General features: G+C 60.8%; 8 protein-coding genes and 1 long non-coding RNA gene across 18 annotated transcripts; 6 read left to right on the top strand and 3 right to left on the bottom strand.

The window, feature by feature from the left end:
- The first annotated feature begins 34,465 nt into the window (after positions 1 to 34,465).
- On the top strand, positions 34,466 to 62,717 carry NHSL2 (NHS like 2). 5 transcript variants are annotated; one of them, XM_088062530.1, is made up of 8 exons: positions 34,466 to 34,721; positions 54,078 to 54,230; positions 55,065 to 55,201; positions 55,300 to 55,504; positions 56,320 to 56,451; positions 57,505 to 59,691; positions 59,788 to 59,920; positions 60,251 to 62,717. In XM_088062530.1, exons 1-8 carry the CDS (start codon positions 34,466 to 34,468, stop codon positions 60,561 to 60,563), a joined length of 3,516 nt encoding a protein of 1,171 aa, XP_087918656.1. In that variant the 3' UTR covers positions 60,564 to 62,717. The 5 variants fall into 5 exon arrangements, with proteins under 5 accessions (XP_087918656.1, XP_087918659.1, XP_087918657.1 ...); XM_088062533.1 differs by lacking the exon at positions 34,466 to 34,721 and adding an exon at positions 45,022 to 45,124 and having other exon boundaries at positions 56,371 to 56,451; XM_088062531.1 differs by lacking the exon at positions 34,466 to 34,721 and adding an exon at positions 45,022 to 45,124.
- A 596-nt stretch (positions 62,718 to 63,313) lies between these two features.
- On the top strand, positions 63,314 to 64,164 carry PIN4 (peptidylprolyl cis/trans isomerase, NIMA-interacting 4). Its single transcript, XM_088062560.1, has 3 exons — positions 63,314 to 63,429; positions 63,588 to 63,880; positions 63,989 to 64,164. Exons 1-3 carry the CDS (start codon positions 63,390 to 63,392, stop codon positions 64,145 to 64,147), a joined length of 492 nt encoding a protein of 163 aa, XP_087918686.1. The 5' UTR covers positions 63,314 to 63,389; the 3' UTR covers positions 64,148 to 64,164.
- Positions 64,165 to 64,306: 142 nt separating this feature from the next.
- LOC148183111 (uncharacterized) lies at positions 64,307 to 65,088 on the top strand. The gene is made up of 2 exons (XR_015773845.1): positions 64,307 to 64,570; positions 64,671 to 65,088. It is a non-coding gene; the product is annotated as an uncharacterized LOC148183111 (long non-coding RNA).
- Positions 65,089 to 66,411: 1,323 nt separating this feature from the next.
- ERCC6L (ERCC excision repair 6 like DNA helicase) lies at positions 66,412 to 70,725 on the bottom strand. The gene is made up of 2 exons (XM_005527485.3): positions 70,635 to 70,725; positions 66,412 to 70,474 (listed from the first exon to the last, which is right to left on the bottom strand). The coding sequence occupies exons 1-2, from the start codon at positions 70,688 to 70,690 to the stop codon at positions 66,673 to 66,675; spliced, it is 3,858 nt and encodes a 1,285-aa protein (XP_005527542.2). The 5' UTR covers positions 70,691 to 70,725; the 3' UTR covers positions 66,412 to 66,672.
- A 320-nt stretch (positions 70,726 to 71,045) lies between these two features.
- Positions 71,046 to 92,898, top strand: OCRL (OCRL inositol polyphosphate-5-phosphatase). 4 transcript variants are annotated; one of them, XM_014256377.2, is made up of 24 exons: positions 71,046 to 71,115; positions 71,208 to 71,287; positions 71,676 to 71,755; positions 72,551 to 72,589; positions 73,026 to 73,133; positions 73,206 to 73,289; positions 73,598 to 73,718; positions 73,807 to 73,968; positions 74,806 to 74,907; positions 75,303 to 75,417; positions 77,126 to 77,242; positions 77,380 to 77,567; positions 78,809 to 78,920; positions 80,307 to 80,416; positions 81,331 to 81,466; positions 82,612 to 82,722; positions 83,014 to 83,179; positions 83,355 to 83,590; positions 86,457 to 86,480; positions 89,572 to 89,691; positions 89,922 to 90,006; positions 90,441 to 90,568; positions 91,133 to 91,244; positions 91,336 to 92,898. In XM_014256377.2, the coding sequence occupies exons 1-24, from the start codon at positions 71,083 to 71,085 to the stop codon at positions 91,458 to 91,460; spliced, it is 2,694 nt and encodes an 897-aa protein (XP_014111852.2). In that variant the 5' UTR covers positions 71,046 to 71,082; the 3' UTR covers positions 91,461 to 92,898. The 4 variants fall into 4 exon arrangements, with proteins under 4 accessions (XP_014111852.2, XP_087918665.1, XP_087918666.1 ...); XM_088062539.1 differs by having other exon boundaries at positions 73,023 to 73,133; positions 73,206 to 73,277; XM_088062538.1 differs by having other exon boundaries at positions 71,047 to 71,115; positions 73,023 to 73,133.
- Positions 92,899 to 95,635: 2,737 nt separating this feature from the next.
- Positions 95,636 to 97,381, bottom strand: APLN (apelin). Its single transcript, XM_088062561.1, has 3 exons — positions 97,298 to 97,381; positions 96,405 to 96,576; positions 95,636 to 96,314 (listed from the first exon to the last, which is right to left on the bottom strand). The coding sequence occupies exons 1-2, from the start codon at positions 97,371 to 97,373 to the stop codon at positions 96,410 to 96,412; spliced, it is 243 nt and encodes an 80-aa protein (XP_087918687.1). The 5' UTR covers positions 97,374 to 97,381; the 3' UTR covers positions 95,636 to 96,314; positions 96,405 to 96,409.
- A 4,467-nt stretch (positions 97,382 to 101,848) lies between these two features.
- On the top strand, positions 101,849 to 107,867 carry XPNPEP2 (X-prolyl aminopeptidase 2). The gene is made up of 21 exons (XM_014256422.2): positions 101,849 to 101,964; positions 102,661 to 102,734; positions 102,820 to 102,930; positions 103,010 to 103,073; positions 103,252 to 103,356; positions 103,483 to 103,569; positions 103,654 to 103,800; positions 103,908 to 104,009; positions 104,098 to 104,179; positions 104,545 to 104,740; positions 104,866 to 104,955; positions 105,058 to 105,167; positions 105,257 to 105,334; positions 105,414 to 105,485; positions 105,586 to 105,646; positions 105,803 to 105,872; positions 105,985 to 106,089; positions 106,397 to 106,456; positions 106,616 to 106,692; positions 106,915 to 107,013; positions 107,287 to 107,867. The coding sequence occupies exons 1-21, from the start codon at positions 101,919 to 101,921 to the stop codon at positions 107,485 to 107,487; spliced, it is 2,037 nt and encodes a 678-aa protein (XP_014111897.2). The 5' UTR covers positions 101,849 to 101,918; the 3' UTR covers positions 107,488 to 107,867.
- A 133-nt stretch (positions 107,868 to 108,000) lies between these two features.
- SASH3 (SAM and SH3 domain containing 3) lies at positions 108,001 to 112,391 on the top strand. Of its 3 annotated transcripts, none has more exons than XM_005527489.3 (8): positions 108,001 to 108,356; positions 110,393 to 110,485; positions 110,721 to 110,870; positions 110,949 to 111,096; positions 111,169 to 111,317; positions 111,432 to 111,638; positions 111,838 to 111,988; positions 112,063 to 112,391. In XM_005527489.3, the coding sequence occupies exons 1-8, from the start codon at positions 108,303 to 108,305 to the stop codon at positions 112,224 to 112,226; spliced, it is 1,116 nt and encodes a 371-aa protein (XP_005527546.1). In that variant the 5' UTR covers positions 108,001 to 108,302; the 3' UTR covers positions 112,227 to 112,391. The 3 variants fall into 3 exon arrangements, with proteins under 3 accessions (XP_005527546.1, XP_014111882.1, XP_087918747.1); XM_014256407.2 differs by having other exon boundaries at positions 108,002 to 108,356; positions 112,060 to 112,391; XM_088062621.1 differs by lacking the exon at positions 108,001 to 108,356 and having other exon boundaries at positions 109,213 to 110,485; positions 112,060 to 112,391.
- A 1,735-nt stretch (positions 112,392 to 114,126) lies between these two features.
- On the bottom strand, positions 114,127 to 124,938 carry ZDHHC9 (zDHHC palmitoyltransferase 9). Its single transcript, XM_005527359.3, has 9 exons — positions 124,687 to 124,938; positions 118,103 to 118,263; positions 117,408 to 117,566; positions 116,469 to 116,606; positions 116,291 to 116,339; positions 115,924 to 116,026; positions 115,687 to 115,790; positions 115,409 to 115,574; positions 114,127 to 114,693 (listed from the first exon to the last, which is right to left on the bottom strand). Exons 1-9 carry the CDS (start codon positions 124,851 to 124,853, stop codon positions 114,589 to 114,591), a joined length of 1,152 nt encoding a protein of 383 aa, XP_005527416.2. The 5' UTR covers positions 124,854 to 124,938; the 3' UTR covers positions 114,127 to 114,588.
- Between the last annotated feature and the right edge of the window lie 666 nt (positions 124,939 to 125,604).

The raw sequence follows: 125,604 nt of genomic DNA, 5'->3' as shown, positions 1-125,604 counted from the left end.
GCACAGCTAAAGCTCCATCCAAAAACATCTGTACACATCTGCACCCTGCTGCCAGCCCCGGGAAGATGTCTCGTTATCCAGGACACTGAGTGTGCCAGCCTGCCCTTGCCACAGTCCTGGATGGCCACAGGGACTCTGGACATCTCCGAGTGTCACCCACGCCCTGCTGGTGCTCCCCAGTGCCGTGGGGAGGGTGGGGATGGAGCTGGTGACAGCCCCCCCAGCACAGAGCCCCTCTTGAGCACAGGGACCAGCAGGGAGGAGCTGGGGGTTCTCCTCTCCCCCAGCCCCTGCCCTGGCTCACATCCTCGGGGTCCCCCCCGAGCCCCCCAGAGGGGAATGGCCCTGGGGAGGGGGTGCCCCGTGCTGGAACGGGGCCAGCAGGCAGAAGCTGCTGGAGAAGGGGCAGCACAGGCACACAAACCTGCAGAAGGCAGAGCCCATTTCTGGAGCACAAGTGCCTAAAATATTTATTCAGTGAAGACATACGGTGCAAAGCAGCATGGTGGAATTAAATATTTCTTACTTCGTGCCTTTGCTCCAGGCTTTTTCCTGTTAAACATTAACCACCAGCACACGGAACCTGCCTGGAGGAGGAGGTGCTGCTTCCACTAGGAACAAACCTGTGGTGTTTGCGTTGGTCAGAGCTCTGCCCTTGCTGTGGGGTGGCAGTGACACACAGCACTGAGGGGCTGGGGCCAGGAACACCCCACTGCCCAGAGCCCCACGGCGAGGAGCAGGGAGCTGCAGTGCCCAGGGCTCTCAGCCTCCATTTCCAGACATGCTGTTCCCTGCCCCAGCCCGGTTTGCTGCGTGTCCTGGGACAATCGTGTGGTGTCTGGCAGGGATCTGCAGGATCCCTGTCTGTCAAACGGATCCTGACACCAGTCCCAAAAGCCAGAGGTGCCCCGACCCTGGTGAGCAGCCAGGAGAGGAGCAGGGACACAACGGGAGCAAAACTGGGGCTGTTCCAGGTCTGTGCAGGGGAACACAGATCCTCTGCTGTCACCACGGGACTGCAGTCCCTGGAGAGGACCCGCTCCCCCCTCCGTGGCATTCACACAGCACAGGGACCTTTTCTTTGAAACTGAAAAACGAAACCTTCCAAAGGAGAAGCATTTCCCGAATGGCCACAAATGGGCACCTGAAGAGCAGAGCCTGGGAGTGGAGAGGTTTGCTGGGTTCTGCAGTCAGCCCACCCCGAAACCGCCGGGAGAACACCCCGAAACCGCCGGGAGAACACCCCGAAACCGCCGGGAGAACACCCCGAAACCGTGCAGCCCCCAGTCCGGAGGAGCCTGTGGCCCCCGGGGTGAATCTGGGGGCTCAGCCGGCTCTGGCAAGAGCACGGAGCTGCTCTCGGTCTCTCCGGTGTCTCCAGAGCTGCTCTCGGTGCCCCCGGAGCTCCCAGGACCGCAATTCCCCGCAGGGATGCGGCTGTCGCTGCTCCCCTCGCTGCCGGCAGGATTCCTGCCCGTGCCTCGGGCTGGACTCGCCGGGATGGACGCTAGCCCAGTTACTAGCCCGGTGCCGGGGGGCTGGGAAGGGCACGCCTTGGCAGAGCAGGGTCCCGAGGTGCCGGGAATCGCAGCCCATCCCTCCTCCCTGCACCCCGGCGGAACAGAGGGAGCTCCGGGGTCTGCCCCGCTGTCCGTGAAGCGGCGTTAGTGGGGAATGAGTCCTGGGAGGGGAACACGCGTTTTCCTCCGGGGCTTTCCACGGGTGCGCTCCGTGATCCCGGCCTAAACCCATCTCCGGGACACACCGCAGCCCCAGGCAAAGCCCAAAGGGATGGGGAGCGCTGGGACAGCGGAGCCGGAGCTCTCCCTGTGGGGCTGCCTTGGCTCGGAGCCCGCCCGGTGCCAGCCGAGGAACGGCGGTGCTGGGCAAGGGGGGAGCAGAAGAAATGTGGCAGTGTCACCTCAGTGTCCTCTGGCTGTGGCCAAAGGTCCCTGAGAGCCGTGGCCAGGCGGGACTGCTCCCTCCAGCCCAGCACGGCCGGCTGCTGCAGCCCCCGCGGGTGCCGGGGCTGGCCCAGGGCTCTGTGTCCCAGCTCCTGGAACCAGGGGAAGCTGCATAAAGGATCTCATCCCTGGCCACCTCTTCCCCACAACAGGCAGTGCCAGCACGAGCCCAGGAAGGAGCTCTTCCCTTTCTCTTCCTGCCTCTGGTGCCTTCCCCTGCCAGCCTCGGGTTTCTAGGAAACGGCATCCCTCATTGTGAAAGCCAATTTAAAACCATCACTCACATGGCAGGTTGTTTCATGGAAAGGGAAGGGCTGCTCTGAGCTGATGGAATGAGTTTTGCTGCTGCTTTCCAGGAATGTGCTTCAAACACAAGAGGTTTCAGCATCACAAATACCGAAAATCAAACCAGAAATGGATTCTTCAAGTCAACTAGGAGGGAAAAATACAGCATGTGACATGGGCTTGGGAAGGCTAATGACAGGTTTTAGGGACTGAGGGGAAGGTTGGCTTTTTAATTTCTTCTGTAGTTCATGAAATCAGAAATTTTAAAAATCCTTCCCTTGAGAAAGCCTAAAAAACCCCTGCCTGGGAGCCCTGGGGCTGCCCCCTGCTCTGGGAGGCTGCAAAGTGAAGAGTTAAGAGAAAGAACTGGGTTTATATACTGAGTGACATCTGATGTCTCATCTGTCCTGTCTGCAGCAGCAGTGGATTGCACTGGGGTGGGATAATCCTCACTGGGAATCCATGCTGCAGCTCTCTCATCCAGGAGTGAAAATCCCTTGAACTGCTGTTTTCACTCCAGGCTGGAAAAAAAAAACCCAATATTTAAATAAATGGACAGAAAACAAAATGACTCCCTGAGCTGCTCATAGGCTGCACAGGGCAAATGAATTAGAGTCTGAGCTGGCCCAAATTAATCCTTAATGGAACTTGAGGTTTTAAATACTCACCTGAATAACCCTAAAACTGAGTGTTCTTGATCATCCTGATTAGACTGAGCATTGCTTACTATTCTTGGTCTGGCTATGGAGAGATGGACAATGCCTGGAATGAGACCAGAAGCCTTTACTGAAGAGTTCTGGAGTTCAAGACACATGAAGGGGAGGGAGGAGGTGAGGATGTTGGTGCCTGTGTCTCAGACTGAAAATGGCTGCAGGGGGAGCCTCAGGAATTCTCCTGAGCTCCAGGAGCCTGTCCTGAGCTCCAGGAGCCTGTCCTGACCCACCCGGAGCAGGCAGCTGGAGACCCCAGCCCTTCATCAGCAAATCCCACCTGGCCCCTCTCCTGAGAGCCCATCCAGGCTCACCACTGCATCCTCCAAGCTCCAGAGCCAGGCAGGAGCAGCACAGGCACTGTTAATGGAATTGGGTCCAGTTCTCCATGGCAACGAGCAAGAACTGGGTCAGTGCAGGATGCGAGGAGCCAAGCACTCCCAGGAGCCGTAAAAGTAAACAGCAGCCAGAAGAGGCACAAGGAGCCCTGGGACCCCCATCCCCACATGGCACAGGGAGCAGTGGGGTCCCAGCCCTGCCCAGGGAGGCTCCCTGGGTCCTTCTGCACGAGACAGCGGAGCCAGGGCTGCACAGAGCAGGGGCTGCCTGGTCCCTGAGGCACACACAGCCCTCCTCAGCTACAGCGAGAAACTGAGCCTCAACAATTCCCTCAGCCTCCCTGCGCCCTGTTCCCCACCACCCTGAGCCGAGTGCCTTCTCCACCCATGGCCCTTGCTCTCCTGCCTCCCTGGCTCTAACCTGTCCCTGTTTGTTTGCACAGGCGAGCAGGCTGACATCCATCCCTGGCGCTCTCTGTGCACAGGGGCTGTGGAAATGCTCATTACAGCTCCTCTCTGCCAGGAGCTGTGCTGGGCGCGCTGCCCTTGATCAGCCAGGTGAGGAAGGAGCCTGGCTCTGTGCTCAGCTGCTGTTGTGTCCCTGCCAGCCCACAGCTGTGCCACCACAGCCCCGGTGACCTGAGTGGCCTGGCCTGAGGCTGGAGGGGGCTGCGGGGCAGAGAGGGCAGAACTGGGTGGAACGGGAGGATGGAACTGGATAATTTTAAGGTCCCTTCCAACCCAAACCGTTCCATGATTTGAGGAAGCTAAACACCAGAACATTGAGAAAATGACCTGCAGAGTTCCCTCAAGGCCCATCAGAGGCACGAACTCAGCTGCCCTGGTTACTGACGGTCATCACCACCTTCAGCAGGTTTGATGATTTAATTGATACCTGGGCTCTGAACTACATGTCCATCGTTTGGCAGACCTTTGCCCTTCATTTGTCATTAAAATCCCTCTGTTCTGTTCTCAGTGTGTCACCCTGATGTGAATAACTTCTCTCGAGTGCTGTCTTCGTTTGCAAAATGGGATTTTTAGTCCTGCTCCACCTGAAAATGAATTAAACACTCTCTTAACATTCACACAGCACCTGGAGGATGGAGAGAAGTGCTGCTGATGACAAAATTACAGTGTTACTTTATTTCACTCACTGCACAAATACACAGCAGCATCCTCTGGGCCCGCTGAGCACCTTCACACTCGTGCCACAGTGGAGCCTGTGTCCCCTGCACAGCCACACCCTGCCCCAGCTGCAGCCTGGAGATGGCAAAGCCCCCAGGCCTGGGAAGGTGGGCCAGGGGAAGTGGCCAGGAGGGGATGCTCCCTCACCTGCCCGGGGCAGCAGTGCTGGAGCAGTCTGGGGCCGGGGGAATGTAAACCAATGCTGCCATGCATGGTTCCATGGGAGCTGGGATCTCCCTCCGTGCCTCTGCACGTGTACAGCCCCCTCTATCTGCCCTGCATTTCCCCTCAACCCTCTCAGAATCAGAGAATCTCCTCAGCTGGAAGGAACCCATCAGGATTCAGCCCCTGTCCCTGCACAGACCCCCCAACAACCCCACCCTGGCCATCCCTGGAGCTCTGTCCAAAGGCTCCTGGAGCTCTGGCAGCCTCGGGGCCGTGCCCATTCCCTGGGGAGCCTGGGCAGTGCCAGCACCTCAGGGGGAAGAACCTTTCCTGCTGTCCACCCTAACCCTCCCTGGCACAGCTGGAACCATCCCCAGCCATCCCCTCAGGTGGAGAGAGGCTCAACAGGAGCCAGCAGGGAGGGAGCCACATCCTGGACCTCCTCTCCAGAAATGCCTCTGCTCCATGCCCAGCTCCAGGCCAGTGCTGCCCAATTATCCACGGACTCGAGCGACCGGAAACCGGGGTAGTGGAGGAATTTGTAATTAAATTGCCATTAGATGGGTAACAGATTGTCTGGCAGCTGACAGTGAGTGAAAACGCTCCATTCTGTCATGTTTTATCAGCATGAAAACCATTTGCAAGTGCTCTAATTACATTCCTAATTGCCAATGTGATTAGGGACCTGCAGCTGTTCATTAAGCGTGTGTCACCCTCAGCCAGCAATCTGGAAGAGAGAATATTTAATTAATTGAATAGCACATTGGATGAGGAGATGGCCGGACCTGGGAGCCCTGTGCTGAGCTCCTCCTTCCAGCTCTGGGCACGGTGTCACACAGCCTCTGCTGGGAACCCAATAATCACTAAAACCACAGGTTTCTGTCCCCATTATTCCCACAGGAGCTCTCCTGCCCTGATGTCCAGCCAAACTTTTATCTTCTCAGCAGGTCCTGCTTCTCATTGATGGGAGAGCGTGATCCACGTGGCTGCTGCTCCGGCCACCAGGGCTCAGCCCCAGATGGGGCCTTCAAGGTGCTCATTCCCTGACACTCCATCTCTCCTGGCCACCCTTCCCAGCCCTCCCTCGTTCCCAGCCTTCTCTTTGTCTGTTCTTTTTCCTTCCTCAGACACACCGACAGCTCACCTGGTGTTTCCTGTTGGGACAGGGTGCCCAGTGAAGCTGCCCCATCCCTGGAAGTTCTCAGGACCAGGTTGGGTGGGGCTTGGAGCAACCTGGGATAGTGGAAGCTGTCCCTGTCCATGGCCAAGGGTTGGAACTGGCTGTTCTTTAAGGTCCCTTCCAACTCAAACCATTCCACGATTCCATTTGCTCCGGTTCTAGCTCCAGCTCCCCCTGCTTGCCTGGGCAGCCACACAGAGAGAGGGAAAAACACAAGTGCATCCAGATCAGCTCATTTCTTCAAATTTAACATACTCAGGTGCCTTAAAATATTCCTGGTCACAACAGGGAGAGCCTTAGGAGGCTTCACCTTAATCCCTGTTTAATTTCCAGTTAAGAAAATGTCACTGCAGATGTTTAATAAGAATTAATTCTGGGTTTTGCACAGTTACTTTCAATTAAATAGCCCCAAGTGTTCATGACTCTTCAAACAGACACTAAAGCACATCGAATCCTGTTCCCCATCCATTAACTCCAGTGCTCCTGTCCCTGCAGCCTGGAGCTCCCTGTGCTGCAGTCACTGCAGTGTCGAGGGATGCTCTGGGGCTGCAGCTCTGGGCTGGCTCTGCCCTGCCAGGGACCCATCTGGGACCATGCCAGGCTCCCTCTCAGCCTGGACATCATCTTATCCCACACATTCCAGCTTTCTCTGAAGGGTGGGGGCTGCCTGTAGTCACAGCCAGGCTGGGAAATCATTCATGTGGGGGAGAGCAGAGCCTGGTATTGGGTGAAGGTGCTGGCACGAGGAGGAAGGGACACCCAGGGAATGTCCCAGCCCCTTTGCATTCCCTCTGAGCTCCCCACAAATGTGCAAACCTATCTCTGGTCCTGCTGCCCCAGCCCTGGGAAGTTACTTTTATAAAAAATGGTCAGTAAATAAAAAAATAGGGAATCCTATTCCTGCAGAGCCAATTATTCCTCCTTTCATCTTCTTGCGTGTTTTTGGGGTTTTTTTCTCCTGCCCAAGTGCAGGGCTTTACACTTATTATTGAATTTTCTATCCCTGATTTTGGGCTATTTTTTCAGCATGTGGAGATTATCCTGAATTCCAAGCCTGCTTCTCCCCCTGCGAGCCTGCAGCACACTGGAACATGGAACCATTTACATTGGAAAAGTCCTCTGAGACCGTCAGTCCCAACCGTGTCCCCAACACTGCCGAGCCCACAAGTACCCCGTGTCCCCAAGTGCCACATCCACAGAGCCCAGCCCCAGGCAGGTCTGTCCCCTCTGCTGGGAAATGGCCCCTTCACTTCCAGACACTTCTGGGGTGCAAGTGCTGCCAGTGCTGCTGATCCCTGCCCAAACTGTTCTGTTCAGCAGCTGCAGCCCCAAATCCCAGAAAACTGTCCCCACCAGCCCCCATCCATCTCTACCAAAGGCACCCATGGGAATTTGGGCACCCCAGGGATCCACTTCTCTGAGCTGCAGTGCTTCACTGGCTGAGGGCACCAGCAGCCTGATCAGGATGAAAACCATTTTATATCCCCTGGTGAAAATGAGTTCAATAAATATCGGCCCCACCACAGCTGCCAAAGCCATTTCCCACAAGCAAGGCCTCCGTTCTCTCCCACTGCCCCCTCCCCATGCTGGGAGGATGTGGGTACCAAGAGCCACAGCTCTGAAACTTCAGCTGCAGAAGAAAAACACCTGAAGTCACCTTTTCTGCTCATCCCCTTCCCCCCAGGTCAATCCTGGGAGCGTGATCTCCTGTGGAGCTCAGGGCAGCTCTCCAGGATGGAGTGAGGAACGGGAATCACACAAAACCACCAGTGCAGAGGGAGGTGGGAACACACAGTGTGGATTTGGCTGCCTCATCTTGGATGTCTCCTTTGGGAGAAACCGAACTGGGCTTGGGCAGCAGGCTCTGGACCCAGGGAACCCCTGGACACAGGGCAAGGCAAGGCAAAAGGTGGTTCAGGTGTGCAGGCCATCCTTGATCCTACTGCTCCATGGGACGGGCTCTTCTCCATTGTTTATCGTATCCTCCCTCACTCCTTGTTCCTGCCCCTCTCCGTGCTCCCCATGGCTCTGCCACCCCTTACCCGGGAGCTGCCCCTCGGCTCCATCTCCCTCCGGCAGCTCCAGTGGGGGCCGAGCCGTGTCCGGGACCGTGTGGGCAGTGTCCGGAGCCCGATGGACACGGCACCGAGCCCGATGGACACGGCACTGAGCCCGATGGACACGGCACTGAGCCCCAGGGACACGGCACTGAGCCCCAGGGACACGGCACTGAGCCCCAGGGACATGGCACCGAGCCCGATGGACATGGCACCGAGCCCGATGGACACGGCACTGAGCCCCAGGGACACGGCACTGAGCCCCAGGGACACGGCACTGAGCCTGATGGACACGGCACTGAGCCCCAGGGACACGGCACTGAGCCCCAGGGACACGGCACTGAGCCCCAGGGACACGGCACTGAGCCCGATGGACACGGCACTGAGCCCCAGGGACACGGCACTGAGCCCGATGGACACGGCACTGAGCCCCAGGGACACGGCACTGAGCCCGATGGACACGGCACTGGGCCCCAGGGACACGGCACTGAGCCCCAGGGACACGGCACTGAGCCCCAGGGACATGGCACCGAGCCCGATGGACATGGCACCGAGCCCGATGGACACGGCACTGAGCCCCAGGGACACGGCACTGAGCCTGATGGACACGGCACCGAGCCCCAGGGACACGGCACTGAGCCCCAGGGACACGGCACTGAGCCCCAGGGACACGGCACTGAGCCCCAGGGACACGGCACTGAGCCTGATGGACACGGCACTGAGCCCGATGGACACGGCACCGAGCCCGATGGACACGGCACTGAGCCCGATGGACACGGCACCGAGCCCGATGGACACGGCACTGAGCCTGATGGACACGGCACTGAGCCCGATGGACACGGCACCGAGCCCCAGGGACACGGCACTGAGCCCCAGGGACACGGCACTGAGCCCCAGGGACACGGCACTGAGCCCCAGGGACACGGCACTGAGCCCGATGGACACGGCACTGAGCCCCAGGGACACGGCACTGAGCCCCAGGGACACGGCACTGAGCCCGATGGACACGGCACTGAGCCCGATGGACACGGCACCGAGCCCCAGGGACACGGCACTGAGCCCCAGGGACACGGCACTGAGCCCCAGGGACACGGCACTGAGCCCGATGGACACGGCACTGAGCCCGATGGACACGGCACTGAGCCCCAGGGACACGGCACTGAGCCCGATGGACACGGCACTGAGCCCGATGGACACGGCACTGAGCCCGATGGACACGGCACTGAGCCCGATGGACACGGCACTGAGCCCCAGGGACACGGCACTGAGCCCCAGGGACACGGCACTGAGCCCCAGGGACACGGCACTGAGCCCGATGGACACGGCACTGAGCCCGATGGACATGGCACTGAGCCCCAGGGACACGGCACTGAGCCCGATGGACACGGCACTGAGCCCCAGGGACACGGCACTGAGCCCCAGGGACACGGCACTGAGCCCCAGGGACACGGCACTGGGCCCCAGGGACATGGCACCGAGCCCGATGGACACGGCACTGAGCCCGATGGACACGGCACTGAGCCCCAGGGACACGGCACTGAGCCCCAGGGACACGGCACTGAGCCCCAGGGACACGGCACTGAGCCCGAGAACTCGGCACAAGCACAGGGATGAAGGAGGCGGCCCGAAGGCTCCGGCTCTGCTCAGCCCCCTCCTCTCCGGGGCCGGGACCCAGCTAAAGCCGAGAGCCGCAGGCTCCTTCCACCAGCGCCGCGCTAAATGGCTGCTCCCGTTTACATTAGAGCGCCTGCAGAGACACTGGGCAACAATTACTCCCTCTAATTAATGGCCAGATTAAAGCAGGGCTCCGTTCTAGCCGGTAATTTGAAAATGAGAGACTCCGTAACCATCCCCAGCGCACGAGAGCATCATCCTCATAAAGACCTTTAAATTAAGATCTTTGAGCTGCTGTTAGGCAGAGGCCATGAATTACTGCCTGTGTTTAAAACAGACGCATTATTTATGGCAGCTGTGGAATTAAAGCTTTCTGGTGTGCCGGAGACCTGGAGCAGATGTGATTCACAGCCCTGGCCACGGCACGCGGCTCACCGGGCCAGGCTCATTCACAGCTCCAGCTTTGCTGCAGCGTGACACAACATCAAGCAGCCCAAGTGCAGGAAACCCGCGTTTAGGTGAATTAGACGGGTGTCTGTAATCCCCAGGTGGCACAGAGGGGTGGCACCTCACCCGAAGCCACAGCCACCTCCCAGGCTGCCATTAAAATTCACAGCCACGGTGACACCGCCACCCACGCCTGGCTCTTCCCAGGTCAGCAGCCAGATCTCTGGAATGATTTTGAGAAGATAAACCCGAGGCTGTTAGAGAAAAGACCTTGAACTGAGCACGTCAGGGGCTCTGCAGCACGTTTGGTATGCAGCATCCATGCTGGAGAGGACGTCCAGAAGAGGACAATGAGTCCAGAAGAGGACAATGAGTCCAGAAGAGGACAATGAGTCCAGAAGAGGACAATGAGTCCAGAAGAGGAGCGAGGCATTTGGAATATGAGATCAGGGATTGTCTCCCTGGATGGAGGAGGATGAGCACAGGCCAGCCCTGTCCCGTGGAGCGAGGGCCAGGAGGGCTCTCAGAGGCAGTGAGAGCCTGAGGGGTACCCACAGCACCAGGGCTGGGAATTCAGGTGAAATTTTGCAGAAGAAAACAGATCAGATACAAACCACCCAGTGGGGTTTTTTGGGGGAGAAAAACACATTCCCACCTTCAGCTCAGCATCAAATGTGGCACTTAAATCCCCTCCATCACCAAAGGTGCTTCACCTAAGCAAGTGTGACATGGGAGCAGTGGTGACAGGGAGGGGAGGCATCCCCACAGCATCCCTGTGCCACCCCTGTGCCAGCCCTGTGCCATCCCTGTGCCACCCCTGTGCCAGCCCTGTGCCACCCCTGTGCCATCCCTGTGCCATCCCTGTGCCACCCCTGTCCCATCCCTGTGCCATCCCTGTGCCACCCCTGTGCCACCCCTGTGCCATCCCTGTCCCATCCCTGTGCCACCCCTGTGCCATCCCTGTGCCACCCCTGTGCCATCCCTGTCCCATCCCTGTGCCACCCCTGTGCCAGCCCTGTGCCACCCCTGTGCCATCCCTGTGCCAGCCCTGTGCCATCCCTGTGCCACCCCTGTGCCACCCCTGTGCCACCCCTGTCCCATCCCTGTGCCACCCCTGTCCCATCCCTGTGCCACCCCTGTGCCACCCCTGTGCCATCCCTGTGCCATCCCTGTCCCACCCCTGTCCCATCCCTGTGCCACCCCTGTGCCACCCCTGTGCCATCCCTGTGCCACCCCTGTGCCATCCCTGTGCCATCTTCCAAAGATGCTTTTGTTGACCCAAGTCTTGAAAATCAGGCAGAAACTGCTATCTGGACCAGAAAACCGAAGTCCCCTTCAGTCCCCAAGTCTTGGGTGGGGGTTCCCTGCCCTGCGAGGCTCCAGCCCAGCCCGGGCTGTGCAGAAAATTACAGCACAACAACCCCGAGGATCATTCGTCATCCTGCGAGCACAGGAACGCAGCAAGGGGCCGAGAAACGTGCTCAGATTAAAGGCTTGAGGAACTCGAGAGGAAGGAAATCTCATCAGCACTGGAATTCCTCAGCCCTGTGCTGGAAACACCTCCCTGATGGGGACAATGGCACGAGTCTCAAAAGCACACCTCTGCTGTGGAACTGTAGTGTGGGTGCTGTGTAACTGTAGTGTGGGTGCTGTGTAACTGTAGTGTGGGTGCTGTGGAACCCTGTAGTGTGGGTGCTGTGGAACTCTGTAGTGTGGGTGCTGTGTAACTGTAGTGTGGGTGCTGTGTAACTGTAGTGTGGGTGCTGTGGAACTGTAGTGTGGGTGCTGTGGAACTGTAGTGTGGGTGCTGTGGAACTGTAGTGTGGGTGCTGTGGAACTGTAGTGTGGGTGCTGTGTAACTCTGTAGTGTGGGTGCTGTGTAACTGTAGTGTGGGTGCTGTGTAACTCTGTAGTGTGGGTGCTGTGGAACTGTAGTGTGGGTGCTGTGTAACTCTGTAGTGTGGGTGCTGTGTAACTCTGTAGTGTGGGTGCTGTGTAACTGTAGTGTGGGTGCTGTGTAACTGTAGTGTGGGTGCTGTGTAACCCTGTAGTGTGGGTGCTGTGTAACCCTGTAGTGTGGGTGCTGTGTAACTGTAGTGTGGGTGCTGTGTAACTCTGTAGTGTGGGTGCTGTGTAACTCTGTAGTGTGGGTGCTGTGTAACTGTAGTGTGGGTGCTGTGTAACTGTAGTGTGGGTGCTGTGTAACTGTAGTGTGGGTGCTGTGTAACTCTGTAGTGTGGGTGCTGTGTAACTGTAGTGTGGGTGCTGTGTAACTCTGTAGTGTGGGTGCTGTGTAACTCTGTAGTGTGGGTGCTGTGTAACTGTAGTGTGGGTGCTGTGTAACTCTGTAGTGTGGGTGCTGTGTAACCCTGTAGTGTGGGTGCTGTGTAACTCTGTAGTGTGGGTGCTGTGTAACTGTAGTGTGGGTGCTGTGTAACTGTAGTGTGGGTGCTGTGTAACCCTGTAGTGTGGGTGCTGTGTAACTGTAGTGTGGGTGCTGTGTAACTGTAGTGTGGGTGCTGTGTAACTCTGTAGTGTGGGTGCTGTGTAACTGTAGTGTGGGTGCTGTGTAACTGTAGTGTGGGTGCTGTGTAACTGTAGTGTGGGTGCTGTGTAACTGTAGTGTGGGTGCTGTGTAACTGTAGTGTGGGTGCTGTGTAACTCTGTAGTGTGGGTGCTGTGTAACTCTGTAGTGTGGGTGCTGTGTAACTCTGTAGTGTGGGTGCTGTGTAACTCTGTAGTGTGGGTGCTGTGTAACTGTAGTGTGGGTGCTGTGTAACCCTGTAGTGTGGGTGCTGTGGAACTGTAGTGTGGGTGCTGTGTAACCCTGTAGTGTGGGTGCTGTGTAACTGTAGTGTGGGTGCTGTGTAACTCTGTAGTGTGGGTGCTGTGTAACTGTAGTGTGGGTGCTGTGTAACTGTAGTGTGGGTGCTGTGGAACTGTAGTGTGGGTGCTGTGGAACCCTGTAGTGTGGGTGCTGTGTAACTGTAGTGTGGGTGCTGTGTAACTGTAGTGTGGGTGCTGTGTAACTCTGTAGTGTGGGTGCTGTGTAACTGTAGTGTGGGTGCTGTGTAACTGTAGTGTGGGTGCTGTGTAACTCTGTAGTGTGGGTGCTGTGTAACTCTGTAGTGTGGGTGCTGTGTAACTGTAGTGTGGGTGCTGTGTAACTCTGTAGTGTGGGTGCTGTGTAACTGTAGTGTGGGTGCTGTGTAACCCTGTAGTGTGGGTGCTGTGGAACTGTAGTTTGGGTGCTGTGTAACCCTGTAGTGTGGGTGCTGTGTAACTCTGTAGTGTGGGTGCTGTGTAACTGTAGTGTGGGTGCTGTGTAACCCTGTAGTGTGGGTGCTGTGTAACTCTGTAGTGTGGGTGCTGTGGAACTGTAGTTTGGGTGCTGTGTAACCCTGTAGTGTGGGTGCTGTGTAACTCTGTAGTGTGGGTGCTGTGTAACTGTAGTGTGGGTGCTGTGTAACCCTGTAGTGTGGGTGCTGTGTAACTGTAGTGTGGGTGCTGTGTAACTGTAGTGTGGGTGCTGTGTAACCCTGTAGTGTGGGTGCTGTGTAACTCTGTAGTGTGGGTGCTGTGTAACTGTAGTGTGGGTGCTGTGTAACTCTGTAGTGTGGGTGCTGTGTAACTCTGTAGTGTGGGTGCTGTGTAACTGTAGTGTGGGTGCTGTGTAACCCTGTAGTGTGGGTGCTGTGGAACTGTAGTGTGGGTGCTGTGTAACCCTGTAGTGTGGGTGCTGTGTAACTGTAGTGTGGGTGCTGTGTAACTCTGTAGTGTGGGTGCTGTGTAACTGTAGTGTGGGTGCTGTGTAACTGTAGTGTGGGTGCTGTGGAACTGTAGTGTGGGTGCTGTGGAACCCTGTAGTGTGGGTGCTGTGTAACTGTAGTGTGGGTGCTGTGTAACTGTAGTGTGGGTGCTGTGTAACTCTGTAGTGTGGGTGCTGTGTAACTGTAGTGTGGGTGCTGTGTAACTCTGTAGTGTGGGTGCTGTGTAACTGTAGTGTGGGTGCTGTGTAACTCTGTAGTGTGGGTGCTGTGTAACTCTGTAGTGTGGGTGCTGTGGAACTGTAGTGTGGGTGCTGTGGAACCCTGTAGTGTGGGTGCTGTGTAACTGTAGTGTGGGTGCTGTGTAACTGTAGTGTGGGTGCTGTGTAACTCTGTAGTGTGGGTGCTGTGTAACTGTAGTGTGGGTGCTGTGTAACCCTGTAGTGTGGGTGCTGTGTAACCCTGTAGTGTGGGTGCTGTGTAACTCTGTAGTGTGGGTGCTGTGGAACTGTAGTGTGGGTGCTGTGGAACTGTAGTGTGGGTGCTGTGTAACTGTAGTGTGGGTGCTGTGTAACTCTGTAGTGTGGGTGCTGTGTAACCCTGTAGTGTGGGTGCTGTGTAACTCTGTAGTGTGGGTGCTGTGTAACTGTAGTGTGGGTGCTGTGTAACTGTAGTGTGGGTGCTGTGTAACTCTGTAGTTTGGGTGCTGTGTAACTGTAGTGTGGGTGCTGTGGAACTGTAGTGTGGGTGCTGTGTAACCCTGTAGTGTGGGTGCTGTGTAACTCTGTAGTGTGGGTGCTGTGTAACTCTGTAGTTTGGGTGCTGTGTAACTCTGTAGTTTGGGTGCTGTGTAACTCTGTAGTGTGGGTGCTGTGTAACTGTAGTGTGGGTGCTGTGTAACTCTGTAGTGTGGGTGCTGTGTAACCCTGTAGTGTGGGTGCTGTGTAACTGTAGTGTGGGTGCTGTGTAACCCTGTAGTGTGGGTGCTGTGTAACTGTAGTGTGGGTGCTGTGTAACTGTAGTGTGGGTGCTGTGTAACTCTGTAGTGTGGGTGCTGTGTAACTGTAGTGTGGGTGCTGTGTAACTGTAGTGTGGGTGCTGTGTAACCCTGTAGTGTGGGTGCTGTGTAACTGTAGTGTGGGTGCTGTGTAACTGTAGTGTGGGTGCTGTGTAACCCTGTAGTGTGGGTGCTGTGTAACTCTGTAGTTTGGGTGCTGTGTAACTGTAGTGTGGGTGCTGTGTAACCCTGTAGTGTGGGTGCTGTGTAACTCTGTAGTTTGGGTGCTGTGTAACTGTAGTGTGGGTGCTGTGTAACTCTGTAGTGTGGGTGCTGTGTAACTGTAGTGTGGGTGCTGTGTAACTCTGTAGTGTGGGTGCTGTGTAACCCTGTAGTGTGGGTGCTGTGTAACTCTGTAGTGTGGGTGCTGTGTAACTCTGTAGTGTGGGTGCTGTGTAACTGTAGTTTGGGTGCTGTGTAACTGTAGTGTGGGTGCTGTGTAACTCTGTAGTGTGGGTGCTGTGTAACTGTAGTGTGGGTGCTGTGTAACTGTAGTGTGGGTGCTGTGTAACCCTGTAGTGTGGGTGCTGTGTAACTGTAGTTTGGGTGCTGTGTAACTGTAGTGTGGGTGCTGTGTAACTGTAGTGTGGGTGCTGTGTAACTCTGTAGTTTGGGTGCTGTGTAACTGTAGTGTGGGTGCTGTGTAACTGTAGTTTGGGTGCTGTGTAACTCTGTAGTTTGGGTGCTGTGTAACCCTTGAGCACAGACACATTGCACAGAGGTTTGCCTTGCTTTCCATTACCCCCAGCCTGGGGACATATCAAGGGTTTGTGTCTCCTTCCTCCTTCCCTGCTCCCCTGGCTGCTGGAACTCTGTCCTGATCCCAGAAACGTCTTCAGGAAAATTAAAAATAAAAATTAATAATCTTTTTACAAAACCTGATGAAAAGCTGAAATAAAATTAATATACCTAAGGCAAAAAGAAAACAGTTGAAAAAACAGTTGAATCCAGAATTCCGCCTTTCTCCCTTTTTTCCCCTGTGTGTGTACCCATATACACACATTTAGAGAACTTCAAACAATTTCCATTCCGTTTCAGCTGATCTTTTAACTCATTTCCAAGCACTTTGTAAAATGAAAAGACATGGGAACTCCTCCTCCTGGAAATGCCAAGACCCATTTCTGCATCAACCATTTCAAACCATTTATCCACTCAGCAGCTTTTTGGACCGGGGAGCCACTGAAGCTGCACACGCATCTGCAGGCAGCTGGATTTTAAATTAAAAAGGAGGCAGAGCTCAGTGCAGGGTTTCTGGGGGGTCTGCCCGTGGCAGAGGGGGCCGAGGTGTGGCTGTGCTGTGGGGAGAGCCCAGGCTGGGGCCATGAGCTTCCCTCGTCCTGCTCCTTCCCAGCCCCTGCAGCAGCCCTGGGGTGTCACCCTGGCTGTGACACTGCTGTCACTCAGTCCCTCTGCACAGAGAGGTTTCACCCCTCAGCCCCAGCTCACAGCCCCCACACCCTGCTGCTGAGCATTCAGTGCTTGTTTCAGGCCTACTGGGACACAAAAAAGGAGGAAAAAGGAAGAACAGAGGGTTTATTTACTTGCAGAAAAGGCAGCATTGGAGCTGAGCTCTCTCCATAAGCACGAGGAGTATAAATAGCCCAGAGAGAGAAAGGAAATCCAGGAGCTGTTTTGGGAAGCATGGCTTGGATGGATTTAACAGCTCTGGCTCCTTCTGATGGCATTGTGCTGGGACATCAGATTAAACCAAAAAAGCACAAATTGGGAAACGCTGCTTCTGCCCAGGAATCCTCAGGAGACAGCTCTGGCACGTGAGCCACGGCTGTAACTTCCCTCAGTAAAACACATGGATAGTGATGGAGTTCTGGGACATTCACTCAGCATTTCCATCTTTCATGGCAACGGTTGCTATTAAATAAAAATTTTCTCTCTTGTATTCCCAGGCTGGTGACGGCCCCAGCTGGACACAGCCACGGATTTCCAAAGCCCTGGGGGTGTCCTGGGGGAGAAACTGGGCTGAGGTGGAGCCCTGGGTGCTGCTGGCCTGGAGCTGGGCTTTGGTGCTGGCCTGGAGCTGGGCTTTGGTGCTGGGCTTTGGTGCTGGCCTGGAGCTGTGCTTTGGTGCTGGCCTGGAGCTGGGCTTTGGTGCTGGGCTTTGGTGCTGGGCTTTGGTGCTGGGCTTTGGTGCTGGGCTTTGGTGCTGCTCAGGGGCCGTGCTCAGCACGGTTGAGCTCCAGAGGCTGCCCAGGAGCTCCAGGAAGGGGATCAGGGGTGGAGTGAAAGGGATGTACAGGGGACAGGCATCTCTTTGCAGGGAGTCTGGGCAGAAAAAAACACATTTTAACATTGTGTTGGCCTTAAATGAGTTTTCCCTTTCCCCCAAACCTACCAAGGGTTTGGGTCCAGATGACTTGACTGACCAGCTTACCCCCAAGGCCTGTGAGAGACTGACTGGCTGCTGCTGGCACATGGGGACCAGATTATTATTGATTTATTATTGATTTTCCAATGAAAACCCAACGAAACAGCCAGAGCCAAATAACCTCCTACCCCTCATCGTGTCCCTGACGAGTTCTCTACACTGCAGCATTTTCTCCCCTCAGTACAAGAAGGGCTCCCAGACCCTGCAGCAGGCACAACCAACCCCTCACCCCACAAACACACCAGATCAAACCCCAGATCAGGGCAAAGCGTTTCTTTTTCAGCCCAGTATTAAAGCAAGAAAATAAATAAAACCACTCTGGATTTCTCCAAAATTAAAGTATTACCATTTTCTTATTGAACTATTTCATTGCAACGGGGTTTGTTTCATTTTAATCTGAACAAAAACCCACGTTACATTTAAGAACATCAATTTGGAAAGAGAAATAGACTTGTTTTCCTCTAAAAAAATCACAAAATTAAACATTTCAGCGAAGTTGTTTTCCAGCAATAGGCCACCCAGCTCCTCTCACAAGCAGGAGAATTCTGTCTTTGCCAGGCCCTGCTCCAGCAGCTCCTGCCTTGTTCAAATTACAGTCAGAACCAATTACCACTGCCACCAGCCCGGCCTTCCCTCAGCTGCATTTTTTGTCTGACAGGGTAAAATCCTATTCATGCAGTGTTTTGCAATAATTTTCTCTCTGAAAACAATTTTCCCCTGACTCCTAGAGACCTGATTTCCAGATTAATTTTCCTCTCACCAGCTTTTCTCCTTTCTCCTTTCATTTCTTTCTTCTCCTTTTTTTTTTCTTTTTCATTTCTCCAACTGCTGGGAAAAAAAAAAATAAAAGTTTTCTTTTCATGATTTATCAGATTTCTCAGCACTGCCAACCCCAGCCTTTCCCTGGCTGCCCCGGGGCTGCAGGCACAGAGAGGAGGGAAAGCAAAGGGGGTTATTTAGGGGGAAGGGACACTTTCCCACGCCATGGGGGATGTGCTGGATGCAGGGTGGGCAGCTGCCCCCACCCCTCCTACAGACCCCTCCAGCTGCTCAAGCCATGCTCAGACAAGCCCAGCTCAGCCCTCAGCCCTGCTGCAGACCGAGGAAAGAGGCTCATGGAGGTGTTCCTGAAGAATTCCAGTCTGCACTTGAGGCTTTTACCCTTTCCATAAAACCCTGCCCATATTTTCCCAGCCCCTCCCAGTGACAGAGCAGCAGCTGCCAGGAGTGGGTTCCTGTGTGGGTTCCTGGAGTGGGTTCCTGTGCTCCACGCTCTCCTGCCATGCCCAAATCCCTGCAGGAAGCTGGAGACACACTCCTGCTGGCCCAGGAGGCTTTTCCAGGACAGGCTTCCCGTGGGGCTCCGCACGAGCCCTGCCCTGGGCTCCAGAGGGGAGAGAGGGACACCGAGCACAAGGAAAGACCTCTCAGATTCCCATTCACCTCCATCCCTCACCAGGCTCTGCTCCTGCCCTTCATCCTGCTCTGAGCTAGTCCAAGAGCCTCTTCCTTGCTGGTTTTCCCTTCCATCAATGAAGGATGCTGTCGTGCCTCCGCTCAGCTGGAAATAACAGTTCTTCACCTTCCTAAGTTTGTGTTGTTTGCCAGTTACTGCGCTCACCAGAGCTCTGCTGAGGCAGCCTGGGAGCAGCCAAGTCTGTCCCCCCAGCCAAGGGGGAGCGGGATTTTGTGTGCTGGGGTTGTGAGCAGCAGAGCAGCAGCAGCAGCAGAGCAGCAGCAGCAGCAGCAGCAGCAGCAGCAGCAGCAGCAGCAGCAGCAGCAGAGCAGCAGCAGCAGCAGCAGCAGCAGCAGAGCAGCAGCAGCAGCAGCAGCAGCAGCAGAGCAGCAGCAGCAGAGCAGCAGCAGCAGAGCAGCAGCAGCAGCAGAGCAGCAGCAGCAGCAGAGCAGCAGCAGCAGCAGCAGCAGAGCAGCAGCAGCAGCAGCAGCAGCAGAGCAGCAGCAGCAGCAGCAGCAGCAGCAGAGCAGCAGCAGCAGCAGCAGCAGCAGAGCAGCAGCAGCAGCAGCAGCAGCAGCAGCAGCAGCAGAGCAGCAGCAGCAGCAGCAGCAGCAGCAGAGCAGCAGCAGCAGAGCAGCAGCAGCAGCAGAGCAGCAGCAGCAGCAGCAGCAGCAGCAGCAGAGCAGCAGCAGCAGAGCAGCAGCAGCAGCAGCAGCAGCAGCAGCAGCAGCAGAGCAGCAGCAGCAGCAGCAGCAGCAGCAGCAGCAGCAGAGCAGCAGCAGCAGCAGCAGCAGCAGCAGAGCAGCAGCAGCAGCAGCAGCAGCAGCAGCAGCAGCAGAGCAGCAGCAGCAGAGCAGCAGCAGCAGCAGCAGCAGCAGGAGCCCCCCCTGGCCCACCTGAGGTCACCCTGGGGCTGGGCAGGACCTGTCCCCTCCTGCTGTGCCCTGGGGACCTCTGCCTGCCCTGGAGGAGAAACCAAAGCCCCACCCAGAGTCACAGCCAGGGGCCGTGTCTGAGCCTGCACCCAGCACGGAAAAAGCCAAAATTCCAGAGACAGAGCCTCTCCTGCTGCAGTGCCAGCTCCAGGCAGGACATCACAACCCCTGGGGCTGCTCCTGACCCCTGGCTCAGGCACTGCACTTCACCCAGGGGGAGTTCATTTGCTCCAAACAGTTTTTGGGTCACCTCAGCAATACTAATGGCAGCACTCTCATTTTCATGCTTTCCTACAAAGCCGAAGCACTTTCCCTCTCCTCTCCAGTCATTTGAAGGCAGTTAATGAAGAGTAGAAGCCCTTACCAGGTTTTTCTTCCCCACTATCATGTATAATAAATGCAGTTTTGATTAAATTTTTAAGTGCTGCTTAATGCATCAAGCAGGAATTTGCTATTCCCCTGGCAGCATGACAGAAACCCCTCCTCAACACAACACTCGTTCCCTAGGCTGATCTGCAGTGTCACTTCCATGGGAAGAAAAGCTGGCAGTGACAGTTTCCTGGGGGATGCCGAGACAACAGCTGCTCCAAGGTTTTCAATCAGCATGCCTTCATTTCACAGCTCCAGTGCAAACATGTTTATGGTAAATAACCCATCTCAGATGGAGGGAACCAGGTAACCCTCCCATCTGTGCAAAAACACATTTGTTCCTGGCAGAAACTTGGAATCTTGCTCATTCAGAACCCTGCGTAGCTGAGAAAAGCCAAGGATCTGCCTAAACCAGCCTTATCCAAACTCCAGGCTCCTTAAATAACACCTCAGCTTTGCTGGGAAACTATTTCAGGGAAGGAGGGTGTTATTCAAAAGGCCACCTGTGTTCTGCAATATCCCCAGGGCATTTACCACAGGCTATTGGGCATCCCAGGAAAATCCCCCAGGCACCTCGACACCCCCAGCCATGGCAGGGGGTTTGGAACTAGATGGAACTAACCCTAACCCTAACCCTGACCCTGACCCTGACCCTGACCCTGACCCTGACCCTGACCCTGACCCTAACCCTAACCCTAACCCTAACCCTAACCCTAACCCTAACCCTAACCCTAACCCTAACCCTAACCCTAACCCTAACCCTAACCCTAACCCTAACCCTAACCCTAACCCTAACCCTAACCCTAACCCTAACCCTAACCCTAACCCTAACCCTAAACCCTAACCCTAACCCTAACCCTAACCCTAACCCTAACCCTAACCCTAACCCTAACCCTAACCCTAACCCTAAACCCTAACCCTAACCCTAACCCTAACCCTAACCCTAACCCTAACCCTAACCCTAACCCTAACCCTAACCCTAACCCTAACCCTAACCCTAACCCTAACCCTAACCCTAACCTTCCAAACCTTATCAGGCCACCTGCAGCTCCTTCTCAATTCCCATGAAGTGAAGCACCTGGAGCAGGGAGGGAGCACAGAAGAGACACAGTTTGTTTCCAGAGGGTGTCAGCTGCTTCCTGAGGCACCAGAGCATCTCTCGGGGTTGTCTCCTGCTCTGTGCAGCACCCAGGTTCTCTGGTTTCAGCTGGCAGAGGTTTGCTGGTGAACAGCTGGTGAGTGTAGGAGGGTTTTCCAAATGTATAAGGATTTTCCAGGAGTCACTCAGAGTTCCTGAGGGGCTGGCCAGGCTCCAGCAGCCCCTGAGCACAAGGACTTTCCTGAGATACTCAGCCTGACTGAGCTCCTACCTGAGGCAGCAAGGAGAGCCTCCATCAGGTGCACGCTTCCCATGGCCAGCAGCTCCTGAGCAGCCAGCCTCCTGCTCTGCCTGGTGCAGCTCTCCCAACAAAGCTGCTGGGTCCATCCTGCTGCCATCCCCTCCCTCTGGGAGCAGCAGGGATGGAGAGCCCAGCGCAGCCTGCCATGCTCCCGTGGAGTTCATCACCACCTCACACATGGGAGAGCGTTTCACTCTCTGTCTCCATTTCCCTGGTGCTGAGGCAGCCACGAGCACCTCTCAGGTCTCATTAATTACCTGGAATGGATCCATGGAGCCAGCCTGTGAGAACAAGCCTTTTTGGAGAGGGCAGCTTGGGAAAAGAGTGGGAAGGAGGAAAGAGGCAACAGAGAGACTCTGGTATGTGTAGCCAGAGGCTCCCTCCTACCCAGCCCAGCCTCGCTGCTGGAGCCGTTCCCTGCACTCAGCTTTGCCCAGGTTTTACCCCATTATTCCTGCAGGCACCATTCCACACAGACAGAACTTCCCACCTTGTGCCACAGCAGCCACGAGGTGCCAGGAGGGAGCTCCTGCACCTTTCCACCCTCACTGACCGAGCTGTGCCTGGGAAATCCTGACCCCAGAGTCCTGGGCTGGGTTCCTCCACGAGAGGCAGGAGCTGCAGCAGCCCTGCTCCGGCTCCTGCAGCAGCAGTGGCAGGGCTGGGTGGTGAGAGAGGCTGCAGGGACTGATCCTGCACCCCGAGCTGTGAGTGCACCAGGAGCTCCAGGGTGAGCAGGAGCCAGGGAAAGGCACAGCAGCACCGTGAGCTGAGGAGCAGGAGCTGCCGGGCAGGTGGGACACTCCAGCCCCTGCACAGCCAAGCTGCATCCTCACATCTGCCCAAAGCCCTGCTCTTCACGAGGAGCTTTCTGTCAGAGCCCAGAGTTCTCCAGCACTGGAAGGGAAGGATCTGATCCCAGTCACATTTTGAAATGGCTTTGATTTCCCCAGAGAGGCTGCAGACGCAGTTCTGAAGGGAGAACAGTTAATGCTCAGTTTAGCTCTGCATGACCTAATTTGCCTCCCCTGATTCAACAAGGGGGAAGCAAGGGAAGAGAAATGTTGCACGTGGACCTTGAGAGCCAAAACATCCCGGGCTGCAGAGGGCAGGGATGTGTCTGCAGTGGCACTGGTGCAGGCAAAGGATGCCCAGTGGCCACGAGCTGGGGACAAAAGCTGGTGGTCTCTCCAGGATTCCTCCAAAGCTGGGCTCCAGTGCAGGTCTTGCACTCAGGCCATGGCCAAAGTGCATCTCCCTTGGGCCCTGTCCTGGGGAGGTTCTGTGGGGAGCATCTGTGGCTGACCTGCTCCATCCCCTGGGATTTCTGTGCCCATCCTGTGCTGCTGTGAATCGCTGCTTTTCCTGAGCCACGATGTGACATTGGCGCTTTAAAGGACACCGTGATTCAGGAAGGGATCAAAAGAAAGTTTTCTGTGCTGCACCCCAAGCCCATGAAGAGGCTGAGGTGAGCTGAACCTGCCTCCAGTCTGACACACTTTTCTCCCCCCAGCCAGCAGTGCAAGGACCTGGGGAGTGGCATCACCCGAGGAGCTGCCCTGGGAATGCCTGGGAGCTGCAGGAGGGTCCCGTGCAGGTGAGCCCAGGGTCCCCATCCTGGGGGAGCACGTCCTGCTGTTCCCACAGCCCCTGCAGCCCAGGGCAGCACCTCTCACGGATTTCAGAGCTCAAACATTTACTGGGGGGATTTTCCATCTGGGGAACATGTTTGCTAACTCAGTGCCCAGATGCCGTCCCTGCCCAGTGTTTTGCCCTTTGGGTTGGGGCCTCTTCGTGCACCATTTGCCCTCTGGAAGAGAAATCCCTGTGTGATGTTGTCCCTCGGTGCCACCTTCCCATTCCTGCAGCAAAGGCTCCTTCTGGTCAAGTGTGTGATGTGGTCTGGACCCATTTGCCTCTGGGTCCGGCCCAAGCCTGACATTAGATGGAACATTGCTTAATTCCCTGTCCCCAGCTGCTGCTGCTGCTTCCATAGCCCTGCATCTCCACTTCTGCTTCCCGCTGTTCCTGATGGCTCTGCTACCAACCTCCTCCATCCCAGCTGAACTCTCCCCCAAGGCACATGCATATTTCTGATTAAAGGCAGAGAAGTGCATCTCTGCAGCCAGAGATTGCACTGCCCATTCCCTCCCAAAGGGCCCCTTTCCAGCAGACTGTTACTCCAACACGCAATATGCAATTTTTTATTTAAGAAAACAAGGACAAATGTTTGCTGATAAACATTTCAAGGCAGAGTGCCAACGAGCAGATCCTTCTATTCCTCCCAGAGCTGTAGAACACCAGCCTGCTGCCAGCCGCAGGGATCGGAATGTTTTTCTTTTCATACATAAAAATGTCTCACTAATGAATCCCCCTCTCGGTGGCCAGCGCTGAGGCAGCTCTGCCATGAGCTGCTGCACACCGCACCTCGAGGCTCGGGGAATATTTCATCCTCATCAGGCACAGGGAGTGTTGTTCCCTCCCTGCATGAGTGCTGGCTGAAGGCAGGGAAGTGTGTGACCCCCGCTCCCTGTCCAGCCACTCCAACACTGGCCCTGCAAGGGTGGAGGGCACGCAGCTCCCTCACTGCCCTGGCACCACCTGACAGAAACCAGGGACAGTCGTGGTTGTCAGTGGCAGAAAAACCCGTGAAGTGACGTGGGACAAGTGCTGGAGCTTGCTGGTTTAACCCCTCCCAGTGGGGTTGTGAGGGGATGGGTCACATCTCCTGCTGGAACGAGACGGGTGACACTTCCCAACAGGTCTGCACTCACAGACACGAGCTTGTCCCCAGGAGAAGCCACAGATCCCTGCTGCTCTCAATGACAGAGCCAACCCCAAAGTCACTCCCCAGTAAAGTTCAGAAAATGCCTTAAAATATTTTTAGAATATTCAGAAGTGGTTATAACAGAGAGGGAAGCTTTAGTTCTGTGAGGACGCATTTCCTTTTTCAGAGCCAATGTGCCGAGGAGCCGTTCTTCTCTCTGCAGCCTGTTCTGGTGCTTTGTTTCTGGCAGGACAGCCGGAGCTGTGTGTGCCAAGGGGCAGCTCTGGAGATGCTCTGCGGTTCAGAGCAGCCCTGCACACCCTGCCGGGAGCTGCCCCAGAGGGCACAGCCCAGAGCAGCGGGGACAGCCCCGAACTGGGCATTCGGGCGTGTGGATGTGGCTCTCGGGGACACGGGGCAGTGCTGGGGAACAGCCGCACCTGATGAACTTGGAGGGACGAGGGATTTTCCATGATTCTGTGAAATATGCCCCACCAACATCAGCGCTTCTGGCCCCGCCCGGAACGTGGCTGAGCTCAGCTGGTGACTCGAAGCCCCAGCTTGGGGTGGAGCAGCTCCACACCCGCCTTTGCAGAGATCTAAACACACAAAGCACGGCTGCAGCCCTACGTGCTCCCTGCTCCAGTGGGAACAGCCTCACGGGGCTGAGATCTCTGCTCTGCAATGAGCCTCACCTCCACATCTCAGCTGTGAAATACCAGTGTGAAAACAGTCCCCTTGGACAGGAGAAACCAAGAGGTTATGAGGAAAACCCTCATGGATTTCTCAAAGATCACACCCCACTCCAGCAGCCTGATGTAAATCCAGGCAGGAGCCCGTAACTGTGAGTGTGACATTTAATGAACAGTGTGGATCACACGCCCTGCCCAAGGTTTGGATCCTGGCTGTTACTTCTGCATAAATGCCTTAATTGCTGCCTTTTCAATTAAACTCACAAAGAAGGGAGGTCCGTCAGTCACTGGTCCCCCATTACAACAATGAAGAGCATCACAAACAAATCATTAACAGGCATGGAAAGGCAGGTAATTAATTTAGTATGAGCATAAACACTGCCATATGCCTTTATTAGCAGCCCGACCTTCAGGAGGGGATATCAGTAGTCTTAATTCAACAACGTCTTCCCAATTAATCATTGCCGGGAGGCAGGAGGTGGGTTTTTAGTGCTCATGGCTAAAATGGGAAATCACCAGGGCTGTCAAAGCAACACGCAGGAATCCCATCTCCCTCAGGAATCCCATCTCCCTCAGGGCATCCCATCTCCCTCAGGGCATCCCATCTCCCTCAGGGCATCCCATCTCCCTCAGGGCATCCCATCTCCCTCAGGGCATCCCATCTCCCTCAGGAATCCCATCTCCCTCAGGAATCCCATCTCCTTCAGGAATCCCATCTCCCTCAGGGCATCCCATCTCCCTCAGGAATCCCATCTCCCTCAGGAATCCCATCTCCCTCAGGGCATCCCATCTCCCTCAGGAATCCCATCTCCCTCAGGGCATCCCATCTCCCTCAGGAATCCCATCTCCCTCAGGAATCCCATCTCCCTCAGGAATCCCATCTCCCTCAGGAATCCCATCTCCCTCAGGGACATTCCCCAGTCCCAGCCGGGTTTTCGCAGGCTGGGGCAGCTCACACCCTGCCCAGGAGCTGAGCACACAATTTGCCACCTGAATTAAAACCTGCCGCAGCCAGAGTTATGCCTTGCTCAGGCACCGCGAGGTGCTGCCCCAGAAGATCCCCTCCTGCTCTTTGGGCCGCAGGAATTCCCTTGGGCAACGCCTGGTCGGGGAGAACACAGATTTCACTTTCATAACTTGAATCTCCTCCTCGAGAGGTGGCCACGTCCCATGGGTGGAGAGCTATCCTGGAGCTGGGGTCCGGAGCCCGGGGCTGCTTCAGCTCTGCTGAGGATCCCTGGGAGCACCGGCACAGCCGGGAGAGCCGGGAGAGCCGGAGCTGCTTCTCCCAAGTGGGAAATAATCCCGCCCTAAAGGCAAAATTGCGCCCGTTTGGTTAATTAAGTGGGCACCAGGGAGGTGGAAAAAGCAAAACAAAGGCAGACAAAGGCCAGGCACATGGAACACAGAGCCCTTTGAGGGATGGGGGAGCGAGAGGCAGCGATTGACTCTGTGAAGGTGTTTGGACACGCAGCCGAGGCAGCGCGAAGAGCACACAGCAGCGTGAAGGGATGGATAATTGCTTCCCCTGCACGGGGAGACGCAGACTAACGAGAAGGGGGACAGAGAGCCTTTATTTCGTTTTTGGCCGTGCGCTGGCACCGTGAGCGCTTTCCCTGCGCCTCCCTGCCCTTGCTGAGCCACCCCGGGCTCCTGGGGCAGCCTCCGCCGGTGCCACGGGGCTGCGGCCGCAGGCAGCGAGGTGGCCCCGGCACGGGCTGGGCTCGGGACGGGCCCGTGGCGAGCAGCGGCTCCCGCACGGCTCCCTCGGGGCAGCCAAGGCACCTGTCCCGGCCCTCCGAACCTGCCCGGCCCGGCTGGACCAGCCCAGGGAGCGGAGCTGTCCGGGGGAAGGAGCTGTGGGCAGCACCGGGAACCCTCGGGATGCACCGGGAACCCGCGGGCAGCACCGGGAACCCGCGGGCAGCACCGGGAACCCTCGGGATGCACCGGGAACCCTCGGGCAGCACCGGGAACCCTCGGGATGCACCGGGAACCCTCGGGCAGCACCGGGAACCCTCGGGATGCACCGGGAACCCTCGGGCAGCACCGGGAACCCCCGGCACCGCCGGCCTGGGCTGGATGCTGCCTCTCGGCTCCTTCGGGAGATGGGGCTCGGTGCCCGTGCTGGTGCTCGCCAGCCCAGTGCAGCTCGCTGCAGCTCCAGAGCCCCGTGTCCGTGACACACCGGTGCCGCCCTGTCCCGGGCTCAGACAAACCGGGAGAACGACGAGCATCGGCTCGGGGGTGAGCACGACAGGCAGCGAGGGAAGAATAAACGCAGTTTGCAACAGGAGCAACAGACGCCGTCCCTGCGAGGCCCTGAGCCCGCATAAATGTCCTGGTGAGTGACAGGGCTGTCGCCGGGGCTGACAGGACATCATCCCCTGCCCAGGTACCGATTACCATTGCTAATTCTGAAACGGAGAGCAGCTGATGCGAGCAGGGCACGGGGAGCTAAACCCGCACAAGTTAAAGCATCGAGTGCCTCTTCTGGCTGTGAAATGGGTTTGAAATGGCCAGAAATGCTGGGACATGAATGTCGTAACTGCTGCGGGATGAAAGGAGAAATGGAAACCACCAATTTTAGTCTCGGGTGGATCTGCCTGTGCAAGGAAATAGAGGCGTTCCCACCCCGCATCCCACCCGTCCTGCCCCCGCACCGGTGATGGAGCGGCACCGGGGGCTGCTGTGGCACATCTGGCCACATCTGGCTCCTCGGTAAAGCTCCCTCAGGGCAGGAGCGGGGCTTCAGCCCGAGCCCACTCTGCGGAGGCAGATGAATAAAGGGGTCAGGGATCATCTCGGTGCTATTTTTAGGTATTTTCTGGATTCTGACTTCAGTTGCACTGCGGAGTCCCCAGCTCCCTGCACTGCCTGCTTCCCTCCTGGGTGTCTGAGAGGGATGAGATGCCAGAGGAGCTCCAGACCCGCTGATTTATTGATTTCCCGACAAAAGAAATCACAGCTCCTCCCATTCCCTGCTTCCATCGCTTTCTTCTCTCTCCAGCCTCGGCTGCTCCGTTCCCACCGGAGCCGCTGCACAGCCCGGGCTCGACGGGAGCAGCTCGTGCCCCTTCTCCCCCACCCTGGAGGGCTCTGGGGGCTGCACGGGCAGGGGGTGGGCAGAGGCTGCGTGTGCCCCCAGCACTCCGGGGGCTGCTGCTCGTGTATTGAGGCAGGAAGAAGGGCCCTGAGCAGTGAGAAGTTGAAGGTGGATTTGCTGGATGAGTTCTTTCTCCAAAAAAGAGCTTTTTAACCCAAAAGTGAAGTTTTACACGAAGAGAAACTGGAACAAGTGGCTTTTGAAGGTGTGTGAGGCTCAGAAGAGCTGAATGCGTCAGAGCAGGGATGAAAGGGTCATAAATAAACCTGCACCCATGGCAGGTCCTCTCCTCCATGTCTGCTTCCCACTCTGCTTTTTGAGGAGTTACCACAGCCCTTCAGAGCCCCACCAGAGGCACAGGGAGAGAACCAGAGCGAGGTCCAGGATGTCAGCAGGACAGGAAGAGCAACTGGAAAAGAACAGGCCAAGGGACACCAGCACCCAGATCCAGAGCTCTTGGCCGTCAGCAGCGCTGGCAGCATGTCAGGCCATGAGGAATATTTTCCTTCCCTCTGCTGGGCCAAATCCCATCCCAGGCAGCGCTGCTCGGGCTCTGCAGCGATTGCACAGTGACACCCGCAGGAGAGGCCCCAGGCTGTCCCACCACAGCAGCACCGGCTGGAGCTGGCAGGGACATCCTCACACAGGAGCTCTTCAGAGCCACCCGGGACCGAGCACGGAGTCAAATCCTCCCTTCCATGGTCCCTGTCGGTGCTGGATACATGAAATGACTCATTTCTCTTCTAGAAACATGTACTGTGACACCAAAAAGTAACACTTTATTTTAATGTACTGACCCCCACCCCCCCATAAATATTTATATGAAGCCAGGGAAAAATCTGCTGGTGGTGTAGCATGCCCTTGAGGTATTTGTTGCATCTAAAGCAGTCCCTGTTATTTGGATATATTGCTGTACCACACACAGCTGCAGTTCAGCCATCCACAGCCACATCAGACACTGAAAGTTTGCATTAGGGAAAGGGCTCCGTGTGAAGCCCGAAATGTAAAGTCACGTTTTGGCAGAGAGGTGCTTCGCTCTGAGTGCCCGCAGCCCGTGGGTGTGGAGGGGACTGTTCCCTGGGCTGTGGGTGAGTGCTGATGACAGAGGTGCTGCCCCTCCGGGCTGAGCCACAGCTCCCTCCCCTGCTCCTCTCACAGGGCTTGCCGGGCTGTTTTCCCACTTGGAGGATCTTTGGTGTAGGAACAATTCTCCCAGTTCAGTGTCCCCTGCGAGACTCCCCAGAGCACACTGCCACTCTCTCCCTCCCCTGCTCCCCCAGCCCTGCAGGGTGAGGATCCCATCGGGAGCAGCCCTGCAGGGTGAGGGTCCCATCGGGAGCAGCCCTGCAGGGTGAGGATCCCATCGGGAGCAGCCCTGCAGGGTGAGGATCCCATCGGGAGCAGCCCTGCAGGGTGAGGATCCCATCGGGAGCAGCCCTGCAGGGTGAGGATCCCATCGGGAGCAGCCCTGCAGGGTGAGGATCCCATCGGGAGCAGCCCTGCAGGAGCTCCTGTCCAGAGCTGGGGCACCCCACGGGTGAGCAGGAGGGGATGGGCTCTCTCCTGGGAGGAAGCACCGTGACCCCCTCACACCGTGTTTGTGCTCGGGGCTCACCACAAAGCAAGCACAGCACGTGCTGTCCGAGTGGGGAAGGAAATCTGGGGGAGGAAACTCAAAAATCCTGGGAAATGCACATCACTGCCTGGCTTCCCCCTGGCACCCCCTCCCCAGGAGAGACGTGGTGCCAGGAGCCTGCACATCCCCCTGGGGCACGGCGGGGTTCAGCGCCCTGGGCTGCAGGAGCTGAGGTTTGTAGGGAATGAAAATCAATTCGGTGCACGCCAGTGACTCTGGGTGTAATGTGGTTATACAAAAAGGGAGATGTTCATTGCTGATCTGCTCTCAGAATTGCTCCCTGGCAGGGTGGGCAGGCCCTGGCACAGGTGCCCAGAGCAGCCCCTGGATCCCTGGCAGTGCCCAAGACCAGGCTGGACACTGGGGCTGGAGCAGCCTGGGACAGTGGGAGGTGTCCCTGCCATGGCTGGGGTGGAAGGAGATGTCTTTTAATGTTCCTTCCAACCCAAACCGTTCCCTGAACATTCATCCTGCCACTGCAGCCTCTGCTCTACCTGGCAGCAGCTCACATACCTGGAACCAGGACATCACCAGGGGCTGAAGGAGTTACAGGCCAGAGAGTCTGTGTTTGTTCCTGGAAAATGGCTTTAAATTGGGATTAAAAATAGGCTAATGGAGCACAGATGGGATGACATGGATTCTGTGATGGAAAATGTGTCAGTGTCTCCAAAACACCGCCGGTACTGCTCCTGCTCCCAGCAGGAGGTGTGGAGGGCTGGGGTGGCCAGAGGGCTGCAGCACTTCAGACAGGTAAGAGCCAGGGGAACGGTGCCTGTATGGAAAAAATCACTTGAACAGAAAACTGAGGGACTTGATATTCAATTTTTCATGAACACTTCCACCGTGGATCTCAGCACTGCACATGCTAATGCCTTCCACAGCAACCTGGAAGGGCCGAAGGGCTGGGCAGTGCAGCCCACGCCGCAGATGACACAGAGGGAAGTTAATGAAGCCAGAAGCCCTTTGCACCTCCAAACAGCCGGGCCAGGGAGCTGGAGGTCACAGCTGAACATTCTCTTCAGTGAACAAGTTATTCAGCACCTGCATTTCAGGAGCACAAAGCCTGGTCCTGGAGTGCACGGTGGGGATGGCCAGGGTGGGAGGGAGTGAATTTGGAGAGGAAAGGAGCTGCTCTAATGATTAGGACCCTGTGTGAGCCAAGAACAGGGGATGCTGTAGCACATTTTGGTACCAAATGGCATCAGTGACCAGACCTGGTTGTAGGAGACACCTCTGGGGTATTGACTGTGCCAATTAATTTTTAGCAGGAGGACAGGGACTGGGAGGTGGTGGATCCATGGGGCTGCTTGGGGACATTTCACGCTCCTCAGATGAAGATCCAAAAAACCCGTGGATAGCTTGGGAAATAAAGTGAATTGTGAGGGAGAAAATGTCGATCCCAGGTGTTGTTCCCTGTCCTGCCCCGGTGTCCTGGGCCATGGGATGGTGTCTGAGCAGTTCCACAGCCCTGGCCTGTGTGTCCATGATGGATCTGCTCGGTGTCCTGGGCCATGGGATGGTGTCTGAGCAGTTCCACAGCCCTGGTCTGTGTGTCTGTGCCGGATCTGCTCGGTGTCCTGGGCCGGGATGGATGGATCGGAGCCAGGGAGAGCAGGGGCTGCAGGAACTGCCCGGCCTTGGGGCAGCAGCGGGACCTGCCAGGGGGGCACGACCAGGCAGCGTGGGCTGGGGGCTTTACCCACGTCTCGGGCACAGGGAGCAGCCTCAGCCACCACCCCACACAATCTCTGCCCCACAGCAGAGCCTGGGAGGGCAAATCGGCCCGGGGGGAGCGGACGGGGGCAGGACCTGACCCTGCGTGGTGCCCAGCAGGGACCCGTGCTCCTCTCACAGATCCCACCAGAGCCGCCCCAAGCCTTGGTTTTTCCTCACCAAAAGCTGCTTAGAAGCATCCGCGGCGCAAATCTTGGCAGAGAGCACCCTCCAGTGGGCACGGGCAGGCCAGCGGGGTCCCCGAGCCGGGGGTTCGGCAGCCGGGCAGAGCTGCAGAGGGTGCAGAGGCAGCTGGAGCAGCTCCCGTGGCCAGCTGCCCGTGGGGAGCCCTCTCGGCTCAGCTGCACGGCCGAGGGATCCACTGAGCCTTGTCCTGGCGCCCGAGGCCCTGCAGCAGCGAGAGGCAGTTCTGCAAAAGCAGAGAATTGTGTGTTGGACGCTGGAGCCCTTGGGGCTGCTCCGGGCAGTGACGCTGCTCTGGATCTGCCGGCAGCCAGGACAGGCGGGTGTGTGGAGAGCCGGCGGTCCTCGCTCCATCGCCACATGCTCAGTGAGAAGACACGAGCAGGGGCAGTGGGAGCCCTCAGGACAAATCGGGGAGAAGGTCAGGACCGCCTTTAACCCCTCCGGAGTCTGGGGACCCCAATCCCCTGACCCCCCGCCCCGTGAGGCTCAGCCAAAGCCCCACAGAGCCCGGCCGAGGGGTCCCTTCGGGCACGCCGTGTCCCCTTCCCCGGAGGGGCCGCTCTCGGCGGGGCGGAGCGGAGCCGGAGCAGGGGAGGCAGCGCCTGGGACATCTGGTTGCAATCAGGGCTTGCAGAGCTGGCCCCGCTCCTGCCCGGCCACCGGCCAGAGGAGCTGTTTCCCACGGGATGCCGAGCCCGGCTCTCGCACATCCCGCACCGCAACTGCGGCCCGGAGCAGCCCCCGGAGCCCGGGGGTCCGGTCCCTCTCCGAGAGCCAAAACAATGCCCTGGCACTGCTTCCCCCGGGGCCCGTCGGCAGCTCCAGAGCCATCGCGGGGCTGCGGCTCCAGTCCCGACCACCAGGATAATGCGGTGACTTCATGCTGCAGTTTACTTCACATGGAAAGGGCCCTTGTCATTTTCTCACGCTAAATATTTGACAGAAGACTTCACCAAAACACAATCCGTTTAGGGAAAAAAAAGCCAGTTTAAGTTGCTAAGCGACCAGATTTTTGTCGTTTATTGAGGTTGTTGCACTCGGCGATGGTTTTATGAATCCCCTGGCTCCTGCAGTCCGGATCTCGGCTGCACTCAATGGCAAGGTGTTCTCACTTCTCCAGCTACACAACAAGGCAAAGGCACACAGAAAGCAAAAGGGAAAGCCCTTGGCACTTACCTGGCTTAAAATCCTCCTCGCTAAGCCAGCCTCGACACCCGGGCACCGCTGCCACAACAAACCTGAATTATGAGGCAGAACAAGAGGAAACCACCAAAAACCAGACAAAAAATGGAATCAACTCCCATTTCAGCAGGGTTGCTTGCCCTTGCCCTGACCAGCAGGACAAGGGGCTGCTGGGGGGGACAGTTTAGAGCCCGAGTTTGAGTTTGGAGACACACAGATGTGTGTTGGGAAGCCCACAGAAGCAGGAACCGCTGTCCATGTGCTCCTTCTGGGCTGGCAGGACGCGAGGTCAGCGCTGGGAGGGGTGGCTGGGCTGGGAATGGGGAGTGAGCAGAGCCCTGATGGGCTCCAGATGCTCTCCTCACCCAGGCCATGATTCATGGCTGAGGCTGCCCAAGCCAAGAGAATCGGGCTGACTTCACCTCCCCACGTCCTAGCCGGGTGTGACACCGTGCCTCAGTTTCCCCATCTGTGCAGGGAACAGCCAAGGCACCAGTGCTCCTCAGCTCCTGCCCCGAGCCCATCCAGGCAGGTGGCATCCACTGCAGTCCATCAGCCCAGGGAATGACATGGGACAGCCCCAGGACTTGTGCAGGAAACATTGTTCAGCTCTGTGCACCGAGAGGAGCTCAGAGTACCTCAGGAAGCTGAAAGGGGAAAGGGAAAGGGAAAGGGAAAGGGAAAGGGAAAGGGAAAGGGAAAGGGAAAGGGAAAGGGAAAGGGAAAGAGAAAGGGAAAGGGAAAGGGAAAGGGAAAGGGAAAGGGAAAGGGAAAGGGAAAGGGAAAGGGAAAGGGAAAGGGAAAGGGAAAGGGAAAGGGAAAGGGAAAGGGAAAGGGAAAGGGAAAGGGAAACATAGTTCTCTGTGGTAGCAGCCCCATGGAGCTGGGTTTGGATGCACAAACATTTATCCAAACCCAAGCACAGCAGGAACAGTTCAGGAGTCCAGCAAGGTTCACCATGCAGGGAGAAACGGTATCACAGGAAATTCCCAGTAAGAATTCTAGTCCTGCTCTGTCCCAGGCAGCTGGAGCTGCTGGGATGGGGTGCTGGGCCATCTGGATTGGAGGTTACACCACCACAGCCACCCTTCTCTCAGCTTTTGCTGCTGCACTCACTGCTGCCTGGATGTCCCTGGGGTTGGGCAGCCAGGACATCCCCACTGCACCCTGGTGCCACCCCGGGGACACCCGAATATTGCCTTTAGCGGGAGCTGGAGCAGGGAAGATGTGAAGGGAACAGCTGCTGGAGCAGGAACACCCACGGGAAATTCGGGGGAAATGCGGGACTAACAGCCTGTCCTGGGGTCGGGGGAACACTGCCCGGCCCGGGGGACAGCGAGGGCCTGGAGCCCGGGGAGCCCGGGGCAGGACTCGGGGTGTCCCCACAGGCCCCAGCACAGGAGGGACACTGCAGCTGGAGACAGCGCCGGAGGGACCCGTGCCCCCGGGAATGGGAGCAGCCGGTACCGGAGGGTGCCCGTGCCCCCGGGAATGGGAGCAGCCGGTACCGGAGGGTACCCGTGCCCCCGGGAATGGGAGCAGCCGGTACCGGAGGGTACCCGTGCCCAGCCTGAGCCGCTCGCAGCGTCCCCGCAGCTCCTGCAGCCGTGCCCCGCCGCCGGCCCGAGCACCCCCCAGCGGGGCCGCCCCTCCCTCCCCTTCCTCCTCCTCCTCCTCCTCCCACAGCCCGGCTCCGAGCCCCGGCGCTGCGGCCGGACCACAGCCCTGCAGCCGCGGGGCTCCTCGGGGGGAGCCGTGCCTGCCTGGGCTGAACCGAACCGGGCCGGGGGCAACCGGACCGGGGCAAAGAGAGCCGAGCCGGGCCGAGCCGAGCCGGGCCGAGCCGCCCCATGCCGTTTTACCGGCGGAGCGTGGCGGTGCGGGTCCGGCCGGCGGGGCCGCTCAGCGATCTGCGGGACACCTGCAGCCTGGCGGCCCTCGCCCTGCTGCGGCAGCTGGCCGAGCTCTGCGGCCACTCGGTCGCTCTCCTGGGGGACATCGAGGGCCACCTGCGGGCTCTGGCCCGTCGTGCCGCCCGCCTGCACCGCCGCGCAGCCCGGCTGCAGTCACTGCTGCGGGACCGGCCGCTCCGAGCTACCGCCACAGGTAACGGGACAGGCACGGGAAGGGGACAGGTACGGGAAGGGGACAGGCAGGGGTCTGGGGACAGGCACGGGAAGGGGACAGGCACGGGAAGGGGACAGGCACGGGAAGGGGACAGGTACGGGAAGGGGACAGGCACGGGAAGGGGACAGGTACGGGAAGGGGACAGACGCGGATTTGGGGACAGCCACCGTGGGACGGGCCGTCCCCGCTGGAGCCTCTCGCTCCCGGGGGCTCCGCTCCCTGCCCCAGCGCCGGAGGGCTACGCTGCTGCTCCTGCAGCGTTGTCACCCCGTGTCCCCTCCCCTGGCCGGTGACCCACGGCCGCTCTCGGGGCCCTGCTCCATGGGCAGGGAGGTCTGGGGGAGCGGGTGGGGGTGGCAATGCCTCGCCGAGGCCCGCGATGCCAGTGGCCAGGGAACCGTGCCGGGCACTGGGGTGAGGCCAGGACAGCCCTGCGCCCTTTCCCTCTGCCCGGGCTTTATTTCCCTGCTCACAGTGGGCATTGTCCAGGCTGCCGGCCAAGCACACCTCAGGCTGTGCCTGCAGTCACTGGGGGCTGTTTTGGGACAATGGGGACACCGGGCTGTCAGGGCTGGTCCTTGCCACCCCCACACTGTCCCTGCCTCAGGTACTTCACCTCATCCTGGGGCAGGGGACCGAGGGGGCTGTCCTGTCCAGCGTGGGGCAGTTTTCTCTCGGGGTGTTGTGTATCTGGGGAAATGCTGGGTCGTCCCCCAGGCATCCTGTCAGCTCATCCCCTCTGCTGGCAGCCAGCGGGGTTTGGGTTCCCTTGGACTGCTTCCACTTCCCATTCCAAGCATTTCGGTCTGGCACGGGCTGCTGTGCTGGGTCAGGAACAGGCAGCGTCGATTCGGGGGATCTTAAAATAAGCTCATTTTGGAGTTGTTTATAGAAGTTTATTTTAAAGGCTTTGCGGGGCGGGGAGGGCAGCGCTGCTCCAGCACGTTCCCTTCAAGCACCGCGCATTTCCCAGGCCCTCGGCAGAGCGTGCGCCTCTGCTTTCGGCAAATCCCCTCGCAAGAGCTCCCTCGCTGCTCCATCTGCCTGGAGCCATGGGGAGTGACCGCCGGATCCTCACAGCTCGGTCCTGGATGGAGGGAGGGAGCGGAGCACCCAGCCCCAGCCTGGGAGCGGCTGCACCGTCCTGCGCATCGCTCAGCGGGCTCAGCGAGGCTTCCCACTCAGCCAGGCTGACCCCCGCTCTGCACCAGCGTGTGCCAAAGCCGGCACCAGCATCACTGCTCCTGCTGGAGCAGGGTCTGCCGGAGGAGGAGCTGATCGTGCCGGTAGCCAGATGGTCCCTCCCTGCCTGTGTGGCCAGCAGGCCGGGACTGCTCCAGGTGGCCGCAGGAGTGCCGTGCGTGTGCCACCGTGGCACGGGGGGACAGAGAGGGGGGACAGCAGAGGACACCATGAGGGAGAGGGTGTAGGGGACAGGGGTCGGCAGAGCGATGGGTGGGGGGATTGTCGGGGGACGCCTGCAGCTGCTGCTGTGGTGGAACACGAAGCCCCACGTTGTGTGTTCAGCTCATTCCATGTACCTGGCGAGCGGCACCACAGGTACCTGCATGTGTCCGTGTGAGGCAGCAGCAAATCGCCCTCAGCTCCTCATTAGAGCCATGAATATGCATGTATGCAGATGTGCTGGGCTGGCTCAGCGCTGGGGTCAGAGGTGTGTAGTGGTGAAAATGTTGTGATTTATCTTGTGGGAAGCAGGGGGGCAGCTGTCCAGCCCTCACGGATGACCTGAATCCAGCTCTCATGGGCCTGCAGTGGTTTGCCCTTCCCAAGCACGGTCCTTGTGCCAGCTCCCAGATTTGGGCATCTTCAGTTGGGTCACAAGCTTCTGCCTGGATTTGGTTCCTACCTGACAGGTTTAGGGGGTTAAAAGCCACGGGTCTGCTCAGCTGGGGAGTTCAGGTCAGCACTGTGCAGCAGGACACGTCCACTGGTGCTTCCAGAGGCTGTGAGCTGAGGGAGCTGCTCCTCCTCCTCAGGAAGGGGAGATGCCAGTGGAGCAGTGCTGCTTCCAGGGGAGGAAATCTCACAGCAAAGGGCTGGGGAAACACTTGTCCAACGAGGCAGCGTGGCTGTTTCCAGCAGGAGACGGCAGCCAAGGGCTGTTGGATTCCTCTGCTCTTATTCACCGGCAGTGCTGGGAGCGGGGAGCATCCCTCCTCCCTGGGTGGGCACAGAGCAGAGCAGGGACCAGGCCCCCTGTCCCACAGGCACGCCCCAGAGGGTGACACAGGCCAGTGTGGCTCAGTCTCCTCCCCAGGACCCTGCAGCTCCAGAATAAATCTCAGTGAAGCAGAGGAGGGCGCCGAGAGCTGTTGAAGGTGCGGTCCCTGAAGAGCTGCAGGACGGCTCTCTGGAAGGAACCCCAGGCTGTGCTGGCAGGAGCAGCTGTTTACTGCTGCTGCTGAAATGTGCAGCGTTCCCATCCTCTGACCTCCCAGCCTCCTCTGGAAGCAGCCATCCATAGACAGATGCTGCCCCACGCCCTCTGCTCAGCTCTTCCCTTGCACAGCTGGCACAGATGTTTTCCCCCATATTCTGCACCTGGATTTAAAAAAATAAGGAATGAAAGAACGAAAAAAACTCTTCTGACATGCTGGAGTTTCCTGCCAGACTGAAGTGGCTGCTCTGTCCTTCCGTCCCTGGGGCAGGGACAGAGGCTGCAGCTGTGCCTGCAGTGCCAAGGCTCACCCATGTGAACCTACCTGAGCCCCACTCCTCTGACCCCACACCTGAGGGAAGGAGATGTCCCAAATTCAGGGGACAAGAAGGGTTGGTTTGGAGTGAGACGTGGTCTCAGTTCACCCTGATGCTCTCTTCCCGAGCAGCCCTGGCCACAGCCACCACTGTGAAGTGGCACTTGGAGCCTTCTTAGCCACCAGGACAGGCTGTGGCCGGTGTGGGGTGAGGGTTGCTCGCCCCACACAAGTGCCAAAGCCTCACAGCAGTGCCCAAGATGTGAGTGGGGGCCGCCCTCAGGAGCCCAGCACTGCTCATCCCAGCCACAACCCGCTGCCGCCTCCTTTGCAGGGCAGAGCAGCTCCCACAACCCTTCCAGACCTCCAGGAGATTTTCTCTGCCTGCATTTCCCTGAGCCAGTGGTGATTGCAGAGTCAGAGGGGCGAGCACATCTCTCCAGGCTGCTGGTGTGGGCGGGAAGCGGGATGCTGACCAAGGCTGGAGAGCTGGCTTGGCTGCCGGAGGAGGGGGAGAGGAGCCGCACCCTCCTCTTAACAGGAACCGTCTGACGGCTCAGCGAGAGGTGGAAGGATGGGTAACACACGGCTCCCATGGGCCCTGCTCTGGCTGAAAGCCAGCCTCGGCAGCGGGCTGATGGCCACTCCCTGAAAACGTGTGCTACAGAACAGCCCACGCTGCTGCCACCAGCTCCCCATGCTGCTGCCACCAGCTCCCCACGCTGCTGCCACCAGCTCCCCACGCTGCTGCCACCAGCTCCCCACGCTGCTGCCACCAGCTCCCCACGCTGCTGCCACCAGCTCCCCATGCTGCTGCCACCAGCTCCCCATGCTGCTGCCACCAGCTCCCCACGCTGCTGCAGCTCCTGCAAGGAAAGGACGGCCCTGTCTGGGCTTTTCCAGCCTTCGTGGTCACAGTTTCCCCTGGCTCCCCTGCCCGTGGCTGTGGGGTCCCTGCAGAGCCTGGGGAGGACACGTGGGACATCCTGAGCTGATGTTGAGGATGGCACCTCCAGCTAATTGCTGCAACCTCCCTCTCCCCGCCGGGGTTTTGTCAGGGCTGAGGTTCCTGCTTGGATGGATCCAAACGCTCGTTCCAAAATAAGTGTTTGAACCCTCGGGTGGTGTTTTGGCAGTTTGTGTTGAGAGCTGAGCTGGTGGCCCTTGCTCAGGAGCTGGGCTGTGGCCCTCAGGGCCCCTGGGGAGAGCAGGTCCTCGGGAAGTGCATGAAAGCACCAGGGAGCAGAGGCACCGCTGCCCTTGGAGCCTCGCACAGCCCTGCTGCTTCTGGCTCCTCCTGCCCGGGCCCGTCTTGAGAGAGCTTAGAAGGTGCACCGGTGCTCCTGGTTCTTCCTAGGAAGCGCTTACAGCCCTGCTTTGGCCAGGAATATGGCAGCGCTCACGGGCCAGGAACATGGATTGGCTTCAAGTGTGTCTCCTTGGAGTTTGCGTCATCCCGAAGCAGCGTGTGGGATGCGTTCACCTCCATGTGGAGCAGAGCTGGAGCGTGCCTTGGCAGCCGGTTCTCCAGCTGTAGGGAGCTCCGTGGTGCTCCATGGAGGCAGAGGTGGGAGTGCAGGATGGCTCCCTGTGGCACCCATTATCCATGTGGTGAGGCACCAGCGGGGCTGTGCTTTGGAGAGCCGGTGACCCTTGGGGAGGGACACAGGAACCCACCAGGGACCCACCTGGCTGCTTAGGAACCCAGCGGTTCCTTGGGGCTGCGTGTGCAGCTCCCAGCCTGGGCTGTGCTCCCTGGGTGCCCAGCTGGCCGTGCCCACGGCCCTGCAGGTGCTGGCACAGGGTTGGACACACGCCGGTCCCTGCGCGTGCCCGGGAGCCGCCGGCACAAAGTCTGGATTGAGCAGGGGCTGGCGCAGCGCCCAACGGGCCAAGGATGCTGGCAAGGGAATCTTCTCCTGAGCCGTGCCAGCGGGCTTGCCGTCCTCCTCCTGCTCTCCCACCTTGGCACCGGGATGCCTGGCAGGGAAGCAGGCTGGCACCTCGGGCAGCGGTGGGCGCGTGGCTCTGTAGCCATGGGCACGGGGTGACCATCCCCTGGCTGCTGGAGCCTGGCACAGCGTCTGCCAGCTGGGCACAGCTCCAGGAGCCAGCGTGGGGACACTGAGCACGGTGGGCAGCGTGGAGAGGATCATTACTCCTACAGTTAATTAATGGCAGCAGATCGAAGCAGCCAGGGAAAAAGGCAATTCCCCATTACCCAGACAGTGGCTGTGAGCAGCCATTTCCTCCCTCCCTGGCACCCTGAGTGACCGGCTGCATCCATATGGAGCAGCACGGCCCTGCTGTGAGCTTGGATCCTGCCTCAGTGTCCCCACAGGCAGGCAGGGGGACGGGGACAGCAGGACACCCCACATTCCCAGCACAGAGCAAACCCTCTGGGACACGGTGTCTGTGGTTGTGTCTGAGTGTGCACACAGTGTCTGTGGTTCTGTCTGAGTGTGCACACGGTGTCTGTGGTTCTGTGTGTGTGTCTGAGTGTGCACACGGTGTCTGTGGTTCTGTGTGTGTGTCTGAGTGTGCACACGGTGTCTGTGGTTCTGTCTGAGTGTGCACACGGTGTCTGTGTGTGTGTCTGAGTGTGCACACGGTGTCTGTGGTTCTGTGTGTGTGTCTGAGTGTGCACACGGTGTCTGTGGTTGTGTCTGAGTGTGCACACGGTGTCTGTGGTTGTGTCTGAGTGTGCACACGGTGTCTGTGGTTCTGTCTGAGTGTGCACACGGTGTCTGTGGTTCTGTCTGAGTGTGCACACGGTGTCTGTGGTTCTGTCTGAGTGTGCACACGGTGTCTGTGGTTGTGTCTGAGTGTGCACACGGTGTCTGTGGTTCTGTCTGTGCACGGTGTCTGTGGTTGTGTATCTGAGTGTGCACACGGTGTCTGTGGTTCTGTCTGAGTGTGCACACAGTGTCTGTGTGTGTGTCTGAGTGTGCACACAGTGTCTGTGTGTGTGTCTGAGTGTGCACACAGTGTCTGTGGTTCTGTCTGAGTGTGCACACAGTGTCTGTGGTTCTGTCTGAGTGTGCACACGGTGTCTGTGGTTCTGTGTGTGTGTCTGAGTGTGCACACGGTGTCTGTGGTTGTGTCTGAGTGTGCACACAGTGTCTGTGTGTGTGTCTGAATGTGCACACAGTGTCTGTGGTTGTGTCTGAGTGTGCACACGGTGTCTGTGGTTGTGTCTGAGTGTGCACACGGTGTCTGTGGTTCTGTGTGTGTGTCTGAGTGTGCACACGGTGTCTGTGGTTCTGTCTGAGTGTGCACACGGTGTCTGTGGTTCTGTCTGAGTGTGCACACGGTGTCTGTGGTTCTGTGTGTGTGTCTGAGTGTGCACACGGTGTCTGTGGTTGTGTCTGAGTGTGCACACGGTGTCTGTGGTTCTGTCTGTGCACGGTGTCTGTTGCAGAGATAGGGGTTCCCAGCATGCTGAGGGTGCCAGGATCTGTGCTGTCACTGCTCCTGGAAGTTGCTCCCGAGCTGTCTTGTGCTTGGTCTGTGCTCTGTGGAAATGGGGGGAGTCTCTGTCCTGCAGGCTCAGCCCTGAGATCACCTCCCCCCGTGTCAGGATTTTGCTCCGGTGCTTTCCCCTCCCTCCCAGCTGGCGGCCGTGGCTGCCCAATGCTGGCACCTCTCCACTGGGCAGGGCTGCTCCGTCACCATCGAGTCCTCGCCGTCCGCAGGGCCTCTCCCGCAGCTGTGTCCCGGGAGCAGGGAGAGCAGATCCCCACCGCACTCCCAGCATGGGGTGCCCCCATGGGAGCCTGAGGAGGTTCCGGCCATCCCCGGGTGTTCCCCTGCCCAGAGCCGGCGCCTGCCGGGTGGTCCCGGCTGTCAGGCAGAGCCTGTGTGGGACCAGCTCCCTTCCTGCTGCGCTGGGACCCCAGCCAAGGACAGGGGGGATGGACAGCCACCTCCCCGACAGCCAAAGGGGGCTGCCAGCCCCAGGAAACCTTCACCTGGCCGCCCGAGCCCTGGTAATCACAGGAGGGTCCGCTGGCACTGCCCACAGCCCCCACGCCGGCTGGCACGGCCCGCGGCAGAGGCGGTGGGTGCCAGTCCTCCCCAGGGGACCCTCCTATCGCCCCCTTTGCTGTGGCTCCCAGAGCCACCGGGAAGACGTGGGATGCTCCATCCCCGCTCCATCTCCAGCACCGCGGCAGGGATGTGTAGCTATGTCTTTAAGAAGGGCCTGGGCTGGGGTGGGAGAAGCGTTTCCATCCAGCCTTTCTCCAGAAACCTGGTTCGAGTTAGTGCGAGCGAGCGACTGCCAGAGCTGGCGCTGTGGCCGTCTCCCGCTCCCGGCCAGGGCAGCGCCGGTTCCCCGCGGCCGTGGGGGCTCGGGGCACCCGCTGAGGTGCGGGGCAGCTGCCGCACCCCTGGCCCTGCGCCCGCCGGGGACACGAACGGGAGGAGGCGGAGTTGGGTAAGTCGGAGTTTTGTCCCTGCCCCGCCCCGGGAGGGCCCGGCAGCGCCGCGGGACGAGGGCAGGGAGTGGTGGCTGCAGGACGGGGTGGCTGTCACCGCAGGTGGGTGCGGGCAGCAGCGGCCCGGGGCTGGCACAGCTCGGCTCCCCACTCCTGCCCTGCACCGAGGGCCGGGGGTGGCGGGAGCCCAGCGCCCATCGCGGGAGGTTGGCACAGGACACAGCGATGGTGGCAGAGCCCCGGGAGGGCTGCGGTGCCCTCTGCTCCCTGCCAGTGCCCGTGCCCAAGGACTGGATGTGTCCCTCCTCTTCCTCACCCGCTCGGGCTGGGACAGGAGGCCTCCGCGGAGCCCCCAGGGGAGGAAGGTGCACGGCGTGCCCCGCAGAGGGGAGCCGGGGCAGTGCGGGGCAGGTGCCAATGGCACCCCTCGCACCCCGTCTCCCGTCAGAGGCCCGTAAATGACAGCTACGAGTGACGGTGCCGGGGCGCAGCCTGGCTCCGCGCTGCTCCCTGGCACAGCTGTTTCGGGGGACAAAAGAGGAAGCCCTGCGGGCGTGGGTGCAGGTCGTGGGGTGGTCAGGGCTGGGGCACCCCTGTCCCCTCTGCCTGACCCACACACAGCTCCGTGCCGAGCTCGCACGCTGCCGGGGTGTAGCGGAGCCGGGTGACCGCATCCTGCGGCCCTGGAGCAGCGGGAGCAGGGAGGGCAGCCCCGGCCGGGCCTGGGCTGGGCAGGAGGGTCAGGCCCCCAGCGCAGTCAGCAGGACACAGAGCGAGGAGTTTGGTGCACTGAAGGAATCCCAGGAATGCAGAGCCTGGAGGGGATTCGAGGTGGCACGAAGGTGTCACGGCAGCTCCAGCCCTGCACGCAGATCCCCTCCCAGGCCTCGGGGGGCAGCTCAGGGGTCACCTTCAGCGGCCAGCACAAGGTGTTGTGGGGCTCGGTGACCCAGCTCTGCCCTCCAGCTTGGCGGGGACCCTGCCGGTGGCTCTGCCGGGACGTGGCACCTCTCAGGGTCCGGGAGAGCCCCGGGAGCGACTCTGCACGGAGCCGGCGGGGGCTGCGAGCCCTGGCCCCACTCCCTGGCTCTGGCCCGGCCCCAAGCCGTTGTTCTCCAATGAGCTCATCTGCCTCGCTGATTGTGAGCTTTAACATGGCCTCTTGGCCCGAAAATAACCGGCTCGGCCACTTAGCGAATGTTTATGGCTCCTTCATAGCTGGGTTCTCTGCCAGGAGAGGGTCTGCTCCGGGAGCGCAGAGCGGAGCCGCGGCACCGGCACTTCCCCGCCCCTTGGGCCGGGCACGGTGAGCCCGGGGTCCTGGAGGAGCCCCCCGGCTCTGGCTGGGCTCCCAGGAGCCGTGGGGCCAGGACAGTGCGGGCGGCCGTGCGTGCCCGGGGCCTGGAGGGGATGCGGGGTCTGGGGCTGCCGTGGTGACACGAGTGACAAGGTGACAAGAGGCTCGGAGTGACGGGCACCTGGCGTGGCTCCCCAGGGCAGGGAGCGGAACAATGGCCCCACGACCCACAGTGGGGCTGTTCGTGCAGGGGCCGCTGCCCCCCGCCTGACACCGTGTGCGGGGCTCGGCTGGGGCTCGGGGAAGGGACGGGAAGTATTTTCTTGATGGAATTTCTGCCAACCGCCCCCAACTCGCCCCAGTCCTTCACCTCCCCGGGGAGCGCAGAGGCCGGGTGAGGTGGGTGGGAGGCAGCCTGCGCTGCCTGCAGCCCCGTGCCCGGGTCCCTGGGAGCTGAGGCGGTGCCACAGCCCAGAACAGGAGCGCAGCATGGGCAGCAGGGTGCCACCGCGGGGCCCCCGCACCGCTGCGGCTGTCACACCCACCTGCTCCCACATCAGTCACACAAACTGCTCCTTGCACCAAGTACTGATCCAATTTGTGGCTGTTTCCATAACAACCTCCCAGCGCTTTCTGGTCCTTTCTGTTGCTATCTGGATGCTGAGATCCGATGTGTCAGGGATGCTCTGTCCTGGGACGCAGCGGCTGGGCTGAGCCATCCCGATCCCTCTTGGCTGCCAGGGGTGAAGGGCTGTGCACGTGGGAGGTCTTGGCATGCTGGACAGGTTTCCCCACTCTGGGAAGGGTTTTTTTCCCATGAGATACGGTGATGTTTGGGCCAGGGGAAGGAACGCCAGGGCAGTAGCTGATCCAGGACTCCTGGGGGTCCCTGCATGCAGCTGAGCTTTGTGCAGTCATGGCACGGCCCAGGACACTCAGTGTCAGGAATGGGGACCTTGGAGGCACTGGCAGACAGAGACGGCCCTGCTTCTCCTACCTGAGGTGACATCACCCCCAGGCCTGGCTCTTGCAATGTCCTGCAGCTCTCACACAGCATTCCTGACCGAACCCAGCCCCAAAGCTCTTCCCAAACCTTCCGTTTCTCTCTGTGCATGGCCGCAGCAGCTCTTGGAGCTGACCTCTGCCTCCTGTCAGAGATCCCCGACTCCTCGCCTCCATCCATCCCCTGCTCAGTCACCCCCCGACAGGGCCAGCGTTGGGGTCCCCAGCCAGCCCCAACACCCCCGGTGTGCCCAGCCCCAGGACCTCACACGCAGCCCCATTGCCTCAGGGGTGCCCAGCCCCGGCACCCCCTCACCCCCACCACCCCGGGGGCTGTCCGGTCCCAGGACCCCCTCCACTCATCCCTAAACCGAACAACTCCCCAGGGGCTACCCAGCCCGAGGGTCCCCAACCCAACCCCATCACCCTGGGGGCTGTCCAGCCCTGGTGTTCGGAGGGTGCCCGGCCCCGCCCCACGATCACCCCCCGTACCCCACAGTCCCGTCTCCTCGGGGGCTGTCCAGCCCCGGTACCGCCATCCCCCTCACCGCAGCGCTCTCCCCCCAGCCCATCCCCATCACCCCGGCGTTCCCGAGCCCCGCGCCCCCCCCGCCCGGCCCCCGCCGCCGCCGCCATTGGGCGCCCGTTCGGCTCCCAGGGGGCGGCGGGGGCCGGTGCCGGTGCCGGTGCCGCCCGGCGCGGCTCGGCGCGGCTCGCCCGGGCTCGGAGCGGAGCGGAGCGATGCGGCCCGGCCAGGCCCGGCCCCGCGGCTCCTCCCCGCACGGCGCGGCGGGCCCGGCGGGGGGCGGCCGGGGGGCGGCCCGGGGGCGGCGGCGCTCGGAGCCCGGGCCGGGCGGCGGCGGAGGATGGGCAACGCGCAGCGGAAGGGGCCGCGCAGCCAGCGGCGGGGCAGGATGCGCTCGGCAACAGGTACCGAACCCGCGGCCCCGCCGGCCCCGCGACCCCCGGCTCGGCCGCGGGCAGGGGGCGGCTCGGGCTCGGCTCGGCGCTCCTCGCTCCCGGTCCCGGTGGGTCGCTTGGAGGACACGGGCAGAGGTCACCCCGACCGAGGCTCGGCCTCCTGACGGGGACGGCGCGGGATGGGGCTGGCGGTGGGGCCACCACGGTTCCCCGGCGTGTGGGACAGGTGCTGGGCTGTCCGAGCTGCGGGGAGCCAGCCCGGGGATACAGGGAGCCAGCCCCAAGGAGTGGGGAGCCAGCCCTGGGTTACAGGGAGCCAGCCCCAGGCAGTGGGGAGCCAGCCCTGGGCACGGGGATCCAGCCCCAAGGTGTGGGGAGCCAGCCCCGGGCAGTGGGAAACCAACTCTGAGCAGTGGGGATCCAGCCCCAAGGTGTGGGAAGCCAGTCCTGGGCATGGGGCTGCAGTGGGGAGCCTGCCCTGGGGACAGGGTGCAGCCCCGAGGTGTGGGGAGCCTGCCCTGGGGACAGGGTGCAGCCCCGAGGTGTGGGGAGCCAGCCTCGGCAGTGGGGAGCCCCTGTATTCGCCCCCCCGGGCAGGGAGCCCAGCGCAGCCCCCACACCCAGCTCCCTTCTCCCACACATCGCAGTGCTGGTGGGTGTCTGGGGGCTCTTGTACCACCAACAATCTCGGGGAGGCGGACAGCCCTGCAGCTCTGCAGGGAGCTTTCTGAGGGGGAGCAGAGGGAGCAGAGGACTCGCTTGGAGCTGGGAGCGGGCGGCGAGGGCAGGTGCCCTCTGAGGAAGCAGGGTCAGACAAGCAGGACCTGTCTGGTCACCCCTTTGTCCTGGTCCAGGCAGTTCAGCAACCCTCCCCAGTGCTCCAGCTCTTCTTCCAGCCCAGCTCCTGGGAATGCCAGAAGAGCCAGGAAGGAGCTGGGGTCGGCCACAACTCCTGGCACCAGGCCCACCAGAGCCCTGGAGTCCCAGAGTGCGGCACGCCGGGCTCTGCTGGCCCCAGCTCCTCTGCCCTTGCCCTGCCTGCTGCCTTGGGAGCAGGACACAGCAGTGTGGGCAGCAGCAGGGAACTGCCAGCCCTGGGAGAGACCTCAGGAAGATTGCTTAGAAACTGCAGGAGAGCGGGGACTGCTTGTCACAGCCCAAATGACTGTCACAGCTTAATAATCAGTGGGCAGAGAGGGTGGCAGCACAACCTGACGCTGCCTAATTTTGCAACCGCTGTTGTAGCAGTAGGTGCAAAGCACCGAAATGGGACACAAGAACTTCGGGTTGCACAGGAGGGGACCGGGAGAGAGGCTGAGCTGAGGGTGGGAGGGGGTGAGAGAGGTGGGGCTGGCCGGTATCCATCACATGGCCCTTGGCTCCCCTCTTGGGGCACGGGAAGCGGGCAGGGACCGAGGGGCTCAGGGGGACCAGGGAGGCAGTGCCTGGAGCAGGGGTGCTGCCCTGCAGGTCGTGGGGGATGAAGGATGCTGTGCCAGCCCTGCTCACCACGGTGCCCTTGGCTCCCGTCTGCGGGCATGGGAGGTGAGCAGTGCCCAGACCATCGGGTGCTGCTCTGCTCCCTGCCCACCTCTCCCACCTGGTGCTGCTCAGAGGGAGAATTAATCACACTTCTGGATTGTCAAAGGAATCCCTGGAGCCGCAGGAAGGGCCCAAGGGGGATTGTGAGGCCAGGCCCTGGCCAGAGCTGGTTCATCTCTGTCCTCAGGTCACAGTTCCCCACCAGCCTGGAGATGTCCAGCAGATCTCCCTCAGGTTCCTGTCTCCCTGGGGAGACCTGCATCCGGCTGCTGGGGGCAGGGAAGAGGGGCATTTGGCACTGCATGGCCCAAAACTCATCTTGGGTGTAAATCTTGAGCAAAACTTGGACACTCCCTGGGCTGCTGGGACCTCAGTGCCTGGGGCATTCCTGAGCAGTTGCACACAGTCTTCCATGCAGAGGTGGCAGCAGGTCCAGGCTGGAGCTTATCTGCCGAGGGGAGGGAGCTGAGGCTCCATAAGGAGCAGCCCTGTGGTGGTGTGGGATGTTCCTGAATGAAGCCTGCGCTTGGGGCAGCATTCTTGGTTCTGCTGCAGCCCTGGCTGCCAGGAGCCTCTATCCTCTGGGAGAAGCCAGCTCAGCCTTACAAAGCCCTGGGGCACTGGGAAAATGGTCCCCAAAGAGCCTTTGCTCCAGGCTTTGAAAGGAGCTGAAGTGAGAGGAAGCTCTGGGAGCTCTGGCAGCTCCCAGGGCAGAGCCAGTGGGTTCAGAAGGGTTCTGTTAGCTGGAAGGACTGGGGGAGCTGGCAGGCAGCAGCTCAGCCAGGCCAGGGGCAGCCACAGGCTGCAGGTGCTGTTGGTTTCCCCACTAAAGTCTTTTCCCATGTGGTTGCTCCATGTAGGAACAGCCACGCTCTGCTGGGAGGACAAACCCCCACGTGCTGTGTCCCCCCAGGTCACCCACCACTCTCAGACGGTGCTCCAGCCACAGCTGCTGGATATTTTGGTTCTGTGGCCCTGTCCAGCTCGGGGAGTCCAGCCTGTCCTGGCCATAGCATCCCTCTCCAGGTGCTGGAGTAGAGGGATGTGCATTCCTGGGTGACCTGCCTGAGGGCGGGTGGATGTGGGATGGGCCGTGCAGAGCCACGGTCCCTCCACCATCCTTCCCTGGGGAAGGAAGAGGGGCCGGGGCCAGGACAATGGGCTGTGGCGCTGACTCAAACAGCCAGTTCCTGGTCGCTTCCTCTCCCCGCTGGAGCTGGAGGCAGCGAGGACGGGGAAGCTCAGCGCTCTCGGTGCGGTTTGAGGCAGCAGCTCCTGGGTGGCCGGAGCGAGCGGCTTCCCCCAGCACCCAGAGCCATGGCCAAGGTGGAGTGGCTCCTGGCACCCTGGCACCGGGCAGGTAAGGCAGGCGGCAGGGCAGGGCTGAGGCGGGCACTGGGGGCGGTGGGATCTGCAGGCACTGCTCGCTCTGCAGGGCAGGACCCTGGCCTGGGGGCAGCTCTTGGGCACAGACCCTCTGGAGGCCATGCAATAGCCCCGGGGCCAGCGCTGTCCAGCAGCACCAGTCTTGTGCCACCTTTCCCAGACTGACCCGAGCTGTGGTGTGTCCCCGTCCCTTTTAAATCCTCCCGCCGTTGCCCAGCCTAGTGGGGTGTCTTGCTGTGACAAAGCAGAGAAAGACAGCGGCTCCCAGCCCACGTGTGCCACTGAGCACTCAGCAGTCCTGCAGGGACAGATCCTGCCTGTCCCGGAGGTGCTGTGCCCTCCTGGCAGCTTCCACGTGCTGGTGGCAGCAGGAGGGAGGATGGTGGGACTGTGGGCCGTGGGTCGACACAAACATCACAGACACGCGGGACCCTCGGTGCTGTCGCTGCTCTCGCTCCTGCTGTAGCTGATTTCAGGTCTCAGGCCCCTTTGTCCCAGGGCCTCTGGCCGCATTCCCCTCTCAGGCGACTTCCTCGCATTGTCCCGGCCCCGCGGAGTGTAAAACCAGCCGGGCACAGGGGAAGCTGCGCTTTCCTGGAAGGACCCCTCTGGAAGCAGCCTCTGGCACAGGCAGCCCACGCTGGGCAGAGTGGTGAGCACTGCCTGGGCTTCCATGTGCTCCAGAACAGTCCCAGCCGGGCTGGGGACGTCGGGAAGGCCGGTGGGCAGCCAGCCATGGCCACCCTGTGCCCAGGGGTTTCTTTGCCCGTTTCTTTGGCCATGACGTGGTGATGTTGGGCTGCCAGGACCGGCTGGGTCTGACAGGTTGCCATGCCAGGCTCCCTGAGGCTCTCGGGAAATATTTGTGCCTGGAGTTTTGCTGGGAAGCACAGGAGAGTGAGGGTTGCAGTATGAGGAGGCTGCCAGGGAGCCCCGGCAGGGCTGGGAGGGGGCTCTGGGCACTGGTACTACTGCCCATGGTGGAGGGCTTGATGCAGGAATCTGGCTCCAGCCAGACCCCAGTGCCTGCCCCAGTGCTGCTTCTCTGGCCCCAGGAGCAGAGGATCTCAGCCCCCTGTCAGGGAGCAGCCTGAGTCCACCTTGGCTGGTGTGGTCCCGGGCCGGACCCTGCTGCCAGCCCAGCTGTGGGTGGTTCCCATCCCCGCAGCACGGGGGAATGGCACACGGGGCTCCTCCTGGGCCAGCCTCGCTGGCCAAATCTGCAGCACACACAGGTCCCCTCCTGCCAAAACCCCCTGCCCAGGGCCCACGGTGCTGCTGGGACCGAATGTCCCTGCCCGCTGCAGCTCCGAGTCCTGCCCATGGACAGGGACGTTACCGAGCGCTTTGCTGCCGGTGGTTTTCACAGAAACCTCACACAGTCCCACCTTCCCCCCGTGAGCTGGGGGACCCCCAGAGCTGCCAAATCCTCCCTGCAGCCAGCAGCTTCTGCCGTGCCCTTGTCTCCCATGGGTACAAAAATCAGCTGGTTCCTTGCTAAGCAGGGAGCTCGGAAGAGCTGAGAACCTCTGGCAGAGGCGGTGTGTGGAGGCAGTGCTGTTTCACAGTGCCCGTGGTCCTGCTGGGCACCTGTGTGGGAGCACGGGGACGTGCTGTACCAGGGACCCTGCATGGCCCAGCTGGGTCTGGGCACGGCACCCCCGAAAGGCTTCCAGCCCCTCTGGCCTCAAGCACCCGCAGGTCAGACACCTGTGCAGGTGGCCCTGCCTCACTGGGATTGGAGCTGTGCCACCAGACATGTGGCAGTGGAGGTGTCCTGGAGAGGCTCAGATCTGGACTGGGCTCAGTCTCTTGGCTTTCCCGGTGAGGGCTCATCCCAGGCACAGCGTGTGCAAGTGGCGCCCGGGGCACTTTGCTCGGTGAGCACCGCGGGCCTGGGGGTGTCAGCAGGGTGTCGCTTCGGGATTTCACTCAGACCTGGCCGGGTGTCCGGCCCTGGGGCTGCCGTGCGCACGGACGCGGCTCCGCATCCCGCCGGGAGCTGGGCCGGCAGCTCCGCTTCGGCAGGGGGTGAGCTTGGGACAGGAGGTGTTTGTGCGGCCGCTGCCAGCTCTCTCTGTGCGCTCTTTTCACTTCCTCTCCGCTCGCCGTGGAGCGGCGTGCGCCTGGCTCAGGGCACGGCAATGTCCCCGAGCGCTCCGGGGTCGAGGGCAGGCCGTGGCACACGGTCCCGGCACCGCGCCCGTGCTGCTCCGGTGGTGCTGCGGGGGGCGGTGCCGCCCCCCAGGTTTGCTGCCCTCGCCCTCCGGCGTGCTCGGTGCTCCGGAGCGGCGGCGGCAGCTGCGGCTGTGCCTGTACCGGTTGCCATGGCTGCTGTGCCGATGGCGCATCGCCCGCTGCCGCCGTTACATCATTGCTGCCCGAGCTCCACGCTGCCACTGAGGCTCCGAGCGGCTCCGGACGCGCCCCCGGCATCTCCCGCGCGTGGGGAGCGAGCCTGAGAGGGAAAAGTTTGGCGGTGAATTCAAGCGAGAGGCATCGACTCACGGCAGCTTCGGCCGGGATTGAAACAGCTCTGATGGCTCTGTCAAATCTCTCCCTGTGGATTCGGGATGCCTGGGCTGTGGGTGAGTAGGGATACTGGCGTGGAGCAGGGTGACTCAGGGGATGCTGAGGGGCTGGGGGTCCTGCAGGGATGTCGTTCCCGCAGCCGAGAGTGGAGCTCAGCTCCCCTTCAAGCGAACTTCCCTGGAATTCAGCCTCAGTCCTTTTGTACCCACCATGGCCACAACAGCCCGAGCCTGGACGCTGGCTCACGCTCCGAGGCTGCAGCATCCGCTGCAGCTTGTGGTGCAGGCTCTGGGAGCATCCCAGGCAGATGTCCATCGGCAGGCAGAGAAGGGGACACCGCCTGCTCCTCTCCGCACGCCCTGGGTTCAGGAGGGGGCCTGGTGGCAGCAGGGAGCATGGTGAACCCACCAGCCGTGCCTCAGTTTCCCTCAGCAGCAAGGCTGGCCAGGCTCAGGTCGAGAGCGCTGGGGTTGGTGGGATGGAGCTGTCCCTGCGGCTCTGCTGTCCCGGGATGCCGATGCCCTTCATCTCCCGCAGGCATTTGGCACGGGGTGGGAGCCCCTCAGAGGCATTTTGTGCTCTGAGCCGGTCTCTGATAAGCGTGGCAGGAGGGTCACTGCCAAGGGCATTGGCTCAGCTCGGCTGTGCTGTCCCGCCAGCCGCTGTGCCCTCCTGCCGGACACCCCCGCTTGCCTGGGGCAGCCCGTGCCCACAGACGGGGGTGGCAGCTGGGCTTCCTTGGGCACTTAAAACCTGCCCTCGTACTGAGCCTGCATCGGGCTGCTCCCAAACACCGCCCGTCCCTCGGGAGCGCTGTGGCCGTGGCGCTGAATCAGCACTGCCGGCTCCTCACAGCCCATCGCTGCTGGGCTGGGAGTGCCATCCCAAAACAGCCTCGGAACCACTGCTCCCAAAACAGCCTCGGAACCTCTGCTCCCAAAACAGCCTCGGAACCACTGCTCCCAAAACAGCCCCGGAACCACTGCTCCCAAAACAGCCTCGGAACCTCTGCTCCCAAAACAGCCTCGGAACCTCTGCTCCCAAAACAGCCTCGGAACCACTGCAACCAAAACAGCCTCGGAACCACTGCTCCCAAAACAGCCTCGGAACCACTGCTCCCAAAACAGCCTCGGAACCTCTGCTCCCAAAACAGCCCCGGAGCCACTGCTCCCAAAACAGCCTCGGAACCACTGCAACCAAAACAGCCTCGGAACCTCTGCTCCCAAAACAGCCTCGGAACCTCTGCAACCAAAACAGCCTCGGAACCACTGCTCCCAAAACAGCCTCGGAACCACTGCTCCCAAAACAGCCTCGGAACCTCTGCAACCAAAACAGCCCCGGAGCCAAATCCTCGGGGCGCTGCTCACTCTGGAGCAGAGCTGTCCTTGCGGTGCATGTTTGGGGCATAGGGGTGCCAGGAGAGCGCTCGGCTCTTCCCTTCTTGCCCCCAGCCCTTCTCGCCAGCTGGGGAACCGGAACCCTCGATGTCCGTGCCTTGGTGCTGCCAGCACCCTGGCGATGCCCGCAGCTCAGCAGTGCCCGCAGCTCAGCAGTGCCCGCAGCTCAGCCCACACTGGCTCAGGACCGCGCCGTGTCACTCCGAGTCCCAAACGGGCACGTGGCAGCACAGAGGGGGAAGCTCCACGGGCACTGCCCCGGCACGGCGTGTTCCCGTTGCGGCCGGAGCTGTGCCCGCGGCAGGGCAGGGTGCTGGGTGCTGGGTGCTGGGTGCTGGGTGCTGGGCGCTGGGCGTGGGTGCTGCCGCGTTTCCGCCGCGCCCAGCCTTTGGTGCTGTGGTTTGCGCACGGGGTCGGTGCCCGGGTGGGTGCCGGGGGTGGCTCGGCAGCAGGGCCGAGGTGCAGAGGTGAGCTCCCGCATTCCGGGGAGGGCGGCAGGGGCTGCAGGTGCTGCTCAGGGTGTCCCTGAGCCCTTGCTGGGGGGTGGCTGCAGGGGGATACATGGGCGGAAGGTGAGGAGCGTCTTGTGCTGAGGCCAAAGGCTGGGGCTGGGTGAGCCAGGCAGGACGTGCGGCAAGCCAGGATTTGGGGTGTTCTCAGAAATGACAGGGCAGCACTGGATCCCCCAGCACGCCAAAACCTGCAGGCTGTGGGGTCTGGGCTCCGCAGAGGTGAAGGTGTGGTCTCTGCCCCTGGCACTGTGGGTCAGGGTTTTAGGGAGATGCCCAGCCTTGCCCTGTGCGTGGCACACACAGGCACACATGCGCCCCAACACCTCCTGGTTGGTATGGAAACAAGTCAAATTATTTAGAGGAGGAAGAAGGAAAAAAAAAAAAGGAAAAAACCCGGTGTTAAGGCCCGTCGTTATGGAAACAAATGATAAAAGTAACTAGGCTGGGGACACGGCACCTTGCTTTGGGGTGCTGGGCGTTGTGCAGGCTCCATCAGCTGGGGGAAGGGTGGCCATGAGGGCACCCAGGGGCACAGGAGTGTTGTAGGCAGGAGGGCATCTGGGGGCAGGAGGGCATCTGGGGGCAGGACGGCACCGTGAGCAGCAGGGGGGATGCTCGTGGTGCACATGAGCTGGGCCACAGCTGCCTGACCACCAGGGGCAGAGGGAAATGTGGCTTCTGCTGGGGGTCCCACACCTGTTTGGGGGCCATTCCCCTTCCCAGGTACATTGGATTGCTTGCGCTGCCTCAGCCTGGCACGGCAGGGCAGAGGTGTGTTCCTGGGGCCAGTTCTGCAGGTGGCAGAGGGGAAGTGTCTGTCACACACTGGTAACCGTGTCTCAGCTGATGGGGGTGGGGACAAGGACCATGCAGCAGAGGATGAGCCCTAAATCCCCAGGGATGGGATCCTGGTCATTCATATCCCCGTGTGAAGCTCACACAGACCCGCTCTGTGCCTGCCAGGGCGCTGATGCCAGTGGTGGCACTCCCTTGGATCCAGGCTGGGTACAAACCCATGTGCACCCAGAGCCATGCAGTGTTCCCATGGCAAAGCCTTGTTGTGGGAGCAGCACTCAGCTCCCCACGGGGCCATTCAGTGCTGAGCCCAGATCCTGCTCCCAGGGACTTTTCCACCCATTGGGGTGTTTCAGAGGGTCTGAGCAGTCCCCACAGAGGTTTCCTTCCCTGGAGAGCTTCGGGGGTGTCCAGGCCAGGACAGGCTGTGTGAGCCCTGAGCTGCAGTGCAGTGGAAGATTTGGGTCCCTGGCTCCTGCCTTTGGGTTGCAGCTGCTGCTCCTCCACGCCCAGGGTGTTGCTCCAGCAGCGCGTGCAGCGTTTCCTGCACCCGGGCGCGGTTAGGCACGGGTGGCAGGGCTGGCTTCCTTCCCCAATTTCAGCTGGCTCCCTTCTTGGCAGCCCTCAGGGTCGGTGTCCAGTGGTCCCAGTGGGCAGCAGCCTGCCAGGGTGGGACGCAGCCACGTCCCGGCATTCCTGGAGAGCTGGGGTGGGATGAGCACTGTGCTTCTCCCACAGCAGCACCTGCAGGGAAGCCGCCCCCCACCTGCCTCTGACCCCGCTCTCTCCCACCCGCAGCCACCTCTAACCTGGACCTCGAGAGCAAGAAAGCCGCCCCCGCCAAGCTGCCATGGCAGCAGCCCGTGAACGTGTTCTTGGCAGCTGGGCGCCCACCGGGCATGGAGCAGCTGCACCAGGAGGCCCAGCTCAACCTCCAGAGCTTGCTGCAAGGTACTGAGGAGAGGGGCTGGGGTGGGCTGGGTGAGGGGCGGGTGGTGGTGCTGCCTGGGCTATGTGGCCACCATGGGACTGTGAGCTCGTCTCCCACACGCATGTCTGAGCCACTCCTTGGACCTCAGCAGGCTGCAGGAGTTGGGTCCTGGCGGTCCCAGTGTCCAGCAGCCCCTCACTGATCTCTGCTCCCAAGTCACTGCTGCAGGTGCCAAAGCAACTGGGACCAGGATTGCCTGCTGGGCCACTGAGGCCAGCGGGGCCACCAGGGCACCCACAAGCCCCACCACAGCACAGTTCTCATGAGGGCCTCAGGGACCTGCCACTGATCTGCCTAAGTGGATCAACGTGGCCAGTGGTTTTGTTTCCTTCCAATCTCTGGCCCAGGCTGTCACGCGGCCCGGGCTCAGATGCTCCTCAGGCATCAGATGAGATCAGCAGCTCAGCCATCCCCCAGCTTGTAATCTCATTAAGTCAGCCTGAGCAGCCCTGCTTTCCGCCAGCCCGCAGCCACCAGCATTAATTAGCAACAATTACAGGATGGGGACACACTGAGTTCCTGGCTGTCCCCAGTGGGGCTGTTTCCCAGCGAGACCCAGCGCGTCCCCTGGCTGTGCCCCGGGAGGAGTGGGGCCAGCTGCTGGGATCATTGCGCTTCTTCAGTTCCCCCAGACCCTTCTTGGGGTCTCCCTCGCCTTCTGAGCTGCCTGTCCTGAGCAGGGACAGCCAGCTAGGCTGGGGACAGCCAGAGGGGACAGTCACCGTCCCTTCACGTGCCCCCTGCTCCAGGATCTGGCAGCAGGAGCAGGGTCCCAGGTGCTGTTTTTCTTGCAGAGGAGTATGAGGAGCAGTACAGCGAGAGCAGGGTCACCGGGCAGACTTTCCGTGCTGCTGGTCACCTGCCCCCCGACACCTCCCCTGAACCGTCACCCCGACCCCCACCTGCCAAGCGCCTTGAGTTCGTGCTTATGGTGAGTTCTGGGGTGGCAGGGCGGGCAGCGAGTCCCTGCTTGTGTTCCACTGTTCCACCCTCGTCCCTTTGGTGGCTGATGTGCCTTTCTCCCCGTAGCCCCCGAGCCAGCGAGCGGCCGAAGAGGAGAGCACCAGCAGCGCTGTGCTCGGTGCTCGGCCTCCTGACACCTCCCTGAGCCTCCCCACCAGCCCGGACAAGCAGCCCCCCTGGCCCAGGGCCTTCCCCCTGCCCCCCGTGGAGGAGAAGCAGTGGCAGCAGCCCGGCTCCATCCAGACCAACATTGTCCCCATCAATGTCTCGGGTAGGGCAGCAGCCCAGGGCGCGGCGGGGGACACGGGGCGCAGGCAGAGATGCGCCCCAGCAGCCATCTGGGCCAGGAGCCGGGTGGTGGGAGGGGGCTGTGTTCCTGGGGTTAGGTGGGCACCGGGGCAGAGAGGGGACAGCAGGGCCATGCTGGTGTCCATCACTCCCAGCCATCTCTCGTGCCATCTGCAGCTTTGTGCGTCTGCTCCGCTGGCCGTGCTGCTGGCAGGTCTCACACCCCTGATGTAATGCCCAGCCAGCCAGGTCTGTTGTCACCTGGGCTCTCAGCACAGGCCGTGCACCCAGCCTGTCTCCCCTGCCTGTCCATCCTCTCGGGGCCACATCTCCCCACAGCACAGTCCTGTCCTTGCAGACACAGGTGTCCCGCTGTGGCCCAGGTCGGTGGCTGGGGCTGGTGGCTGGGTGAGGTGCTCCTTCTGAAGGGCAGAGGTTTCTCTCTACCCTTTCCCATCATGGAGAGCTGTGCCAGGGCCACACTGGTCTCTCTCCCTCTCCATGGCTCACGTAGCCCTCCCCAGTCTGGCTCAGCACAGTGGTGTGGGGTCTGGACTCACCAGCACAGACCTGTGCCTGTCACACAGCTCAGGGCTGCTCTCTGTAGCTTTCCATCCATCCCACCTCCCTCTGCCGCATTCCCACCGTGCCTCCATCTCCCCTGTGCTCACCCCACATGGCTCACACCATCCTCCTGCACCCCACGCTCCCACCTGTGTCACCATCCCAGGCTGGGGACACGCAGAGAACACGGGTGATGGAGCAGGGCTCCGGCAGAGCTGTTTGTTTTGGCTACAGGGCAGCACTTTGCTAGGCACGCGAGTGCTCGTCACTCCCTGTTTAACACAGAGACCGCGATGAACCCCAAGTCCACCCTGCGGCGTAGACGGACCATTATTGGATTCCCTAACCCGTCCCTGCGAGACCAAGGTGACGGCAAGAACTGCGCAGGCAGCACCCGGGCAGGGCTGGCAGCCCCAGAGCTGCCCTGATGGTGGCACAGCCATCGCGGGGCTGGCAGCCAGCCTGGCACAGAGGGGCTCCCGGGGACACCCCGGCCGCGGGGAGGTGCAGGCGCCGCACTGACTCTGTGCCCTCCCAAGGCACAGTGCTGGGCACACTGGTGACACTGGGCTGGCCTGGGGCTGGCATGGCATCAGGGACAGCTCCTTTGTCCTGAATCGGGGTTTTGAGACAGAGTCACCCAGACCCTGTGGTAGGGTGCCGTGGCTGTGGGGCACACACCTGGCCAGCTCTTTGCTGGGGCTGGCAAGCTGGCCACGCCAGTGCCAAGGGTGTGCATGTGAGAGTGCCTGGAGTGCTTCCAGGCTGGATTGGACCCTTGGGAACAGCAGCCACTGTGGCTCAGGGGCTCCATCCTGCTGTCCCCTATGGAAGCTGTAGAGAAATCAGAGCCAGCCTGTCTGTGAAGGCAGGTAGGGACAGGAGGAGAAGCCACGGCACCAGCTGCTCCAGAGCAGTTTTCATGGGGTAGGAGGAAGGTTTCTTCCCATGACAGTGGTCAGACCATCAACTGGTTATCACTGCTCCTCCCCTGGAGTCAGTCAGACCTTAGCCCACCACAGCCTTGAGCATCCCTGTCTGCTGGGGGTGTTCAGAGCACGGCTGCTGGCTCCTTCCCCATCCTGGCTGTGCTGTGATGAGGTGGCACTGTGAGCCACCATGTCCCTCCCTGTCTCAGCTAGCAATGCCTGACCTGGCTCCTCCTGAACCCCATCCTTGTCCCAACCATGGGGACCAGGGCAACACTTTGGTTGCCATGGGACTGATGTCTCCTCATGGGTAGAACCTCCTGCCACGGCCGCTGGTTTGTCCGTGGCACATTCCAGTCAACAGATCTGTATTTTATGCCTGGGCAGAGGTGCAGCCTCGAGAGTGGCCACGGGCTGGGACAGAGTGCGGGGCAGGGTCGTGTCCCCGTGAGTGAGGCAGGATGGGGCTCACCAGGCTCTCTCCCTGCAGGCAGCGCCAACGGCCCCACATCCAGCACACACGCGCCCATCGCCGAGTCCCTGTCCTGCAGCTTCGTGCCTGAGACCACGAGCGGGGGGACGCCCCAGGAGATCAGCCCGCGTCCGCCCCTCTCGGCCCCGCTGAGGAAGACCTTCAGTGACCTCGGGGCCCGCTGCTGCCAGCCGCCTGCTGCCATGGATGGGGCAGCCAACCCCTGTGCCAGTGCCTGCAATGGGACACAGGGCACCCCTTTCTCCCCGCCCTGGAGCCCCCTGGGTTATGGGAGCCCCTCCAGCCTCACCACTGGCCCGGGCAAGGGGCCCACCTGCGCCTCGCCGGGCGGCTCCGTCCCATCGCCCGGCCCAGGTTCCCCCGCCGCCTCCACCTCCTTCTTCATCGCCACAGAAGAGCGCGTGGGCAGCAATGGGCCCAGCTTCTTCTCTGGCCCAGTGCCCGCTTCCCCCGCCGGCTCCGGCTGCATCCAGGGAGCCAAGGGGAATTTCTTGCCGGGAAGCCGAGAGGAGCCGGAGCCGGCGGCAGGGCCGGTGCAGCTGGAGGTGGAGCGGGCAGGGTGCCGCTTCCGTGAGCGCTCACTGTCGGTGCCCACCGACTCGGGGTCCCTCTGCTCCGTGGACATCGCGTACGCCGAGACCCGGCGGGGCAGCGCCAACTATGCCCTGGGCTACCCCAGCGCCAGCTCCGAGGGCAGCACCAGCACCGACAACATCTCCCTGGGGCTGGAGCCCGAGGGGCAGCGGCGGCGGCGCTCCAAGAGCATCTCCCTGAAGAAGGCCAAGAAGAAGCCCTCGCCACCCACACGCAGCGTCTCGCTGATCAAAGAGGGGCAGGACGGTGACGTGGGGCTGAGCGCGGCGCTGCCCAAGGACCAGCGGCCCAAGAGCCTGTGCATCCCACCGGAGCTCCAGGGCCACCGGCTGGTGCACGCCGACCCCCAGGGGAGTGCGGGCAGGGAGCCCAACAGCACAGCCACTCCTCACCAGTGGCATCTCACGGACTGGAGGGCTGGCAGCGATCCCTACCGGTCCCTCTCTGGCTCAAGCACGACCACAGGGACCACGGCCGTTGAGTGTGCCAAGACACGGGGCAGCTCTGAGTCCCTTGTGTCCCCCTCAGTCTCCAGGGCCACGACGCCCTCCCAGCTCTCTGCCGAGGCAGACCTCAAGACCTCCTCGCCCGGCAGGCCCACAGGACTGATGTCCCCATCCAGTGGGTACTCCAGTCAGTCGGAGACCCCAACCCCCACAGTACCCACCTCCACCATCCTCGGGCATTCCCCACACCAGGTGCGTGTGAGGCCGCTGGTCCCCGAGAGGAAATCCTCTCTGCCCCCCACGTCCCCCATGGAGAGGAGCCCCAAGGGCAGGCTGTCCTTCGACCTCCCACTGACTCCACCCGCCCACCTCGACCTCTCAGGGCTGAAGATCTCCCTGAAGGGGAAGACGAAGGTCAGCCGGCACCACTCTGACTCCACCTTTGGCACCAAGCTGGCCCAGAAGACCAGTCCCATCGCACCCATCATGCCCGTGGTGACACAGTCCGACCTGCGCTCCGTCCGCCTCCGCTCCATCAGCCGCTCGGAGCCAGAGGACAACGCCGATGGCCCGGAGCACACGGAGGAGCCAGCACGTGTCCCCTGCCCGGGGCCGGAGAGGAAAGTGAAGCCACCCGTGGCAGAGAAGCCACCACTGGCCAGGCGCCCCCCGTGCATCCTGCCCAAGCCCCCAGTTCTGCGGGAGGAGGGTCCCTTGTCCCCCAAATCCCCGCCAGGCACTGCTGCCAAGGAGAAGGGGCTGGCACAGGAGGCCGTTGTGGTGCTGCGGAGAGGGGAGCTGAGGAGGGGTCTGGGGGAGCCCCACTTGTCCCTGACCCCGGCGGGGCCCCGGCGGCTCTCGCAGGGCAGCCTGGACGAGCTGCGGCCAGAGCGGAGCGGTGCCGAGGGGGAGCGCAGGAAAGCCAAGGTGCCGCCGCCAGTGCCCAAAAAACCCAGCGTGCTGTACCTGCCGCTCATGCCAGCCCCAGCACAGCTGGCAGCTGGTGTGGGGGACCTGCCACCCACCCCCAGCCCCATCATCACGCTGGACACCGAGCCCGCCTGCTGCGACCCTGACGCCGAGGATCTGCCGTCCCCCAAGGCTGTGGGCAGCGCGCCTGCCAGCGAGCCTGCCTCAGAGCAAGGTGAGGGTCTCCCCACCCCTGTGGTGGGATCACCCCAGGGATAGGGACTCCCCATGCTGCACAGGGGGTTCACTGCTGTCTCCTCCCTGCCCACAGGCAGCTCAGCAGAAGCCAGCACGGAGGAGAAGAGCTTTGCCAGTGACAAGACGGCCGAGTCCATCGTGGAGGAGGACGATGAGGTGTTCACAACGTCCCGCACCACAGAGGATCTCTTCACGGTGATCCACAGGTAAGGCTGGTGCATGTACTGGAGGGGACAGCCCCTGTGCCCACTGAGTCCCACCACTGCCACAGCCCTGGGTGTAGTGTCCCCCCACCACGACACCCCGATTTTCCATACTGGGACCAGCGTTCATCCTTGGGGACAGCCTGGTTGCTGCTGCCTTGAGCGGAGTGCAACCAGCGGGGAAGCTCCAGATCAGTCCTTGCTGCCAGGAGCACCACCTGCCATGCTCATGTTGTCAGCTTGCCCCAGCAGAGCAGGCTGGGCACTACCATGCCCCTCGCTCTGGGAGCTCACCCCAGCCCCAGACTGCTCCCATGTCCCTTTGGTGCCTAGGTCGAAGAGGAAGGTCTTGGGGCGGAAAGAGCCTGGTGACACCTTCAGCAGCCGACCCACTTCCCACTCACCCGTAAAGACTTCAGGCTCCCCAGCTGGTGAGTCCCTGGCAGCAGCGGGCAGCAGTGGGAAGTCTTCCAGCAGGAATGAGGATTTTAAAGCCCTGCTCCAGAAGAAGAGCAGCAAAACCAGCCCCGGTACTCGGCCATCTGCCGCCGAACTGCTCAAGACCACGAACCCGCTGGCCCGGAGGGTCATCACAGAGTTTGCCCCTGAGCTGGACGGTGCAAACAGCCCCAAAAGCCAGCCCTGACCACACAGGGGCCCCTCCAGCTGGAGGGGTGGCGATGGCTGCAGAGGGAGCGCTGCTGCAAAGGGCTGTCCTGGCTGCTGGGGAGCCCCCGTATCCTGCTGGGGGGTTCTTCTGCTTTTGTTCCTTACTTGGAGAGCTGCTGGCAGAGAGGCAGTGGCTGGAGCCCAAGCCCTCATGACTCTGGGCCCTTCCCACGAGGGAAGAGGCTGGAACTGGCCCTGGCTGAGCCAGCTCCTGGGATTGAAGGCGCCTGCCCAGGAAGCAGAACAGGATCACAGCCCCCGGTGTTGCCCCATGCCCGCAGCGAAGCAGCTTGAGACTCTTTGGTCACTTCGGCATGTGGTACTTTAAACAGCTTTTCTAATGCACAGTGGTGGTGATGTTTGATTCTCTTCCCTTTGACATTGTACCTTGAGTTTCCCATGCAGAGATACCCTGGTTGAATTCAGCTGGACACACAGATGCACTTTGGGAAGATGCCAGGGGTTCGGCTGGATCTGCGGTCGCTTTCGAAGAGTCACAGGAGGTTCCCTGTCATTGGCCTGAGCATCCTCCCTGTCACACAGGGAACCGGCACCCGGCATCCGCAGCCAGCGCCACCACCTCAAGCCAAACCCCCGCCCCTTGAAAGCCCCCAAAATGCTGCATTTTGGAGCTCCTCAGCTCTCAGTCCAAAAACAAACCCCGGAGTCGCCTCCACTGCCAGCCCCCCTGGCCTCACTGCACAGGGGTTCCAGCAGCCACCCCACTCCCCGCCAGCCCCCGTGCTGGGGGTCCTGCACCGAGCTGCCGGCTGGCGCGATGGGGGTGCTGTGCCATGGGAAGGAAGCTCGTCCCCAGCTCTGCCGCCTGCATCTCCCCGACAGACCCTGCAACAACTTCTCCTGCTGCCCTGGCACCGGAGGTCCTGGGATGGTCCCGAGACGGGGGCTGGAATCCAGATGGACATCACCTGAGCCACCTCCCTGGTGACCCCTGGCTCCTCCCCAGGGCTGCCCACCACTCACCCACTGGCCACCAGGGAGCCGAGCAAGGCCAAGTGGGACACGAGCCATCGGGGCACGTGCGTGGGGCCATGGAGGAGGGTTTGCACATCCCTGGGTGGGATTTGTCCTCACCCCCAGCTGCCCCAGCACGGGGCCCAGCAGCCAGTGCCAGAGGCCGTGGTGTGGGGCTGGGGCAGGGTGGGGAGGAAGCACGAGCTCCGAGCACGGCCACGCGCCCAGAGAAACAGGAAGGGCCAGCCGCGGCTGACGAGGAAACAGGGTGTTCAGGGAAATTTCTGCTTCATTTCTTGATGTATTTCCACACACTCCAGCCCTGCTGTGCCGGGGGGAGCACTGCAGTGGGTCCAGGCAGCAGCAGGGCACCACGGCAGTGCTTTGGCTGCCCCTCCGAGGCACCTGGGCTGCTCTGGGGGTCTCTGCCCCACCAGGAGCTCTGCATCCCCGAGGAACACAGCCCAGGCAAACACTTCCCCAACATTGCCCCCACCCTGGATCTGATCCCACTGAGGCTCCAGTTGGTTCCCCTCTCATGTCTCCTGGTACTTGCTCATATCTCCCTTTCCTCTCCCAGGGCTGCAGATTTAAGCCTGTAATTAAGAGCCAGGCTGAGAAACTCAGGAAAAAAAACCAAACAAACAAAAAAAAACAACCACAAGAAAAAAGCTCTAACGAATGTCCACATTTCACCCCCATCCCGTGGCCCCAGCCAGTGGCAGGGTGCTGGATGGGGCCAGGGCACAGCTTGGGAAGCTCTGGGGACGGGTACATTTTGCACATGACTGCTCAGGAAAGCAGGGACAGAGCCGGCAAAGGGGGCTGGGGGCAAGCACGGGACATTGGCTGGAGTGGCCAGTGCTGCCGGGGGGAAATGTCCAAGTGGGCCAGAGGTCAGCTGTGGGACACAGATTGCCCACGGGACGGAGATCCTAATTTCCCTGGCCGGAGGAACACGCTCTTCCCGGCGCTCTTCCTGGGGCTCTTCCTGGCTCAGTGCTCGTCCCTGGCCGCTCCCGGTGGCCGCTCCGCTGGGAAGGCAGTGGGGTCCCGGGAACAGCCCGACCAGCAGGACAGCCCCTGTGACAGCCCCGGCCTGGGGGCCGCCAAGGTGCCAACTACGGAATGTTGTACTTTTAATCTCGCCAGCTTGGTAAAGTGCTCCCTGCTGCCCGCCTGTGCCTGTGCTTCTTTGGGCTGCCGAGGGAGCGGTGCGGGGGAGGTGGGCACCCCCCGACACCCCCTGACACCCCCGGGGAACCGGCCCCACCGGCCGGGGCCTGTCACAGCCCCTGCCCCGCACTCCAGGGCTCGGGGGGCGACACCGGGAGGTGTCAGGGCAGCCCCGGCCGGGCACCGGGGACAGGCCGGAGGGGGCGGCCACGGTGGGGCTGGGGATGGACTTGGCGTCCCGGGGACGGGTGGGATGGATGAGAGGGACGGGGACAGCGCTGGGCACTGGGGACAGCCGGGGGGAGGACTGCAAGTACGGAGGGGCGGACTGGGACTGGACTTGGCACCTGGGGCAGGTGGGAGGCATGAGAGCGACAGCCCCGAGTGCTGGGGACAGCCCTGGGTGCGGGCTACGGCCGTGGATTCCGAAGGCAGCCCGGTGTGCCGGGTGGCTCCAGCCCGCTCTCGGCGGGCACGGCCCGGTGTCCCCGTGTCCCCGTGTCCCCTCCGGGCGGGCACGGCCCGGTGTCCCCGGTGTCCCCGTGTCCCCTCCGGGCGGGGGTTCCATGCCGGCGCGGCGCGGGCAGCCGGGGCCCTCGGGCCGGGCAGGAGCGGCCCCGCCCGGCGCAGCGCGGGGCCTTACAGCGGCAAGATGGCGCCTAAAGGGAAAGGCGGCGGCAAAGCCGGGAAGGGTGAGCGGGGCTGGGCGGCACCGGCACCGGGACCGGGCGGGCGGGGGCGGCACCGGGACCGGGCGGGCGGGGTCCCGGGGGCGATGGGGGCCGAGCCGGTCTCAGAGCCCGGCAGGGGCGGCGGAGACCGGGCCGGTGTCACGGTGCTCGGTTCACAGGCGGCGACAGCGGCGGCGGCGGCAGCGAGGGCAAAGCACAGGGCCCGAAGGGGGGCGGGAGCGCCGGTAAGGGGAGGGCGGGGGGGGGGCGGGGCCGGGTTCTCCGCCCAGCACCGGAGGCTCGCCCCGCCCGCCGGCCCCGCTCGCCACAGCCCCGCTGGGCTCCCCGGCAGGTTCGGCACATCCTGTGCGAGAAGCACGGCCGCGCCATGGAGGCCATGGAGAAGCTGAAGGCCGGGCAGCGCTTTAGCGAGGTGGCGGCGCAGTACAGCGAGGACAAGGCCAGGCAGGGGGTGAGTGGGTGCTGCACCCGGGACGGGGCAGCGGGAGCCGGGGTCCTGCTCGTCCCACCCTCCCTGCTCTGAGGCTCAGCGCTTAACCCCGGCGGTGCCTCCCTGCAGGGAGACCTGGGCTGGATGACCAGAGGCTCCATGGTGGGACCATTCCAGGAGGCAGCGTTTGCCCTGCCTGTGAGCAGCATGGACAAGCCCGTGTACACGGACCCTCCCGTTAAAACCAAGTTCGGATACCACATCATCATGGTGGAAGGCAGAAAATAAAATGTAAATGACCATCATGACCTTGTTGACTGCTTGAATCCCGAGTCTCAGCCACCTTGGCCTTGGAACAAGTCAGGCACAACCAGCAACGCGTCTGGAGGCAGCTGCTGTCCCTGCCACTGTGCTGGCAGAGCAGAGCCCTGCCTGGAGAGGTAAAGTGTGCCTGGGAAGGGTGAAACAAAAGCCTTTTACAGATGTTGAAGCCTTTGTTGTCTGGCAGCCTCTTGCTTCTCCTGCTGTGCAGATAATGGTCTGTCAGCAGAATGAGGTGCCCAGGCTTTTATCTACAAACAGAAATGACAGAAAGGGACAGAGGGGGCCCCCAGGGCTTGGTCTCCATCTCCATCGTCCCCAGCAGGGTGCAGACAGCTCCCATGGTGCAGGTTGTGCTCCAGGGCTGCAGGACAGTCCCGTCAGTGCAGGGTGGGTAACACTGGAGCTGCGTCAGGCCAGGCAGGGAAGGGAGCTGGGGGCAGGAGGGGAGGAAGAGCTCTCCTGAGCACAGACTCACCTCTTCCTACAGCTCCACCTTGCCCACTCAGAGCTGGGGGAAGAAATGGGATAACTCAGGTTTGAATAAGAAAAAAGCCACTAAAGGCTTGTGTCCTGCTTACTGCGCTCTGCTGTGCTGTGAGATGTGCAGGGGAAACAGGCCAGCAGGGTTCCTGCCATCTCGGGAATCCAGCTCAGATCCCTTTCCTGCCCACAGAGCCCCTGAAGCAGCCACAGTTCCAGCAACGTTTACAGGTGAGCACCATGCACAGAGTTCAGAGATGAGGAGGAAACATCAAAGAACAAAAGGTCCTTCCCTTCCCTCCCTTTTCAGGGTGTTGGTTTTGCTGAGTGTGGAATGCTGAGGGCAGCCAGTGAATGGCTTGCTATGGAGGGCAGACACTGCCCCATGTAATGGTGCTCTGTAAATAAACCTCTTGTTTCCAGGCTACCAGAGCCCTGTTCTCTCTTTTGGCAAAAGCACATTGACACAACAGCAGAATCAGATCCGTGTTTGCTGTGGTTCCGAGTACAGAGAGCTGCTCAGCCAGGTGTGGTGTCCTGTGCTGTGCTGTGGTGCTGCAGAAGGCAGCATGCCGTGGCACAGGGAAACATCCATGGTATCTGCTGCTGTGCTGTCACCAGCTGAGACTGGCAGCAGTCAGTCCCAGTGCCCAGCACGCCACACCGAGGCTGTGTTGGTGAGGGGCACAGTCACTCAAAGCCAGAACCAGGAGGTTTTGAGCTGCTGGTTTGTGCGATTGAAATGCTCTCAGCCAGTTTGCTGACAACACTGAGCTGTGTGCTGTGGTCACACACTGGAAGGAAGGACCGATCCAGGGGGGCCTGGACAGGCTGGAGAGGTGGGACCACATGAAAAGTACAAGGTTCTACACCTGGGTCAGGGTGTTCCCAGACACAGCTGCAGATTGGGCAGATGAGGGATTGAGAGCAGCCCTGGGAGAAGGATTTGGGGGTGATGGTTAACAAAAAACTCACCACGAGCCAGCAGTGAGCTTTCCCAGCCCAGAAACCCCCCCATGTCCTGGGCTGCATCCAAAGGAACGTGGGCAGCAGGCAAGGGAAGGGATTCTCCCCCTCTACTCTGCACTCCCAAGATCCTGCCTAGAGCCCTGCACACAGTTCTGCGGCCCCCAGCAATAGGACATGGAACTGTTGGAGCAAGTCCAGAAGAGGCCATGAAGGTGATAAGAGGACTGGAGCATCTCTGCTATGAAGAAAGGCTGAGAGTTGGGGCTTTTCAGGCTGTTCAGCCTGGGGAAGGTTGTGTGGACACCTCATCACACATTTCAGTATTTGAAACAGCCTACAGGGGAGCCAGAGAGGGACTCTTCATCCAGAACTGGAATGACAGGATACAGAGTAATAGGTTCAGGCTGACAGAGGGTAGCGTTAGAAGGGATATTGGGAAGAAATTCTTCCCTGTGAGGGTGATAAAACACTGGCACAGGTTGCCCAGAGAAGCTGTGGCTGCCCCATCCGTGGAAGTGTTTCAAGGCCAGGCTTGGAGCAACTGGGTCTAGTGGCAGGAGTCCCTGCTTGTGGCAGGGGTTGCAACTGGAAGGGCTTTAAGGTACCCAAATGGTGGGTGACTTGCAGGCACCCAAACTGATTATTTAAAACCCTGAAGGAGGGAGGAACCACAGCAGCCCAAGGCCATGGGACTGCACTGTCCCATCTTCTCAGGGGAGAGGAGTGGCACAACCTGGAGGGTAGAAAGGTAAAACCAGGGCTGCCAGCATGGAGAGGGGTTTAGACATCAACACCACCATTTTTTTAATTAAACAATCAGACAGGAACATGAACCATTTGCACCTTCGTGAGCTGACTCCTCAGTGAAGTTCCCCCCCAGCACCTGGATGTTTGGACTGTTTTCTCAAGCAGGAGCTGCTGAATTTGCTGAGTCACACGAGTACATGGCAGGCAGCCTGGAGCTGGCTCAGGGATCCCAGGGCTGTGGTGCAGACACAGGATAACGAGGAACAGCCAGACTGTTCACAGAGCCACACGTGTCACTTCTGGGCCAGCTGTCTGTACAAATTCAGAGTCAGAAGCATAATTTCAGGATCCCCACTTTTTATGTCAAGAGCTTGCACAAAGCAGTCCAATGCCTCCTGGAGTTTTCCATCATTCTGAAGTTTCTTCCCACTGTGTACCAAGGTGTCGTAATCTGCAGCAGGAGAGGAGCTCTGCTCAATGCCCTTTTCAGCGCTGCTTTCCTGGGTGAAGTAGTCAATCTGCTCTCCTGACTGGAGCTCAGTGTCACCCGTGGATTCCTCCTGAGATGACTCCGTCTCCTCTGCCTCGGACTGCTCAGATTCCCCGCTGTCTGTGTGGGAGGACTCTTCACCTGTATCGAGTGTTTCTCCAGTAGGTTCTTCTTCAGTCTCAGCAGATTCCCCAGTGCACTCCTCAGCTTCATCTTCCACAAGCCCGTCTTGCTCCTCATCACCATCATCATCGTCTTCTTCATCAGTGGCTCCCATGATTTCCCCAATATCCTCCACCTCATCTGCCAACCTGCTGATGACCGAGCGCCTGGAAGCGTTAGACCTGTTTCCACTGTTATTTAGCTGGGGAGAAAAGATGGCTTTAGCTCTTATTTTGTCATATTTAGGGGTGGAAGCGCTAACTCCTTCTGGAATTCCGTGCTGAGAGCTGCCCAAGGGAGAGGAGGTCACTTGCTCAGGCTGCTCTTCACTCTCACTGTCTGAAGTCAGTCTGTTTAAGCGTTTCTTCCTACCAAAAGTAGAGAGAACACTGCTTTCATCCAATGCTTTACTCCCTTGCAGGGAGGCATTTGGCTCTTCCTCAGCTGTGGGACACGGTTTGCCATGGCTACTGGTCTCATTTGGCCAAGTTCTGTTTGGAGATTCTTTGTCTGGAGATTTACACAAGCTTTCTGCCTGCAGTTGTAAGCTCTCCCTCTCAGGATGTTCCACTGATCCTTCTCTACTTGAGGCATCCTGCCATCCCTCTTCAGACTCTTCCAAAACCAGATTGAAGTCAACTTGATCCTGGAAAGAAGGAGCAGATGTGCCCTCCAAACTGTCTTCCAACACATGAGACTTGTAGACCTCGGCATCGATCTCTGGTGTAACGTTTGATGAACTCAGCACTGCAGAAGCAGAAGCCGGCTCAGGAACATTGTTCTGCTCTGTCCCCAGGGCAGCGTGTGAGTCAAGTACCTGAAGTGACAAATCTGCATCCCTGCTAGGATCACCAGCCATGCCAGACTCAGAGGAACTGTGACAATGCCCAGAGAGGTCATTCCTCACCTCGGCTGAGGTGTCTGAATGTACCTGCGAATGCCGTTTCCCTTGGAGGCTCTGACTCTCTTTCTCGAGTGCAGGGGATGCTGTAATGCTAGATTCAGGATTTTGCTCGGATTCTTGTATAATAGATTGTTCTTCTGTCTTGCTGGTATTGAGCACTTCTGTCTCCGTGCTGGACACATCTTGTACCAGTTTCTCTTCATCCAAGTCACCAAGAGTCAGAGTTGTCATTTTGGAGCTGACATTGAGCACCTGGGCCTCGTCCTCATCTGTAAGATCAATAACTTTGTCTTTTTCGTATGCATCAGCTACTGGTGGTGAAACAAAGTGATTTTTATCGTTCAACCCTTCAACAGAAAACGTCTTTGGCCTGGAAACTGATTCCGATGGTCTTTGCCACTTCTCTTCACAAGCATTTCTGATCCCCTCCATCCTCTGATCTCTGAGCTGGGACTCCAGCTGGACCAGCTCGTGGGCTTTCTGGACCCTCTTCTGGATGTACTGGTGGGCTTCCTCGCTCTCCACCTGCTCCTCGTGAGCTATTTCCCTCGTGTAGATCAGGTCGTGGTCGGAAATGCCAAACATTGCCAGGGAATGCAGGTAAGCAAGGTGCTCATCCAGCTGCAGGTCAGACTTCCTTTGCATGGCGTGCAGGGACTGCAGCTGGATCTGGGTCGCAGATGTGCGAGTGTCCTCCAACGTGAAGAGCTCCCTCAGCTCCTGTTTGGAGAAATAACGGAACGGGTTCTTTTTGTCACCGGTGCTCTGTCTGATTAACGAGTCCTTGAATACCTGCCGCCTGTAAATCTTCTCTTCCACCGTGCCGCAGGTGATCAGCCTGTAAATCACCACGTTCTCCTTCTGCCCAATTCTGTAAGCTCTGTCCACAGCCTGAGCGTCGGTGGCTGGGTTCCAGCTGGGATCAAAGATCACCACTCGGCTGGCGGCTGTCAGGGTTATGCCGACGCCCCCAACCTGCGTGGTGAGCAGGAAGACAGAGTAGTCGCTGTTGCTCTGGAAGGCGTTGATGCGCCTCTCCCGCTCCGTCAGGTGCGTCACCGTGCCGTCGATGCGCAGGATCTGGAACTGTCGGCGAGACAGGACGAGCTCTATGATATCCAGCATCTTCCTCGACTGTGAGAACACCAGGGTTCGGTGTCCCTCTTCTCTCAGCCGTTCCAGCAGCCCCACAAGGAACTGCATCTTCCCAGACTCCTGGATCACAGTCTCATCAGAGAGATGATCTATTTTTTTCATGCCTGAAAGCATACCTGCCTCCATCCTGTAATCCTGCTCGGAGCCCTCCTGCTCTTCCAAGCCCAGCTGGATACAGGCTCTCGCAGACAGAAGCCTGGGGTGGTCACAGAGCTTCTTCAGGACGGTCAGCTCGGCCAGAGGCGATCGGGTCGTCATCAGCACTTCCTTCACATGATCCAGGCAGAGAAAGTTCCTGTAGATTTCCTCCTGCACCGGTGCCAGGTACACCCACACAACAAAGTCATTTTTCCTAGTGAGAGACGGCATGACGGGAACCTTGTTCTCACTTGGGTCCTCAGGAAAAGGAGCATCCGCTTTATCAGCATGAGAGTTTTTGATGTCTTCCTTGGTCCTTCTGAGAAAATAGGGCTTTATAATTGCCATGAGATTCTCTGATATCTTTAGCCCCAGCGCTTTCTCACCTGGAGTCGCATCCTTCTCCCTCGCCCTGGTAATGGGATTCTCATATTCCATTTTAAAAGTTTTGGCAGTTCCCAGGAGGGAGCCTTGGCAGGCAAAGTCAAACAAGGACCACATTTCCCGCAGGTTGTTCTGCACGGGGGTGCCCGTAAGCAGGACGCGGTGCTGGGCCGGGATTGCGTACACACACTTGGTTGTCTTGTTTGACGGGCACTTGATCTTGTGTGCTTCGTCGAGGATGACGTAGTCCCAGACAAACTCCTGCTCGTGGCGGCTGGCTAGCTGCTTCCAATTGTTAATGAGCATCTGGTAGCTCGTGATGACGATGCCATTCTTCCTCTGGACCCTCTCCAGGTTCCTGGTGCGCTCTGTCTTGCTGCTGCCGTGGAACTCCTTGACGCGTAGGCCGGGGGTCCAGCGAGCGAACTCAGCCAGCCAGCTGCTGACCAGGGTGGTGGGCATGATGAGCAGGACGTGCTGGATGAGCTCGGCGTCGAACATACCCGAGAGGAAGGCGATCACCTGGATGGTCTTGCCCAGGCCCATGTCATCGGCCAGGATGCCACCAGGCTTGCCCTCCCGGTGCAGGCGGTACAGGAACGCGACACCTTCCCGCTGGTGCTGGAACAGCTTCCCGTGCATCTCGCCGTAGATCAGCAGGCCGCTGCCGCACACGTCCACGAAGCCTTCATCATCATCCTCCTCCTCCTGCTGCTGCTCGGCCGCCGCCAGCGCCTCCTGCACCCGCCGCATGCGGCCCCGCAGCTTCTCGCTGGGGCGGATGGCAGCCGCCAGCCGGAACAGCCGCAGCGCCTCCTGCAGGTCCCCGTCGGCCGCCGCCGCCTTCGCGCTGCTCACGAACCTGAGGGAGTCACCGTGAGCACCGGGCGGCCGGGCCCGGGCTATACCCGGGAGTACGGGCCCGCCACCCCCGCCCCGGCCCGCCCGCAGCCTCCCGGCCGCTCAGCCCCGGCCCCAGCCCGCCCGCAGCCTCCCGGCCGCTCGGCCCCGGCCCCACTCACCCCCGGTACCGCTCCTCTTCCGCCGCCGCCGCCGGTCCCGGCCCAGGGGCGGCCATGGCGCTGCCGCGCCGCGCTTCGAACGCGGCCCTTCCCGTCCTGCACCGCGCCTCATGTAAATCAGCCGCGCCCGCAGCCAATCAGCGCCAGGGGCGGGGCCAGGGGGGCGGGGTCGGGCGCCACCCGCGCCTCCTCCCGGCTCTGGGGACAGCGGGAGCGGCAGCGGCGCCGCCCGGTCCCGTCCCCTCCGCGCGGTGGGGACGGAGCTGCGGGACATCCGCGGGGAGCCCGGCAGAGCCCCGGATCCCCCCGCCCCCGGTGCGCTCGCGGTTCCCGCCGCGCCATAGGCGCACGGGCACGGGCGGGGGGGGCCTCCCGCCGGCAGGGGGCGCCGCTCCCCGCTCCCCGCTCCCCGCTCCCCGCGCGGAGTCCGGGGAAAGCGGGCGCTGCCATGGAGGCGCGCGCCGCGGGCTGCGGCCTGCCCGTATCCACCGGGCGCGGCGGGGCCGGGCGGGCGGGGGGCAGCGGCGGGGCGGGGCAGGCCGGTTACCGGAGCTTTTCTTAACTGCGGCGCAGAGCGTTGCCGGCGCGGAGGTGCGGGCCGGGCGGCGGGAGCCGTGCGTGCTCGGCCTGGAGCGGCGGGCCGGCCGCTACGGGTGAGTGCGAGCCCGGCGGGGCTGCGGGCGCTTCTCCCCCGAGCTGCCGCTGCCGTGGTGGCTGGCGGGGTCCCGGCGGGCTCCCGTCACCCTGCGGGCGGGGACCCGCGGGCCCGGCTCTCCGGAGGTGCCTTCCCGGCTCCCCGGTGCTCCTCCGGCATCCCGAGCCGCTGCTGCCCGGTGCTGGACCCGCCCCGTGCAGGGACAGTTCATCGGCCCTGACTTCTCCCCGGGGGTGTCCGCGTCCTGCACCGTCTCACCTTCCTTTTTCCTCCTCCTGCCCCAGAAACCTAGCGATAAAAATCAAACATTGTGTCTGTACACACGGCTCCCGTTTGTGAGCAGGGCGTTGCTGCCGGGTCTTTACGAGCCTTCCTTCTGTCTGCAGGGTCGTTATTCACTCCCAGGAGAAAGAAAACTCTGATCCGGATTATATTCCCATCAATAGCCGCTTTAAATGTGTGCAAGGTACTGACTGCTGGGGGGAGGAAGAATCCCCTGCTGTTCATCCACAAACCCCAAATTTAGTGTTTACTGTTTCCTGACCTGCCTCCTGAGCATTGAATCCTTTCACTGTGAAACAACAGCTCGCATTTTATGGAATCCCTGGTTCCTCATCCAAGCAGGCTGTCATTCCATGTCAGCATGCAGTTGTGAGGAACTTGGCAGGCTCCAGTGCGTGGTGGGCTTGGCATCACCCAGAGCCAACACACGCAGGACCTGCTGCCAGGGGCTGGGATTTGGTGTCTGCTGGAGTCTGTCTCTCAGGCTTCTCTGCTGTGCCGAGAGCTGGGAGCTGTTGCCTTTTCCTCAATGTTGATATCTAAACTTCCGTACGGTCTAGCAAGCTCTCAGCATCCCACCTGTTGGATCAGGAAGGGCTTTAGGCCCTGTCTTGGAAAAACTTAAGTAGCAGCAAGTGGCCCTAGGGCAAATCTTTGTAAGGAGTAAAAGTCCTTTTTCCTGGATTTGCTCGTTCCCTTGTGTGCAGTTCAGTGATGTTCTGCCCCTGGTCTTGCCCTGTAGAGAAGCTCTGCTGCACTGATGGGGAAAAACCTTCCAGAGAACTGTGTGGTGGGAATGTCCCTGGGGCCTCGTTGGGAGGTGACTCTCAGAACCGTTAGGAATGTCCAGATGTAAATTAGAGCTCTTTGTTCCTGTCAGGACTCTTGGTGGCTGGTAGCAGGCAGTGTAATGACGTGAGTCCTCAATTACTGCAGCATCCAGCGTCAGCTCTACTGATCCTGTTCTTCTCTTTTCTAGAGGCAGAAGAAACTCTGCTGATTGATATAGCTACAAACAGTAAGTTTCATAAGGGCAGTGCTGTAGCTAAAGGTCCTGTCAGGGAACAGCCACTGGTGCTTGTTTTGCCTCCCAGTCTTCCCCCAGGCTCTGTGTTTGTCCTCTGCTCAAACGGGGGTTGTTTTCCCTCTGATGTTGTCATCTGGCTCTGTCAGACACTCAGTTGTCAAGACAGACAAGGTTTGAAATGCAAACAATTGAAATGTTTGCAGTTTTTCTTCCTGCTTTTGGAGCTCTTCTCTGCGAGGTTGCAGCAGGGAGGATTCCGAAAGCCAGGAGAAGTGCTGGGGTTAGCCCAAGCAGGGCGGGGGGACCTCAGAAGCGCAGGGAGAGTAACTTAGTGCAGGTTTCCATCCCAAACAACACCTGAAACTGGCTGGGAAGCCTGGGGACTCTGAGCCAGCCTGGGCTGACGCAGTGAGTGTGCTTGAAGCAGGCTGCAAGGTCCGGATCCAGGGTGACGAGGCACCGGAGCGGCTCTTCGAGATCCCTGACGAGGAGCGCTGCTTGGGATTCCTGTCGGAAGTGCAGAGCATACAGGAAGGTGAGCAGAGTTGCCCCTGGGGCTGTGAAATCCTCTGCCAGCAGTTTCTGACAGGGATGGGTTTTTTTCCAGCCCACCTGAAAGCGTCTCTTCCTGAAGCAAAGGACTCAGCCATTTGGCATCAGGTGGAGAAGAGCCTCACAGGTCTGTCTCCAGGTACAGCTGGCTTTGTTGTGGGGCTTGTGCAGTGCTGGGGTGCCCAGGGTAGGAGCTGGGTCTGGCCCTGCTTCCTTGACTGTTAATTCCCTCCTAAGTGCTGTTTTCAACTTTGTTTTGTGCATGTTAAGGTCCTTCCTGCCTTGGCTTGGGGTTAGTGCCCCTTTCTCCAATTTCCAGGGACACGCTGTTGATATATTCCTACCATCATTTGGTTTTTTGCTTTCTGTGGAGTTAGGTTTTTTCCTTCTTGATCTGAGCTGTTTCAGATTGTTTCTCAGGGTGTTTTTCTTGGATTTTTGTTACAGGAGCTCTGGGGTTTGAGGATGACTTCAATACTCTGAGCCTAGAAGAGAAAAGGAACATGCAGAACCACCAGGCGGGATCTCGGCGGGAGCCCCCGCCTCCTCCCGTCCCTCAGAATAAGCAGTAAGAAAAGCAGGGGATCTGTTCCCTTTTTCACTTTTCTTCCTAGACAGCAGAACTAGTTCTAGTGCTGCTCTTGCCTCCTTCCTAGGTTTCACCGAGAGAGAGAAGGCACATCCAGAGACCAGCCCAAGGTGACCAACACGATGCGCAAGATGTTTTTGCCCAGCACGCAGTCGGGGCAGAGAGAGGGGCTCATCAAACATGTGCTGGCCAAGAGGGAGAAGGCCTACATCAACCTGCACAACTTCAGGTGAGACCTGGGAGGGAAGGACAGAGCTGGGGGGTGTTTCCTACGAGCTTGGATCTCACCCAGGATCGGACCCTGGCAGCTGCTGATGTTGCAGCTCAGGTGGCCAAAGAGGATGGTACAGCCCAAGTCACCAAGTGTCCATGGGGCAGCTGCTCCTTTTATCTTCTCTGGGTGTGTCAGATCTCCTGAGCCTTGGAAAGGCTGGAGCAGGTGGGCAGGAAGAGTGAGGACAGATGTCCCACCGTAGTGTTGTGTTAAAAGAGCCAGATGTTTGCTGGTGGAATGTCTCACTCCGAGAGGAGTGTCACTGGGAGTGAGCCCAGCCTGGGAGCATTTTCAAGGAGCAGCTGAGGGAGCAGGGGAGCCTCAGCCTGGAGAAAAGGAGGCTCAGGGGGGACCTTCTGGCTCTCCCCAACTCCCTGTCAGGCTCTGCTCCCAGGGAACAAGAGAGAGTACAAGAGGAAATGGCCTCAAACTGCACCAGGAAAGCTTCAGGGTGGACAGCAGCAGGATTTTCCCCATGGAATGGGTGGTCAGGCCTCGGCAGGGGCTGCCTAGGGAGGTTTGGAGTCCCCATCCCTGGAGGTGTGAAAGGAATGCCTGGATGTGGCACTCAGAGCTCTGGGCTTGGTGACATGGTGGGGATTGGGCACAGGTTGGACTCGGTGATCCTGGAGGGCTTTTCCAGCCTCAGTGATCCTGTGGCTTTCAGATCCCCCATGGCTGCCACTGCCCCATGCAGGGACAGCTCCCAGTGCGTGCCTGCAGCCAGAACACTGCTGTGCTGCTGTGCTTTTCATTGTGTTTTCTAACAGCTCCTCTGCTTTTGTGCTGCAGGTTCTTTGTGGGAACGTGGAATGTGAATGGGCAGTCTCCTGACAGCTTCTTGAATCCATGGCTGGTGTGTGACACGGAGCCTCCAGACTTCTACTGCATCGGGTGAGGGGATCCAGGAGGGCTGGGCTGGGTTTGGGTTCCTGCTGTGCTCACAGAGGCTGCACAGAGCTGAGCTGTGTCACACAGGGGCTGTCTGAGGGCAAAAAAAGCCGTCAGATGAGGCAGAGGATCAGGTTGAACAGAGCTAGCATGACATAATGGATTTTCCTGGAGGCATCTGCAGGGTTTGCTCATTGTCCTCTGCCTGTTCTCAGGGAGAGGGCTGCTGGGGGTTTGTGCTGGGGTCCCAAAGGCACTGTGGGGAAATCCTACTGCTTTATTTAGCAAGTGGCCATAAGGAGCTGTTCCTCCAAGGGCTGTTGCTGGAGGTTTCACGTTCCTGTAGGAAGAAGGGGACGTGCAGGAGGGCTGGAGGTGCTAAGCTCTTGGGTTTCCAGGTTCCAGGAGCTGGACCTCAGCACGGAGGCTTTTTTCTACTTTGATTCTACAAAGGAGCAGGAGTGGCTGTCTGCTGTGGAGAGGTTCCTGCACCCTAAGGCCAAATACAAGAAAGTGAGTTCTGCTCAGTGGCATGGGGGCTTGTCATGGAGCTGGCGTGATGGGAGGGGAAAAGGAAACGGGCTTCCCTTGTCCTCCCTGTCCAAGGAGCAAGGCTTGGAGAAACCAAGGGTGGTACTGGACATGTGCATGCCTGGGCACGTGTCAGCTGTGTCAGGTTAAATCTGGAGAGTCTGCTTCTGCACCACAGTTGTGGGGAAATACTGTGCTTTAAAGCAGAAATTTGTAAAGGTGGGGGACCACAATACCTTTATCAAATAGGAGGTAGTGCCAGGGAAGCAGCAGGTTCAAATTCTCTACCTATATTACCTTCTCATCCTGTAGTACAGGAGCCAGATGTGTCCTGAGCTGATAAATTAAATGAGTAGCTTTTCCCTGAAGGAATGGGATGATTTATGAAGTGAAATCTTCCAGATGCTGCTGCCTTGAGTCAGAATTGCTTCAGCTGTGGCAACAGGACTTTGTTCTGGCTCCTTTAGAGCAAGACATTGGTTTTGTCTCTGCTGTGGCAAACCTTCCTGCTGCAGGGACCAGTCCTGGATACATGAATGGGTTTCCCTTTCCTCCTTGGGCTGTGTGTTTGCTGTCACACCCCATCCTGCTTGCTCTGAGCAGGTGTTACAGGGAGTGAAGCAGGAAATGGAGTATCTTGCTGAAATGAGACCTACCAAAGGAAGTCATGGCCCAAACTGCAGGGGGATTCCTGCTCCCTCCCCTCCCTTTGCTTCACCTGAGTTTTGGGTGAATTTCTCCCACCTCAGTGAAAGGGAGAGCACAGGATATGGCTGCAGGAGGGGGAAGTGGCTGGAGCTGTAGATAAGGCTTGTGGTCACTTGCAAATTCTGCTCCTGCAGAGCAGACTGGGTGCAGCCCTTAGAGCCAAATTCTCTGCTCTCCGCTTCTTTCCTCACCCCATTGACTCAGTCCCACCAGATGTGAATGTTTCTGTGCATACAGGTGAGCATGCAGACTGTGCTCGAGCAGATGAGGCCTTGTCACTGTTTCAGAGTGGCGATAGCACCGTTTTGGAGGTGCAGGAAGGTCACAGACTGGGCAGGGTTGGCTTAGCACACGTACAAGATCAGCAGCAGACCTGAGATCCCCACTGGGACAGGGCACACGAGCACAGTGTCAGCCTCTGTGGGCTGAGAGATAACTGCTCAGGTCCAGAGGGGCCCTTGGCTTTAGGGAACGAGTATTTCCTGGGAAGGAGCCTGTCTGTAGCACAGAGATGCCTTTTGCTACCCTGTGCCTCAGGGAAACGAGAACATCTCTGTGCATTCCCCTCTGCTCTGGAGTCCGCAGTAAGCCAGGGTGAGCTCTGACTCCCACTGCACCTGCCTGGAGCACTCAGAGCCTTCTCTGCCTGTGCTGGTCAGAGCACAGCAAGGGCTGAGACCTGAGTCACAAACCTGCCAGGCATTTATTTGCTTTCTCTTTGCCCAGCCTGTTGTAGGGAGGGACCAGAGTAGGGAATGCAGTGAGCTCAGCACCGCTGACAGCTCCTGGGGGTGACAGGTGGACCCCAAGAACCTTGCTGTGGACAGGAGACCCTTTGGGTTCTCTTGTGCAATTAGGGATTGAGTAGAGAACACGAGGAACAGCGAGAGCCAGAGCAGCAGAGCATCAGGCAGAGCAGATCAGATCAGAACTGCGTTCCCTCTGCCTCTCTGGCAATTCAGGATCCTGTTTATTTTTGCAGGTGCAAATGGTCCGCCTCGTTGGGATGATGTTGCTCATATTTGCTAAGAAGGATCATCTGAGCAATATCAGGGAGATTGTGACAGAGTCTGTGGGCACAGGAGTCATGGGAAAGATGGTGAGTCACCGAGGCCAGCTTGTGGCTTCCCTGTATCCGTGCAAGAAGTGGCACAGTCTGGTTTGGTTCACCTGGGCCACCCCTGCCCCTCCCTGTGCCTGCCCCGCTGCAACCCCGCTGCTCCCTCCTGTCCCCAGGGCAACAAGGGTGGTGTGGCCATCAGGTTCATGTTCTACAACACCACCTTCTGTGTCGTCAACTCCCACCTGGCTGCCCACGTGGAGGACTTTGAGCGCCGAAACCAGGACTACAAGGACATCTGTGCCCGGATGAGCTTCGTAATCCCCGGTGACAGCCTGTCCGAGCTCAACATCATGAAACACGAGTGAGTTGTGCCCTTTGGAAGCGGTGTCGAGTGACCCAAGCCACACCAGAACTGCAGCAGCAGGAGGTTTCATGCACATGAGTTTTCTGGCTTGATGAAATAAATTGAAATCCCAAGGGCTGTGGTGTGCTGCAGTTCCTGCAGACAAGCTGGTCACCTCCTTGCTGCAGTGCCTTGTGCACCCTGTCCCCAGTGTCCCTCTCCTTGCATTTGTGAATAACTTAGGCCTTTTCAGCAAGCCTAAACAGAATACAAATGGTTGGTACTTCTGTAATTAATAGTTAAACCATTTAAAAACCAAAAATGTAGAGTGGATTACTGCAGGAGAAAACTTCAAATATTAGATTATCCCTGATAATCCACTAATGGAAATGTTGAGGTTTGACTATAAACAGGAAGAGCTTTGGTACTAGCAAGAGGTTTAAATTTTAATCTTTAAATGAAACCTTTATGGAGCAAAGAGTGAGTCCCATAAGTGTTTCTTTAGTTGCTGATAGCAAGGAGGCTGTAGGCCTGGAGAGGAGCAGGGTGGGAGCGAGTGCTGGTGAGCTGTGGCTGAAGGCTGCGATGGGAAACAGTGTCCAGAAGGTTGTAAACTCCAGGAACTTAATTCTGCTCCTGCTAATTCTGTGTCAGGAGGTCTTGGCTCAGTAGGTGGTGCAGCAGCTCCTGCTCTGGTTGAAGGGAAGGCAGTGAAAAAGCAGCAGGTAAAGCAGGTGCCACATGAGGGACATGGCAGATAGAGCTGGCTGACAGGCTGGCTCTGCTCAATGAGCTCCACCTCAGTATCAGCTGGACTTCGTGTGAACACTGGTTTTGCTTCATTAGAGAGTCTGTGCTGTTCTGTGGCTTTTTTTCAGGCTGAGACAAGTGCATTATCTCCTACTAAACCAAGTCTTCAGTCTTTGGGGAGTTCCAGAGGAGATGGACTCAGTCCTGTAGGCTCTGCTGTCACTAGAAGTTTCTGCTGTTGGACTCAAATGCCTCCTTTTTGTCTTCCACATGTCTCAGCTTTAACGTGGTTTATAAAGGGGAGCTGTTAACTGCTGGGTGGCCAGGCCCTGGCACAGGCTGCCCAGAGAAGCTGTGGTTGCCCCATCCCTGGAATTGTTCAAGGCCAACTTGGACAGGGCTCGGAGCAACCTGGATAATGGAAGTTGTCCCTGTCCATGACAAGATGAGCTTTAAGCTCATTTCCAAACCAGACCATTCCATGATTCTGTGTGTATCTTTGTTTGCAGTGTTGTTATCTGGCTGGGAGACCTGAACTACAGGCTGTGTCTGCTGGATGCCAGTGAGGTGAAGAATCTCATCAGCAGGAACGAGCTGCAGAAGCTGCTGACCTATGACCAGGTCAGTGAAGTCACTCACATTCACCCCATCCCTGGGAAGGCATCTTGGTTCAGGATGTGCCTCTGCTGGAGAGGAGCTGGGGAAGGGGCTGGAGCACAAATCTGGTGAGGAGCACCTGGGTTGCTCAGCCTGGAGAGGAGGAGGCTCAGGGGGAACCTTCTTGCTCTCTACAGCTCCCTGCCAGGAGGGTGCAGCCGGGTGGGGGTTGGCCTCTTCTCCCAGGTGACAGCTGGCAGGACAAGAGGAGAGACTTGAGGCCTCAAGTTGTGCCAGGAGAGGTTCAGGTTGGATGTTGGGGAAAATATTTTATGGAAAATGCTTTCCAGCCATGGCACAGACTGCCCAGGACAGAGATGACCCCATTCCTGGAGGGATTTAGCAGACACATAGAGGTGGCACATGGGGACATAGGTTAGTTGTGGCCTTGACAGTGCTGGGGGAACAGTTGGACTCAGTGGTTTTGGAGAGCTTTTCCAAGCTATGTAATTCCATGGCACACAGCAATAAGGGTTTGGACACAGGCACTGGACCCTGACAGAGCTCTGGGCGTGCTGCTTGCAACATCTCCCTAAACAAAACCAGATTGTCCATGCTGGGGTGACTCAGGCAGGCACTGTGTAAGTGTGTCCGTGTCTCAGAGCAGGAGTTCTCTTAAACACAAACTACAAGCTGAACACAGGCATTTGTAACAGCAACAACAGCTGCTGTGATCAGTGCTGTGGAAGAGGTATTGATTTGGAGCCCAGTTTGACCTGAATTCTGTGCTGCCACCTCCCCTGCTCGGCATTCCCTGCAGCACACGGAGGCTGGTGGCAGGTGCCCTTCAGGTGAAGGGTTGCACTTGGGAAACATGAACAACAGTGGTGCAATATCACCTCTGACACAGTTTAACAGTAAATTTGGTTGGTTGTCCTCTGTAGCTCGTTTTTGCTGTACTGCAGAGCTTCGTGCAGGCTGCAGCTGAGGTCTTAGTGAGGAAAACATCCAGGAGATTTTTCAGAGGAGTAAAGGAGCAAAGGAGGGTGGTGTCAGGTGGTCAGGCAAGTGCAGTCCTGGAGGTTTTTGCTAAAGTGATTGGTGGGGAAAGATTAATGATGGCAATCTTAAGCATGAAAACTGATGAAAGCATTCAGTAATTAGTATTTCCCTTAACCCTTGCTTGATGCTGCCTGCATGTTCTGGTGAGCAGTGTCCATTTGTACTCAGTCTGTTTGGAAAACATTCCAGTTGTGTGTTAAAGGTGTGAGGTCTGAGAGGCAGTTTGGGGGTGTCTGTGAATCCCACAGGCCTGCAGATCTGCTCTCTGACACCGCTGTGGCAGGGGAGGCTTTCTTGGGTTTGGTTTGGTTTTTTTTTTCTTTTTAAAGCTTTCTTTTTCTGCTTTAGCTGAATATTCAGCGCACTCAGAAGAAAGCATTTGCAGATTTCATGGAGGGAGATATTACATTCATCCCCACGTATAAATATGACTCTAAAACAGATCGCTGGGACTCCAGGTACACTGGGCGTGTTTACCTATGACCTAAAACACATTTTCTCACAAAACCTGATTTCCTGCTTCCTAGAGCTGTGAATACCTGTCAGTGTTGTTTGGCCTTCCTTTCTTTCCTGCTTTCTGCAATAAGCACCCCCTGTGTGAGTTGACCAGGCACATCCCTTAGAGCTCTGTTGCTGCTGATCCCACTGGATGAGGGCAGGTGAAGTGGGAGCTCAGGTGACACTGCACTAGGGGCTTCTTCTATTACCAGGGACAGGCAAACAGTATAAAAAAGGAATTGAAGAGCTAAGGAAACAGGCTCTCTGAGTCACCCTGTCCCCTGACTTGCACACCCACAGGGTGGCTGCACTGTGATAGCAGCTGTGGTTCCTGCTTGGTGCCTCCCACAGACATGGCTGCATCTGCTGCAGGGGCTGCTCCCAAGGGAGAAACTCCCAAGAAGGACTTTCAAACCATGTGGTGATTGAATTTGCCATGTTTATGAATCAGCAGAGTAGTTAATCTGAGGAGGGATAACCCAGGATTCAGGCTTCACAACATAACAGTGATCACTGAGTAGACTTTCCGTAGTGGAAACAGTGAGTGACGGGTTGGACTGTGGGCACACAGGTCTGGCAGCACAAGAAAGTCATGCAGCTTGGGTCACACATGGGTTCAGGCTGTGGAAATGGGCTTGGCTGAGGGTTATTTTGTTTCCTGGTGCTGGAGAGGATGGGAATTTTATCTGCTGTATTGGGAAAGGGGGAGAGAGCAGAAGAAATAACAGAGTTCAAGCTGGGGTTTGTGCTAGGGGTTCATCCCATCACCGCTGTGATGATGTGGGTGGAGGGAGCTGCCTGGCTGGGAAGAGGAGCAGCTGGGATGGTGTGACAGGACTGTTGGATCCCCCTGGTAACCTGTTTTCCTCTGCAGCGGGAAGTGCCGCGTGCCAGCGTGGTGCGATCGGATCCTTTGGAGAGGAGGGAACATCCAGCAGCTGCGCTACTGCAGTCACATGGAGCTCAAGACCAGTGACCACAAACCCGTCAGCGCCCTGTTCCGCATCGGGGTGGGTCTGTGTGTGCCAGGGCAGCGTCCCAGCACGGCCAGGCCTTGCTGTGGGAGCGCTGCAGGCTCGGGACACCTCTGCTCAGGCTGCTGCAGGAGGGCAGCTGAGCCCAGCTGAGGCTTGCCTGCTGCACGTGCAGCACTGCAGTGGTGACCCCGCTGTGCCCTCCTGCCCACGGAGACACAGCAGGACCTGGACCTGGCTGGAGCTGGGCTGTGTCAGACGTGTCATCTGGTTCACACCTCAGTGTCTTCAGAGCACAGTGGCAGCAAATCCGGGTTTTCTGGTGCAGCAAATGGGGACACCCCATGCCCATTTTTGCTGCCTCCTGCTCCCTGGGTGGCTCAGGTCACAGGATGGGTCAGGTTGGAAGGACCACAGTGGCTCGTCTGGTCCCATCTCCCTGCTCCAGCAGGGCCATCCCAGAACACCTGGCACAGAACTGTGTCCAGGCAGAGATTTCACAGCCTCTCTGGGAAATCCATTTCAGTGCTCAGTCACCCACACAGTGAAGAAGTTCTTCCTCATGTTCAGGTGAAACTTCTTGGGATCAGTTCCTGCCCATGCCTCTGGTGCCATTACTGGGCCCCAGGGAGCAGAGCCTGGGCCCTGCTCTGAGCCCTCCCTGCAGACAGGCACAGACAGGGCTGAGAGCCCCTCTCAGCTGTCTCCTCTTGAGGGTGAACAGCCCCAGCTCCCTCAGCCTTTCCTGCTAAGGGAGATGCTCCAGGCCCTGCAGCATCTCTGTAGTTTCTGCTGGCCCCGCTCCAGGAGCTCCATGTCTCTCCTGTACTGGGGAGCCCAGAAGTGGACACAGCACTTGTGTGCTGAGCAGAACAGGCTGAATCTATCTAAAGAAAAGCCTTTCTCCTCTCCCTCTGCAGAAACGAGGAGTGCTGCAGCATGCCAGTGGTTGCCTCCAGTGGTCTCCCAGCTGTGTGACCAGTGGCCAGACAGACCCTGGTAACACCTGCAGGGGTGAAATCTGTAAAGCTGCAGACTGCACACGTGTGTGAGCTCTCCCAGCCTTGCAGCTACAGAAGCAAGTGCTTAGAGAAACAATTCACTTCTGCAGTTTGCTCATGATCAAGGGAGTTCCTGGAGAGCCAGTCAGAAGCTTTGCTGAGTGTTTTTGTGTCCCACAGGTGAAGGTTGTGGATGAGCAGAAGTATCGGAAGCTGTTTGAAGATATTGTTCGTATAATGGACAGGATGGAGAACGACTTTCTTCCTTCACTGGAGCTGAGCAGGAGAGAGGTGAGGATGAAACTGGGATCACTGTCACTGCCCAAACACAGCAGCCATCAGAACTTCTTTCAAAAGACTTTGTTTCAATAAGCTGGATTATAGGAAATTGAACTCTATCCTTTATCTTACAATCAGGAATTGCAAGGACATGTTGTCTTGGCTCCTTGGCAGGACTTCTGTGAGGAGTTCTGCATTGGGTGGGCTCCTCTCAGCCATGGGGGGGCCACTGCAGGGTCTGTGGGGAGCTGGCCATGGGCCATATCCTGCCCACTAATCACTTGATTTCTCTTTGCTCTGCAGTTTGAGTTTGAGAAGGTGAAGTTCCATCAGCTGCAGAAACAGAAGTTCCAGATTACCAATAATGGGCAGGTCACCTGTCACTTCTCCTTCATCCCAAAGCTCAATGACACCCACTACTGCAAGCCATGGCTTCGGGCCGAGCCTTGTGAAGGTTACCTGGAGCCAGGTGAGTGTACTGCTGTACACCCCCCATCCCATCTCCACTCAGTCCTTCCTGTCTTCCCTCTGTCCCACCTTCCTTGCCATCAGTCTTGTCTGTTTGTCTTTCCTGCCGTGTCCGCGTGTCCCGGTGATGGCTTTCGGAGTGTCGGTGTGCTCCTGAGAGCTCGGGTGTGTTGCAGATGAGAGCACAGAGATCTCCCTGGACGTGTACGTCAGCAAGGACTCGGTCACCCTCCTGAACTCTGGCGAGGATAAGATCGAGGATATCCTTGTCCTGCACCTGGACCGAGGGAAGGACTATTTCCTGACCATCAGTGGGACCTACCTGCCCAGCTGCTTTGGCACCTCGCTCGAGGCCTTGTGCCGGATGAAGCGACCCATCCGAGAGGTTCCAGTCACCAAGCTCATCGACCTGGTGAGTTCTGAGCAGCTCTCCTAACCCAGAGAGAGAGGCCTGCTTCCCTTCTGATTGCTCCCAAAAGCAGGAGCAGTGCCTGCAGCTTGGGTTGTCTGTGCTGGCTCTGAGCTGAGTCACTTCACAGAGCTTGAGGTGCTCTTTTATTCTCCCTGTCTTCCACAGCTAATGGCTTTTGACAGCCTGTACTTTATCCCTTTTTTTCTGAGTAGGCTCTAAATATTGTTTGGTGGGACCAAAAAGTGATGCCAGCACCTTCTGCTGGTGTTACTGGTGCTGGCAGGCTCAGCTGGGTGGCACTGTGGTGTCATAAGAGGTGTGACTGGGGTCCTGTCACCCAGGGTATGTGGGCTTCTTCTGCCATGCTGAGTGCCCCGGGGGCCTTTTCCTTCTGGATGCATTCCCACTGCTCAGGGGCAGCAGCAGGCAGAAGCAGAGGACCAGAGGAAAGTCTGTGGTGTGGGTGTGGGGTGCTGAAGGACACAGCTCAGCAGATGAGCAATGTCACAGCCTCTCTGGCCATTTCCTCCCACACCAGCCACGGTGGGAGATAATGCCTCGAGTGAGAGATAGCTCATCAGGGAGAGATCTCTCTGTGGTGCAGCAAACTGTTCCTCCCCCCAGCCTTTGCCAGCCCCAGCATCAATATTCCTCCTCCCACAGCTCCTTGTGTGCGTGAGAGAGGGTGCAGTGGTGCCCTAGTCACCTCTTGTCCTTTGGGCACTCTCAGCTGTTTCTGGGCTTGTCCCATTTTGGGGATGTAATTCTGCTTTCCAGGCTGGCTTCATTCCTGTCTCCTTTCCTGGCTGTGTTCCAGTGAGGTGCAGCAGCTCCCGAGTGCCAGTTCATGTCCCCGTTCTTGTTCAGCCAGCAGACTCCTTTCTTTCTGCCCACCTGAAAGCTCAGTCCCATTGTTTGAGTCTCTCTGCCATGTGATACCTTTCCTTTCCTCTCCTCACAGTCTCACCCTTACATGAGGGGTTTTTATCTAGTGAGCTGCTGCTTCTCCACCTCTGTAGATTTGACAGCTTCCACTCCCATAGCTTCCACATTTCCTTACCCCTTCAGCAGCTCTCCATTTCCTCTCCCTGCCTCTTCCAGAGCTGGAAAAAGCAGGTGGAAAAGCAACCAGTGAAATGTTCCAGACCCACTTCTAGAACAAGACTGACTTTCAAACAAATCCTCAGAAACCTGAGGAGCCTGAAGCCTGGATCAGGCTGGACCTGGGGAGATGCTGTATCTTGCCACCTGGATCCTGCCTGGCCTGGAGCATTTGGGTGCAGTTCCCCGAGTTTTGGTGCTGCTCAGGCTGTGTGTTAAGAACTTTCTGGACTTGCATGGGCTCATCCTTTGCCGCATCCAGCGTTTTCCTCAGCCTGGCTAGACTTTGTGTGTGGTTCTCAGGGAGAGGAGTCTGGAGATGCAGTCCCTGGGGGCTGAGGTGGGTGGGTGGGGGTAGCACCGTGTAGGTGGGAGTTTGTCTGGGAGCGGCTCTCCTGCTTTTCCCAGGAGGGAGACACTGACACACGGCTGCTGGCACTTGAGCACCTCTCCTTTGGGATTTCAGTATTAGTGTCTCATCCTGTTTTTCCTTTGGATCCTACTCTGGGTTTTAAAAAGCCTCTTGAAGAACCTGTCAGGAACAGGTGAGTCTTGTGGAGCAGATCATGCTGAAGGCTCAACATTAGGGAGAAATTGTTCCCTGTAAGGGTGGAGAGGCCCTGGCACAGTTTGCCCAGAGCTGCCCCATCCCTGGAAGTGTCCAAGGCCAGGTTGGAAGGGGCTTGCAGCAGCCTGGGGTAGTAGAAGGTGTCCCTGCACATGGCAGGGGGTGGAATGAGATGAGCTTTAAGCTCATTCCCAGCCCAAAGCACTCTGATTTTCACTCTCTGAGCAGCCAGGCTCAGGCTGGGGGGTGAGGTGGGGATGACTCATCCGGTACAAAAGTGCAGGTGGCTGTCTGCCCTCCCAAACCTGTCACTGTGTCCCTCCCCCGTGCCTCAGGAGAGGAACCTGTGCCAGCTCCTGTTCCGAGCAAGCTGTTCCCGGGAAGAGGCCGGTCTGTTGGAGCTTCCAGAGGAAGCAAACACTGCAGAGGCCACAGGGGAGCCTGAGATGCTGCTCTCTCCTGGTGTCCCTGTGCCATGGGAGCTGCAGCTGCTCCCAGCTCAGCCTGGCACTGCGTGGGGCTGTTCCCACCCTGCAAGCTTGGTCTGCCAGGACTGGGCACGGACAGCCTGCTTCCGTTCCCTGCCGCAGACCCCAGCAGCAGTGTCCAGGGATGGCTGCCCGGGGATGCTGAGGGCCTGGCTGTGCTGCCAGAGGGCTTGGCACGCTCCTCTGTACTGTGCTAATGCTCTTAGGCTGCAGCAGCAGCCGGGTTTGAGCACAAACCTTCATTCCCCTGACCCTGCCGAAAGCTGCTTAGGGGCCCTGTGAGCTCCACAGCTGCCACACACTCAGAAACACAGATTTAGCCCAGGAAACGTTTTATCTCTGGTCTGGTCACAAGGGAAGATGGCTGAAATAACACAGGGACAGAGATTCTGACCAGGGAACGCCGTCCTGGCGGACACATCTCACCTGCCCATGGCCTGGCTGTTGGCCAGTGCTGTCCAAGCCCCTCGGAGGGGCTTCCAGAAATCCTGGGGCTGTGCATCATGTGAGCAGGATTGTTGCTAATTGGCAAGCAAATCTCTCCACAGGTTTAACTCTGGCCGTGTCAGCAAAATGTGTGAAGGACCTGGTGTTCAGTGGGTTCTTGTAATGCAAATTAGGCTTCTGCTTAATCACAAGAGATAATCCAAGAGTGCTTTCTCCCTCTTAACCACACTTTTTCCTCTCCTCTCTTTCCTGCTGCTCTCAGGAAGAAGACAGCTTCTTAGAAAAGGTAACACAAGCAATTGCTGTGTGGCAGTCTGCTTCTCAGCGGTGTGTTTGTCAAGAACGAGAGCTTTTCCCTTGTTTTGTGTGGCAGAGGGAAGGGGAGGGGAGCACAGAGGGGACACGGCTGCCAGCAAAGCTTCTTAGCACAGCTGTGGGCTGGATGAGAGCATGGAGAAGCACACAGTGACCCCGGAGCCAAGCCCAACTGAGATGTTAAAGCTCACCAAATTTGCTCCTGGAGAAAAAAATTGTTCTCCTGATCCTGACAGCAATGCTGGATATTCCCAAAAAAGATTGGCAGCCTTTGACTTACCCGTGACCATAAGGAGGGGTTCACCACAGCATCCTCTCACACCTGTGGGAAGAGGGCTGGAGCAGCAAACTCGGGCTCCTTCCATCTGGTTGTGTCCCGCTGGAGGCCGAGGGAGGGCCTTGTGCAGGAGGTGGATGTTCCTGGGCCTCCTCAAGCGGTGGAGCTGGGGCTGCTGGCTCTGATGGCCACCGTGCCCAGGGGGATCCTGCTTCCCTTGGCACCGTGCCCCGTGCTGGAGCCAAGCAGGGAACGCGGCCTGGAGAGCAAGGGGGAGATGCTGGGGGTGTTGATGCTCTCAGGGGGAGATGCTGGGGGTGTTGATGCTCTCAGGGGGAGATGCTGGGGGTGTTGATGCTCTCAGGGGGAGATGCTGGGGGTGTTGATGCTCTCAAGGGGAGATGCTGGGGGTGTTGATGCTCTCAAGGGGGAGATGCTGTGGGTGTTCATGCTCTCCCTGCGCTGGCTCTGGCATCTGTAAATGGTTTGAGCTGGTTCTGCCCCGGCTTCCCAGTGTGAGCAGTTCCTCTCTGGGCTGTCAGTGCAGCTGCAGAGTACAACAGGAGAGGAAGGAACGTTCCCTCCCCCAGAGGGGATCGAGCTGGGCTGTTTAACCACATGAAGCTCACAGACTCCCTCCTGGCAGAGGAGAAGGCAGGAATTTTAGTGTTTCTTTGGTTCTTGCTTTGCTTCGCTTCTGGGAGCTCCTTCCCGTGCCAAGGACGTGGCGGTGTCGCCCTTCCTCGGAGGGGCCAGGAGAGGGCGCTCGGGGCCCGGCGCTCCCGCCTCCTGTTCCTGCTCCTGTCCCTGTTCCTGCTCCTGTCCCTATCCCTGTTCGTGCTCCTGTCCCTGCCCCTGTTCCTGCTCCTGTTCCTGTCCCTGCTCCTGTTCCTGTTCCTGCTCCTGTCCCTGTCCCTGTCCCTGCTCCTGTCCCTGTTCCTGCTCCTGTCCCTGTTCCTGCTCCTGTCCCTGTTCCTGCTCCTGTCCCTGTCCCTGTCCCTGCTCCTGTCCCTGCTCCTGTCCCTGTCCCTGTTCCTGCTCCTGTCCCTGTCCCTGTTCCTGCTCCTGTCCCTGTCCCTGCTCCTGCTCCTGTCCCTGTCCCTGCTCCTGCTCCTGCTCCTGCTCCTGCTCCTGCTCCTGCTCCTGCTCCTGTCCCTGTCCCTGCTCCTGTCCCTGCTCCTGTCCCTGCCCCTGTTCCTGCTCCTGTCCCTGCTCCTGTCCCTGTCCCTGCTCCTGTCCCTGTCCCTGTCCCTGCTCCTGTCCCTGTCCCTGCTCCTGTCCCTGCTCCTGCTCCTGCTCCTGTCCCTGTCCCTGCTCCTGTCCCTGCTCCTGTCCCTGTTCCTGTCCCTGTCCCTGTCCCTGTCCCTGTTCCTGCTCCTGTCCCTGTCCCTGCCCCTGTTCCTGTCCCTGCTCCTGTCCCTGTCCCTATCCCTGTTCGTGCTCCTGTCCCTGTTCCTGCTCCTGTCCCTGCCCCTGCCCCTGTTCCTGCTCCTGTCCCTGTCCCTGTCCTGTCCCTGTCCCTATCCCTGCTCCTGTCCCTGCCCCTGCCCCTATCCCTTCCCTGTCCCTGTTCCTGTCCCTGTTCCTGCTCCTGCTCCTGTCCCTATCCCTGCTCCTGCCCTTGCTCCTCCTCCTCCTCCTTCTCCTCTGCCCCAGGCACCTCCAGCCTTCTCCTCTTCCCTGAGGATCTGGCATCTCCAGCATGGGCATCTCCACAGCTCTCCCAGTCATGCCTAGGGCTGCTCCAGTGATGCCCTGGCACAGGGGGTTTCTGTAGAAGAGCCTCAGGAAGCCTGGGAAGTGTCCACAGCCCTGGGAGAGGGTCTGCAGCTCTCTTCCTTTCCCTCTCAGAGCAATTCTCTAATGCTCCCCGACCTGCCCAGTGCACGTGGCTGTGCAGCCAGGACTGCTCATCTCCTGGCAGGGTCAGACCTGGGGCTGACAGAGCTGTGCCGTGCCATGTGGCAAGTGGGGCTACTGCCCGTGCCACCAGGGCTCGTGCCAAGCCAGGGCGTGTCTGGGCACAGCAGGGAGGTCACCCCTGGCTGCTGTCAGTGGCTGTGTGTGCTGCAGGGACAGAGTGGCAGCTGTTGCCTCAGCTGGAGCAAGGTGCTTTCTGTGTGGCTTGGGGGCTCCTCTGCTGGTGGCGGGGTTGTGTCCCTGCTTGTGCTGGCTCCTGGGTGCTTTGGGAGTGCTGGGCATGGCTTCCTCCCTGGAGGAATGGGAGTGATCGTGAAGTGAGAGTAAAATCAAGCCAAGAGCCCGGATCCGGTTAAAGCTTGGTGTGATGGAGACGCCTGAGCCGTGGAGCTCCTCAGCTGCTCCACAGCAGGAGCTGTGACAGTGCTGGTGTGTACTCAGTGAGAGCCCTCCTGGGAAACCAGGGCAGGAACTGGAGGAATCAGGACGGTTGCAGAGCCCCGAGGGCAGCCGTGGCTGGAGCAGCCGCAGTCAGGGAAGGCGAGGGCTGGGTGGGCCGGGGCTCCGGGACTCGCTGGCTCCCAGCCCCTGCTGCCCGCGGGCTGCGAGCTGGGCCGGGGCTCCGTGGGCAGCCAGAGCCCCCTCCCGGGGGGCTGAGGGGGCTGGGGCTGCTGCAGAGAGCGGGCAGGTTGTTCCATGGGGCAGCAGGAGGGAGAGGAGCCAGGACCAGGAGCAGTGGCTGGTGCTGTGACAGTGGGTCAGGGCTCGAGCACCCCGGGGTCCTGCTGCCTCCCCTCTCCCAGCTTTCCCTACCTGGGACTTAGGGCCTGAGGTCTCCCTGAGCCCTTGTGTGCTTTCTCCCCAGGAGAAATCCATCCTGCAGATGGGCTCCCTGGACAGCGAGGAGGCAAGTGAGGTGCCACTGCAGGTGCCAAAGGAGATCTGGCTCTTGGTGGACCATCTATTCAAGCATGCCCTTCACCAGGTGAGAGGGAGGGTGAGGTAGAGGGCCTCTGCCACGATGGAGCTCTCCTGGTGACCTGGTTCCTCACAAGCACCTGGAGATCAGCTCCAGTTTGTTTTCAGGGCAAGGCTTTTCCCTGTGCTTGAGGCACTGGCTGGGTGTCCTGGGCTTCCCCACTCACTGGGAGTCACCATCTGCCTCAGCCTTTGTGGAGAAGGTGACTTACTCCATCCCTGTGCTGTTTTTGACAGGAGGACCTGTTCCAGACTCCAGGCATGCAGGAAGAGTTGGAGCAGATCATTGACTGCCTGGACACCAGCATTCCTGAGACAATCCGTATCCTTCCGTGATGGATCTCAGCTCTGCTGGGAGAGTTCGCTCTCGGGAGAGCTTGTCTGTCACCATTACCTGGCAGGGAGAGGTTCCCCTTGGGCCCTCCACAACCTCTCTGAAAGTCAGATCTGTGCTGGCCAAAGCAGCTGGGGGCTCTGGAAGCTTCTGCAGGGCTGTGCCAAGCACAGGAGCTGGGATACTGAGGAAATGGTGTGGAGGAGAGGTTAATGGAGTGGGGGACTCCTGTGCAGCCAGAGGGTGGGAAAATGCAGAGCAGGGTGGATGGAGCAGTGTTTTCCATGGGTGGGGGACAGTGGAGGAGGAGGAGGAGGAGGAGAGGTTAGACAGGCAGGGAACTTGAGTGAGCTCCAGCAAGATGACATCTGGGGAGGGAGGGGATCTCTGTTCAGCATGACCCTTGATTCCCAGTGCTCCAGCGGGCAGTAATCACTCTGTGGCTGAAGCTCTCCTCATCTTCCTGGAGGCTCTGCCAGAGCCTGTGATCTGCTATGAGCTGTACCAGCGGTGCTTGGAGGGGTCCCACAGCAGCCGGCTGTGCCGACAGGTGCGGGGCTGTGCTGGCCTGTGCGGCTGTGCTGGCTCAGGGCTGCTCCTGCTGCCCTGGGCTGGGCCTGCCTGGGCCCTGCTCCCTGCCCAGGGGCTGGCAGTGCCTCTGGCAGAGCGGGCAGCTCTTCCAGAGAGACCCCAAGTGAGCCCTGTCTCGCCCTGAGCACATGGGGAGCAGGGAGGGGCCGAGCCAACCCAGGTTCTGAGGGCTTGAGCACCTGCTCACAGTGCAGAACAATTCCTGTCCTTCCATGGAGGGCTGAGCGTGGCTCTTAACATCTGGTGGGGCAGCAAGCCAGGCCTAGCATGTCCCTGAGCAGAGGGGGAAGTTTTGTGGCAGTGGGAGCCGGGATGTGACTGGAAACAAGCAGGAAGCAGCCCCAAGGCAGTGGGGGCTTTTTCCAGCTTTCTTTGAAGCAGTGTCACCAGGAGCCACAGCCCACAGGTGCCGTCAGCACTGGGCTGCAGCTGTGGGTGCGTTGCTGTGGCTCCTGGAGTGCCACACGTGCCCAGGCTGCAGCAGCGGGAGCTGGGAGAGCTTCCTGACACCATTTCCCTGCAGGTGATCCTTCAGCTGCCGAGCTGCCACCGCAACGTGTTCCGGTACCTGATGTCCTTCCTGCGGGAGCTGCTCAGGTACTCGGAGGACAACAACGTCAGTGCCACCATGATCGGTGAGTGTCGTTCCTCTGCAGCCCTCGCTCCGTCCCAGCCTCTTCCTGCACCTCCCAAGGTCTAAAGGACTGATTTTACCTGCCTCCACAGCCGCCCTGTTCTCCAGCCTCCTCCTGCGCCCTCCGCCCAACCTGATGGCCAAGCAGAGCCAGCAGGACCGCCAGCGTGCCATCAACTTCCTCACCAGCTTCCTGCTCGCCGGGGACGAAGAGTGACTCGCGCCGTGTGCCAAAGCCGGGCCCGCGCTGCAGCCGGGCCTCTCTCAGCTCCGAGGGGTAAAGGCTCGAAGCTCTGCAAGTGCCGTGTTTACAGTGGGAAGGGACGCTCCCCTCCTCGCCTCTCCACACCCCACGCTGCAGAGGCACCGCTCGCTGCGCCGCCACCCACCTCCGGAGCCTCGGCCACCCACCTCCGGAGCCTCGGCCACGCACCTCCGGAGCCTCGGCCATTCACCTCCGGAGCCTCGGCCATTCACCTCCAGAGCCTCGGCCACCCACCTCCGGAGCCTCGGCCACCCACCTCTGGAGCCTCGGCCACCCACCTCCGGAGCCTCGGCCATTCACCTCCGGAGCCTCGGCCATTCACCTCCGGAGCCTCGGCCACCCACCTCCGGAGCCTCGGCTTCCCCGCGGGAGCCGGCCGGATGTGGCGGTACCCGAGCACCGTGCCAGCGCCCGTCGGCCCGTGGCAGCGTCACCGATTGTCCAGGTCACGCTTCTCTCTGTGTCACCCCCATCTGCCAGGAGCTGCTGTGGAGAGGGGTGGGGATGGCCGGTGCTCTCGGCGGCACGGCGCGTCCCTCCGGCGCCGGGTACGCGTGTGCTGCCCAGACTGCAACGTGTGCCACCCTCTGCCACACAGCCCTGCCAGCCCTGCTGCCATCACTGTGCTATGGACCGTGCTCACCCAGGAAAGGTGGTTTGGACATTCGGCCTCTCCCCTTCGGCAGGGCCTTTCCCCTCTCCCCTCCCTCCCAGGACACGAGGCCTCGGCACACAGCTCTGTCCCTGCACCCCCCGTTCTGCCCTCACTTTCCTCTCCCTTCCCTGCCCCATTTTCCCCCAAGGACACGGGATGATGGTGGCTGGCTCACAGTGGCCAGGGTCAGGTGGAGCCATGAGCTGCCCTCTGTGTGTCTTGAGCAGGATGGGACCACTGTCCCTCCAGGCCAGCCTGCAGTGTGGGGGTGGGACAGGTGGGTGCCCAGGTGCCACCAGAGTCCGTTCTCTCCTTCTGGGGTGCTAGCAGAGGGTGCAGGTTTGGGGGAGTAAGAGGAGCCAGAAATGCTCCCTGGGGGCCAGAGGAGCAGCTGGGGGGGCCGCGGTGCAAGGGTCACACCCAGCTGGCTGAGGGGACAGCCCTGGGGCTGGTGACAGGGTACAGGAGTGGCCTGTCCCACTGAAACACTACGAGGCCTGTGGGGCCACGGGGCCTCAGGTGGGGGAGGCCAAAGCCAAGGGGAGAGGGTTGTGGTCACAGAGCCCCGGCCGGAGCCTGGGATTAGCCCAGGATGTCGTGTGGCCCTGCGCTCCCCATGCACTGGCTGAGCTGCCACGGGCTCCCTTCCCTTCTGCCTTTTTCTTTTCCTTAAAATTTTTAAATTACATAATTTATTGGGAAACCATTAGTTCCGAATAAACCTCTGTTGTGCAAGGCCTGGGGGCTGCGCGGGGCGTGCCTGCCCTCCCTGGGGCAGCTCCGCAGTGTCACGGAGCCCTGCCTGGAGCTCAGCTGTGCCGGTGCTGTGCCCGTGCTGGCCGTGCCATGCCGGTGCTGTGCCCGTGCTGGCCGTGCCGTGCCGGTACCATGCCCGTGCTGGCCGTGCCAGTGCCGTGCCCGTGCTGGCTGTGCCGTGCCGGTGCTGTGCCCGTGCTGGCCGTGCCGGTGCCGTGCCCGTGCTGGCCGTGCCGTGCCGGTACCGTGCCCGTGCTGGCTGTGCCAGTGCCGGTGCTGTGCCCGTGCTGGCCGTGCCGGTGCTGTGCCCGTGCTGGCCGTGCTGTGCCGGTGCCGTGCCCGTGCTGGCTGTGCCAGTGCCGGTGCTGTGCCCGTGCTGGCCGTGCCGGTACCGTGCCCAGGGCCCAGCGGTGCTGCAGGCCTGCGTGTCCTGCCGCAGGAAGCGGTGGCCGGTGTCATCTCCATCTGCTTCCTGCCGGCTCCTTGGGAGCAGGGCTGTGCCTGGGCAGCTGCTCCCGTGCTGTCACTGAGGTGACCAGCGCAAGGTGCCGGCATTGTTCCCGTGGCCACCGCATTCCTGCCACTGCCGGCGGAAATGCCGGAGCGAGAGCGAAGGCCTGATGCTCCCTGGGGATGGGACAAAGGCTGGGCCTGCCCATCCTCCTCCTCCTCCTCAGGAGGGGACCCTGGGGGCTGTTGGGGTGCAGCTCTGGGGGTCTCACTCGTGCATCAGTCCACCGTGAACACGGGCACTGAGGGGTGCAGGTGGTGCCCAGGTGCTGGAGGAGCTGGTGGTGTCCCACAGCCACGCCGCACATCCCTTGCCAGCCCTGGCTGGGCATTGCTGTCCCTGTTCCCCCTGGGGACAGCCAGAGGTCCCCAAGGACCGCAGAGCTCCTGCCGCTGTTCAGCCCTCTCGCAGTGTCCCCTGCGTCCCTGCTGGGCGTGCTGGAACCTGGCAGATCCCGTCCTTGTCCTGCCGGGACAGACCCTGCTGGCACAGCCAGGGCCAGGACTGCCCTGCACCGCTCTGCCCGTGTCCCCAGCAGTGTCCCTGTGCCCACTGTGCCCCAGCTCCTGTTGCAGTACGGCTCTGGCACTGCTGTGGCACGCGGGGCGCAGGGAGCGTGGCCGAGCTCAGCAGCTCCCACCTGCCTGCGGGCAGCCGGCCAGGCCAGGAAGAGCCAGAGATTCCTTAGGTCTCCCGGCCCAAGAAGCCTCTTCCTCCTTCCAGGCTGGCCACAGCCCAACCAGGAGGTCCTCCCTGGCCTCCTCCTCCCAGGCTGGCGCGGGAGGGCTGGGGTCAGGCCTCAGCTGTGCAGCCCCTGGCCGCAGCCCAAGCGCTTGGGGCTGGGGGACATCCGTGGGACATCGCTGCCCTGCTGGCACGGCCACGGCAGCCGCTCCAGGGGTCTCAGGGGTGCAGGGACCTCACCCAATCTCTTGGGCAACGTGCCTGCTGCCGCTGCTGGGGAGGCCGAGCACGGGCATTGAGGGCTGGTTTGGGGTGCAGGGGGAGAGCCCTCCCAGTTCAAACCAGAAGCAGCAGCACTGGTTGGAGCAGTGGCAAGGGAGGAACGATAAACCTCCCAAACATCCCAGAGCTGGGGCTGGGGGCACCTGGAGGGGGCTGTGACCGGGACACCATGTCCTGCCCCACCAGCCCTGGGAGGCTGCTGGCTCTGGAAAACTGGGCATGAGGGCCAGGGCAGAAGTGGGCAGTGGGGATGGCAGGGTTTCTCAGGGCAGCTGGTGGTGGGGACATGGGGCAGCAGTGGCTCCAGGGATGCCGGGGGTCCCGGGCAGGGTCCCAGCGGTGCCGGGGCTCTCGGGCAGGGTCCCGGGGCTCCCGGGCAGGTCCCGGCCGTACCGGGCTCCCGGCCCGTGGCGCCGTGGCCGGAGCGCTGGCGCGGGGCCGGGCAGCGCATCCCTCCCGCTCCCGGCGGATGAGCTAATGGACGCCAGCTGGGTCCCGGCGCTTCCCCAGCCCCGCTCCCAGCCCGCAGCTGCAGCCCTTCCGCAGCCCCTTAACCCCCTCCCCGCCGGCACTGCCGACCCCTGCCCGCAGCCCCCCGCCCGGAGCGTCCCTCGGGGGCAGCTCCCTGCAAACAGTGAGGGGCTTGGAGGCCTCGCATGGGCACCGCCTCTCGCGTCCCAGCCGCGGCTGGGAGTGTCCTGTCCCGTGGGGTCCCATCCCTTTGCAGGGCTCAGCCCCTCCTCCCTGCCTGCGGGGTCCTACAGGGACCCTCAGTCCTGAGCTTTGGCCCCCTGTCCCCCACATGGGTCCTGCTCACAGCCACGTGGGGTGGGGACACCAAGATGGGGGATGCAAGGATGGGGACAAGTAGGGGACGAATGCCAGGGGTACGAGGGACAGGGACACCAGAAACGGGGATGCCGGGAATAGCAGTGACTGAACACAAGGGGCAGGGATGCCCTGGAGGACCAGCATCCCTGTGCCCTTCCAGCATTCCCTCCTGCATCTCGCAGCCTCTCTGACCTGTGTTTTCCCACCCTCCTTGCCAATGCCACAGGCTCAGCACATGGCTTCACTCCTTGCTGAGCACCTCCTCTGGCAGCAGTGGGCTGGGGAAGGGGCTGCCATGGCCCCAGCGCCTGCAGACAGCCCGAGGAGAGAGCAGTGGCACCTGAGATCCCTCCCCACCAGCAGGATGGGAACCCCTGCCTGCCCTTCCAGAAATCAGCATTTACTGAGTTAATAATCATAACTCTTTATTATAAAGATGTATTTACATGGAACAAATCTTTACAGACACAGGAGACAATCAGCAGGGCCCAGCTCAGAGCCGGGGCCCCTCCTTTGGTGTAGGCAGAGCTTGACAGAGACCCCAGTGCCCCCTGTCCCTGCTGTCCCACGGCGTGAAGCAGAGGGGCCCAGGACCCCGCAGTGTGTCCTGGGTGGGGACCCCACCCCACCACGAGGTGGGTCTGCCAGCGGGAGAGGGAGGGCAGCTCACCCGGGGTGTGGGACGAGCACCATGGGAATAAATAGACCCAGGACAAGCTGTGTGCTCCCCCCCGGGCTGGGGCAGGACCCCGAGGGGGCTCACAGACCCTGAGGAGAAGCTGCTCTGCCTGACAAAGTGCTTTGCGCAAAGCCCGTGGTCCCGGAGGGCCGATGCCCGAGCCGGCCCCGTCCCCAGCGGGACAGAGCATCGTGGCAACCCCGACCCCTCTGCAGGCAGCCCCCGTCCATCCAGCCCTGCGGGGCAGCGAGGAGGGGCAGGATGCACCCACAGTGCCAGACACGGCACCGGGACCAGCAGGGAGGGCTCACAGGGGGGACCCCAGGCTCAGGGCCGGAGGATGAGCAGAGCGGGCGAGAGCTCGGCGTGAGCGATGGAAGCCGTGTCCGTGGAAGGCGGCTGGCAGCCCTGCAACGAGAGCAAGCCCAAGTACTTATGAGTTCCCTCCTGGCACCGTCGCACGTTTCCCTGCATCCCCCGTGGCCCGCAGCATCTCACCTGGCTCAGAACGGCATGGGGCCCTTGTGGGACAGCCGGGGCCGGGGCCGCCGGTACCTCCGCCAGCCCCCCGGCCGCTGGCCGGTCCCACGCCGCGCACCCCGCGGCCGCACCAGCCTTCGGCTGAGGCCATCCGGGGCATCCTTCCCGTCCGGCGCCTTCCCCAGTGGCCCTGAGGAGATCGGGAACAGCGTTAGCCACGTGTCTCCCGAGGCAGGGCAGGGACGGCAGTGCCGTGGCCCCGGGCCGCCCGGTTTCCTGGATTGTCCCCAACGAGAGCCATCGCTGCCGAGTGTTTCCTGTGCGGGGCCACCTGTGCCAGGCATGGCCACCTCGTGCTGCCGCGGCAAGCAGCCTCACCGCGGGGCACGGGGCAGCTCAGCCTCCGCCTTCGGCCCCAGCCCTCCCTCAGCCGCCCCCTTCTCCGTGCCACCGGGACCCTCAGCCCTTCACATCCCCTTCGTGCCCTGTGCTGGTGCTCCCGGCGGCGGTCCCGTTCCCTGGGGGCCCTGGAGCCCCTGGCCGGGATGCTCTGGTCCCCGAGCACTGGTCCTGCTCCCCTGGCTGACGGCGGGGATGCTCCGGTGCCAGCTCCGGTGGCAGCGGGGCCCGGGGTCCCTCGTGGGTCCGGCTGCGGGACCCAGCGGTGCCCGGGGCTGTCACCGCTGCTCCGGTGGCTCCAGCTCTGCGCGGGGGCCGGGGGTTTTTGGTTCCAAAGAAAGCGCTTTGTGTTTCCCCAGCCCAGCGAGAGCGGATCCCGGCGCTGCGGGCGGGGGTGCCGGTCCCCCCGCGCCCCCCAGCCCGCGGCCACCCCGGCTCGGTCCCCTCTCTGCTCGCTCCCTCCCCCGATCCCCCGCAGCCCGCGCGGGTCCCCGCGGGTGCTGGGCTCTCACCGGGGGCGGCCAGGACGAGCCCGAGCAGCAGCAGCAGCAGCAGCAGCGGGGCCAGCAGCCGGCGCGGCGCGGCCATGGCGGGGGGCGGCGGGGGGCGGCGGGGGCGGCCGCCGGGGGAGCCGCATTTGTAGGCGGTGAGAGCCCGGCCCGGCCCCGCCGCCTCCCGTCATCTGGCCCCCGGGATGGGGGCGAAGCGTCCGCCCCCCGCCCTGCCCCGCCCCGCCGCCGGGACACCGCCGCGGCTTTCCCCGCTCCCGATCCCCTCCCGGCTCCTGCTCCGGAGGGATTCCCCACCCACAGCCCCCTCAGCGCGCCCCCACTGCTCTCCGCCCCCCCCGGCTTGTCCGGGAACCCCCATCCAGCCCCAGTCTTGGACCCGCTCCCAGCCTAGCCCCGGCCTCTGTGCCCAGCCTGCTCCAGTGCTCCGGGACCCCCGGATGGGACCCCCGCACCCAGAATGGCCCCCAGGCCCTAACGCTGGCCTGGGACCCCTGCACAGCCTGGATCCGGCATGTCCCCTTCCACCCCGCTCCTGGGACCCCCTCCCAGCCTGATCCTCGGATTCTGGGACCCCCCACTTCACCTGGCTCACCCCTCCCGCTGCCCCCCTTTCCCCCAGGCTGTGCTGACCCCCACCCGCGGTCCCCTCCAGCCCCACCGGCAGCCGGTGTCTGCAGAGGGGTCGGTGTGTGGTGAGCTGCCCACAGCCCCCACTCGGGAGGGGAGGAGGGAGAGAAATCAGGAATGCCTTTGAGCCCAGGAGGAAGGGAGAAGTGGGAAAAGGGGTTAAGGTTTTGGGGTTTTTCTTATTACCCTGCTCTGATTTGATTGGTGATAAATATATTAAAGGGGAGATTTAGAACAGATTTTAGGAAGAAATTCTTGGCTGTGAGGGGGTGAGGACCCAGCACAGGGCACCCAGAGCAGCTGTGGCTGCCCCTGGATGCCTGGAAGTGTCCAAGGCCAGGCTGGACAGGGTTTGGAGCAACCTGGGATAGCGGAAGGTGTCCCTGCCATGGCAGGAGCTTGGAACAAGACGGGCTTTAATGTCCCTTCCAACCCAAACCATTCCGTTATTCCATGATTTCATGAAATTCAATTTATTTCCCCAAACTGAGTCTGTTTTACCCATGCCTGCACCTTGTGGCATCCTGATCCTTATCTCCAGCTTTTCCTTGTATTTTCCCTCCCTGCTCAGTTGAGGAGGGAGCGATGGAGCAGCTCTGGGGGCTCAGGCCAGGGTGAGCCCTCACAAAGGTGGGTGACATCAACCCTCAAAGAGGTGAATGATGACTGCACCCCGAGAGAGCCCCGGCAGCGGGGTGAGGAGGGTGGGCCCGAGAGGACGTGGGGGCAAAGAGGGGCATATGGGGGGTGACCTGGGGGTGTGGGTATATGGGAGGGTCTGGGAGGGGCTGTAGGGGGTCGGGGTGTATGGGGGGGCTGCAGGAAGGGCTGCTGACTGTATTGGGTTGGGGGGGCTCTAGGAGGGGCTGCAGGAGGGGCAGGAGGATGATCAAGGGCTGTAGCCGGTGTGAGGGTACCATGTCCCAGCCCCACACGTGTCTGTGGTACCAGGGGAGGGGCACATCCCCTGAACCTGTTCCAGCCCTGTTGGCTGAGGCCCGTCGCCCCGGCCAGGTTCTCCTGCAGCCCCCGCTTGTGGCGCAATGTGGGGTCAGCCCTCCCCGGCAGTGCCGCGCACCCCCAAAGCCATGGTGCTCCTCCAGGGGCACCGGGAGCTGCAGCCTCATCCCCGCAGCCCGGCTGCCGAGCTCTGCGGGGCGGGGACGATCCCCGAGGCACTGCCTGCCAGGCAAGCCCAGGGATCCTGGCAGCATCCCGGTGCCACCGAGGCACACCCTGGGCACACCCTGCCTGCCAGGGTAGCCCAGGGGTCCTGGCAGCATCCCGGTGCCACCGAGGCACACCCTGGGCACACCCTGCCTGCCAGGCAAGCCCAGGGGTCCTGGCAGCATCCCGGTGCCACCGAGGCTTCCGCATTCCTGCGCCCTCCCCGCGTCCTGTTTGCCGGGCGCGTCACCCCGGCCTGAGTCACCCCGCGGCCTCCGCAGGTGACGGAAGGCCAACAATAGCCCACAAAGGGAGGATGTCCCCCAAAGCCTTCCTCCGGCTCGTCTTCGAGGAAACCTCCCGCGGGAGGGACGGGCCCCACCGGACGCGCGGTGGCCGAGGAGCTCCGTCCTGTTGACGCTGGCTCGGAGCGACACGTGGCCCTGGGGGTCCCCGGGGACCCCCGTGCCACCCCCGAGCTGCCCCTGAGGGTGAGGGCACTGCAAGGTGGAGCTCAAGGGGTGTTATAAATAGGAATATAGGGAATAAAAAGGGATAAAGGGGCTGGGGACCCGCTGGGAGTGGGGTGCAGCCCCCGGCCCCGGGAGCCGGGCAGGGAGGACGAAGCACCATTAACGAGTGTCGCTAATGAACAGGGTGGCAGCAAAGTGCTCCTGACTGTCCCCAGGGCACCGCACCGCACCCTTGGGAAACTGCCGAAACAATCACAGCAGCTCTGGTGTCCCTCTCCCACCTGTCCCTGACAGGGACCCCCCGGCCCTTCCGGGGTTCCTCTCACAACGGGGGGACCAGGGGTGGACAGTGGGACACGGGACAGGACAGTGGGACACGGGACTGTGGGACACGGGAACGGGACACAGGACAGTGGGACACGGGACGCAGGACAGTAGGATGTGGGACAGGGGTAGGTGAGGCTCCACGGCACGGTCCTGGTGCCACCTCGTGGTGAGCGGGGTCCCCGTGCCACAGCTGGACATTCGGAGCGGTGTCACAGCGGGTGGAGTGGTGACACTGCTGGACAGGCATGGACACACCGGACAGCGTGGGGACACAGCCGGACAGTCGGAACAGTGACACAGCCGGACAGTTCAGTGACACAGCCGGACAGTTCAGTGGCACAGCCGGAACAGTCGGAACAGTGACACAGCCGGACAGTCGGAACAGTGACACAGCCGGACAGTTCAGTGACACAGCCGGAACAGTCGGAACAGTGACACAGCCGGACAGTTCAGTGACACAGCCAGACAGTCGGAACAGTGACACAGCCAGACAGTTCAGTGGCACAGCCAGACAGTTCAGTGGCACAGCCGGACAGTTCAGTGGCACAGCCAGACAGTCGGAACAGTGGCACAGCTGGACAGTTGGAGCAGTGACACAGCCGGACAGTTCAGTGACACAGCTGGACAGTTCAGTGGCACAGCCGGACAGTTCAGTGACACAGCCGGACAGTCGGAACAGTGGCACAGCCGGACAGTCACTGCAGGGGTGAGCTAACACCTCTCTGCCCAACAGGCCATGCAGTGCCGCTGGGATGAGGCAGCAGGGACCCCCTGCCCCTTCCAGGGTTCCTCTCACAACAGAACTGTTCCAGCTGTCCAGCTGTGTCACTGAACTGTGGTCCCCACACAGCCCCAGCTGAGCCCCAGCTGAACCCCAGCGAGGTGCAGGACCCCGGCCCAGGAAGAGGGGCCACATCCCAAAGGTCTCCATGGGCTGAGATGAGCAATGATCCCGTAGGGAGTGCTCTGGAAGCCTGGGCAGGGGGGGACGTGAGTCAATGGGGACAAATGTTTTGGCAGGGCCCATTGCAACAGATCAAGGCTGGGTGGTTTTAAATTAAAGAGGATTGGTGTGGATTAGATACAGGAAGGAAATTCTTCCCTGTGAGGGTGAGGAGGCCCTGGCACAGGGTGCCCAGAGAAGCTGTGCCTGCCCCTAGATCCCTGGAAGTGTCCGAGGCCAGGCTGGAAGGGGCTTGGAGCCACCTGGGGTAGTGGAAGGTGTCCCTGCCCACGGCAGGGGGGCAGAACTAGAGGATCTCTGATGTCCTTTCCAGACCAAACCAGGACTCCATGACCTGTCCTGAGTGGGGACACTCAGCCCTGGAGATCTGTCAGTGCCAGGGATGGACACCTCCAATGCCTGTGGCAGCAGCTCTGCCCCTCTCGCAGCCCTTCTCTCCACAACCAGAGTCATTAAAGGAGGAAGTACCTGGGCAATCAGAGTGACAGCCCGAGGTCAAGGCTCCTCGTGATGAAGATAAGGAGGTTTTAGTGAGGCAGATGCACGGAGGTGCGGAGCTGATTGGCCTGGCGGGACAAAGGGCGCATCCCAGCAGGATGGAGCCATGGAGCACAGGGCTGCTGGGCCCGGGCACTGGGCAGGGGCGGGTGCCAGCCCGCCCTGCTCCATGTCCTGTGGAGGAGGAGGGACGGCTTCGGGGGCTGACCGGCTTGGGGGACATCCAGAGATCCCATGTCAGCTCTCACAGATCCGAAACACTGGGGTTCCCCAGGGTGCAAAGCCTTTCCCCGACTCCTCCATGGCCATCAGGTGGTGCCAGGCTCAGCTGGCACGCTCCCACTTCTGCTCCTGCAGGATCTTTGGACTTCGTGCTGATTTTGCCGTTCGCTTTTATTTAGCAGCAGAATCCACTTTGCAAAGAGACAACAAGCCCTGCTGCCCACGCCCAGTGTCTGCTGGGGCCTCGTCCCTCCCATTCCGCATTCCTCTGCCCCCGTGCAAAGGCACAGGAGGAGGGAGCGGTCACGCAGTGTCCCCTCGGTGTCCCCTGGCCAGGACAGCCATGTGTCCCCTGCTCTGGATCGCAGCCTGGGCGCTCCTGCTCCACGGTAGGACAGAGGGTGGGCAGGGCGCTGGGGTGGGATGGCACATCTGGGACCCCCAGGAACCAGATGTGGAGAACGTGGGATGTCCCAGCCGCAGCTCTGGGTGATGCAGGGCTGGGTCCACCCCGGGGTAGGAGCCCGACTGTGGATGGGCCCGGGGCAGGTGACAGGTAAGGAGAAGATCCCCAGGGTGCAGAGACCAGGTCCCCAAGGCCCCTCACGCTGAGGATGACCCCATCATGCGTTGTCCCAAGCTGTGTGCCCTTGGCCCAGAGTGAGAAGCCAGGTGCCAGCTGGTGATGGAGAGCCCAGGGAGTGGCGGTGGGACCCCAGCCAAGCAGCCCTGGGGAGAGGTCAGGTCCTGCTGGACACGGCCAGTCCCTTCCACAGCCCCAGTGCTGGGATGCTCCGGGCAGGCTCCTGCCAGCCCTCCGTGCTCCGTGCTGGGCACCAGCTGCTCCCCTTGGTGGTCCCACTGTACCACAGGCACCGGGAGATTTACCTCCTCTTGAACCAGGGGCTTTTCATCCACTATTCCTGGGGCTAAAACTCCGGGATTTGCAAAAAGCCCCAGCGCTGGATGGTGTTCGGGGCGGGGGACGAGGGTCACAGCTGCCCGGTGCGGTTCCGGGCTGGAGCAAAGGGCCAGCAGGTCCCCAGGCTGCAGCCCGAGGCTCCCGGCTGTCGCCGTGCCCACAGGCTGTGCTGCGGGGAGGGCACCACCGGCTCCTTCCACCAGGAATGACATCCGGGATTGCTCCGCGGACCCACCGGTGAGCCCCGCCTTGCTGCCCCTCCCTGCTCCTGAGACCCCTGCGTGGGGTCCCCCCCGGTCCCAGCACGTCTCTGTGCCACCAGTACCTGCCACCGACGGCCACCAACACGACGGCTCGTCTGGCCGCTCTGCGGAGCCTCATGCGGACCCACGGCACCCACGCCTACATCGTGCCCTCCACGGATGCCCACATGGTAAGGGGGGAGTGCCCCTCGCCCCCGGGGACCTTCTCCCTGCCCACGGCCACATCTCACGGCTCCATCCCGGCTCCAGAGCGAGTACATCTCCGAGCGGGACGCCCGGCTGGGCTGGCTCACGGGTTTCACCGGCTCTGCAGGTGAGAGCATCCCCCGGAGCCCCGGCTCGCCGCTCGGGGGGCTGGTACCTGCCTGCCGCTCCTCATTCCTGGGCATCCACGTGCATGGCACGGTTCCACTCCCCGGGAGCCTCTGGGGGTCCCTGCCGGCTGCAGGGAGAGAGAAGGCGGTGACCCCGAGCCCCCACCCCTGTCCCAGGCACCGCTGTGGTGACACAGGACGCGGCTGCCCTGTGGACTGACAGCCGCTACTGGACCCAGGCGGAGCGGGAGCTGGACTGCAACTGGGAGCTGCAGAGGACACGTCAGTGGGGGCAGGATGGGGGGGCTGCTGAGTCTCCCCGATCCCAGGACCCCCCAGCCCCTCGGCTGGGCTCGGCGTGGGGCGGGACGGTGCAAACTGGCGGTGCCACCCAGCTCTGTCCTGCAGCCTCCATCGAGTCCATCGCGATGTGGATCGTGAGAGCGGTTCCTGCCGAGGGGAACGTCGCTTTGGACCCCTTCCTGTTCTCCATCGGTAGGGCCGGCTGGTCCTGGGGGTCACCCCGCCCGCGGGAGGGCATCCCCTGGGTGCGGATTGACCAAACCTGCTCATCCCCAGACACCTGGAACAGCTACAGCCGAGCCCTGCACGGCTCCGGCCGGACCCTGCTGCCCCTCGAGACCAACCTTGTGGATGAGGCGTGGGGTGACCAGAGACCCCTTCCCTCCTCCAGCGAGATCTACAGCCTGCCAGCAGAGTTCACAGGTCTGACCCCAGCCTCCCGCAGCCTCTGGGTGGGCGCTCTCCCCCAGCCCCCCCGGCTGGGCCCGCGGTGGGCCCCGCGCTGAGCCCCCCGCCCGCCCGGCTGGCAGGGAGCAGCTGGCAGGAGAAGGTGGCTGGGATCCGGCAGCGGATGGAGCAGCACGTGCGGCGCCCCACGGCCGTGCTGCTGTCGGGGCTGGAGGAGACGGCCTGTAGGTACCCCCGGGACCGGCAGGGGCCGTGCGCTCCAACCAGGGGCTGGGAGGGCAGCGGCAGCCGCAGAGGTCTCGTTCCTGGCAGGGCTCTTCAACCTCCGCGGAGATGACATCCCCTACAACCCCGTCTTCTACTCCTACACCCTCCTGACCAACACCACCATAAGGTGGGCAGCGCGTCCCTGTGGGCACGGAGGGGGCTCACCACCCACCCCCCTTCCACCTTTCCTTTCCCGAGCCGGCCCCCATGGCACCCTCTCTCAGCCCCGTCTCCCCTTACCCCCAGAGCCATCCCATCCTCTGTGCCCAGCCCCACTGACCGTCCTGAGCCACACATCTTTCCCAATCCATCCCCCCGCTCCCAGCCCACTCCAGGGCCCGGCACACTCCCTTTCCTCACGGCCCGAGCTCCTGCCATTCCCAGCCCGGCAACCCCTCTGAGCCCTCCAGCTCGCTCCTCTCTGCCGGCTGGGGGTGCCGGGGGGGCGGGTGACCCCACGGCCGTGCCCGGCCCATGGCGCTCCCCCCGCAGCCTGTTCGTGGAGGAGCGGCGGCTCTCGGAGGCGGCTCGGGGCTCGCTGCTCTCGGGCTGCCCGGGGCCGCTGTGCGTGGAGCTGCGGGACTACGGGCAGGTGAGCGCCCACCTGCGCCGCTACGCCCAGGGCAACGTCACGGTGTGGCTGGGCACCGAGTACACCACCTACGGCCTCTACGGCATCATCCCCCAGGTGGGCACCGAGCCGGGGGCATCTGGCTCCTGCGGGCTCGGGGACGGCCCCGTGTCACGGCGTCGCGGCCGCCCCTGGGGCCTGAGGGGACGGGTGGCTGTGCCACCTCCTGCCTGCCCTCACAGGAGAAGCTGCTGGAGGAGAACTACTCGCCTGTCATGATGGCCAAGGCTGTGAAAAACGCCCACGAGCAGGAGATGCTGCGAGCTGCCCACGTAAGGGCTGTCCCCCTCCCCACAGTCCCCCGCAGAACGGGGGGGACACCGGAGGAAGCAGGGTGCTGACGCCCCCTCCCCGCTGCCACCGGGCACCCCCAGGTCCGGGACGCGGTGGCCGTCATCCAGTACCTGCTGTGGTTGGAGAAGAAGGTCCCGCAGGGGCAGGTGGATGAGTTTTCGGGGGCTCAGCACATCGATGCGCTTCGCTGGTCAGTGCTGCCCCCAGGCCTGCCCTGCCCAGTGAAGGGCAGCCGGGGACCCCCAGCACCTCCCTCCCTCCCTCCCTGCTGCCTTCCAGGGCCCAGGAGCACAGCCACGGGCCCAGCTTCCAGTCCATCTCTGCCAGCGGGCTGAACGCAGCGCTGGCTCACTACAGGTACGGCTGGGGCAGCGCTGGGCAGGGGCCGGTGGGCAGTGGGCAGCTGGGAGAGGGCTCTGACCCCCCTCCCCTGCAGCCCCTCCAACGGGAGCAGCCGGACGCTGTCTGTGAGAGAGATGTACCTCTTTGACACCGGAGGGCAATACCTGTGCGTATTGAACAGAGACCCCCACCACTGCCCCACATCCAGGGGCCCCCAAAGCCAGCACTGGGGCTGCATCAGCCCCATTCATGTCCCCCCCTTGCAGGGATGGGACAACAGACATCACTCGTACAGTGCACTGGGGCGAGCCCACCCCGCTCCAGAAGGTACCAACCCCTCCCATGGCAGCCAGGATCCCCCTGCTCTGCCCAGGACACCCCTGAGATGCCCAGCACCCCCTGTGGCACTCGGTCCTGGCCAGGGCTGGATGTGCAGGGGTGGCTGTCTGGCACCACCGCACTCAGCCCCGCCGTGCCCCTCAGGAAGCGTACACCCGTGTGCTGATGGGCAACATCGACCTCTCCCGCCTCGTCTTCCCATCCAACACAGCAGGTGGGTGCTGAGCCCAGTGCAGAACCTGTGCAGAATCCCTGGCACAGGGAGCAGGAGGGCACGGGGGACCCCATAGGCTCCTTGGCCCCCATCGCACCTCTCCATTCCCCAGGGAGAACGGTGGAGTCCTTCGCCCGCCGGGCACTCTGGGACGTTGGACTCAACTATGGCCATGGGACCGGCCACGGCATCGGCAACTTCCTCTCAGTCCACGAGTGTAGGTGCCACCAGTGCTGGTGCTGGGCATTGGGCTGAGCAACAGGGACAGGGACGAGGACAGGAGCTCACTGGGGGCTTCTCATCAGCCAGCAGAGCCTCTATAAGGGGCAGGGGAATCTCTACTTGCAACATCTTGTGGTCTTTGCCAGGGTGGCCCCGTGATCCTTGCTGAGGTGGTCCCAAGGTCCTTGCCAGGATGATCCTTGTCCTTGTAGTGACCCTTGCCTTGGTGGCTCTGGTCCTTGCTGGGGTGTCGCTGCAGTTTGTGCCATCCCCCGAGCTCATCCTGCCCCATGTCCCTGCAGGGCCCGTGGGTTTCCAGTCCAACAACGTGCCGCTGGAGGCCGGCATGTTCACCTCCATCGGTACGTGCCAGCACCCCCTGGCACCCCGGGACAGCCCTGGGCACAGAGCCCAACCAGTGCCAGCTCTCAGCCCCACTCAGGGGCCAGACCCAGCCCCACTGGCTGGGCTGGGGGAGCCTCTGGGGCTGGGGGCTCACCAGGGTTGTTTCCAACCCTCAGAGCCCGGGTATTATCAGGATGGCGAGTTCGGAATCCGCATTGAGGATGTCGCTGTTGTGGTGGAGGCACAGACTGAGGTAGGGCAGTGGGGATGGGGTGACAGGGGTGACAGGGGTGACAGGGGTGATAGGGGTGACAGGGGTGACAGGGGTGGCAGGGGTGACAGGGGTGATAGGGGTGACAGGGGTGGCAGGGGTGACAGGGGTGACAAGGTGGCACCCCGTGGGGGCCTGCATCGAGTCAGGGGTGGGGACAATGCCAAGGGGGTAGGGGACACCCAATGACACCTGTCTGTGCAGCACCAGAGCGAGGAGGGGCCTTTCCTGACCTTCGAGCTGGTGTCCCTGGTGCCCTATGACCGCAACCTCATCGACCTCAGCCTCCTGTCCCCAGAGCAGGTACGGGGGCGTGCTCGGGGTGGGGGGCAGAGCAGGGATGCGAGGTCAGCACAGGGGCTTTGGGGGGGTGGATGCAGCAAAAATCCAGGACCGTGGCATGAGGCTGGAGTGGGTAAATGAGGACAGAGCAAGGATGGATGCATGGGTGAAGAGGGGCAATGAGCTCGTCACGTGGAGCCAGTGCTCAGGGTGTGGGGCAGATAGACGGGGAAGGTCAAAGGTGGGGGCGGCATCCAGGCCACCCCCGCAGCTCCCCGTGGTGCGTGGCTGCAGATCCGGTACCTGAACTCCTACTACGAGAGGATCCGGGCGCACGTGGGGCCGGAGCTGCGGCGGCAGCGGCTGGAGGAGGCGCACGCCTGGCTGCAGGAGAGCACCGAGCCCTTCCCGGTGAGCAGCGCCGGCACCGCCGCAGCGGGCACGCTGGCCCTCGCCTCGCTGCTCCCGGTGCTGCTCAGCGGGCTGGGGGCCTGACCCCGCACCCACGGCACCGCCATCCATCCCACCACGGGCGAGGTCTTCCCTCACCCTCACTTCCCTTTTTTGGGGGTATTCCATTCGCTGGTCTGTGATTAAACATGAGCAGGGCGGGCCCCGCTGTGCCCGATGTGCTGCCTCGTTCGGGCTGGTTCCCGGCCCCGCTCCTGTGACTCTGCCCGTGCCACCCGCTCCAGCCCTGAGGCGACAGCGAGGAGATGGATTTGGGCGGACTGTAATTCTGGGGCAGAAATGGAGGATTTGGAGTGAGGAGATGCGAGGCAGCCAGCCCAAGCAGGAATGTCCCCGCGGGGACCAGCGGCGGGGTGACCATGAGCATGAGCGGGGTGATGCCGAGCCGGGAGGACCTGCGGGTACAGGGGACATCCCAGAGCGAGCGTCACGCAGAGGGGCTTGGCCGTCATCACATCCCAGCGGGATGAGCAGGCACAGGGGTGGGCACGACAGAGGGGATGGGGACCGTCACCTTTTGCACGGGGGAACGCACGAAGCCCAAGCGCACATGGGCGAGGGCAGCATCACCGAGGGGCGGCACGGCCCAGAGGTGTCAGGGCGCACAGACCGTCCCCGCCCAGGGGCCCCGGGCAGGGCAGCAGCTCGGTGGAGGGTTTCCTTCCTCCTGCCCCAGCCCGAGCCTCGCCAGCCACCCCGAGCACGGCTGCAGCGCCTCTCATGTGACCGCCAGAGCTTCCTGTGCGCTCCGGGCTCGGCACCGGGGCTCGGCACGGACGGGCCGGGCCGGGCCGTGCTCGCCGCTGCCGGACGCTGAGCCCTCGCCACCGGCCCGAGCCATGCTGCGCCGCAAGCCTTCCAACGCCGGCGACAAGGAGCCGCGACACAGGAAGGTGAGTGCTGGTGGCATCCAGGTGCCCTCGGCACCGCACGTGTCCCGGCGCACCCAGAGCTGCCCCGGGGTGCCGAGCGGCAGGGCCGGTGCCGGGGGACAGGCACGCCCTGCCATCAGTTCGTCTCTGCTGCCACTGTGTCCTCGCCAGAGCGTGGTACCGGTGGTACCGGCCTTGTCCACCTCCCTTTCTGCCTTCCATCCCGTCGGGAGGTGCAGCTGGGATGCGCAGCTCCCGGGATCGGGGCGGGTGCCGGCTCCGGTGCCGCTGGAGCCCGCGGGGCTGTGCTGGGGGAGCCGTGGCCCCCTCCATGGCCTCCTGTCGTTTCCTGGGGGCCGTGGCTGCGGTGGCGGCTCTCTGAGCAGCTCCCTTGCGCACCGAGGTGCTGCGGTCGGGCTGCAGCTCCGTCACGTGCATCCTCCGCTTCCTCCGGCAGCACCGGGAGCCGCAGGAGCGCCAGCTGCCCGTGGCACGGCCGTGTGCCGCCCTGGGGCTCAAGCCTGGAGGCTGAAGTCACCAGTGGGGGCCAAAACCGGCTCCTCGTCCCCCGCCAGTTCTCGCACCAGCCGGCACTTCGGCTCTCGCCAAGATTTGCTGGGCTGGCATCAGCGGGTCACCTCGGGGAGCAGGGACAGTGGTGGTGGCAGCGTCCTGCCCGTGACGGGCACACACCCTGCCATGGCAGCTCCTCCCTGCTGCCAGGATCCCGCAGCAAATCTGGGTGAAGTCCTGCACGGGGGTGGCCCATCCAGCCCGGCCAGTCCCAGTGGGCATCCCCTGCCCTCTCCCAGCCACAGCCACTCTCACTTCCCCCTCCTGCCCTGCTCCGGGAGAGCCCGGCCCCCCTGACTCACATCCCACTGCCAGCCTCTCCATGGCTCCTCCAGCCCCGGGCAGTTCCATCTCAGAGCTGTTTTATCTCAGCAGTGAAGCCCTGCGGGGTTCAGTGGACCCAGATCTGGTGGATTCAGGGCACTGGGGTGGGAGCAAGGCAAAAGCCAGCATCCCCTCTGCACAGCTGCACCTGGAGCTGGCATAAAGCCACAGCGGGTGTGCAGCTGCGTGCCGCACCGAGAGCCAGCCCTCTGCAGGGAAAGGCAAAACCGAGTGCTCAGGGATGCTGTGAGGAGGAGAATAAAGAGGGGACAGCACCGAGCCGGGCTGTGCAGGGCTGGGAAGGGCCTCAGCCACCACAGGAGCTGCTTGAGAACGGAAATGCCTGTTTGTGGCGGTGGCAGAGCGAGCGCCGTGCCCTGTGCTCCGAGGGCCTCAAGAGCGCTGGTGGTGGCAGCCGAGCTCACCGTGCCCCAGTGTGTGAGCTGGTGCTGCCATCCGGGGTTAGGGACACCTGGGACATGGGGCTGTGCTGGCACCAAGGACCCGGCAGGGAGGACCTTTCCATGTGAGACAGGCACCTGAGGCCATGCAGAGGAAGGCAGGCAGGCAGGCAGGGGGCACAGGAAAGACTCAACAGGGCAGGGACAGAGAGGTGCACCAGGACTGAGATCCAGAACCAGCTTTAATGGTTTAGGCATGGAGGTGGCACCAAGCCAGCTGGTGATGCTGGGGGTGTGCTCTCTGGGCTGTGGGGTGACGCTCACAGGCAGAAAACACGGAGAACCTTCAGTCCTGCAGCTGCTGGTGCTGCCTGCCCTGTGCTGAGAGGAGCTGCAGCACTGCCGAGCCCTGTGTCCCCCCACGTCCTGGCCCACGTGCCAGGGTGGCATCACGGCACAGCCCTGGGCTGCTCCCAGCACGGCACTGCCAGGCTCTACACCAGAGCGTCCCTGCCCTGGGAATGCTGTGCCAAGCAGCTGCACGGGCACCAAGAGCTCCACATCCCAGTTCTGGGGAGTTCATGGCTCATGGCAGCTCCTGGAAAAGAGCAAAAAACTCTTCCCAGCCATCACCCAGGCATCACCCTGGGATGGGCAGAGCTGCCCAAAGGGCGGAGGGGAGCTGGGGCAGGGGATGAAGGAAGAAGCCCATCTCCCACCTTTCCATGTCCCCCCTCACACCTCTGCCCCTGCTCCCAGCTTTCCCTACAGCGTTCCAGCAGCTTCAAGGACTTCAGCAAGTCCAAGGTCAGCTCCCCCGTGTCAAGTGAGGAGTTCAACCTGGAGGAGAATGTGAGTTCCCAGCACCCCCGCGCAGCAGCACCCCCTGACACATCCTGCTCCCCCGGGAACAGCCCATTTCAGGGCCGGTTTCCCAAAACTCCTGCTCTCACCAGGGGCCCGTGTGTCACGGAGCAGCCCCAGGCTGCCAGCGCTGGTGGGATTTGGGATCTCACAGCCCTGTATGACCCTGCCGAGGCTTGCCCAGGGCAGGGGGCTCTGCCTTCACTCTCCATCCCTCTGGCAGATCCCTGAGGATGATCCCAGCAGCGGCAGTCCGGAGGAGGCCGTGCGGAGCAGCGGGACGAAGCTGGGTAGGAAGTGGCGGGCGGTCATTTCCCGCACCATGAACCGCAAGATGGGCAGGGCGGCTGTGAGAGCGCTGGCCGAGGGGAAGGTGAGCGGGGCTGGGGACACGGACAGGTGAGCGGGGACAGCTCCCCCTCCCTCGGCCTGAGCCCGCTACCCCCAACAGGGAGAGGTGGAGGAGGAGGGGTCCCCGTGCCCCCTGTCCCCAGCCGGCAGCGTGGAGGAGCAGAGCCAGGACAAGGTGCCCCTGTCATACCTGGAGCAGGACGAGGAGGAGGACGGGCGTCCGGCCCTCGGACGCCAGATGTCCAGCGGTGAGGCCGGCCCCCACGGGACAGTGGCCCCACGACCCCAGCCGGGCACCCCTGACCCCCTCCTGTCTGCAGGCAGCGACATTGCCAGCCCTGGCGATGCCGGGGACAGCCGGCAGCTGGAGGAGGCCGTCCCAGCCTACACTGGCCCCTTCTGCGGCCGGGCCCGTGTCCACACCGACTTCACCCCCAGCCCCTATGACAAGGACTCCCTGAAGCTGCGGGTGAGCCACGGCCGCTGCGGCCCTGGGGAGGGGGGGACGCTGGGGACACCCTGAGCTGGGTCCCCGGCTGTCCCCAAGGCTGTGCCCACCACCATCCCGTGTCCCTTGGCCTAGAAAGGGGACATTATCGGCATCATCGAGAAGCCACCTGTGGGCACCTGGACCGGGCTGCTCAACAACAGGGTGGGCTCCTTCAAGTTCATCTACGTGGATGTGATCCCCGAGGAGACGGTCCCTGCCCGCAGGAGCCGGGGCTCCAGCCGGAACAAGCGCCTCAAGCCCAAGACCCTCCACGAGCTGCTGGAGCGCATCAACCTGCAGGTGAGGGACGGCCAGCACGGCACCGGGTGCCAGCAGTGGGACCGACCCCTCTCCACCCTCTGTGTGGGTCCTCCCACCCAGGACACAGAGGGGACACGTGGGGCATTTCTGGGCGCTGTGGGGGCAGGTGCCCACCGTGGACCCCAGAGGCCAGCACGGGGGGTCGGGGGGAGCCACCCAAGCCCCGTTCCACACACAGGAACACACCCCCACCCTCCTGCTGAACGGCTACCAGACCCTGGAGGACTTCAAGGAGCTGCGGGAGACCCACCTGAACGAGCTGCACATCACGGACCCCCAGCACCGCGCCAAGCTGCTGACGGCCGCCGAGCTCCTCCTGGACTATGACAGTAAGGGTCTGGGGGTGGGAGAGCCCCGGCCGGGCACGGCAGCTCCGCTAACGCCACGGCCCCTCTGCCAGCAGGCAGCGAGCCCGAGGATGGTGACACCTCCGACGCCCTGCCATCGCCCTCGGAGCCCAAGGGGGACATTCCCCGCGACTCCGGCTGCTTCGAGGGATCAGAGACCCTGGACGGCAGCCGGGAGGAGGCCGAGCTGGGGGCTCCGTCCATGGCAGGATCCCCCTGAGACGCCGGCACCGCCGCTTCCCGCTCCGGCCCCAGCGGCGGGGCTGGACTGGAGGGGACGGCTGCTGGAGGGGACAGGGGAGCCCTCGTGGTGGCCCCCGGCTCGGCCCCTGCACCAGAGCCAGATGCTGGGTGGGCACGAGATGCCCCAGGACATTTTGCATCCCGGGGCAGGGACTCTGGGCACGCCGGGGCACCCCGCTCCCCGCCGAGACACCGCAGGCATTGCCTGCCTTGGCCAGGTTTGCCGGCAGGCTCAGGAAGGGAGCTGGGGATGGAAGCCGTGTCTGCAGGCACCTGAAGCCTGCCCAGGACGCTGTCACTTGTCAGCATGGACACACAGAAACCCTCCCGGCACCTGCCGTGGGGGACAGCAAGATGTGAATGACACAGGTAACACCCTGGAAGTGTGAGATGGAGTCCTGGGATCGCACGGGGCAGGGGGAAGAGGCAGCTGGCTTGGGGCAGCACAGACACGCAGGGGCTACAGCTCAGCCATTTTCAAACCAATTAAGTTTCCTTCATTGTTTTAAAATTAAAAAAAAATAATAATAAAAAAATAAAGAACATCCAACCCTCACCCGACCCTTTCCTTCCTTCTGGAGACCCTGACCCGTGCAGGCAGGTCCTGGCAGGCAGCACTCCACACACCTCTTGGAACAGGGAGCAGCAGAGCCAAACATTACACTTTTTCGCACCGAATTGCAGATTTGGTCAGCAGCATGTTGGGGCAACTGCCACGGGGCTGGAATGGGATGGGGCTGTGCTGGCTGCAGCGGCCAGGGCTCCTTCCCTGCCACATTCCAGCTGGGAGCAGCTGTGGCAGCTCTGCCCTCTCAGCCCGGAGAGGGGGCAGTGCCATGTTCACAGCACAGCCCTCGCTGCCAGCCCGGGTGAGGAGCAGGGGGGGCACAGGAGGAGCAGGGGGGGCACAGGAGGAGCGTGGGGGGCACAGGAGAAGTGTGGGGGGCACAGGAGGAGCGTGGGGGGCACAGGAGAAGTGTGGGGGGCACAGGAGGGACACAAGGGGCACAGGAGGAACACAAGGGGCACAGGAGGAGCAGGGGGGCACAGGAGGAACACGGGGGGCACAGGAGGAACATGGGGGGCACAGGAGGAACACGGGGGGCACAGGCCAGGCTCCAGCAGGAGCAGGGTCTGGCTGTGCCCACTCCTCACCACTGCAGGGTGGCACGGGAGGCCAGGGACGGAGCAGCAGCCATTTCCCCCTGCCAGGCAGGAGCATCAGGGACGCACAGACGGGACTGGCCAGGCAGGACACCCCCAGCAGCCAGCACACACCCGTGGGGAGGAACAGCAGTGCCCAGCGCTGCAGCCAGGGCTGTGGAGCTGCCAGGGCACGGAATGGCCTCTCCTCCACCAGCCAGCTCTGCGGGGATCCCAGAGGTGTGAGTGAAGCTCCTGCCAGTGCAGGACGAGGACACGGCCACGGCACAGAGCTCCCCCACCATCCCCCAGCCTCTCCCCCTCTGCTGAGGACAGAAGTGACCGACACCACACGGCCCAGCCCCGGGCAGCTGGTGCAATCCTGGGAAGATGCAAGGCTCCCAAAGCCAGTCCAGGATGGCTGAGAACAGCAGAGGAAGGCAAGGGGGGGACACGGGGGTGCAATAACACAACACAGAATCGGGGCTGAGGTTCTGCACAGCTGCTGTGCCACAGCTGGGGAGGGCTCAGTGCGGACACCCAGCAGCAGCCAGGAGCCACTGGCACAGGAGACCCCTCCCTGCAGCCCAGCCCAGCCCGGCTGCCCTCTCCCTCCCTCGAAGCCCAGGGTGCTGTGAGCACCATCCAGGGCAGGATGGGAGGGAGGGTCCCCTCATAGCTGCTGCCTTGTTACATCACATGGAAAGGAACACAGGAAGAAACTTAAAAACCGCTGCCAGCAGAACTCCCCACTTGTTTGGGTCCTTGGGCCACCAAACTGTCTCCTGACAAGCCTTGCCACGCCAACCACGAAACAACGCGACGGATGAGAGGAAGGAGGGAGGAGGGGAGCGAGGACGTTGCTGCCACCATTGCTTTCCCCTTCCTCGGGGATTCCTCAGCAGGAGGGAGCAGGCTGGGCCGGGCAGAGGGACAGCCCCAGCCCTGAGGCGGGATGGAGTGCCCAGGACAGCCCGCAGAGCCAGAGGCCCGGCCCCAGGCAGCCCTGCTGTGCAGTGCCCGCGGTGCCCAGGGCGTGCCACCCGCGCTCGCCGTCCCGTGTCACCGCCGTGAGTAATGACTAAAGCAAAATGGCCATGGGGAATCGGGTGCCTGCCATCCAGCCCTTCTCCTCTCCTCCACCACTTCCAGCTTTGATTAGACAAAACAACAAAGTTCTCCCTTCCAAGCAGATGCTAGTGCTCCGCTCGCCCAGCGTCCGGGGGGGGCACCGGGAGCTCCCCAGGCGTTCGCTGCTTCTCCTCTGGCTTCTCGGTGTCAGCCACGGACGGTGCAGGGACCTGGAGAGAGAGAGGGGACACGGTGACCTGCAGGGACAGACCTGGCACAGAGCCTGAGCCCGCAGCCCCAGCGCTCCTCCACGGGCAGCGCTCTCAGCTGGCCTTGGGAAAAGGAGAAACCAAAGCCAGGGGCCAGCCAACAGGCAGAACAGCAGCTTCAGGAAGAGCTGGAGCTCTTCACTGCTCCAGCAAAAGTGTCTGGACTGTGTCCACCAGAGAAGGGCAGCTCATGCCCAAGCCGAGCCATTTCTCACCACGTTCATGGAATAATTCGGGTGGGAAGGGCGTGCTGGAGGCCCCCTGTCAAACTGTGTCCTTAAAGCAGGACTAATTTCAAACACAGAGCAGGCTGCTCAGGGCCACAACTGCTTTCTCCAAGGATGGAGATCCCAGGGACAGCCCTGCAGCTCACACACAGCACCAGAACAGGATGTCTGCAACCTCCCAGCCCTCCCCAGCCCCGCTGAGCTCCATGGGCAACAGCTCCCGAGTGCTCTCATGGCAGGACTGATCTCCAAAACTGCAGCCAGCTGTGATCTCCTCTGGGGAAATCCAAGGAAACCAAGACACGCTGGTTTCCAGGGTCAGAGAAAACAAGCTTTTCAGCAGCAGCCTCTCACACTGCCCCCTCCTATCGTTTTGTCCTTCCCAAGTCACACTTTCAGCTTTCTCTCACTGTCCCAGAGCCCCTCCAGCTCCCAAGGGGATCACTCACAGCACTGGGGAGAGGAATGCTGCCGTCCTGCTGCTTCATGCCACCCTCCTGGGCCTGCCCAGGGCCCTGCGTGGCCGGGGGCTCCTGCGTGCCGGGTCCCCGCAGGCACGACCCCTCCTGAGCTGTGCTCTCCTCCTGCTGCAGGATTCCCCGTCTGTCCAGGACACTGCAAGAACACACCACGCCATCAGAGACCCCCGTGTCCCCAGACCCCTCCTCTCTGCCCAGCAGAAGGGCTGGTGGAAGACAAAGGTCAAGGCTGCCCCCCAAGAGCTCACCTGGGGGGCAGGGGCCCACAGAGCACCTCGCAGCAGTTCTTCACGATGTTGCCGTGGCTGTAGGGATTCTGCACACGGTTCTTGCCAGTCCAGGACCCCTTAATCTGAAATAGTTGGGCACAAGCTCAGGTTTACTCCAAGGACACCCTGCCCCAGCCCCCAGATCCCTGTGCTGTGCACAGCCTCGACACACTGAGAAATGGTGACAGCTCAGAGGAAGAGGAAGGCTCTACTTACATCTTCGTTGGTTGTCTGATTCAGTGCCACCAGGAAGGTGTGGAACCCAGTTAACCCCACCACCGACCACAGCGTGAAGAAACAGATGAGCACCTCCAGTACAGTGAGAACAGTTAAGGTCTGGGAACAGCCCGAGAGCAGGCCCAGCCCACCTGTTACTGCCCCACAAACACCACCCTCTCTGCCTCTCCTAGCCACTGTTTTCTGTTTTATTCTCCTCCCCAAAGCAAAGAAACTGCTCCCCACATTGACATCCAGGGGAAAATGCTGGGAAGACTCAGAGTGGCCTAGGCAGCCACTCCACAGCACAGCTCCCACCAACCCCCAGTTTTGGAGGAGTCAAACCCTCAGGACCATGGAAGGATATGTCCCTGGGGTTTCCTTCAACGTGTTCAGAAACCCAATCTTCAGAGATTCTGCAACAGAAAAAGATTTTTTTCATCTGGAACATCCCCCTGGGTCCAGTTCCCTTTCCCACTCCATCACTCTGGTTTCACAGCACCATCTGCAGCCCCGCTCCCTCCCAGCTCTCCAGGCAGACTCACTCAGTGCTACGTAGACGATGTTGAAGGTGAAGATGTAGATGGTGAGGAGGGAGAGCGAGAGGATGAAGAGGTAGAAGTAGCGGTAGTTCCTCTTCCCCACGCAGTTGCCCACCCAGGGACAGTGATGGTCGAAGCGCTCTGGGGAAGCCAAGATGAAGATCAGCCCTGCCCTGGCACGGCCCTGCCCACCTCCAGAGCCTTGCTCCTGTGCTCCCACCTCAAAAATCCCCCAGGCTGACACAAACTGGCAAGTTCAACCCTCTGCTCAGTCGGGACCCCGTATCCTGGCCTCCTTTCAGGAGGTCAAAGTTCAAAATTGCTTTATAATGAATCATTTTGCACATTAAGAGAGAATTTGAGTTTGACCCCTCATGTGTCTTCTCTCCCTGGGGTACAACAACCACAGCATGTGGGTTAGATGAAAGCCTGGGTGTCCCCAAGTTCTTACCCTGGAATAATCAGGAGAAGGTTCAAGAAACTGCATAAACACATGAAGGTTGGGAATCTGAAGAGGAGGAAAGGGGTCCGAAAGGATGGGATTTCTGCCTGGGGCACTGATGCTGAACATGTTAGGAGGACACAGAAGGAGGACAACAACCAGGGCACCCCAGGGAACAGCACAACCTCTGTGCTGATGAAGGAGCTGCTGTCACCTGAGACACAACTCTGCCCTGGAACCCCCCCAGTCCTGCACGGCCAGAGTCCAGCAGAACCCAAAAATGGGCCACACGCGTACACAGAGCAGCTGGACTCGGTTATTGCCAGAGTCCTGGCAAAGAGGAACCACCTGGCCCCGGGTTCTGAGCGGACCTCAAGCTCCTCGAGTGCAAGATGAGGCAGCCTGGACACTGCCCCGGGCCAGAGGTGCCCACAGCTGGCCGCGGTGTGTCCCTGTCCCTGTCCCCGTGCGTGGGGCAGGCCGGCCCGAGCCGCACTCACCCACGCAGTTGTCGCAGATGCTGCAGTGCGAGGCGCGCGGCGGCCGGAAGATCTTGCACGTGTAGCAGTACTTGAGCTTCACGATCTGGTTGTTGATCTGGAAGTTCTTGATGCGCGGGGGCGGGCGCTGACCCTGCGGCACCGTCCCGTTGGTGGCCTCTGCCAGAGAGAAGCGGGCATGGATGGGACCTGCTGCTCCGGCACGACGGGCCTGGACGACAGCTCGCTTCCCTGCCTTGCCACCGGCGGGATCCGAGCCCGCTGGCTCCGCAGCCCGAGGCTGCGGCTCCGCTCCCGCGGGCCAGAGCCAACCTGGCAGCTTGGAGGCAGGAAAAGGGATGCCAGAGCTTTCATGGGCATGTTGAGAGTGGGCTGGGTGTTATCACCTGCATGCACCAAAGCTCCTCTCTCCCTGAAGGATCAAGGGGACCATGCCAAGCTTTCTGCACCCCTTCTCACAAGCAAACTGAGTTTGTACACGGCTATGGGAGAGAAAGCAGCTCCCAGAGAGGGACGCAGGTACATCGTGCCGCCTTCTTGAGACTCGGCCAAGGACAGTGAGCCAGCAGATTGGGGCAATCCTCACTTTTGGAGGTCCAGCCAGGAGGATAAGCTCTGCAGGGACTGTAACCTAGAAATGTGCAATAATAGAGAGGCTTCTCCAGCCCTCAGCAGCCTGGCCGCTCCACACTCACCGATCTCCATCTCAATGAAGGCTGCCTCGTCGGGCAGGGCCCTCGGGATGACGCCGGGGTCGCTGAAGCTCGTCCGCAGCAGCGTGGCCATGGCGAACAGGAAGAGAACGGCTGCAAACACGGGGATGGCCGGGGACAGCTGCACAGCCAGGTACCGGCACCTGCGGACACGGACCGTGAGTCAGAGCTGCCACAGCACCAGAGCCCGCGCACTCTGCAGCACTGCTTGGATCTGGAGCACAGAGCTCAGGGCATCCTTCTGATCCCACCCCCACAGGGGAACACTCCTGGGCACATCCAACCACTGGGCACCATCACAGCATCTCCATGTCTTCCACCAGCCAGGCACAGGTACTTCCCAGCCTTTGTTCTGTCTTCAGCTCCTGTTTTGAGCAATGCCAGAAACACAAGCGGCTGGAGAGACCTTGTCCATTCCATTCCTATTCCAAGGGATGGGCCGGACCACGGGGAGAAGCACCCAAGGCCTGGTCAGGGACCCCACACCTGGAGAGCCATTAGGAATGGAAGCCTGTGGGGATGGTGGGAATCCTTGGCTAACCCCCAAAGGGCAGGAGCTTCCAGCACCACAGAAATTACTGGGATTAAGTGCATCCTGTGCTTCTCAGGAATGGATTCCTGTGGAAGCACAACTTTCCCATGCAACAAGACATCTGGCTTCCTTTGGCTTTCCTGAGACAACAGACTAGAACACTCCAAACAAAGCAGAAAGGCTCCTGCTTCAAGACTCCCCCAGCTCAAAAGGGAACAAGGTTTGTTTGCTCTGTAAATGCAGCATGGCCCAGTGAGGAGTTTACAGTGCTGATCCCACTGATGGAGGAGATGCAAAGGGAGCATGGGACTCATCTCACCGTGGCTGTGCTGCTCCTGGACACCCACAGCCCCATAGGTGCTGCAGAACTCCCTGTGTGGGAGGCCTGGGCAGAAGTCACGTTTTAGTTTTGTCGTGTTTTACCCTGATTCCTTCAGAAAACCCTGCTGATGTTGGGGTGAAGTTCCTATGGAGCTTTGCTACGGCGTAAGGGAAACCCCACCTAAACCCCACCACTTGTGCCATGTCTCACCACTGCTCCCTTCCCCAGCCTCCTGATGCAGCTGGGCACCCAGGCTTTCGAGGATCCACCCTTTATCCCTGCTGCTGAGGGGTGGATCCAGCCAGGCTCCTGCTGCTCCACAGTCACTCTCCATGGGAGCACCAGGCTATGGCAGTGAGGGGCCAGGGATTATCCTCCCTGCGGGGGCTGCCATCCCAAGCGAGGCCATTTCCATCACCTCCACAGCACAATTTCGTTCTGGACAGCATTCCCACCACAGATTCCCCAAACACAATGCAGTCCCCAGCTCCAGCTGGCAGCACACAGGCCCGCTGCAGGAACATTTCCTGGGCCATTGCCTGACTCCAGCACTGTCCCCCACGTGGGACAGGGACAGAAGGGCTGCACACTGAAGCTACAGCACACTTCAGTCACAGCTGCAGCACCGGGAGCCCACAGCAACACACAGGGCCCGGCCCCTAAACCAACATCCTTCATTTCAGACACTGCACACTCTGCTGTTCCCCAAAACAACCTCCCTGTGCCCAGCCCTGCCCACAGCCCAAGAACTGGAGGGCAGAACTTATCGTCTTCAGGCAGCCCAAGATAACTCTGCACTCCCTGTGCAAGGGCAAAGTCCAGGGACAGCTGCCAGTCAGTCAGCAAGTAAACAAAAACCTTGGAGCCCGTTTGGGGTAGAAATATGGGGTTAGGAACACAGAACATGGATTTAGGTGCAGGTCAGCCTCTTCTCCCAAGCAATCAGTGACAGGACAGGAGGACACAGCCCCAAGCTGTGCCAGGGGAGGTTCAGGTTGGACATCAGGAGAAATTTCTCCATGGAAAGGGCTGTCAGGCACTGGAAGGGGCTTCCCAGGGAGGTGTGGAGTCCCCACCCCTGGAGGTGTCCAAGGAACAACTGGATGTGGCACTCAGTGTTCTGGGCTGGGTGACAAGGAGGTGACCAGTCACAGGTTGGATTCAATGGTCTTGGGGGTCATTTCCACCCTAAATGATTCTGTGATTCTTCTTTGAAAAGCTGGACACTGTGTGCCCCAAAGGGCTGCAGCCTGACCCTTGTCCAGCTGATACAAGAGCTTTTGGAACTGCTGTGTGACTTGTGCTGTGTTCATGTGTGACAACATGAACATTGTGGGTTTAAACACGTGAGCTGTGCTGTGAGCCATGAGCCCCCTTAGCTGGGCTGCCTTCTGTGGCCCCTTGCAGGTGAGGGCAGAGGTGAGAGCCAGAGGAGCTCCCACCACGGTGAAACTGCATTGCCACCACGTGCCTCCCCCTCTGCTGTGCCCACCCGGCCTCGCTCCCCAGTGACTTCCAGGGAACACAGCCACAGCAGGGAACGCAGCCTCACAAGGTCCTGACCTGGTCCTCAGGTAATCACCAGCACTGGGGTAACTTCAGTCTGAGCCTTGTCTCAAAGGCCATTTCACTGCTCAGGAACAGACGTTTAAAGATCTTTTGTTTGGGAGAGCTCAGGGCCCACAGAGATGCTCTGTTGGCATGTGAGGATGCTGCTCCCCCATTCCCAGCACCGTATCTGTGCTCTGGAGCATTTTGTCACCAAAAAGCAGACAATAACAGCACTATCACAAGTCATCATCACAGCAGGGTGGGCTGGGGGCAGGAAGGCTGAACAAAGAGATCATTGGAATGGGGAGCAGGGGGAGAAGCAGCTGGGAGGTGCCATGAGGAACGGTGCTTGTGGGAAGGTCTGTTGTAATCAGCACATTGAGCAAAGCTCTGGAGGAAGGGGAAAGCCACCATGCCAGCCCTGCTGACAGGGCCTGCAGCCACGGCCACAGGGCAGTGCATGTCCCAGGCAGGGCTCAGCACGAGCTCCGCAGTGCCACTCACCCACATGTCACCTGTTTAACCTTCCTGAGCCCAGCACAGCCCCAGCGTGTGCCTGGCCTGAGTGCCAGCAGAGCCGTGTCCTTCCCCAGCGCCTGACCCTCAGCAGGGCACTGCAGCTGCTCTCCAACCTGGCCACACCACAACGCTGTGTCCTGGCCCTTCCCAGCAGCACCAGGCAGGGCTGGAGCTCTCCCTGGAACCTCTCCCCATCTGCTGGCAGTGCCACAGCGCACCCCGTGTGTTTCTGACACGTGACACAGACGTGTTATGCCGATCTTACGGCTCTTTTCCCGGTTAAAATCTCAAATCTCCGCACAGGCAAATCACCCCAAGGTCCGCCCAGGAATGGGGGTGCCACAGGGGACGTGGAGGCTGCAGGGAGGGTGAAGTCATCTCCTGAGAAGGAGCCCACATATGAAAAAAAGGTCAATCCAAACCCCAGGAGTAGCCACCTCCCACAGAAATAGGAACAAAACAAGCTGAACTCTGGACACCAAAAAGTTGACTTCTATTGAGAGAAATTATAATTATTAAAAACCCCCTGAAAACTCACGTTAACACTCACATCTAAGTTTTGACCATGTTTTACACAGATCTAACCAGAGGTTATGCCAGCTCAGAGGCCCCTCTGTGAGTCTTGGGTCTCTGGGCTTTGGAAATCACAACTAAAAAATACAGTCACACAATGGGCAGTGTACGTGTTTTCAACTCATCAGAAAACAGAGACACTTTCATCTCTACAAAGCTAAGAAAGTAGGAAAACCAAAGTGACAAACATGCCTGTGCATTGGAAAATCCAAGAGCAGCCCCTTCCCGTGAGGAGCCGGTGTTGCTGATGCTATCATGCCTTTAAAATTTACAGATGTCAAGTTTTGTGCTGAAAAGCCAGAGACAAAAGAAATCCCATTCCCCTCAGCTGAGTGTGGAACTCACTTCAGGAGAGACAGGAACTGCAAAGGGAACTCCCAGCCCAAGAGCAGGCACTGCATCCCATCATCCCAGTTCCTAAAGGGATTTTTTACAAGTGCTTTATCTGGTCTTCTCATGCTGGAACACCTCAAGCAGACAGCACACAGCTAAGTGGCCAACCACAGGGCTGAAACACCATTAGGAGTCTGAAATAATGCCAAGAGGATGTGAAACTGTATTTTATGGGATATGTTACGGAGCAGACCCAGTCAAACACAGGTCTGGGACTCTGCAGTGAGCAGCCCCAAGCCGTGGGAGCTGTGGTGAGAGAGGTGTCCTTGGGCAGAGGACTCGGGTCGGTCGCTGCAGAGCCGTTCCCGGGAGCCAGCACAGCTCTGTCCCTGTGCCTTATCTAGGAGGGAGGAGTCGGATCTCAGGCACAGCGCTGAGTTCTGCCAGCCTCTGGCTCCTGTTTGCTCCTGGATGGAGAGATTTCCCCAGTCCCAGAACACAGCGCTGAGGTTTGGGGGATCAACACACACAAATTCCCACCCACAGGGCAGAGGTGGCTCAGCCTGTGGCCACCGAGGAGCAGCACTGGAGAAACTCGGAGGAAAACAGCAGCAGCAGCAGCAGCCCCGTGAGCGAGGCCATCGCTCCAGCGCTGGGAAGGGACAGCAGTGGCTTTTCTCCTGACGTGGGTACCAGTCCCCACCGGCCTCAGCTGTAACTGGAGCACGGGGATGGAGCCCAGCCCGGCGCAGGGTGAGCAGCCAGCCAGATGCTGGCTCTGGGCAGCAGGAGCCGTGCTCAGACAAGGTGTCACTGCGCAAGTGATTCAGCTGAATGGAGCAGCACACGGCACAGGCAGCCTGCAGGGAGCGGGCAGCGAGGGAAGGGCTCCTCCGCCCACCCCCGGCTGCCGCGCTCACAACCCAGACACCAACTTTAAGGGGAAACCAGGAATTCCCACGCAAACACTAAAGAATCAGCCAAACACTGAGACAAACGGACAGCACGGTGAAAGATCAAGGCTGAGATCCTCACCCAAAGCTCCCTACGCATGCAGGACTCCCGAGCAGCCAAGCTGCTTATCTTGGCCTGATCAGTGAAACAGAGACCTTGGGGAGTGTTTCCAGCTGGGAAGGCAACATTTCATCCCTATCCCAAATTCAAAAATCCCCAAACAAGTTCAAAACAGCCCACTCTCTTCCAAACAAAAAAAAACACCGAGGTGCTCTGCACTGAAAGAATCAAATGGGTATTTGGATTTTCCCACACTTCTCCTTATCTCCCTCAGATGATTTAACTAAAATTCAGAAGTGATTCTGTTCCCAGCAGCATTCCCCCTGCAGAGCCCACCCTCCAGGTCAAGGCCTGGATGTCTTGGTGCAAGCGACCCCTCCACAGGCCTGCCAGAGCACGGAAAGGGGCTTCTCAAGGAATTTCCAGTCACGTTCCTGACCACAGCCCGGGTCTGGAAAACAGCCTTGGCTCACTCAGCCTAGCGCAACCACGGCGGAACGGGATGTGGTTCACTCTCCTGCTACGGACAGGATCCACAGGGAGCCAGAGCAATTATCCCTCAAATCAGTGTTTCTGGTGCAGCAGTAAGCGTTTCTGGAGCAGCAACACCTATTAGTTCCTCCTGTAAGGCAGGAAGGCTCAGCCCCATTTTTCAGACGGAAAAAACCCCAAACATCAAACCAAGAGTGGTGTCACTTGGTATCTCAGAGTTCAGACTGAGCCACAGATAATTTGGGCAGGGAACCAGGGAGAAACACACTGGGCCAGGGAATGTGGAAACAAGTTCCCTGGCTTAGGAACGATGCTGAGGAGGACAGCATCTGGGCCGAGGGCTTTTTGGAACTGCAGGAATAGTCAGGGCTTAGCCAGAGCGCAGGTCCTCCACTCGTTCCTCTTGGCTTTGCGAGCTATTGTGTTACCCAACCCTGTTTCAGCCCCTCTGCTGCCCCAGAACACAAACATGTCCATGGAGACCGAGGAAGGGAAGTTTTGCAGTTGTTTAGCTGATCCAAGCTCGTCCTCTAGCCAGGCAACAGGGGTGTCCTGCCCCCTCCCACAGCACCGGCCCAGACAAACACAGGCTTTTCCCTTTTTGCTTGTTTTTTGATTTTAGAATTAGTCTAAGGCCAACTCAAGTCCCAGGAAGAGCTGAGGGGAGGGGGCAGACCCCTCTTTTTCAGCAGGACCAAAGGTTTTGGCTGAAGGTCTTTAGGCTGCCGAGGTGATGTAAGGGATGGTCGGATCCTTCCCAAATTCCAGCATGGCTCTAGCTGCAGAGCAGCCTGGGGGCAGCTCACACTGGCAGGACCCCCAAACTCTCTCCTTATTGATGCTCCAGCCGGGGTCAGCTCCCGCTGGGGCTGATGTGGGGGCTGCAGGTGCCCTCGCGGGCTGGGGCCGCAGCAGCAGCAGCAGCAGCAGCAGCAGCAGTGCCCTCGCAGCCCGCTGCCCTGGGGCCGGAACACTCGGGACTGCCAAGCCCCAGACAGAAGGTGACCCACGGGGAAGCGGGGCCAGCGTCACCCCCCGGCACGGCTCCGGCAGGGCCCGTTCTCCCCAGAACCTCCAGGCTCAGTCTGCCGAGGGTGAGGAAGCAGATCTGGATAGGGAGAGCCACACTCTGCCAGGCTGCACCGAGCCGGGCTCCCCTCCCCGGCCCGAGGGCCTCGGGCACACCGGCCCATCCCCGTCCCCGTCCCGCGGGGTCCCCGGGGAACTCACTCGAAGGCGAAGAAGAGGGCGCAGGTGCCGAGGATGAGGAAGAGCGTCAGGTAGAAGATGCCCTTCTGCCGGGCCATCATGATCCGGCCGTCGCAGCAGAAGGTGTTCCTGCCCGGCAGCTTCTCCCATTTCCGAACCACCTTCTTCCTCGCCACCATCACCGACATGGCGGGGCCGTCACTGGGGCGGCAGCGGCCGCCGCACGCTCGGGCGCTGCTGCTGCTGCTCCGCCGCCCGCGCGCCCGGCATCATCGGGGCCCCGCGGGGCCGCGCTGGGCTGGGCTGGGCCGGCGGCTGCGGGAGAGGGAACGGGGAGAGGGCTCGGCCAGCACCGGGGCGGCGGCGGCACCGGAGCGGGGGGCGGCGGCCGCCGTCGCCATGGAAACCCCGCGCCCGGGAGGGGCGCTGCCGTGGGAATCCGCCAGGGAGGGGCGCGGGGCGCGGGCAGGAAGCCCCTCGGCTGGGCGGGAGGGGGCGGCGGGGCGGCTCCGCACCGGGAGGGGACGCGCCAGGGCCGGGCCACACAGGGCAGGGCAGCCCCGGCTCTGCGGGCGTGGCGGTACCCGGCGGGGAGAGAGCGGAAGGGAAGGGCCAGAGAGGGGACGGGAGGGGAGGGGACGGGAGGGGCCCGCGCCGCCGCTCACCCGGTGCCGGTGCCGCTCGGGCCGCGCCGGTCGCTCCCTCCGCGCCGGGAGGGGCCGCCACGCCCCGCGGCCCAACGGGGCGGAGCCGCCGCGGCCATTGGCCCCGCCGCGCCCTCCGCCCCGCCCCCTGGCTCCCCGCCTTGCCATTGGGCGCGCGCGCTGCCACTCCTCAGCAGATCCTCCCACCCTGCCGCTTCTCGCCGCTCCATTGGGCGCGTGCGCTGTCACTCCTCAGCAGATCCTCCCACTCCGCCGCTTCTCGCGGGTCCATTGG

The sequence above is a fragment of the Pseudopodoces humilis genome, chromosome 15, assembly GCF_049639895.1.
Source record: "Pseudopodoces humilis isolate 2021_Gansu_Grassland_sample_001 chromosome 15, ASM4963989v1, whole genome shotgun sequence".
Taxonomy (NCBI): domain Eukaryota; kingdom Metazoa; phylum Chordata; class Aves; order Passeriformes; family Paridae; genus Pseudopodoces; species Pseudopodoces humilis.
Note: the sequence above shows the minus strand (reverse complement) of the source record. Positions and strands in the feature narration are given on the sequence as shown.

Bases quoted from the DNA above. Each gene is read 5' to 3' on its own strand.
- OCRL (XM_088062538.1), top strand. From the start codon at position 71,083: ATGGAGGCGCGCGCCGCGGGCTGCGGCCTGCCC. The intron at 72,590-73,022 runs GTAAGTTTCATA...GTGTGCTTGAAG, and splicing joins GATTGATATAGCTACAAACA to CAGGCTGCAAGGTCCGGATC. The intron at 74,908-75,302 runs GTGAGGGGATCC...TTGGGTTTCCAG, and splicing joins CCAGACTTCTACTGCATCGG to GTTCCAGGAGCTGGACCTCA.
- PIN4 (XM_088062560.1), top strand. From the start codon at position 63,390: ATGGCGCCTAAAGGGAAAGGCGGCGGCAAAGCCGGGAAGG. The intron at 63,430-63,587 runs GTGAGCGGGGCT...CTCGGTTCACAG, and splicing joins CGGCGGCAAAGCCGGGAAGG to GCGGCGACAGCGGCGGCGGC. The intron at 63,881-63,988 runs GTGAGTGGGTGC...GCCTCCCTGCAG, and splicing joins AGGACAAGGCCAGGCAGGGG to GGAGACCTGGGCTGGATGAC.
- NHSL2 (XM_088062530.1), top strand. From the start codon at position 34,466: ATGCCGTTTTACCGGCGGAGCGTGGCGGTGCGGGTCCGGCCGGCGGGG. The intron at 55,202-55,299 runs GTGAGTTCTGGG...TTCTCCCCGTAG, and splicing joins GCCTTGAGTTCGTGCTTATG to CCCCCGAGCCAGCGAGCGGC. The intron at 56,452-57,504 runs GTGACGGCAAGA...CTCTCCCTGCAG, and splicing joins CCCGTCCCTGCGAGACCAAG to GCAGCGCCAACGGCCCCACA.
- SASH3 (XM_088062621.1), top strand. From the start codon at position 110,222: ATGGCAGCTCCTGGAAAAGAGCAAAAAACTCTTCCCAGCCATCACCCA. The intron at 110,486-110,720 runs GTGAGTTCCCAG...TCCCTCTGGCAG, and splicing joins AGTTCAACCTGGAGGAGAAT to ATCCCTGAGGATGATCCCAG. The intron at 110,871-110,948 runs GTGAGCGGGGCT...TACCCCCAACAG, and splicing joins GAGCGCTGGCCGAGGGGAAG to GGAGAGGTGGAGGAGGAGGG.
- XPNPEP2 (XM_014256422.2), top strand. From the start codon at position 101,919: ATGTGTCCCCTGCTCTGGATCGCAGCCTGGGCGCTCCTGCTCCACG. The intron at 105,335-105,413 runs GTACGGCTGGGG...CCTCCCCTGCAG, and splicing joins GCAGCGCTGGCTCACTACAG to CCCCTCCAACGGGAGCAGCC. The intron at 106,693-106,914 runs GTAGGGCAGTGG...CTGTCTGTGCAG, and splicing joins TGGTGGAGGCACAGACTGAG to CACCAGAGCGAGGAGGGGCC.
- ERCC6L (XM_005527485.3), bottom strand. From the start codon at position 70,690: ATGGCCGCCCCTGGGCCGGGACCGGCGGCGGCGGCGGAAGAGGAGCGG. The intron at 70,475-70,634 runs GTGAGTGGGGCC...TGACTCCCTCAG, and splicing joins GAAGAGGAGCGGTACCGGGG to GTTCGTGAGCAGCGCGAAGG.
- APLN (XM_088062561.1), bottom strand. From the start codon at position 97,373: ATGGCCGCGCCGCGCCGGCTGCTGGCCCCGCTGCTGCTGCTGCTGCTG. The intron at 96,577-97,297 runs GTGAGAGCCCAG...CGATCTCCTCAG, and splicing joins GCTCGTCCTGGCCGCCCCCG to GGCCACTGGGGAAGGCGCCG.
- ZDHHC9 (XM_005527359.3), bottom strand. From the start codon at position 124,853: ATGTCGGTGATGGTGGCGAGGAAGAAGGTGGTTCGGAAATGGGAGAAG. The intron at 117,567-118,102 runs GTGAGTGTGGAG...TCTCTCTGGCAG, and splicing joins CTTCATTGAGATGGAGATCG to AGGCCACCAACGGGACGGTG. The intron at 116,027-116,290 runs ATATCCTTCCAT...AACTGTTCTCAC, and splicing joins TTGAAGGAAACCCCAGGGAC to TGTACTGGAGGTGCTCATCT.